A 102,586-nucleotide genomic window follows, 5' to 3' on the forward strand; every position below is an offset into this window, starting at 1 on the left:
TGGTATCTTTTGAGGGCAATCACTTCTACTGGATCTAATTTATGGTAGGTATATCAGGCTAAAGAAGCCTGAATACAAATCGTACATTTCAGTCAGATCCTCAGTTGTTTTGGGGTTTTCAGTTATCATTATTCTGTGTTCCTAAGTCTCTTTCTTTCATTAGATAAGCCTTGTTTCTGTTTTACATTAGTCCAGGTTTTCATAGTGATTTTCATTTATGTTTATTTCTTCCTTATTTTGATTTTCTTTGTTACTCTTAGATTCATTTTCTCAGTTTCCTGTATTGCTCTTCTTTGCCCCTCGCTGCCCCTCTCCCACCAGTCTGCCTTCTGCTCTCTCCCCTCACACCTGCAAACCTTTCTCTCTGGTCTTTTCTTCCAGCATTCGTCCTCACAGTATTTAAACACTTCTCCTGCTCTCACTCCTCACTGGTTCCCCCCGTTAATTTCCCATCGGTATCCTCCCATCTTTTACCCTGTCTTTATACTTTTTGTTCAGCTCTGGCTCCTTGAGGTTTCTTTTTATTTTGTTGTTTTTTGTTACTTATTTTTTATTAAAACTACAAAATCTACTCAGCGCCTCTGTCTACTGCATTTGGGTCCATCATCACCACACACATCATGACAATTTCAGTTGTTCATAAGAAAAACATGGCTTTCCATATCACAGTTTAGTTATTATATGTTGGCTTATTGCATTAAGTCCCAACAAAATCCATTACAGTTTGACAGAAAACGTAAAAAGATTGAACATTTTTCTTTATTGTGTAATATAAACGTCTCAGGCCAATTCAAAGTATTTTACAAACGTAGGAACATTCTATTTAACTTACTGAAAGATTTCTGACAGGAAACAGCATATGGCCATGTGTAAATGGCATGCCAGGCAGCAAGGCAGTTCCCAGCAGCGCCTCCTCCTCTATCATTTTTTCTTAATGTGACCACATGACAGACAGATGACCTTTAATTTGTGTTGGGCCTCAGAGGACACAAAGAAGGTTCCCTTTTCATTTACGTAGCCAAAGATTAAACTGCAAACAAACATCACTTTGTGCTTGGCCAGAGCACTCTACCGTACTTCGCCGCATGGTGAAATTGGCCACGAAACTAGAGACTTCTGGTGCTAACAGATGGCTGCCTCAGTCTGCCACAAGGATGTGCCATGTGGCTCTGCTTTACACATGACCCACTATTTGGGTTGCCAAAACTCACACTTACTCCGGTGCCTGGGAGAACATACATGTCTTTCAGAGAGGGCCGAGGAGTCACGAGAGCTCTGTTTTAAACAGATAGTTTATCTGTCGTAGGTTGTAGAAGTGATAAGAAACTTCCTGTTAGTTGGCTTAAAGGTCCAGCAGATATCCTTCTGCGTGACAACGCAGCAAACATGAGGATTAGACTGAAATAACTTGCAGTTAACTTGGTCTTTTCAAATAGAGCGAGAACACAAACAGTCAGGCCTCACTGAATGTCTTAATGACTCACTCATCTATATGTATGTAGGAGAGCAGGTCTGACTTTTTTACAGAGGCGTATTTCCTTATGTACATGGGGAAGTAGGAAGCAAATACGTTAAATGTAATTCAAGAGCTCTGGGAAAGGACTGGCAATCCCCGTAAAATGGGAGATGAAATCCCTGGCATGTTCACGCATACCGTTCCACCGCAGTCACTCATCCCACTATATGGCCCAACTAAAGACTATTTCTAGGATTTCTATAAAGGTCTTTGAAGACAACGACAATTTTACCATCGCTGCTTTTGTATACACTACACAGTACTGAGAAAAAGCGCTCCTTCAGTGAGTTCTTCAGTGTTTGCTTTTTCGTCACACTTAATGTTTCCCATTAATAATGACTTTTATTGTCAGGCAAAGACAATTTGGGTAAATGCAAAATCCGGTTTTGACAATAGGACTTTATTTATAAAGGAAAAAAAATAAATAAATCAGCATGTCCCTATGTGAAAAATAATTGCCTTGAAAACCTGATAACTGAGTGTACCAACCTTGACAGCAACAACTGCCATCAAGAAGGCAACAAGTCTTTTACATTTTTGTGGGGGAGTTTTGGGAGCGTCTTTGAGCATGAATGGTATGCTAAAAGTCACCCCACACTAGCTTCCAGTCCAGACTTTGACTAGATTATTCTGGTACTGTATTCTTAGGGTTGAATTGCAACTGATGACTCTGAAATGAAAAGTCACGATGCCACCACCAAGTTTGACTTCAAGTATGACGTTGCTTTTCTGAAATGTTATCTTCTTGTAAGACGTAACAGGTCACACCCTTTACAAGAAGTTTCGCTTTTGACTCAGTCCACTGAATACTTTCCAAAAAAGTCTTGGAGCTCATTAAGATGTTTTTATGGCAAATATGGGATGTACCTTTCTTTTCTTTATGGAGCTCTCCTTACAGATACCACTTTTACTACTTTGACCAAGCCACTTTCTTATTGTCGGATCCCGAACACTCACCATAACATAGGCAACTGAGACAAGATATACTCATAGTTTGAACATAGCTTGCGTTTTTGTGACTTCCTGGATGAGTCATTGATGCGCTCTTGAATTTATTTTTAGAAAGATGGCCACTCCTATTAAAAAACAATGTTTCTTTGAACCTACAGCTAATTTTATTAGTTTTGCTCAAGCTAAAATTCTGACTTCAGAATTATACAAATCAGAATTAGAATTTGAGCAAAACCAATAAAATTAGCTGTAACAAATTGGAGTATTTTTTTAAAGTTCATTCAAGGAAACATGTCAGTGTGCAAAATAAGTTATTTATCAATTCATAATTTCTTGAGGAGGTAAATTAATTTTGAACTTAGTAGCTATTTCAAATGACATTATTTCAGGCTATCCTCATACCACATTAAAATTGGTCTGATTATCTAAAACATTCAAGTGACAAAAGAGCAAATATATATATATATATATATATATTTATAAATAAATATATATATTTATATATATAAATAAAGCACAGTAGCTCTATCTTAAAGCCAAAACGTTGGTGCAGCCATTTAGTGATTAGACCAACTGCACGGCTCAGATGAGAACGCTGCAGCCATGATGTCATCCCATCCTGAGCACCATGATGTCAGAGACAGCATGCAGCCAAACACTGAGATTAGGATTATTCTCTGCGGGCCTGAACATCTGCTGTACACAAGTGGAGTGAGACAACTGGGACCAGAAATCCCTGAAGTAAGTTGTGTGCAGTCATTCACACGAGAACAGCTTTTTACAGCAGCACTGCCAAACATAGAGGCGATAATAATGACCCACTGTTTAGATGTTAGATTTGTTTAAGGCATTGTTTTATCAGCATAACAAAGTAGATTTGTGCACGCTAAATATAAAGTTCTGGGCTTAATTCAAAAGAATCCCTCCCTGTTATTGTGCAGCAGAAGCACAGCAGCTGTGAAAGTGTCACTATGTTAACTATGTTCTTCCAACCACAGCAGGTGTGAACCAGTGCCGACTGACTTCTGCTCTGCACCACACACACACACACACACACACACACACACACACACACACACACACACACACACACACACACACACACAAACAAATACACACATTATAAACAGGCCTAAAAACATGCACAAGCCCCCTCCAGCCCCCACAGTGAACTAAAATCCACTCATATGCACATCTGCTTCCCCAGCAGTGACTGCTGAGTAAACATAACATTAGCCTCTGCTTCCCTTCTCAAGAGATCATAAGAGGACAAAAATGGCCGTGCGATTGTGTTACTAAAACCTAGGCCTACTCAGATAGATGAGATCACAATTCACTGCCCTGATCATGTCATTAATTTTGTTTGAGGGATTGACCCTAAAATGTTTAATCACCCTTCTCAATAAGCTGTACTTCATTATTTTATGAGCAGATTAACATTTTTTGTGTGTGTTTTTATGGAGCAACTTAAGTGTGGGGACCTCACACAGATCTTTAAAGCTGCCAAAAGAACATAGTTAAATTACAATTACAGGCTACAAATAGCTTTAACTCACAGGTCAGACATTCAGGAGAAAAAAAAAAAAAAAAAGTCTGGCATAAAAAAGAGGCAAATGTCTGCAGCCACACACAGAAACCTAATTTGCATTAAATCAAAAGGCCCTGCACAGCGACAGCCATAAAAACTGGTATTTAAAGGTGTGCAGTAACATAAATCATTCTGTACTCTTGTACAACACCGCTGTTGTACCACAGATGTATAGTGTCGGCTCCAGATAAGGACTCTATAATTATTGGTTATCTTCCATCATCCACAGACACCACAGCTCACCATTTCCTTACCATGGGTGTCTTTTCAGCCTTAATCACAGCTTTGCCCAGCAGGTATGTGGCTTGCCAGGTTCAGTCATGTTCGAAAAGCCATCATTCAACAGTTTAGTTTTTTTCCGACCACAGAGAGGTGGTGCCAGGCAAGTCTCTTCATGCTGCCCGGAAAGTGAAGGTGAACAGCTTTTGAGGAGTATCAGAGCCTGTCATAAGATGGACAGTTATCAAAATATGAGATGCTGAATGGATCCAGCTCAAAGTTGAACTCAATGCCGTTTCCTTCTCTATTGGAAAGCTTGGCCTCCGTTGGTAACTGTTCCCTTAATCCCGATACCCTTACAAAAAATCCAGTACAACAAATTGCTATCCGATTAGTAAATATGCATTTGTTTGTCATTTCATTTCGGGATAAAAATAGTTATTCTTTGAAGGCTTCAGAGGTGTTCTAGCGAACACATGGCGTCATAAAGAGCAATAAAAACAACAGCTAGATCAGTGATAAAGTTGTAAACCAACCTGAACCAGGGTTAGGATATAAAACAACATCTCACAGAGATCTGCTCACTCAGTCATCCAGCCCATTCAGTCAACTAAGCTTGAGCTACGTAGCTTGAACTGAGTTGGAAGAAACAATCAGTCTCCAGATGAGCCAGGCTGCTAGAAAATGCAAAAGCAAAACACTTGCAACAGTAATTGCAGCAAAAGGTTGGTCTGCTAAGTATGAACTCACTGACACCAAATTTCATCACCTCATTTTGAATTAGCTCGCTGAATGTTTTGCGGTTGCGCACAAGTTGTGCAGATTGTGGATGCAAACAGCTGATAATACTGAGATACGATCAAACAAAGAGGAGAAGCTTCAGCTACAATTCACACATATTTAAGCACAGAAGTACTGAGCTAAACTCTGTTGAAAAAGACTTTCTGTGGAAATTTGCCTAAGTCGTCCACATGAAGACATTTACTGCTGTATTGTTATGGTTAAAAGGGAGACCAGTGAGTTCCAGGGTCTTTGATTAAGCTTACATTTAGAAATGGCTCATAGGATGTCCAAATAAGCGATATTTTAGCTTATTTTATAGGATATAAAAATCTAATTTTTATGTATGGGCTCACAAACATTTAGTCAACATCTTTAGAAAGAAATCTAGGAAATAATCAGTTTCCTGTCAGTTCAGCTATGATGACAGGACAACAAACTGTCCATAGACAAGAGACACATCTCACTTCTGCCCTTAATAGTATGCGGCAACTTTTAATGCTTATAGTTTGGTCAGTACTAGTTTTATTTAACCAAATGGAAAACGTGAAAAAAAACCTGACCTTTTTTAGTCAATAGGTCCAATCAATGAACAATGATGTGGAAGGTCAGGCTGGTTGATGAACTCAAATCATATTTTAAACATTTTTAGACATTAGTAGACATCTTTACGTGGAGATCTTTCCACCTCTTACTTTTCAGTTATATTTTCAAAATTATTCATAGGAAAGATTATGTCTACATTGACATGATAGTCGCTGCAGATTTATTCAATACAGCAAAGAAGAGAAAATCTGGCACCTGGTTTTCTGCTTCTGTAGCTCCTCTGCTCTAGCATTCAACATTGTGTTCAGAGATGGCATTCTGCACACTTTGCTGTAAAGGTGTGGTTATTTTAGCGACTGCTGCTTTTCTGTCACCATAATCCAGTCTGCTAGTACTCCTCACATATGGCATGTTCATTGTGAAGAAAAAATAAAAGTAACTCACTGGATCTTTTTTCTAATTCTAAGAATATTCTCCATAAACCGGAAGGTTGTGTGTGAAAGTCATAGAAGCTCATTGGCTTCTGCGACACGCAGAAGAGCCTGTTGTAATAATGTCACCTAATTTTTCTTCCCCCTCATGATGTTTCTTTGGAACTTAACAAAGTGTACCTAATAAAGTGGCCACTGAGTGTTCTCATGTACAACGTAACGCAAAACCTCGTTCGAAATTTAGTCTTGTCGAGAAAAGCATGCCTAATTTATTATCAATTTCAATTGCAGTTTAAATGGCAGCATGTGTGCAAATACGTCATTTGTTCTTTCTTGTAAAAGAGGACAGGATATTGCACTTTTGTCAGTTAAACCCGAAACCACAATCTGCAATAAAGTCACAACGGCAGACGAGAAAACTCTTAGTGCTTTCTGCAGAGGAGAGCTGTCCGAATAACTGCTGTATCATCTTCCTCTTTTCTTTAAGTGGAGTTTGATTGATGGCTGAAGGGCGTGTCGGCGATGTGCTGTTGACAGATCTAGCCTTGTGACTTGCCTTTTTGTCAGACCTCAGTGGAGACAGGAAGCCAGAGGAAGTAAAAAAAAAAAAGACATTTGACCACAACTACATCTCTGAGCCTGGACAGCCTGCAATGTCTCAGACAGCTCTCTTTGGTTATGACTCAACCATACCACCACTTTGTTTCATTCTATTAGCGACTAAAAGCTTAGATTAAAAAAAGGCAAAGAATCTATTTTCAAGTAAAAATATACAATATATTTGCTGTAAAAACGTGTACAGAATGCCTTTTAGCTCAATATATGCTATACATAAGAGTTCCAACAAGGGTCACTTCCACATCCTTCATGATTTACAGAAAATGTCTCCCGTAGCAACCACGGTTTATGTACATCGTTACAAACATATGAAACAAAACAGCCCTTGGGTGCGTTTTAAGAGGCCAAGATGACGCGCAACCCACTTGTATAAAAATCCCTGAAAAATGTCTCTTTGTTGAGGTAAGAACGCTCCGGTCAATCTCGCTTCCTCTCATTTCCTTTCACGCATTAAATTCATTCACCTGTTCAAATACAAGATATGACGAAAAGAGGAAGAGAGAGAAACAGAGAGGGCGATGAAAGCTATTTACACACGGGAACTCCTATGAGAAGAAGTAGCTGCAGGCTGAAAGTGTCAGAGGAAAACACAAAATAAGGTGGGTTTCCAGTTGTTTGTACCCTTCTTACTTACATAGCTGCTCCTTTTTAACTGTGGGGAAAGCCAGTCTTTCATTATATCTCAACATGGTAACTAACAGTTCAGTTTTAATATATTGTTTGCCAGATGCTAGAAAAGTCTTCTGTGAAAACCCAAGCAGCAGGAAAACTGTAGCTGCCTCCATATGGTAGCTTTTTCCCCTCAGCTAAAATAACAACACATCTTATATTGGACCCCAGAAAACATTCGGATTGGCCACAAATATTTTATCAAGGCATTATTCACAAGTAGACATGGGCCGGTATCAAACTATACCATGCTTTTTGACATTTACAGCTCAAATCCCCCTTAAATTTCACACCATTCTGTCGTTAGTTAATTAGAAGCCAGTTCTGACTATTCAAAGCAGAGGGTAGTGCTGCCCCCTTCCCAACCTGTTGCTGCACACTGGTGGGTTAGATGGCTGGAAGAAGGTTCCCAACTTTTCCTTCACTTACAACAGAAGAAAACTGTTCAAAAATATTTGAGAGTTAAAGAAGGGTTCTGTAAACTCTTATTAACACGGCTGCATATCTGTTAGGAGCTGATCGCTGGTTCCAACAGCACAGTTAGCCATACTAATCAACAGTCTAAGAGTAGCTTCTTTAAATTAAATTGTTACAGCAAGAAGAAAATTATTTTGCACAAGTTCTTGTAACTGGGTTTCTATATAGTCTTGAACTAACTATGAAAACATTTTGAGTTCCCAGACTGCTTAGTTATCATTCTTTGTATTACCTTATAGTTAACATCTTAATTTCTAAAAAATATACAACTTTATTTATTTATAGTTAAAAAGCATCAATCTTTGTTTGGCCACATCACAACTTCAATTTTTGTGAGCCTTGATCACTATGGTTTCTGAATTATTAATAAATATAGATAAATGCACATTAATTTAAAAGGGAAATTTCTTAACTGGATAGGACCTTTTGGCTGTTAAAAATAAGGTTTTAAATTGAATTTGGATTAAAGTGGACTTGTCCTGTTTAAACCACGTCTGGTTTAAACACCAAACTGGAACTTCTAGCTTTTAGTAAATTTAAAAACAACCTGATAACAACGGTTGTTAATGTAAAACAGTTGAACCCAGACATTTCAATGGCTTTCAGATGATAACATAAAGTTAATTGACAGAAAAACCCTTTACTACACTCTTGAACTGGAAACCAACCTAAACATTATGTTGTTTTACCACTTGTGGAACATACCAATAATAAAACACACATAATACGGATATTCTGTCATAATTTTGACACTGTAGCTGTTTATGGTAACATTTAATATAAAAATGTTAATGAACTTTTATTCAATTTTTTCATTATTTGTGGATTTTAATATTATACATTGTGCATAATGTATAATATTTTTATTATATGTAATATTTCAGCTACAGTAGAAATAGATTTATGCTTTTCTCTGTTATATAAAAAGAATTACCTCATGTTAAGCATTTCTAATTAAAATTTCACAATAATGCTGTGAAACCGTTGTATTTTTACTCAAAGTAATCACACTGTGAAAATCTCATACCAGCCCATGCCTATTCATAAACAAACTAGGAAAGTACAACAAACAACAGTCCAAAAACATTTAAAGTCTTAAAAAGAAATATTATGAAAAGTCCATCTATAATGACTGTACATGGCCATTCATTAATACAAATGTGGTGGAACGTTAGATTGCTTCTTTGTTAAGATATTAAGGCATTGAGACAGGAGCTTATGGATTCTGTGGCTTTAACAGATCAATGAGGCTTGTTGTGAAGTTGTTGAACACTATTGCTGACTTACCGCTTGCGTCAGCAAGTCAGGCGTCTGACAAGCTCAGAAAACCACCACAGGAAACAACAACAACAGCATAAAAAACTGTTCCTGCTCCTCATGTTGACTCCAGCTGAAACACATTGTGATTGGTTGGTGTGGTGAAGAAAAGCTGCTCTTCGCTGGTAGAGCGGTTGTCGCAGGGTGTGTGCTGCCCCAGCGTCCTCTCAAAGTCTAAGAGCTGTCCCATGAAGTTGAAGTTTGGTGAGATGTTGGACTTCTTCCTCTTCACAAAGTCATAGGCGTCATTTAGAGACAGGTTGAGCCTCTGCATCAGGTAGGCCACGGTGACTGTGACTGAGCGACTGATGCCGGCCAGGCAGTGGACAAGGATGCCACAGCGCTTAGATCGAGCCTCATCTGCAGCAGAGAGGGAAAAATCCAGGTCAGGAATGTGTAAACAAACAACACCATTCTAGCAGCATTATGAGTGTTCCTTTAATAGTGCAAATCTAGCTCAGGCCCGCTGTGAGAAGACAGTTGTCAGCTTGCAAAGCTAGAATCAAACCCAACCCCATGGAGCGGAAACATCACTTCCTTCCTCATTCAGTGTTTGAACCTACTGAGAATCCCACCCGTGACAAACACAACAACCACCAAACGAGTGAGTAGCTGTGGTTTCAGGTGTAGTCATGGTGAGAAACACCAAACCAAAAGCAAAACTGAAATGCAGCGCTGTAATACTGCCATAAAACAACAAAAATATGTCAAGTAAATTTAGGGTGTTGTGATGTAATCAAACTATTAATAAAGTTTCTTGTTTTACCTTCAACTAAACCTCCATGGAAACAAGTGAAAAGCACAGGGAATTTTAAATAAACTGATCATACTTGTGTTTTCTGATACCAATTTCCAATTCTCTTTCATATTCTGATTCAGATTATGACAAAAAGACTGTTTTTATTTTAAGGACTATAACATATACCTGAAAAATATAAGTACCCTGGCTTTCTTTAAAAAGGTAATAGTTTTTGGGGTTTTTTACCAAATAAAGAAAATGCGTTACAGTTAATGATAAAAAATTACATTGATTTTCTATTATCTGAGCTATCAATCTAATTATCAATCCAATTAACTGGTCCATCTCTACCGTTCACTCTTTAGTCTAAAATAACCACCAAAATAGTGTAAACCAGTTAGACTTACAAAGTAAAATGAATTTAAAATCGACAGTAAAACATAATAATTACCAATAAATGATATAGCTTCTGGAAAGAACTGGGACAAGTTTTGACTCCAGTGATCCGAAATAGGGATCTTCTTGTATCTGAAGTGGCTCTTGTGCTCAAACACGTTGGGCAGATTAGGTGTGACGTTCAGGATGTACGTAATGTTGTACTGGCCCAGCACATCTAAGTTGCTGGAGTCTTTGGCACAGCCCAGGTAGAGGTAAGGTAGGATTTGGACGGGAAAGTCTGGCTGATTGCTGGGGACGGGACTCTCCTCTGATTCCGTCGCGCTGCTGGGTTCTCGATCAGATTCGCCGTCTGAACAGTCCGAGCTGATCCGGAGACCTCCGAAACCTAGGACAGGCATCGGGGGAGAGGAGCTCGGACAGGAGCTGTCCAGGAGGGTCTCGCAGTGTTCTGGATACACTGTGTGGAACTTCACAAAACCACCTGAATTGAAATACAAACACAGTTAAATTATGTCTAAAAAGAATTATTTTAGTTCACGATGAGCCAATGAAACAGTCAGAAATCGGAATTTCAGAATTTCTCCTTTATTGGAAATGATCTATTTCTGCATATCAAACTATGTACTAAAACTAAATGCTCCAACTTACTTAAATGTCTAAATGCAATTGACTTTTTCAGGCTAAAAAACGGATAACAATTACAATATATTTTCGATTAGTATTTTTAGTCCGTGGATCATAAGATTATAATCTTTCAAAACCGAAATGGAAAAGAGATATTAGCGCTGAAATGCCTCATGTGTACATATTAAAATAAATTCAAACTATTTGTTTATTAATATGTCTATCAAAAACATAAGAGATGATTTGACTACTTTATTTAAAAACAGAAAAGTAGCATTTATTTCTACAGCAGATATAATAATATAACATAGCTACGAATGTATTACTACAGATTATTAAAGTTTGAATAATCTAATCTATAACATTAATTAACATATAGTTTCCACACATACCAATCGTTCTTTTTCCCCAGAGATAATTCCAGTAAGCCATTTTTTTTCATTCTTGTAAGCAAAAGAAAAGTGTAATAACCTTATTTCAACCAGCTGAGCAGTGGTGTAAATAAATAAATAGGAGGGGGCACAACTACTTTACGTCACAATCAGAAAACAGTTTAAGTGTAAAACCTGCCCCAAACAGGTAGGTTTACCTTCTTTCAGCTAGCTGACCAAAGGTGTGCAGCAACACACACTCAAAAAAAAACCAACATCCTGCTTTTCTCTGATTTAGATATGACAATACCAGAAACCAGACTATGCTTATCGAAACGGTAAAAGCAGAAAAGCATATTTACTTTTGGTATCCAGAAGTGTAAGACCCCCGAGACGGGCCATTCATGAAATACATGTCTGTTCCTGCTGGAGCGAAACATGCCGCAGCCATTTTGGAATTTTAATTGAGAATCTCAGCAGTGACACAAACTTTTGAGCAGCTTTCAAACTGCAACCACACGACACGGGATGAGCTCACAAGTCAGTCTCTACAACATAATAATAACAGAGACGTACACATACTTTAACGAACGAAAAAAAAAAAGAACAGCCGTCCAAATGGGAAACATTTCAAATGATTTTTTTTTTCCGGTCTAGTTTACAGTTACAGCGCTAAGTGTCAAACTGCACTGGTCAAATCCATCCGAAAAACACATGTCCTTAACGAATAATTTAATCGTTTCTAAATTTATACTGACATTAAAAATAGTTACCTTCAAGAAAGTACGCTTTACAGCCGTCTTCCCGCAGTTTGTTAAGAAGCAGGAACAACACAGTGGCCGGGGAGCCGCTGTCCTGCCAGTCCGCGGAACTCTCGTCGTACAGGACCACCGTGTCCGTCTTGCACCGCCTTACGAACTTCTCCTTGTCCTCGTGTTTGGGGATGACGGTCTGGATCGGGATGTTGCCCTTCTTGAACCTCCGCAGCATGAGCCCCGTCATGGCCAGGTTTATGGCGGTCTCTATGTGGGATGATTCATACAGCTCGTGTGAGCGGCAGTCCAGCAGGAGCAGAGAAGTGCCTCCGGTCTCCAACTTCAGCTGCAGCCATTCCACACTCTTACTCGGCCTCGCGTTAGACATGTCGCACTCAGTCTCATGCTACACGCAAAGCACTCGGAATACTTTGTTTAGTCCGTCATTGCGCCCAAAACGTCAAGAAGGAAAAAAAAAAAAAAGAAAGAAGCGTTAAATGTTGTTCCGCCAGTCCATGGCGCTTCTGCTTGAGCGAAAAGATTTCCCCTTTTTCCTCCTCTCTCTTTCCATCAGTCAGTAAGTGAGAGCTGTCCCAGCGAGACGAAGAGTTTCTAAACACTTCTACTTCCACTTTAATGTCAGTGTTTTTATTGCCAGAAAAAGTCCTAATCAACTCCAGCTGCTCCACGCCGTACCAAGGTTCAGCGAGCACATTGTCGTTTATATCATTCCGATGCATGCGAGTTTTTTTCTCTTTACTTTTTTTTTTTTTTTTTCAGATGACAGAAGAGCGAGTCGATGGGAGGAGTTTGCTCATACAATTTAAAGTCATAGCAGAGTTATCACAAAGTCTGGAATGTCTGAATGAAATCTGTTTGAGATTACTGTATTAGGGAGAAACTGCTTTCCCTTGCCAATACGTTGTTTTATTCCCCACGGATGGATCCTAGTAACTAACAATATCATGGAAAAGTTCACTTTCTGAAGTAAAACTCATATACAGTGCTATGAAAAAAATAATTATCCTGTACAAGATTTGTTCTAAGCTATTTTTGCCTTCTTTTGTCACACTAAAAAAAATTAAAAAGCAATGTGTGTAAATAAAATATTTACCCATAATCAATAATCAATTATTTGTGATTAACTAGTATTTTATCAGGCACATCAAAGAAATTAGTTTAGAACAACCTGTCTGACAACAGGAAGTAGGACTCACACACCAAAACATCATGCAAAAGAAATTTAAGAAACAAAGTATTTGTCATCTATTAGCCTGGATAAAGTTGTAAAGCTATTTTTAAGTTGTTAGGACTCCAGTCAACCACAACAATCAACAAATGGAGAAACAGAACATTCTCAGGAGTGGCAGGGCTATTAAAATTACTCAACAACTCAAACACTGATGCAGTCATTCATGCAAAAGGTGCCTGCATTTTTATGGACATTTTTATGGACCTTATGCAATTTTCTGACTATTATATATGTCCATTAGCTACAAGCTATAATCGTCCAAATTTGAATAACTACAATAAAACTTTGAAGACATTCTATTGTTCTATTGTTGAGGCGCACCTGTTATGGTACTCATTTGTGGTACTTATCGCTGGTGGTGGTTGTTCTCAAGCGAACACTGTTCCAGTTCAAAGTTTGAAAATCAGTGGGTTTTGTCAATGGATATGCTCAGTTAATAGATTAAATAGAACTAGAAATACAATGTAATAATATTGTTTCTACTTATAAACAGTGTATCAGTTGGATTGTACTGTATGTGTGAGAGATTTGGTGAAGTACAAAATGTTACAAGTGCAAATAAACATTCCCCCCCCCCCCCAGTTATCACTAAATGGGAACATTTAGTTTTCAAAGGAAGACTTTCAGTGGATATGGAAATGCATTCTCACAGTTTTTTATGTCACAACAACATTCCCCTGGTCTATTTAGAATTTTCTTCGTCACAGCTTCAGCAAAAGTGTCTGCTGGTGCTTTTACACACATACACAAAGCGTATTTACAGGTGTACATACTGGAAACTTCAGTCAAAGAAAGCCCACCACTGATCTTTCTCTCTCTTCATACTCCTCATACTTTTACCTGTCTGGCCTACTTCATCCTCCCTGGAAATCAGTAAAAAATCACCAGGACCTAATATGGTGTGTTGCCAAAACCTATTAAACCTCCACTTCTCTCAGAACTAAACTAACCTCACACTCCCTCGCCTCAAATAACTTTCTGGATCCTCTGGTTTTCAATTAGGTTCTGAAAAACAGAACTCAGTTGTTCTGTTTTCAATTAAAATAGCTTAAATTAATTAATTTATTAAATTATTATTTGGTAAATTATCATTTATCAATGATTATTTATGAAATAATCATTAATACATACCAATAACCTTATTCGCCAGTTGTTGAATTTGCCTCAAATTAAGCTCTAAAAACACAGTAAGAAGCTAAAAGTATAAACTACTAAATAAACTGATTTTCTTACATTGTTTTTCAAATACGTTTTAAACTAGAGTAGTGAGTCTTAAACTGAATCTGGTTCAAATTCCCAAGTAAGTGCTGAAACGGCTGGTTTTCAAAACTAATTCAGAAAAAGGTATGAAAGTTTACTAAATGTGGTATGAAAAATATGCTTCAAATGTAGCACAATTCAGTACAGGTATGACATGTTTCAATTTTACAGATAACATAGGAATTTGAGTCTGGAAAAGTTTGGAATTTTAGGACTTCCACATCTCTTGTGACTGTTTTGTCTCTTCTAGTTGTGTGTCACTAGATGCTTGTTGTTGCAAGAGATCTAACAAACAGATATGTAGTTAGTGGTATGAAATGAGCAAAGATAGAAGGCTTTAGGTCATTTAGTCTTCTTGCTTTCTACACCTTATGACCCTAAACTGTTTTATTCTATGATTTAGTCCATGGTTTTTAGCACACATCTAGATTTGATGGTTTTTGCAATCCAGGTTTGACATTGAATTCACAAGCCCAAATCTAAAGTACAGTTGGTCATAATCCAAATGAATCGAAACTGTTTATGAGTCAGAGTGCACTTAACTGGCTATGTCCTCAGTGGAAGAATGATGTCACCTATGAACAAAATGACATTACAAGATAAGACACATTCCTAAAACAGACCTCAGCCTTAAGTTTTGGAAAGAAAATTGAGGACTTAAAACATATAATTAATATTACACATGTGTGTCTTTCACAAGGGCATATTCCTCCTGAGCATCTCTGTATGGTTTATTACTAAGACGTATAATGATGTAGGAGAATTATGAATAAAGAGTCTGGAGAGAGAGAGAGAGGAATAGCGGCAGTGAGATGCTTGCAGTGGGAATCCAGCCATGCAGCGGATCTGTGAGCACACGTGAGTGGGGTCGGCAGCAGGGGAGGTGGTGAGGGGGCGGGGGGAGTCACAGATGTGCATGGCATCAGGATTAACACAGAGAGGAATGGAGCTAAAACCTGCAAACACATTCACTCACCCACAGGCCCTCTCAAGCATTACCTGATTACGCAGCAACCGACATCATATTATCGCCACGCTACACTGCATCACCATGTCTGCACCTGTCTCCAACATGTAACCTGAGTTTTTTTTTTGTTTTTTTTTAAATACATACACACGCATGTACACCCCCACACTCTGCCCATGGCATCTCATGCCCACATGATTTGCCGCTTCAGACGAGCCCTCTACAAAACTTGCCGAGATAAGAAGCTGTGAAGCCAGCATGCACATATAAATGGAGGGAAATGAAGTGTGACAAAGAGGTCAGGAGATGTACAAGGATTCGCTCCTATAACTCTTGTAGTGATCAAAACCCACAAATAAAATCTGCAACTGATCCAACATCAACACATCTGAATGTATGTAGAGTACAACTTGAGTTTTTGATTAAAACCCCGTTTTATAAAACAATATGTATGCTCCACTTTCATTCCTGTTTTTACCACAAATTTTGCTTTAAAGGTGAATTTAAAGCGATTCTCCCAGAGTGGAGAGGATCAAAACCATCCTTGCTTCACGGAGTCGGAGGGTTTTTCAGGTCAAGTGCTGCTTTCAGGGCTTTTATGCGTGTGTGGCGGATGCGGAAATGGTGGTCATCTGCAGATGTTCTGCGGGATAAATTCCAAGCTGAAACAGATGGGAGACAAACATCGGCTTCATTCATGATATTCTTCTGCATGCAGGAGTGATATCAGGGCAATTTTCGCGCAAATGTGGCGATCACTCACACAACTCTTAAAAAAAAAAAACTACGGATCAAATGATTACCAGCAGGAAAATATCTCTGCTCTATTATTTTTATTATCTTTAATTACCCATATCTGATTAAGCATGCCAGTTACACTGAAACAGGATTTGAGCTGCACGAATGTGTGCTGGGTGCAATTTAATAAAACCAGTGATCCTCCACATTATCTGGATGTGAAACATAATATCCTCATACTCTCTCGTGGTTCATGGGAAAAAAAGGCTCCTGCACTAGTTATGAGTCATCAGCTCAGGAAGGAGGCGTCTAATATGAGAGCCACACATCTGCAGAAACAGGAGACCCACTACGCCCCCACGTGGTGAAGCCTTGCATGCCACCTACTGCAATACATGAATGGTTCTGCCCTCAAGCTGTTACCACATAACAGACCTATTTTGTACATCTTAAGTTTATTTTTACAATACAAGCTAAAAAAACCCCCATCAGTTTAATTTTGATTAAACTGATGGGTTTTTTAGAAACAGAAGCAATTCTGCACTTCTAAACGTCATAAAATATTAGATATAATCTACCTGTCAGGAGAACTTTATTGTAAATCTAAACCAGTTTAGATATGCAATAAAGTAGAGCATACAAAACTAATAACCTGGTTAGTTAGATGTACAATGGCTTCATGTTATTGTTGGTTTCAGATCATGTGAGTGTGTGATATTTCTCAACAAAGTAACACAATGCAATCTTAGTGGAACATTATTATTGCATCACATCATTAGTATGAAGTTATTGACACACCTAATTATTTTACAAACACGGAACCAGATTGTGCAATATTTTATAATAAAGGAAACAATATTACTAACAAGGAAGGATTATACTAAGCCTTGACAATAAAGAAACAGTTTCTGCAACAGGGCAGAGAGAACAGTGGCACTATAAATAACTAACTTTAGGTCAGTTCAGATCAATTCAGCTGAATTCAGCTCAGTTCAATTAATTTCATTTGTATTATGCCAATTTACAACAAATGCAAATTCAAAGCACTGGTTGAATTCATTGCTAACTGAAGCAATGAATTCAATTAATTAAGTCAATCCACTTCATCCCAGTGTAACCTAACCCATATTGACAGATTCAGATTTAAATACAACCAGTAAAATTTTGTTGATCACATAACAACAGTAGCTGGGTATTCAGTGAGAACAGTGTTCCATGGGATCTTGAAAACATGGGATGCTGTTTTATACTGTAACCCTGCTTTGAACATCTCTAACTATAACTTTATACCTGATCTAATGTTATCTAACAAACCACTTGAGGCTGCGTAAAACAATCACATTAATACTCAGATTAAAATAAATTCTATGCTAATTAGGTGATTTCTTAAAGCATTTTGAGGCAATAGTTGTTATTTTTGGGTATGAGAGTAATGGGGCTGAATGCAAATGCATCGCTCACTTCTTAAATTTTTATTAAAAAAAATAAACCATAAAATCTTTTCCTTCCGCTTCATAATTATCTGCTATTTTGTATTTGTCTTTCACTTCATATCCCAGGAAAATATGTTGAGGTTTGTAGCTGTAATGAGAAAAAAGTACTGAAAAGTTCCAACGGTGTGGTTACTTTGCCAAGGTACTAAAGATGCAAAGTGAAATCACCTGGCAGCATTTTCCCCAGAGTAAATGAAATAGAGCTACTGGCAACAAAGCCGGACATGAACAGCAGCGCTGCATCCTCTGTATGTGTGATCTGTTTTCTTCCTTTCAATCTTTTTTTCAAAAAAACTGTCATACTGAAATGTTTCAACTTTGACAAAAGAAAAAAAAACTGAAAAGAAAAAGATTTTTATTTAGGACATATTGTTTTTCTAAAATAACTATCAAAAAATAATTAGGTTTACCTGCTGGGAGATGATCTTTCTGCATGTAAGATGTTTGATAGAAAAGGATTCTCTTCTACTACAACAAAATTTGTGACTGATAATTAAAAACAGTTTTCAAATTTAAAAAATATGTTTTCATCTACATTGCTGCACACTACCTAATGAACACAATGATGCACCTATCAACCGTTAACATTCATGATCAGAAAAAGTTTTGAGTTTGGATTTGTTTTTATGAGAGTAGACCCTATATTTCACTGTTATTGATTAATTCAGTACCAACCTGCTCTGTGTGGGAATTTTAAAGCATGCCAAGTTTCCCTTTGCTGACAAGTTTTATAGAGATGCTGATTACGTTTTCCAGCACATTATGGGCCCTGCAAACTGCCAAAAGTGCTAATAACTGATCAAATCACAGGAAATTATGTTCACCTAAGCCCCAGAAAAAAACATATGAAGTGTTGTCAGAAGGGAGATGAAGGACCAACTCCCCAACTGTAAACAAGCTGAAGACTGCTGAGGCAATCTGGACTTTCTTAACACATGAGCAGAGCTACAGGCTGATCGCCTCCACACCATGATGCAGTTATTCATGAAAAAGAGCCGCAACCAAGTAATGAGGGCTTAAACTGCAAGCACCTACTCTTCAATAGGTTGACATTTCTAAAATAGACATGCATTTTCTTGTATTCTCACTTAACATTGTCATTTTCTGATATACTGACTTGTGGGTTTTTACTGAGAGTCGAACATATTAACAAAATTACTATAAATAAACTCTTTATAATACATTATTCTTTGTGTAATGTATCTATAAATGAATTTTCCTTTTTTAGTTAAAGTAATAAATTAACCTTTGAATAATGTTCCAATTTACAGAGATGCATTTGACATGTGCACTAATGTTATAATAATAAATAAATAATAACATTTGTCAAATCACACAGTTACCTCACTAAATCAAATGAAAGTCGAAGTGGAGTCTCCTGTGTGGTACGAGTATCTACTGAAAATCTTCTTGTAGCTCCAGCCTGATCTCTCTTATAATCTTATTCTTTTTCCTGTATCATCTCTACAGGTGATGTCATTTGTACAGTGTCAAATTGTAAGGAAATACAATATGTATCAGGTCATTGACCATAACAGCAGTATTCTTATTGGGTATCAATATTGGCCCCAATTTTCATATCAGAACATCCCTAGTAAAAATATATTTGTAAATGATTTTAAATTATGTTTATATATATATAGGCTATATATATATATATATATATATATATATATATATATATATATATATGTGTGTGTGTGTGTGTGTGGGGGGGGGAAACTGTTCTATACTTTTAATCCACTTTTAAATGCATTTTGATGAAACAACAGAATAGCTTTGTTACTGACCACTTTTCCAACGCAATACCAGTATTTCTATTCACAAAAACAGAGGTTACATGTTTCCCACTACAGTTGCAGCCGGCTTCCTTGACAAAAAAGTGTAAAGCATACACTTCATACATGCTTTTGATTGATCAGCCTTAGTTGATGAGTAAATGATTACTATAAAGAAACCACTGAGAATAAACTAGGAAATGAATAAAGTTATTTTGGCACGATCACAAATCAACCTTTCTGGTGTTGTCGCAATGTTAACTCAGCTATACCTTTAACACATTTAATAATTTATTTCTGACAAAAACCTTCCAAACCATCAAGTTGTTTCTATTATAAATGAATAGATGGAATTAAATTGGAATGAGCAATATATTATTTCAAATGCAACACTTCCAGTTCCTAAAAGCTGTGTATGCTAAAGCTTTTAAGAATACATAAACAGTACACTCATTCCGTCTGTTCAGTATAAACTACCCTGACAGCATTCTATCATTTCTTCTGGAACTGACTTACCAGGTAGTTCTGGTTTGGCTGAATCAGTTCTCTTTTCCGATGAAATACTCCTTCTAGGGACATTACAGTTACGATGTTGTATTGCGAAAGGAGTCATGCACTCTCACCTTGATTACCGCCAGGGGGCGATGATGCGCGTCTAGTAAGATTCTTCATTTTAGTTTTTTGCCATAGTAAAGGGAATACAGGTGGCTATTGGAAAAGAATACAATATTAGTTTTTTTTTTTTTGGAGAAAAATTAAATGCAACACTGTAAAAGCTTAATTTTCCCATAAATGTGAGTAAACGTTGCCTGCTTACAAAAAATTGCTGATTATTTTGTTCTTTAACTTTTAAAATTTAAAAACTTAAGATTAAGCCGTTTCTGAATTGGCTTGACAAAATGTTTGAAGGCGTCAACTTGAGGAGGTATTTTTACTTAATGTTCCCACAATGTCAAAAGGGTGTTTGCTAATATTTTACAAGAACACTGGAAACAAGCAGATTCCTGGTTTTGAGTTTTAAACCAGGTACATCTTTGCATAATAGTGACGTACCTCGTCAAATTGATTTTTGAATTTAATCAACGAAATTTTAAAAAGAGCCAGCAGGTGGAGCTATTGTGCTTGTCAAAAGTCACTCACGTCAGCTAGATAGGTTTAAAATATAAAGAAAACATGCTGTTATTTTAACCACAATTCAATTTTCTTCATTTCCCTTAATGCATTACTTTCTTCAAGCACGCTTCTCAAATTTCTTTACACTGAAATAAACATTACAAATAGTTTATTTTTAAAGAAAAAAGATAAAATAAAGTTTTGAAAATAAAGTATGCTTAAATAGTAGGTTGATTTATTTACCTTTCTACAAGAAAAAAATGTGCAAGGGATGACAGGTGCTATTTATTAAAACAAATGGATTTCATATTTTGTCGTTGAATATATGAATACACAGTCCACAACTAAAACTTATCAGATGATACACAGACAGTATCCATAAATTTCCTATGCATTAAGAGAATATTGTTTTATTAAAGCACATCACAAAAGATTATACAAATCACACTCTAAATACACATGCAATAGTAGGCACATTTAAAAACTGCAAACACAATGACCTTAAATCATTTTCTATTCTATTCAATAAGGTACAGCAGAACAGGTACAGAATCTCTTTGAAAATGACTTTACAGTACCAATACCAGCTATTCCTCTAAGCAGAACCAGTGTTCATAACCAGCCACCATATCGAAGCTTATTAGGCAGATAGATGTTGCTGAGGAAGTCCGGAGCTATGGAGGACAAGGACTGCAGTTCTGCCTTAACTTTACTCTGCTGCATCAGCTCAATCTACAACAGGCAAGCAAACAACTTTAAAGAGGTATGGAAGAGAAAGCTGTACAAACATGTCTAATTTTTATCCTCTCACACACATTCTTCTGTAATGTGTCACATAAGGAAACCTCAAAACTCTGTAGGGACTTTGTCCTTTTAAAAAAACAGTGAGATTTCTTGCACCAGCTTCCAAACATATCAGATCTGTTTATATCTATATATTTTTTGATGAACTTGTTCTACGGTATTATTTAGATGTGTAAACAAAAGTAGTTATGTAGACCAGATTTTGTTTGTTCAAGAATGACTAATAAAAATTAGGTATATTAGTAAAATAAAAAAGCAAGTGTTTGCAATAAACAAAGTACAAATGAACTGCATAAGTAAACAATATAACACATATTAAGTGTTAATTTAAATATAGATTCAAAACTTAAACCAAATAAATTTCACCAAAGCAGTCCTTAAATTATTCAACAACCTGAACAGAATTCTTCATTAAACCATTTGTACATCAGGTCTGATCTAAGACAGACCTGGTGCAAACCACCAAGGCTTAAAGAAATTAAACCAAAATTAGAAGTGCAGTTATGTCAATAGCATTATTTAACCATTCAGAGAAGACCAGAAAATGGCAAAATAATGCAAATGGTTAGCAAAATCCCTACGTTTTTCCGAAGATGCGGTCCACATGATTAAGTTAAAGAAACAGCGACTACTCTACATGAATGTAGGTTAAAGGGGAAGGTATCAATGGCGTTATTGAAACAAAATAGTTAGTTCCAGCTGAGAATCTTTTCAGTAGGATGGTGAAAAAAAACACTGGAACTTGTCAGGACTGAGGATCAGTGCTATGTCTCAAGGAGAAAGAACAAAGACACATTAAAATCGTCCCCACTATGCTTACAATGAGGTATGATGGTGCCTCAGTAGAGCCTGTAGATTGGGGGAAAACATGGATTTAACAAGCTAACTAGAAGCACTTGGAGTCACCTGGTGTCAATGTGAGAGTTGAAGTTTGGCCTTCATTGGATCTACCAGCAGGATAGTGATCCCAAGCACACCTCAAAATCCACCAACACACCCTTTAAGAGAAAAGGGATGTGTTGGACGGCAGAATGGCCATTATAGTTGTCGTAATTTAATTAAAACTCTTTCCTTTAATTTAAAAAAGGAGGAGAATTTTATTGAACTGACGACCTTTACACAGCAGTTGGCTCAGTTACAAAATTAGTTGCAATTGAGCAAAATACAACTAATTCTACTTAGCTTAGCTCAGCAATTTAATGTGCTGAGCTATTCAAATTGCCTTATTTGATTTGTTTGTTGCAAACACATGTTAAGTGAATTTTTTTACCAAAACACCTAATTTAACGTGAGGCTAAATAACTAAAAAGAGAGAAAAAAAAGTTTGTTTTTCTCTTTTCCTGCACTTTATTTTCACCCACCTCTTTGCACCAGTCTGGTTGGCTGGTTAAGTATGGCCTCTTCAGCAGACTGTTGAGCTTGTTTTCATCTGTCTTGGTAAGAGGAATCAGGGAATCCTCAGGAACCCTTAACCTAAGGCAAGTAATTTTCATTTCACATTACTGATTGGTGTAATCACCTAAAACTATTTCTTCTGCCAAACATTTCTGGATTTGTAAGGCACAAAATAAGAAATTAGGTCAGTTAAAGAAAACAAGAAAAAGATGCAGACTACAATTAAATACATCTCAAAAAGCTTTTTTCCCCTAAATTTGTTGAAACTGATGTATACTTAAAATGCCATATAGTCTCAAGTGCAGTCCCTTGAGGGGAAAAAAGAGGTAAACAGCAACTGAAACCAAAACAAACAATTTAAATGTCCTCCGAATATAATTCCAATTGGAGGCAGGAGGAGGAAATAGGAAGTAGCAAATTGTGATTCCAAACCTCTGCAGGTCAGAAGGGAGAAGGCCAAGCCACATAACGCTTGGGACGGTCAGACTGTGGGCCTCAAATGACATTGACTGTGGAAAAAACCACTCAATTACACAAAATCTCTCCAATGCACACATATTCAATGTGGTTTTATGTTCAAGAATGATTTACAAATAAAACAGGGATGGATACACAAACATAACCAATGAAAATGCAGTTAATCTACTTCCTAAAAATGATCACTCCACACACAGCTACTGTAAACATTCTGAGACTTGAGTTTGTCCTTTACCAGACACCAAATGGAGCATTGCAGAGTATAGAAATAACACAGCACTTACCACTGATCCATACTTGTAGATACACATGATCTCAATGCCTGAAAACATTCAGAGAGAGACAGACACCGACATACCAGAAGAATTATCCTCTGAGATGTGAAACAGAACTTTGACCAGAATAAAACATTACATGTGTGTCTGGCCATGCAACTAGAACAAGGTTGAAAGTATCAAGAGTTTCCGAGGGGAGAGGTACTAATAGCCAAACTAAGCACAGCGCTTTGCAAAAATATCTGTAGTTCTCTAAATGTTCATGTTACACCGACAAACTTTGTATTTTATAAAGATTTTATACAACAAACACAAATTAACACATAACTGTGAAGTGAAATAAAATATGTGCTGCTTATATTTACCAAATTACAATAGAAGAAAAGTGGTCTGCATCACCACGTCACTGTGAACACACCATCCCCACAGTGAAACATGCTGGTGGAATCATGCTGTGAGGAAACTTGTTTTCCCACCAGACATGGAAGAGAGTCAGAATGAACGGGAAGGAAACTGTCTCTGTGATGGGTGGTTTTTGAAAACAATGTTTTGTAGCTGAAGGTAAATGTCTTAATAGTTTGTGTCCAGAATGTGTGAGGTCTGCAAAGATGCGAGCTGTCCTTCTCCTCAACCTAGAAGATTAGCCCTGATTAGTCTCTCTCCAGATCTACGTAACTAAATACAGAACAGTACTGAAGAAAACCTGTTGACATGGAGCAGAGGTTCTTCAGCTTAACAATGGCCTTAATCTAACAACCTTAGTTTTTTTGCTCTTCAAATGTGCAAAGCTGGAACTGAAGACCCCTGAAAGACCTGCAGCTGCAGGTAGTGAAAGGTGCAGGCACAAACTACTGATTCACAGGTGATGAACACGAATGTATTCCAAACTTTTCACACCTTTAATAGTAAAAAAAAAAAGAAAACCCAGTGTCATTTTCCTTGCATGTTCCAATTATGCACAACCTTGTGTTGGTCTACCACATAGAAACACAATAAAATACAAGGAGGTGTGTAGCAGTATGGATATTTTTGCAAAATACCATTCTGTATAGATGCTAATATGTGCTGACTTAGCAAGACATGCAACCCAGCTGTGTTTGTCAAGAGATGAAAGGAGAGCCATCCTGATAGATGTGGTGAGCTATGCAAAGCATGCGTGAGAGTGAAGCTGATCTGCATTCAGATAAATTATCTGTACCATGAGGGTCAGCATCCACCAGGGCGAAGATGGGAATGTGTAACGTATCCCACAGCTTCCTCACCATCAGTCTGCTGTTCACATCTGGCACACCTTTACCCTAACTCACACAAAATCAGTATAAAATTTATTGTGACTAGAGTTACATAAAAAAAAAGACTACGTGTTTTTTTGTTTTTTTTTAAAGACAAACTGTGATTAGGATGCAAGGAGAAAGCTTTGTGCAGAGGTCATCATCTAGGAGCCGCTGGAATGTTGCATCCTTCTCTACAATCATGATAAATTTAGCTGATGATACAATATCTGAAAATAATTAAGACTTTAATAATTAAGACACATTTTGTCCAATAACAAAAAAGACTTAAGAATGTATACTTAAGACTGAGCTGACTTTTAAAGGATACTTTTAATTCCACCGATGTTTGAGGAAATGGAAACAGCCTGAAAAAAAACAACCAAAACAAATACAGGGCTATAAATACTGGTTTACAAAGGGCAACGTCTCATGAAGTCAGTTTGATTCACCAAAAAGGATCCATGTGGAGATGTTGACACATCATGGAGCTGTATAGCAAATTTTGCATAGTGTATAGTACTGAGACATGCACTCAGAGTGTTCCTGTCAACAGTACAAGACCATGTGGTGAGCTGGTGACAGCAATGTGCTGGAAAAAGTGCCAATGAGGCATAAAATAGCAACACAGAAGCTGGCTAATTACCTTACTTAAATAGTGCTGTATGATGTGGGGAAACATTTAAGCAGAGTATTTGTTTCAAAGTAAACTATCATAAATACTTTTAATGAGAATTTGTTTTTTTTTTACATTCGACACATGGAGTTAATAAGAGTCCTTTTACTGTGTCAGAAAATGTGCTGACAGAGAAAGAGGTTTAAGAGATTGTTCAAGCATGTATGTCTGTCTAGTATCACTAATTCATTTTAGTCATTGCACATCATGACCCTATTTGCACTTTGTTCTTCGCTGTAATGGAAAATGTAACCATGGAGAGCAGAATGTTTAAACTAAGCTTCTAATAGGTTATTAGGTTGTTTTCCTCATTATTTCTCTTCATGCATAACAGAAACCGGTACTGCAGAACAAAACAAACAGGCATGGCCAATTCTTAACATCTGCACATATATGTAGAGTTAATTTAATTCCCATTGCAGGTCATTATTCAGATGCTATAATAAGTTCTACATACTATGTTGTTTCTGAAAGCAAAACTTAAAATTGAATAGATGGATTGATCATGGACGATTACTAGCATATCATGTACTATTTGGTAGTTGAAGTGAAGATGACAAATGTAATTGTTTAACTGGGATAGCGTGTCAAAGTTGATGGGAAGAGGAGCTAAATAAAAGGGAATGCTGAAACAAATATGTTAAAGGGTGCAAAAGTCTTGAAACTGGGGCAGCAGTTCGCCTCCCAGCAGGACAGCAACCCTGGACATAAAGTCTGACTGATACACTACTTTAGATCAAAGTATATTTGTGCATTAAAACGGCTCAATCAAAGTTCAGATCTAAATCAAAGTGAGAATCTGTGCCAAGAAAATGCCCCTAAATATTAGTTTCTAGTTGTACAAAGCTAGTGGAGATATGCCAAAAAAAAAAAAAACTGAGGCTGTGTACACTTTGTAGAAATGTAGTTCTACAAAGTGTTGTCTCAGGGGTAAACAGAAATTATATTGGGCTACCTTGAAAAACCCTAATATTTTTTTAAGTTTGTGGCTATAACAAGGCAAAATCGCTAAATATTCAACCCATGTGAAGCATTAGATCTGTTGTATATCCAGGAAGAGTTGATATTAGAGGAAGTGCATTTTATATTTTGGGAAACTTACTGCTGAGGTGGGGTGGCAGTCAACTCTTGTTCCATCCTCCTCCAAATAACACAGATCACCAGAAATTAAGCCCTTGGATGTGGCCAACTGCAGACCAACAATACACAAACACATACAATGACTTTATGAACTCCACATCAATTCTATCTTTGTTTGATCAGTAACACCATTATTTACTTCACAGGTGTTTCCTGAACTATGAAGTGGAGCAAAAATGAAATATGGCACTAATGTAAAAGATTTCATATGTTAGATTTTAGCTAATATCCAAAAGAATTCTGCTACAAGCTTTTAATATAAGAGGTTTGCATTTTCTGCCAAGCAGTCACTGAATTATGTAAACCATCTGTCAGACTGAAATGAATATGCACACGTACCACATGTAGTGATCTGCGAGGAACCTTCAGCATGCAGGAGATGTCATCTATTATACTATCCACAGTTCTCTGTGACCCAAACAGCTGTATGTTGTTGTAATATATGTCCCTGTGGAAGAAAACTTCAAAGTGAGCACATTTAAGAAATGCCGCCTTTTCTTTGTAAAACCACTAAACAAGGATATCGGAATGTAAAAAAAAAAAGACTTTTTTTTTATTTGGCTTTTGGGAAATTCACTGACGACAAATGACCTTTTCGTAGCATAAGAGTTGCTCTGCACCAGCCTGTAGATGACGGAAAGAATCTTCAAAATTTGCGCTTTGAACAGAGAAATACATGTTTTGTTATTTATATTTCACTCACAATCATCAATTCTTTTCTCGTTTTACAAGACAGGAGGAGAAAAGAAACCCAGAAAATAATCTCCTCTTTTCCATGTGAACTGATCCTTAAAAGCCTCTTTCAACATGTTCTGTCTCTGCCAATTTGTCACCTAAAACTAAGTCTGACTTTTACTGCCGTCTGTGCAGTTTATTCATATGTTTATAATGAATACAAATTAAAGCCACATGAAGAACCACACAGCTGGAAATAACTTTTGACTAAAAACAAGCGGGAGAGTTCAATTTGAAGCTGATGTGGAAGAAGTGTGGGTATTTTCTCACCAAATTTAGTAACAGATGAAGAACAGTCGCTCCTAATGGAGGTGACAGAATGCCCTGACCTCATCTGAAGCCCGACAGCACTGTCAAAACTTTGTGCCGAACAAAAAAAAAAAAAAAGTAATTAAAATCCATTTACAATATGCTGTGTTTATTTTTAGAGCCACCTGTGAGAAGATTCCAGTTTACCTCTCCCTCCTGACTCCCTCAGCTTTTTACATTTTTACAATGAACTAAGACAAGTTTTGATTCAAAGAAGACTGACAGTGAGTCTTTGTTCATAACATGAGATCACCACAACCCAGTCATTTTAAAGCTCTTTATGGGTTTGCATGTGTCTTCCTTATCACTGTCATCTTTTATTGAACAGAAAGCTATTAAAGCTTCAATCGTGTTGACTGAACAGGGCACGTACTATGCAAATCCATGGCCGCACTTCCTCTTAAGAAAATGAAAAAAATTTAATCATCACGTACAATACTTTTAAATAGGATGGGATCATATTGTGATGTTGCTGGAGAAGGGTGGGTTTAAATAAGTTTATATTTCTACCCACTCCTTTCAATGTTCAATGTATTCAATACATTTCAATAAGTTTCAAAATACGAAATTTTGAAGGCTTTGCTTCATGTTAAAAGTTTAGTGTGTGTATTTTAATTTATTTGATGATTCCTTGTGTTTATGTTTGAAAGTGGAGCTCGCTTTCCACACAGTGAAGAATCATGGCTTTATAACCAATAAATACACACTTATTTACATTCAAGCCATGGCCTAGAATGAGATTATTATGGTATGATTATTCAAATTATATACACAACAGTATTTTAGTATTACTGAATTGATTCAGAAATGTATTACCAAAATGTTTAACATGATCCTTTTTAAAATTTCAAACCAAAAAAACTATAATAATTCCTATTACTGTTAAAATACTGTAGCATTTTGATTATTAAAGGTATAATAATATTGTCTTTAATATTTTTGTAAGTATGTGTATTCATCTTTCTAGAAAGATAAAAGATAAACATAAAAGCATTTATTCAGACAGCTGTCATGCAAAATGGACAGTGCTGTGTTACTCTGTGTTCCATACAAGCAGAAAAAATTATGATGGCTTTAGAGAAAGCGTTATCGTTCTCCAGAATCTAATTAAATGTTCTACAAAGTGTGTAAATTACATGAAGAAATCTGTTAGTAATTCTGAAATTGTAGGTTTTTAAAACCTTGGTTTGCAAGTTCCAAGTGTAGTTCACTTCATCAATAATCTTCTACAAATAAACTGGATATGCGGCCAAGTGTATTTCAAGGAGGTGCCAAGAACTTATTTCATTGCAAGGAGAAAGGCTAGGTCAGAACTTAGAAAAAATAAAATAAAATCATCAGTAAAAACACTTAAAACAAATGAATATGCAATCGCATTAATGTCAACTCTATAAGCGTCAATTAATCATACAATTTTAAAAAAGCTGTTCACAAACTATAATCTGCATATCTGTGAGGCCACTGACTGGAATATGCCAGAAACAAAAAAGGTTTGCATCATCATGGGTTCAAATCAGGTTTACCTGATATTGGCCCAACTGGATCTGTTGGGCAGTACCAGGATAGGTACTTCATCTCTTGACAGACTGGTCATTATTCCCAGGATTACATCTTCAATTTGAGTTAAAATTCCATCCCTGGATTAAATAAAATAAACGCAATTAATAAAATATCTATTGATCTGACAAACGCATCTAAAATGATGCAAGGAAAACAGCTACACAGACACAAACATCTTAATTCAGTAATAATCTGAGACAAAAAGTCATTTCATTACAGACAACTGATTCGAGGACTACAGCCTCTGCGAAATGGAGTGCCTTCTACCAGCTGAGCCATCCAGCAGCCATGATGCACATTTCTGTAATGTACTAATGTTTATCATGTCACACTTCAGGTCTAAACATAGCTACTCGCTCATCCTACATTTACTTACTGGACATTGTGGCCATACCTCGTCTGCCAACTTATTTTTTTCCCATTTCACAAGTTTATTTGTTTTATTTAATTATTCATAGTTGTTGTTTTTGTTAAACTAAAATAAATGTTTGCATGTAGAAAATAAATGGCAACCAATGTATGTGTTGACAAAATGAACAGAAGCAAAATGGGAAAAGTCAGTTCTGTGAGTAATTGCTCTCACATTTTCATACTTTTATACTAATTTGAGATTTGCTTACATTGTAATAATGCTCAGATGGTTTCCTTGTTTGTGACAGCGAGGTATGGGTAGTGACGACGGTAGTTACATTACCCGAGTAACTTAAAAAAAAATAAATAACTTTAGGGGCAATTTTAGGACACCATACTTTTAACTTTCACTTAAGTAAAATCCTTATGAAGCATCGCTGAGTAAAATGAAAAGAAAAAAATAAATAAGCAAGCTGGCTAACGCTAACACCGTTCACTGACCTTCAGTAACAGAAATAAAAGCGAACTTACTGACTGGTTTCCTCCACAGCACGTTGGTTCTCTGCTATAATGTCGACATTGTTCAACAGCTGAACACGAAGCTTGTCGATTTCAGAAAAAAACTGTGCTTCAAAAGCACTCATTCTGTTTCTTTATAACCAACTAAAAAGAAGCTAACAGCTGTCTGACACTTTACCTCCGTGGTTAGCTTGTACCTCAAATCTCGCGGTTAAACGAGACTGATTGCCTCGTGCGGTTATTGGATGAAGACAACTAAAATAATTTTAGTATAATTTGATCTTGTACTAAAAACACTTCTTATAATGTTGCTTTTTTGAATAAAATTATTGAAAAAATAATACATACTTTTAAGTTTAAGTATTTTACCTACATAAGTGCAAAATTATAGGCTACATTATTTTCAAAGTGCTTTGAAAAATAAAGACGTGGTCTGGACTTGTATTTACCCCATCTATTCTGATGCCCTTAAAAAGTGCTTTTCAATCCATATTGCAAAAATGGAAAGACTGTGGCACATTTTTAAACCTATCAAAACATGGCTGTCCATCTGTATAGACAAGGCTGGAAGATGGGAACTTTGGTTAGAGAAGCAGCCGAGATATCAATTGTAATTCTAAAGGAGCTTCAGAGATTTATATGTGATTTGGCAGAAGCCGTCGGCAGAACAATTGGTGGTAATGCCCTAAAAATCTTGGTATGAGTCAAAGATTCAAAAAGAAAAAAAAAACATGAAAACCCAACAACTGTGAAACATGCTGGTGACAACATCATGCTGTTTCTCACTACCAGGTACAGGGAAATCTGTTAGAGTTAATGTGACTGTGGACAGAGCTAAATATGAGTTAATGCAGGAAGAAAAACCCACAAAACATTAAATACTGGGGCAGATGTTTACTATCAAAGCATGTTTCTCTGTTAAGATGCCCTGGTTAAGTTCCAGACCTAAATTGAATTGGGAATCTGTGCTACTCAATTTGAATAAGATCAATTTGTTTTGGAAAAAAACAAAAGAATGAAGAAAGTATTTGGTCTCTAAATGCACAAAGTTATTATGGACATACTGGCAATACTTTTTAGTTGCAATTGCAACAACTGGTTTATTGAACATTTTCTGCAAAATAGACTGAAATTTTTAGAAAATATGACTTTACTATGGTATTATTGTGTACACTTAATTGCATCTCTTAAAAATACTTGACAATTAAGTAAGTAGGTCACAAATCTATTTTTTTCTTTTCACAAGCTAATAGTTATTACTCATCTTGTAGCTCTGTCCATTATTACGATCCAAGAATGTGTGTGGGCTGTAGTGGTTTAAGGTAATAAGCCAACATTGGCTAGTGCTAAGAAAAAATTCCCATTAGCACCCTCTGTGGGCCTCAATAATGAGACGTTCTATCTGAGCCTGCTGCTACTTGTCCAAGGTGTGTCTGCTGAATGTGCGTGTCCTGCTGTTTGCGTGTGTTTCTGTGGTGGTTTCAGAAGGACGTGGGTGGGGGCTTGTTTTGCTGTGGTAAAAGTCCACAAAGAAGAAATTAATAACATCGTTTCATCTCAGACACGTGGAATGAATTTTTAAGCATCATTTTGAAAATGCAATGACAACACATGCCAGCATGTGTTATAGATTTTAATGAGATATTATAATCCCTTCTCAATAAGGAGTTAGCTTACTGTATGGTTGATTAATTTCAGCTGTTTGAAACCCAAACAATAAAATGACTTTAACAAAATGTGACAACCCTAATATTGTGCATGTTTTCTATCATCAACAACCCTTTAAATCTGTTTCTGATTCTTTGTTGCGTCATTTAGCTAACATGTTGCTTCATTCTTAAAAAAAAAAAATGAAAATGTGCCCCGTTGAATATTAAGTTCTCCAGTGTCCACAGCTTTTAAACCTGTTAGCAGGCATGCTGAGTGTGTGTTTTCAGTGGCACTGTTGTCTTTCTTTCTCAGTGTGAAAGCCTGGTCAGAGTGTGTGAACCAAGATCTAAAAAAATAGGGGTCCATACCCCTGACCTGACCCTGAATACTTCCTAAAGTTCTCCCTGAGTGGCTGTGACAAGCTGCTTCCATTGGCTCTTAATATCTTTGTAATTGCTATCTTTTAGAGATGATGAGTAGCCCCCCACTCAAGCTGAAAATAATCTTAATATGTGAGAGACCGCATGTTGCCAGAGTCCTTTTTCATCTTTCCCAGAAAGCCCCGTGACCCCCGCTGTTCCTTTGGCCAGAGAGAGATTTGCGTCGAGTGTGAGGCCCTAACCTGAGGAGACAGAGTGCAACGAGTCATATGCATGTCTCGGGATGAGTGTTTGTGCTGGGCAAGAGGAGGGAACTCAGGGGGGAAATAGGGGGCTCCAGGGTCAGAGGAAAGAAAAGAGCTAGGTGGAAGGAGGGGTGGGGGGCACTCTTTGCAGGTGAGGGGGATTAGCTGCAGCTAGAGGCCCATCGAAACTAAATACAGATCTGTCAACCTAATCCTCACAAATAGAAAACAGAGCTGCCCTCCTTTCACAATCCACATAGTTCAGCACATCCACCTCCTACTCCGTTGCCCCCCACTCCAAACACACACTCACACAGTATACCTCTGGGTCTCCCATTTGTCTGGTTCTCATCAGCTTTGGTCATTTTGGCTATACCGCCCTCTCTTTAATGACCACTATCCCCAAAAGAGGAGCTAACAGATCACCCAGTGTCCAGTTTGACTGACAGATCCACATGGCCTTATGGAGTGATGGGACCAAGAGTCAAGGGGGCAAGGCCTCTCGCTACACAGAGAGGAATCTTAATGGAGCCAGAGCCTGGAGCCGCATTAAACTGGCTGGACCTTTATCAGGCCCACACACCTCAGTAATGGATGGTGATAAGTATGTGGCCGGGTTTGCAGTGTGCCTCACTGTCGAACCTGATGACACAAGTGACAGCGTGCCTGAATGATAACATCCTGCAACAGAATAAGCACAACTAAGCCTGGCATTAAGGGAAAGCTTAACTAAAATGGTATCTCTGACTGTCAGCACCAGCAGCTATAACTGATGGGTCTGGCTGCACTGCTTAGGGCTACATATCAGATCCAAGCTATACTCCGGTTTTCCCAAGTGCCATATCCAGTTGCAGACAAACACAGAGCTGACAGGACATACCTCATACAGGCGAAAGTAGGTAGTGAGTGATGGCAAAGAGTCCTGCAAGGTGCAGCGTTTCAAATAACGTAATATTGTATTTCTTACCAAAAAAATTCTGACAGTTCATTATGATATGTGATGAAACCCATTTATTACAGCAATTCTAAACTAATAAAATAGACCTCATGTGAAGGCTAGTATCGGGTAGCAGTTGCTAGTTTCTGTCACTTTTCATTTTATGTTTTAAGATGCGGTACTTTGAAAAGGTCTTTGCTCAATAACAAATTTCATCTGTTTTTTGTTTTTTAGGGACATTTGCAAGTTTCAGATGAATAAAATTTAAAAGCAAATGAGACACACCTTTTAAATGAAGATTTGGTTCTTTAATGGTAAAAGACTATTCAATTATGTTCTGTGACAACAGGTAACTGAACACAAAACTTATTAGCTGGTAGCAGCTACTGCCACCAAGCATCTGAGATACATGTCATTCTTTATCACAGCTCTGGAAGAATCTTTTTAGAGTTGAGAGAAACTCACGTTGAAGAGTTTAGAGGCTAAATGGCCTGCATTAGGTCATCATCCCACAGCTTTTCAACTAAGCTGGATGCTTTGTTAAGTCCAGACTTTAACAAAGCGACTTGGATACTATAATTTTATGTTTTTCAGCAATACAGAGGGAGGTCTCACTTATTGGGGTGAGGTTTCTTGATTTGTGCTTATTTGCTTAGTCAGGTGGGCCACTAGGAGTCTCTATAGGCCCTTTATGGTTCAGTGGCTTTCACCCGAGTTTCAACTTCTTAGAAATGGCTTTCTAAACTTTTTTCAGAGTGGTAGAGGTCAGTCTTCAACTTTCTCAACTACTCTTGAATTTATTTACATCAAAACAGCATGTGTTGCTTTTAGGAACATTTTAGCCTACTTCATGTTTCAGACAAGTTCTTAAAATTAAAGCGATTTCCCAATTTTACAGGACTGATAGCGGTCTGCCTTGGTGGTAATTAAACTCATTGGTTAAACTTATAGTTTATTCTTGACTTAACACGGTCATGAATTTACTTCCAGGAAGTAAACTGAAAAATAAGGGAAGTTGTATTAAATCAATACAACAACAATATTTTGATTGTCATTACATATTTTACATTATATCTGCAGTGTAAACCCATGTAGCTCCTATTATTTATTTCTTAAGATATGGGGATATACCATCCAACAACTCATTAATTTTTACTTTATTTTATTTTTGCTTCATCCATGTTTGTTGAAGTCACATAATATTTATTCCTTTTGGTTGAGGATAATACAATAACAAATACATTTCCATAAACTCAGTTTGCATCACTTAAAATGTAAAATAAGGGTAATATATATCAATTTATTCAAAAGTCACTTCTGTATTTAAAATGTTGAATATTTGTACTAATATTTAATGGATCAGGCTTTAAAAGATAAATATAATCATAACCAAATCCTAAGTGTATGACATAAAATGAACTATTTCAAAGCTCTTTCTTATGTCCACCCACTCTTTTTCTTTTTCTGTCTGCTTGTCTCACAGCTGCGTCTCATATGTTCATGAGGCCCCTGGATGTGCGAGACACCAGAAGGGGAACATTTGCAATAGCCAAGCTCCACCTGGTTAGGCTGTTTTAATAGGCCATCAGCTTGTGAACTGTACACATCAGGGTTAGGCCAAAAACCAGGAGGACTGGACAGGCAGATTGGGATGGGTGGGGAGGAAAAAAGAACATGTGCCTACGCCATATCGTGTCCTTGCAGCCGACCCCACATTTAAACCTTTTAAGACTTTTTTTTTTTAAAGACAGATTTACTCTACAGACCCACTTCCCCAAACCTCATCCGCCTTTCTGCATCCACAGATCTTCAAAGCATTACTGCCTGCTGCTCTCTGAGGCAACACATGAAATAAATATTAATATGACCTCTGACCACATGCTTTGAGCTCCTAAACAGAGTTAACCAAGCAGACAGGAAGAGCAGCATCTCTCGCAATGCACATGGGCTTTAACAAAAAATAAAAAGAAAGAAAAAGAGAGGACAATGTGACGAACAGATGACAATGTTACATGAGTGTTAAATTGTGTCCGGAGATGTTTTACTGCACTTCTGTGTGGTCTTCTTTGAAACTTTGTATCCTCCTCCAACCTGTTTCAGTGCAGAGAGGAGTTGCTCATGCAGGGGAGAAATGTTAAAGTGCAGTTGAAATGCTTTGTGCTAAATACTGATATACAAACCCAAGTCAAGCTGAAGAAGTAAAAGCAGATGACGATAGATATCACAAGCTTGTGATCTAAGTAATAAACTCTAAAAGTACAACTTTTTTATTGCAACAACTTCCTCCTTCATTGTTAAAACTGCTGAGTTGATAACAATTCAATGTCTTTTTCCTTTGTTGATCTGACACATTTATGGTTGGGTTATAAATTGTGACCCAGCATACTGGGTTATAGTTTTTTTTCACCAAAAACAGATTAAAACAAAGTGGTAAATGTTTGGCTTTAGCATTACCAAAAATTGTTGGGTCCAATTACCAATGTTGCAAAACGTCAAGTGTGTCAGATAAAAAGTACCGCCTCATAATGTCAATAAGACTTGCCATGAAAATCTAGATAACATCACTAAAACTCAATATTTAAAACTATATTAATAGTCTGTATTAATGTTATGTCTAATTTTTGATCAAAGTGGTAATGCTGAAAACATTCTTTTAATTTCAAAGCAGATAAAAAGCTAAATTGTTATTTTTAAGTGATCAAAAATGTTCTTTTCGTGTCATGGTTTGGTGGAGTACTCAAATCAGATTAAAGTGAGTAAATTACTCAAAATGAACTCTTACAAAACAAGACTAAACATGAATGGAAAACAACCAGACAAAACAAGAGAAAACAGAAACAGGAGAAACCGACTGTGAGTATAGTATAAATGAGTACAAATAGTGGGGAGGAGATTGTTGGCACAAGGAAGAGATGCGTGACTAACTGACGTGCAGCAGCTATGGGAGATAATGAACCGGAGCAACTGAGCGAGGCTGACTGGAGATCACACGGAAGTAACGCAGAAGGAGATCGAGAAGAAACTAAGACATTAACTGAATACAGGTGAGCAGGAAGTGAATAACTTAATGAAACACTGAAATCCTTTAAAAACATAGAACAAACAGAAGGCAGCAAAACAGAAAACCAAAGTTCAGCAGATCATGTTAGATTTCAGTGTTAAATAAAGTGATTAGCATCTTTTGGACAGTAACAAAATTGTGTGGACCATACTACCATTCTTTACTTTATCCTGACAAAGAGCTTAATTGAAACCTGGTAGAAAATAAAATAATAATAATAATAAAAAAGCAGAAAAGTTTCATGTTGTCCAACCTTGGAGTCAAAATTGAAGATAGAGGTACATATTTAGTTCAAAATTGTGATTTATGAAGACAGGTAATTTCAAGTCTCTTATCTAACCGAACAAAGTCCGTCCCAATTATTGACTTAATAGTGAGTTAAAACTTCCCACCAGCACGAAAAAAGCATTTAGGATGAAGAAATAATTTTTTTATTTCTCCCCTCCAGGGGGTCTTTCGTGGGCTCTACTGCCCCTTATATGAAAGTAGGCTGACAGGAAAGGGGGGAAGACATGCGGCAAATATCGGCGGGTCTGGGAATCGAACCTGCAACGAGGACTCGAGGCCTCCAAACATGGGTCGCGCTATCCCCTACGCCACCACAACACGCCCCAGAAATAGTATTTTTAAAAGCTTCACAGTTTGTCCTGAAATTGTCTCATCAACGTAGCTGAAATCTTTGGCACATTTCTTTACCAAGTCATTTAATCGCATTAAGGTGGAGGCTTCGACATCACTCCGTATCTTTGTAAATCCCGGTTGCTTCATTCAGTGTGACTTACTCAAGGAAAATCATGGCCATTCTTTCAACAGCTTTATCCGATGCGTTTCGCCGACAGAGCTTTCAAACATGGTTTGTTCTGCTTTTCTGCTTTAATTCCCCTTGTCAAAGGCCTCTCAGTGCAGCTCACCCTGGTTGGCCTCAGCTTGTGCCCACTGTTTACAGGGACTGTCACCGGGCTCACGAAGGACTAAACAAAAGGGGGTCTGTTCCTTTTGTGCTGTCCAGGTTTGTCTGCCCCTCTCTGGACACAAACTGAGGAGCTATTGGAGGGGATTTGACCTCACCAACCCTACAGCATAGGAAATAAAGCACAAGAATCACACACTGAAAGAAAGTGATGAAGAGTGGAAGATGTGGATTTTCATTCGAACCCCTTTTAATGGTCCCAGTTAGAAGCTGCTGTATTGTAAACACCTGCAGCCATTAGCTGGATCTGTCTGAGCACCGGATAGAAATGTTTACAAGTCCCCATTGAGAGGCCTGTTAAAATCAAATGGAATCTGGTGTACAGAAAAAGCAGTTGCAAAATGTGAGGTGTTTTAAACAATGTAACTGAAAAAAGCAGACAAGAATGCTTTTGAAGACAAGAATAATAGTATTAAGGTGGGGATTGGGGGGGGAGTTATACTGCATTTCAATTCCCATTCTTTAAACTTTTTTTTTTTTTCACATTTTGTCATTTAACGAACGATGTGTTTTGGGGATTTTATGCAAAAGTCCAGCACCAAAGCGGAACATAATTTCACTGAATTAATTGGGTTTTTTTTTCACAAAAATATGAAAAGTGTGTTGTGCATGTGTATTCGCCATTGTTACTATCATATCCCTTAATAAAGACTAGTACAAGCAGAAGTATTCAAAAGTAATCTATAGCAATTACTAATCAGAGTCCACCTAAACGCTCCAATTTAATCGCTGAAAAACATTACTGAACAAACAGCATTGTGAAAACCAAATAAAACAGCACGAGAGTCAAGGAGAAAGTTGTGGATAAGGTTTAAGAAAAGTTAGCTTTAAAAGAAAAAAGTATTTAGTTTTGAAAAGCTCATACAGGACTGCTCAATCTATCATCTAAAAATGGAAATTTGGCATAACTGCAAAGCTACCTAGACGTGGCTGTTCACTTGAGCCAAAAGGTCAGGAGAGGAGAAAGCGCAAGAAGCAACCAAAAGGTAACCATGGAGGTGCTGCAGGAATCTACTGTACATCTCAGTTGGAATAATAGGCTAAATTACAGAAAAACAAATCCAGACAAAAAACACACATTAAAACACATAAAATAGAAAGCAATAAAAATAACATGTCAGCTCACGCTGGGTCAAAACCTATTGAAAAAAGATGCTTTAAAGAGACTTTGAAGCTGAGAGCGAAGAGGCCTGTCTAATAGTTAAAGGCAATATACTCCAAAGGAGTCACAACAAAAACAAGTTGATCTCCTCTACGTCTCTACCTAGTTTTTCAGACAACTAAAAGCAGCTGATTGCCTGTTTTAAGAGCTCGCAAAGGAAGATAAGTCTGGTGTAAATCATATAGGTACTGAGAAGCAAGACCATATAGACATTTATAAGTTTTTTTAAATTAACTCTTGGATGCCCAGACACTTCACAAAGTGGATTGCAATATTCAAGATATTCAAGAAAGAAAAATGATCACAAGTAGAAGGTGCAAACCATCAGAATTGCTAAAAAGCAGTTTAAATCTGTAACTTTAACAATGTTAAAGCAGAGCAGCAGCCATATTGGATAGTGAACTCTGGACAGCTTGCTGACCTCCAAATTTCCCAGTAAGAATTCCAACTTCAACTGGCATTCTTGATACGTTTCCAAAAGAAACATAAAAAAAAATCCAACTTCTGAGAGCAGACATGACGCACCACAAGTGTTTCATCTATCACAGTGATACTGACAAACTTACAATAACCCATCATTTGCAAAAAAAAAATGGGAAATTAGTTTAATGTCTGTATACTTATACTGCCTTGTTAAACTCTCCTGTATTAATTCTTTTGAGGTTCCCATGCTTGCAGGGGGCCCTAAGCAGCCACAATTTTTGCATATACCCTCGGGCTAGCTCTGACTGTATCTGTGCCTTTTTGACATCAAAGAACAACAGACTATAAAGCCTGGGCTCAGACCCACATGACCCCTTGTATTCAGACAGTGCACCTGCAGATTAGGCAGCGCAGCAACTGCATGTTGCAACGGCTCCCACGGTATCGAAGTAATCCCGGACGAAAAATTATTACTCTTTTCAATGATGTGTGCTTCTAAACCTTAACTGAAATCACCAGTTTTATTGCTGCCAGTGAATCCTCGCAAACGAAAGGAATTGAAGTGCAACAACTCATACTGAAGCACCATAATACACATCCCATATTCACTTCGTTTTGTATTTTGCACGTGTCGCTTGGAGACCTTTTCCAACGGGCAACAAGGCAAAAGTCGCTCTCCTTTCAGAGAGAGAGAGTGAGAGCATATGCGCCCTCTTCGTCCCTCTTTCCCTCCTTCTCGTACTCCTCCCAGCGCTCAGCGCCTCCTTACAACTTGTTTAGTGAAATGCATGCGCTCGCAGTCTCCTCTCCGCAGTTGCATGCTGCACCGCAGTTGGTAACTTTTGACCACAAGGATTTGAATGAGGATAGAGGCACACGCTACTTCAATCCATCCAGAAAAGTGATTTATTAAAGGACTTTTCCGCTGACTTGATGAATCACTTAGAAGGGTTCCCCTCAACATGAGGGCCCGTAAGTGATTCTTGGATATTGATTACAGAGCTGCTTTGCTGTTAAGAGTTCCATATATTTTCTTCTGAGTTTCGGCGACCCGATATTGGCGCAATTACGCACGGAGAGGCGCAATGGCACATATTCTGGACAGGCGTGCGCCCGTTTTGCTCTTGCTGTGGAGCTACTGCGTGCTGGCGGATATAACCTTTACGAACTTCACCTTGGACAATGAGTTCCACTCAAGTTTTATCCACCGCCGGCTGAAGAGCCAGGAGCGCAAGGAGATGCAGCGGGAGATCCTGTCGATCTTGGGGCTGCCGCACCGGCCGCGACCTCACCTCCACGGGAAGCACAACGCTGCCCCGATGTTCATGCTGGACCTGTACAACGCCATGTCCACGGATGGGGACGAGACGAGATACTCTTACCCTTACAAACCCATTTTCACGACACAAGGCCCACCGATTGCCAGCCTGCAAGATAACAACTTCTTGAATGACGCTGACATGGTCATGAGCTTTGTGAATTTAGGTAAGCTTTATTTATTCAAGTCTTCATCAGCCTCTTTTCTTCCTTCCACAAGAAAAAGCTATATATATATATATATATATATATATATATATATATATATATATATATATATATATATATATATATATATATATATAGTTTTTCCCCTTTTTTTTTCTTTTTTCCAAGTTGCGTCTGCTTTTCATTTAGATTGAAATATGTGAGAACTGGATTAGGGTCATTTTTCATGCCATGTCTTCTGTAAGAACAGCTTATGAACTCTTCTGTTGCAACACCTGTGCGCGCGCGCACAATAACTGTGTTTATAAAACTAAAGCGCAGTTTCCCAGCTAATACCAGGAGAGTCAAATTCCACTGAACCCCTTTGTTAAACAGCTGAGAGGAACTATAATTTTCAGGTGCTTTAGTTGCGGATGAGGGAGCAGCTCGCAGCTAATATGTCAGCCAGGCCTTATCTGAAGAATGAGTCAACAGAGGAATGGGTTCAAAGTGCACCACCAGGTCCCCCTTTCACTCTAATCTGGAGACATCCCTGCAGAAACGGAGATATCAGAATAATGCCAGTCAGCAGCGATTTCAGCTGGTTAGTTTAATCAGATTTGTTTGCAAATGAATGAGTTGTGACTTTGTAGCATGCACTTCACATCGGTAATTAGTTTTTTTTTTTTTTTTTAGATGCAGTGCTTTACCTCGTATTGCCCCGTTCAGGCATGAACTTCAAATTATTTCAATGAGATTTTATTGCATGGGGATACACAATGTACTGAATAATTGTGGAAGAAAAATTAATAGGTTTTTGAAATATTACAAATAAAAATCAGTGAAATATGGCGTGCATTGTGTCCGGGTCCTCTGAGTTAATAATTTGTTGAACCACCTTTAGCTGCAACGGTTGTCAGTCTGGAGCACAAATGATTGAAACTGTTGCTCATTCCTCCTCAGATTCTAAGTGGGGCTTATGTGAACATCTTTTCATGTTTTACCACAGATACTCAGTTGGGCATCTGGGCTTTGACTGGTCCATTTTAACACCTCATTATGTACTGATCTAACATGTTCTATTGCATATGTTCTATTGTTCTGCTTGAAGATTTAAGATATCTGCTCCATTCTCAAGTATTTTGCTGCCTTTAACAGATTTTATTTCAGGATTTCCCTTTATTTATCTCCTCCTATCTACCTGTAAGCTCTAACTACCTTTACTGTCTGTTATCAAGAAAATCATCCCCACAGCATGATGCTGCCAGTATCATGTCTCACAGTGTGCAGGTAGCTTTAGTCAGGTCCTCATAGCACTATGACCAGAGCCGCATCTTCCAAATATATATATATATATATATATATATATATATATATATATATATATATATATATATATATATATGTATATATGTATATATCCCTACTTGCTTTCAATCCTGGAAAGACTATTGTGTAAGTATCTTGGCAAGAAAGAGGGAGGTGACACTGACTCCCTTCACTGCAATGTGTAATTACTGTGGGAGCTGATGTATTGTGACTATTTTCAACAGGCTGCAGCACAGATGGATTTGACCACATAGACTTACAAAGTCAAGAAGCAAGGCTGCAGCAGCCTCAAGGGGTAGTGGAGGGCTTTGGAGCCAAAAAGACAAGAGATAAACCAACTCTTAGGGCTTCTGAAAGATGGCTTCCACCAGAAAAAGGGGAAACTGTTTTATTGAATATATGTTAAAAAGTAGCAGAAGGAAAGTCACACTTCTGTTTTTATATCTTGCAGATAATCTCATTTTAAATGACCTTTGGTCAGATGGAGCCTTTAAGGCATATGTTCATGTCTCTCATTTAAACACAAAGAGGGTATTTGTGATTACATTCTGTCACATGCTGCAAATATCAGTGTTTTCTTTTTGTTTTGTTTTTTTTGCTAAATTTTGTGTTTTTATCATTAAACATTTGTGAAAGACCTTTATTTCATTGCTTCATTGCCTTTCACTTGAGAGAAGGAGGAAAAAGTAAAGGGAGAAGGAGAGAGAGAAGAAAGTGATGGCAATTAAACTGACTGTGTTTCCTCTCTAAATTCCTTCTTTTCCACATTTGCATTTTGTGGCTTTTGTTTTCTCATTTAGGTTGTCTTGAGAGCTAAACAGGCACAGTTTTTATTTCAAAAAACACTCCTCAAACTGCTGCATGACTCTGGATCTGTAAAGCCAACACATATAAGTCAGACTTTGCACCCTGGTTGCAGCAAAGGCCCATTTTCAGACACTGACCTCCGTCTTTGTTAAAGTCCATATATAAGTCGTAGAGTGATTCGCTGAAAAAGCCACCAAATGACTTAATATGAATTTTTTGGCTAATCCTTCTCAAGCCGCTTTGTTTTTGCTTCTTGGAGCTCTGTTGTGAATCCAGAGGAGCCAGCTGAGGGTGTGTGTGGGTTTTTTGGGACAGACCCCAGGCCAGGGACGTCCTGTATTGAGTCACTGGAGTTTAAAAGCCCAGCTGTGTAAATGACTTACAGCATGCATTCAGAATTCACACTGCTACATGCAAACACAGGTCACCCAGGCACTGGGTGTGAGCCAGACACGATCATGCAGCAACTTAACACAACACGCAAAACTCTGAAGCTGACCACACAAAATGATACTGTCTGTCTACCTGTAGTGATTATTTACGGTGGTGCTTTTGGTCTCTGGCAGCATTAGCCCTCGGCCATTGTCTGCTAAAGCATTTCCTCCTTAACAAACCGCGACTTCTGTGGCTTTTGGCAACAGCTTTGGCCTGTAAAGTTCAGCTTATGTTGAACTGATGCACACCAATCCTTCTCGTCCCATTGGAGTAAAAACTATCACTCAGCCTAACTTGCATAACCCATTTAGATCTTTTTAATCAGAGGAAACTTGCTATTGAACCTTTGTTGTTTGCATACCGGATGACTAAAAGAGCAGCAGGCTCATCACCTGTGTCTGCACGCGTGCATGTGGGGGTGTGTGTGAGGGAGGGAGTGGGGATCAGACCCTTTACAGTAAGATGTTATCACGAGGTATGTTAGTCACAGCTTCCTTGTTTTCCCTCTTCTCATGCAACCCCACATGGACTATAGATGTGACCGAAAGTTGGAATGACACAACTTTGCAGCAAGTCGGAGATCTAACAGAGCCAGAATGTCTCAGTATGTCTGTTATTTGATTGAAGATGAAGGCAAGACCTTTCACCCTGTATGCTATCCTCAAAAAAAAAAAAAAAAAAAAATGCAACAAATTTTTTCTTTTAACATATTCAGAATTATCCAAACTCTCACAGCCTCAAGCTCCAAGGCTCCAACTTACAGAGTTAAAGCTTTATGATTTGATGTTTCCTAAAGTTACATTTATGACATTGGATCTCAACACAGCAAACACATTGCAGCACAAAAATATTTATATCATATAATTTGAGGGTGGGTATGCTAGTGCTACTCATATCGGTTGGTCTCCAGACCCACACAGCGTATGGTAATTTTTCAAAATATATGTTTGGGTTCACTTTCTTTATTTCTCTTAAATTCATTTATTCTTGTTTTGTCTTTATGTAGTAAGAAAATATTACAATGACCATATATGTAGGTTTATTTGATGATAGATTGTATTTCCTTATATAAATTCTGCTTTATGTTGAGCCTTAATGCTGGATGTAGGCTCTTATCCAGTTTGTAGGCTCTTATCCAGTTTTTAGTGTGTTTATAGGAGAGATTATACCTTGCAAAAGTATTTACACCCCTTCTCCCATTTTTTATTAGCTGCTGAGACAGATCAATACAAAGTAGTCCAAAGTAATAGGAAAATAAAAGTGTGTCATCCATTTGTGATTTGAATTTCAGCTGCTAAATCTCTATCAGCTTTGCATGTCTTGGGGTTGACCTCTGTTTGCATATTTGTCTTTGGAAAATGGCTCAGTTTAATCCAGATTAAAAGGAGAGAGCATCTTTGAACATCAGCTCTCCAGTCTTGTTGGTGGCTCTCAGTTAGATTTAGATCTGGATTTTAAATTGGTAATTCTAACATATGAATATGCTTTGATCTAAACTCTGTAACTCTGCAGCCAGAGCTACAGAGAATTGGTAGCTTTGTAGCTACTGATTCTCACCACCTTCCTGCTGAGGTGGTGAACCTCCATGTCTGGTCTCAAAATTTCTGCAGCCTCTAAAGGGTTTGTTTCAGGTTTTGGCTTGTGCTTGACTCCATTAGCCTAAAATCTTGAACTTGTTTTTCTATCCCTGCTAAAACAAAAAGAAAAGAGAGACAGCTTACCCGCAGCATGATTCAGCCACCACCATTATTTCATGGTGTGGATGGTGTATTGCGATCAATGTGTACTAGTTTTTGGTCATACGAAGCATTGTGCATGTAGGCCAAAAAGATACATTTTTGCTCTTATCTAATAAGATCCACATACATGGCATATTAAAAACTGCATATATGACTTCTTTTTGATTCCTTTCAACAACAGCTTTATTCACGCCTCTTTTCCGTACAGGATAGACCTGTAGCATGTAATAGTTGTCCTGCTGACAGTTTCTCCCACCAGAGCAGCAGAGGTTTACCGAACCTGCAGAGTAACCATAGACATCTTAGCTGCTTCTCTGGTTCATGTCTCCTTTGCCCGGCCTGACAGTTTAGGTGGTAAATTATGTCTTATTAGATTTCTGGTTCTGTTATATACTTTCCATTATTGACTGGGATTTTCAAAGCTTATTGTGCTGTAGCCTCTGCTTTACACTTGCTGTGTTCCTTGGTCTTCATGATTCTATTTTAATGTTCACCAATAAACCACTGAGACCTTCATATAGAAAGCTGGATCTGTACTGAGCTTAAATCACAAATGTTGAATTGTACTAATTAGGTGCCTTCCTATTTGTTCCAGTGAGATTTAGAGCAGAAGGTCTGAATCCAAATGCACATGTCACTTTTTAATTGTAAGCAATTTAAAATCACGTATCAATTCCACACCATTAAATATATTTGAAGTTTGAGTTTTATGTTTCAAAATGTGACAAAGGCTATGGGGTATTAACTTGTGTTCATTGACTCATCCAGAAATGTCATTCTGTCTGGACTGAGACTGTTGTTGCGGCTGCAGAGGAAAAACATGTAAAAACGAAAACAAATATCAAACCACTGGGAAATGTGCTACTAGAGAGCATTTTAATTGTTCAGTGTTCTGCTGCTGTTAATCTGCACCAGATGGGATTCATCTCTCAGGTTGAAAAACAGTAAACAAATTAAGTTCCGCTGGAATTTTTTCCACACTCATTGCTCCACTACTCGTGTTGTCTCAAACTTATCATGTTTCCAGTTCCACTTTCACAGAACCAAGGCATGCTAAAGTCATGCTTATGTGCAAACCAAGTAATGAGAGGAGGCAGAGGTTCTCTGTGTTACCTTTGTGACCTGATCCGTTTCGCCCGTTTACTGCACCCATCTCTTCATGTTCCTTCAGTGTTATTTTGTGGCTTACAGGCAACATTGTGAACAGCAGGAAGGAAGAAATGTCAAACTGATAAATTAGTTTAAAAATTTAGAGGCTTTGGCTTTCGGACAGAACTCTGTCACCAGCTCGCTTTCTTACTACAAACTCAGAAGCAGTTGTGTCATTCTGTTGTAACATCACAGGAGCTCAGCTCTTGTTTCACAGTTAATCAGGCTCTAATCTTTTTTTTTTTTTTCCATGAAGAGCTTCAATATAATTTTTAGCAGCAAACTCATATCTCTCCTTCATCCTCTCCCCACCCTTCTCTCTGTTGTGCCTTGCATTCCTCTCAACAGTGCTGCCTGTGGTGCTGAGGTTAATACAGATGTCTCTCTCTGTCTGTGGGCCAAAGCAGCTGTGCAGAGAAACTTTATCTTTTCAAAGTCCAACAAGTCCCCTCGACTCACCCTCCACCAGCACGTCTGGCCCAGTGTCCTGGCTGTTTTCAACCCCGCCCCCTCGACAATCTGACACCAGATATCCCCATCTGATATCCTCCTGAATGAGCCGTATTGATTGGCGGTGCCGGCCTCCGAGTTTTAATTAGTTAGTTATCACATGGTCCCTGCAGTGTTTTCTGGGGTTTAGTCTTCAACCTCCCAATCTAGCATTCACCTCCAAAGGTTTACAACTCCTGTGCTTCCAGACATAAAACATTTCAACACTTTCTCGAGTTCTTTTGTATGTTTTTCCACTCCCCACCTCTCTTCTCACACACATAAGCTCATAAACACACACTTTTTCTGACTGTTTGTACCTCTTTTTCTCAGTACCTCTTCAAACAAACCTCTTAAATTCAAACAAAAAAAAGAGAGTTTTATTTCCTTAAATCATGCTATATATTGTCGCCGGCTTGTTTAAAAGCGGATAAATCATTGTCTTTCTGACTCTAAACCAAAAAGGTTTCTCAAAATATGTCTGATGCAGTCTTTCACATGTGGACAATAGAAAAAAATCAATGTGTGCTGAAGGCCACGTTTTTAAACTCTGTGCATGGACCTGTCCTTAACAGGGTTTGTTTGCCTTTTGTCCTCTTCCAGAATTATGTAGTCATTTGAGTGTGCATTCCCGGGGGAGTCGAAACACACGCATGTGCACGCCTGCATACAAGTGCAGAGAAATGTGCGCTCAGTTTTATGTGGTCAAAAGCAACATCTCTGCAGCCAATTAGTGTTATTGAAGGCATGTTTTTCATTGCTGCTGAACAGGGAGTGTGCAGAAGCAGATAAATGCTGCAGCTGGTACAGACAGCCCGGTCTTCCCGTCAGGTAGTTACTCATACAGGATTTGATTTAATGTATCAAGGTCTGTTGTGGATATACAGCTGCATGCTCTTGGGGTATGCTGTCAGGTTTTTTCCCCGTTTTTTTGTCAAATTGGTATATGCAGAACTATAAGACTATATCCATTCTTCTTCAAAAAATAATATCTGTAATCCATAATTTAAGGACTTTCCATAAATTTTCAGTCATATTTAGTTATGGGTAAACTTTGAACCAAACCATTCCATTGAAGCTCTGGCTGCATTCTTAGAGCCATTGCTCTGCTAAGGTAAAGCGCCACCTCTGCCTCAAGTCTTTTGCAGCTTCTAGACATTTTTTTCCAGGACTGTCCTGTATTCAGCTTCTTAGGGCATCTTCTCATCCACTCTGACTCGCTTCTCTATCTCCGATGAAACTTCGTCTCCCTCTGCATAATGCTGCCACCTGGTTTGTGGGTAATGACAAGTGTCGGCTTTCCATCACATGCATGTCTCACCAGAACAACTTCTTCCGCATACTAACAGTGTCCCGTGTGTTTTGTTGAAAACTTTAAAAATTACTTTTTTTTCAGTTGTGGCTTTTTCTTCCAGATTCTAATGACTCAATTCTTGGGATATTGCTTAATCCTGCTTTAAACTTTTCCAAACCCTCTAACCAGACCTGGTTGATGTGTCCGTTAGTCTCTCTGATGCTGTTTATTCTCTAACAAACCTCGAAGGTTTTCACAGAGCACCTAAATGTATTCTGAGGTTTATACAGGTGAACTCTATTGTAGTTTCGGTTGTGTGGATTTTATGGCTGGATTCAAATACATGTCACATTGAACTTATTAGATTTTTCTTTTAGGAAAAAAAAAGTAAACTATGTGTCATTTCCCCTAAACCTCACAATTATCCACTACTTTGAGTTGGACTATTACATAAAATCCCAAAAGCACATTCAAGTTGCATTTGTAACATGATGAAAACTCGAAGCAGTGTGAATACTTTTTTAGGCACTGAGTACCGATAAACACAATCAAAAGAATCTCAACCTGCATGAGTTTCAGGCGTCTTTACAAAGTCCACACCATGCTAACCAGAAATACCACGCTTTTTATTTTTCCATTTATGACTTTGCAAACTCACCTGTTGAACCCAGGCAACCCAGAATGACATCTGGTGGTACACAGCCTCAATGTGCTTGGCCAAGTTGAGGCACTTGCTGGGAGAGATGATGAAACACGCTGTGGGTGGGACTTGATAATGTGGCCAGTGGTCAAAAAGCACAGATGTACAAAGCAGCGGGTGTTCTTGCTCGGCTTCAATGATGGAATGACCTGCTACTCTGCCAGGAATGCTGGGCTCATCAGAGTTTTTTTTTTTTCTACTAAGCTCACTCTTGTTTTCTAAGTCTTGATTTTCTCTAACTGTAGCCCCAAGCCCTCACAACAATCAAGATAATTTGTCTCTCTAATTATTTGTGGGGAAAAAAATAGAGCTAGATAATGCACTTAATATTAGAAAAAATATTAATTCCACCCACATAGCCCCTTTTATTTTACCATCTGGGCTACTTTGGCCAGGACTTATCAGAGAACAGCAGTATCTAAGACTCCTCTGCACTCCTCTGACGATGGGTACCAAGCAGTGAAGCTCAGAGGGCAGATGTAGGCCAGAGCACAGCCAGAGATCCTGGGACCAATAGCTCCACTGCTGCAATAACAAATATAACGCTCTTTGCTTGGCACTGGGGCACTGGTAGGGCAGAGGTGACAGGAGGAATGAAGTGGGAACAGTAGATGAAGACAAAAAAGAGGAAATGCCAAGAGAATAAATTTTTTTGATGTATTTAAAGTGCCTTGAAAAGTATTCATTGACCTTTTTAGCATTTTTTTATGTTACATATAAAAACCTCAATATCATTTATGTGATAGACTGTCTAAATGCAAAGCAAAAACAAACGTCACTCTGAGCATATCACCCCCATGATGAAACATGGTAGTGGCAGTATCATTTTGTGTCAAAGTCTTCAAGAGGGACTGAAAAATTGGTTGGAGCTAATCAGTTATGTAAAAGTGAGAACTGGGAAAACCTGGGAAAAATATCTGTTAATGGCTACAAAAGACTTGAGACTGGGCAAGAGTTTTCTTTTCAGCACAACATTGACCCTAGATCAAAGCTGAGCTTCAAGCACATTCATGTGGTAGTATACCTGAAACGTAATGTAACTAAAATGTAAATAAAATTTCTGTAAATGTTAATCATCCAGTCTGACTGATCTTAAGATATTTTGCCCAAAAAATCAGCCATAATTTTTTTTTTTTTATACAAACCCTAAAAAACGTACAGCTATGTTTGCAGCAAAAAATTGTTTGACAAAATATTGACAAAACGCACAATATGCATTTAGAATTTTAGGTTTAATTTTGAAAACCATGTGCTATTTTTTAGTGGTGAGCCTCAATTAAAATTTTTAATCAAGTTAATTGAATTAATCACAATCGTTTTTTTTAAATCAGACATTATATATCAACAAAAATAAGCAAATCAAACCACTGAACAGACATATTAGCTAGGTATTTGTGTTTAATCTGTAATTAAGATGTTAAAGGTCCAGCCCTAGTTATTTTCTTTCTTCTTCAGACTTATATGCTGCTGTGGTATTCTAAATAAATCTATCATTTTAACTGGCTCAGGAAAGCAAATTTTGGTTAAGATCTAATACAGTCAGTTTATTGTTGTTGAAAAGGTTTTCCAAACCAAAATCTGAACTATGACTTGAATGAAGACCAACTAAGTGGAAATCAAAGAACTTTTCCACACTTGTGTTTGATTCGTTCTGGTAGAGCTGAAAATTAAGGTGACAGAACTCTCTGATTAGTGGTGCCTCACCTGTGCAGCAACAGGCCTTTGTCTTTTAGAGTTAATGATTATTATGGGACTGTTTGAAAAATTGTCTTCTGGTTCCAGTTGAGCATAATATTCCACCTTCCATTGTACTAATTGTCATACGTATTTCATTTTTGTCTCCACATCTCAACTGGTTCTGTTTAATCATTTTGTTGTCATATTGTAATTGACATTTACTATTTAGGTTGCTGGTGACTTTATGCTCTGTGAAACACTTTGGTGGTTTCAAATACCTTATAGTAGCTCATAGACATCCTAATAAAATACATTGAATTTTGTGATAGTTAAGTGTTAAATAAAGCACCATGGTGCAAGGGACGTTATTTTGTGTTAGTACCTTCACATAGCGCCTGCATCTTGGATGTGGGGTTGCAAAGGCTTGTGAACAGAGCAGTTATGACTGTTCGACACAGTAAAACCCTATTTCGAGCCACCTATCCTGCCCAGCCACCAGCTGCACTATGAAATGTGTGTTAGGTCTCCAAACAGAAAATTGCGTTAGCGGAAGCCTATAATGCTGACCAGAGTTCTCAGAAGGCTCCAACATTTAAATAAAAGCCTGCAAAAGTCAAGCAATGGCCGCGTACAAGCGGTTTTATGACAAGTGATGAAACACTGCATTGTGTCAGGATGATATACGAATTGGCTGTGACTTGTCTCTATTTGCGCAGGAAAAACGAGCAGCTGCCATTTCCATCTATTTCCTCTGGAGATATTTATTAGTGAAAAACCAAAGTTAATAGGCTGTGAGAACCAAAATAAACAACAAGCTGATAAAATCAAAGTGCCAATCATGTGCGTACAAGGTGCAGCACTGGGATGCAGAGGAAAATCTTAAAATGTTTCCCCTCCTGCCAACGAGCGCACGACATGTGAGTTTTCCTGAGGTCTATAATAGGAGCTGGCTTGGCTCAATGAGGAGGGTGTGGTTCCTGTGGCCTCTAAATTAAAGAACATAAAAACAAGGGGATGAGGAGACGAGGGGGTGAGTGGGGTAAAACTGAATGGCTGCGGTATGGTGACTGAGTTGTTTTATCCGGGAGGAAGTGCAGATGGTTAAAGTGGTATTAGTGCTTGGAGATGCCGTGCTGCTTGGCACCAAAAGCTCTTTTTCTCTACACTCCTGCTGTGCAGCTCATTATGTCGCACAACAGAATGAAGACTGATGAAAATGTAGTTATGTTGTTGCCAATCTCACTAAACTAAAGCCTTTTTAGCCAAGTAGCATTGTGTTGTTCACCCTCACCCAGAATAGATCAGTGTGAGGGAGCTACATATGTCTAAAAATTATTAAAAATGGGGATCAACAAAGGAAAGAGGAATATTTTTGTAATTTTATTTTAAACGCGAATTTTCTCAAATTAACAAAATTATTTTTACTAAAATTAATTTCTTCAGTTTTCATCATTTAGTCTCACACCTTTCAAAAACACACACACACACACACACACCTCTACATTTAGTTGTACAAATAAATCTTTTCTTCTTTTGTAGATCGTTTATTCTAAGTCTTAAAAAGTAAAGTTGTTTTAATTTTAGTTTTTAGTGCAGATCATAGACACTTTATCAGCATTTTTACATATTTTTGAACTATGCCTGCATAAGCATTGAGTCTTTATGTTTTTATTAGTAGGCATATTTCTTCTAAGAAGAGACCTAAATGAAAGAGTGCCCCTTTATGGATTCTTATTTTTTGATGTATGACAAAAGTGAAACTTTCAGAAACCTCAGAGTTAAATTCTCAATTGTTGAAAATGCGACATGTTCATTTATTCATTCTCCACCTTAATCTTGGTGATATTTCTGTAGGAATAGATTATTCTATGAAAAACCTCTGGTAATATAGCCAGAGTTACATTAAATCAATTTGTTTTGGTAGCTAATTCTATACACAATTAGTTTTGCAATTTCTTGCAGTTTTCTCTGACTTAGGAAAATATTTTCCAACAAAGCTCCAGTACCTGTTGTGTTTCTTGCGACTTCACTTATCACTGAGCAAATATTAAGTAGTTTCTTATACAAGTGTGTGTGTGGATCATGCACCCAAAGTGAAATGGAATTGTGCTCAGGGTTCAGTTTTCATCCACGACAGCTGACAAACCAAGGAGAAGATGGCTGAGGAGTCTGAATAGAAAGTGAACTCCAAAATTCATATTTACAACTTTCACTTTGTCAACAAAAATTTCACAGAGAGATATTTCTGTTCTGGTTTAGCTACAACTATCCAAGGAAGAAACTATGGTTGCTAAAATGACAAACAGCACTACATAAGGCATGGTTTTATTTATTTATTTTTAGAATAAAATAAAGATTAACATGGTTACATTCTAGTAACTCATCAGTGCATAGAACACTCTTTCTACCCCTGAACATATCTTCAATAAAAATTGTCCCATAAATGATAGGGCTATAGATTCGGATATAGAATTATTAAACTCAAAATAATTTCCAGATCATTCTAAAATTAAATCATATTTTTGACCTTCATCTGAGATGAGATCATTCAAAAACGTAATATGCTGTTATTCAAAATAAAAAGTCAGTTCCTAAGATCATCCTCCTAATCTTTGAAAAAGAAAGATACAAGTATAACTACGTTATCCTGTATGAAAAAATTATAGTTCCATGATTGTTTGTTTGCATTCACACCATTAGAAAAAGCTTTATTACATATAAGAATGTTGATGATTTCATGAAACGCATCATCAGCTTTTCATAAAAGGAAAATGTGTATTTGTAGCGCATTACTGCCAAGTAATAGGTATTTATTTTGAATTTATTCAAAATAAATACTATTCTGTGGTTAGATTTGCAGGAATCTTTACATTTTTGTGACCGTTAATGTTGTTGTTGTTTGTATGCATCTTTGAGAACTAAAAGTCAGCTTTTACACAGATAGCTTTTTTTCCCCCTTACAAGTAGTGTGTTGGCAGTCGTGTGAGAAAACAGTTTTAATATGCTTGTTATTCTCAATTTAACTTTAGGCAATAATAAGGTATCCTTAGTGGTAGAAAACATCTTGGTTAAGGCTAAATTACATTTATTTTGAAATGCTACTTGCACGGCAATAACCAATTTTTTTCGTATGACTCACATTTACCGCTTCCTGATTGCGTTTACAAAATGCAAATAGTTTCCTTAGAGAGAACTTGGCTGAGGTATTTAACTGTTCTAGATTTAATCCACATTAACAAAAAATTATAAACAATAATAATTAAATAAAAAGATTTCAAAAGCTAATCCCTTGCCCTGATGCGTTTCAAAACTTTTGATTCAAATTTTAGTACAACGCCATCCAAAAGTATTTTCACACCTTGATCTTATTTTTTTACATATTGCCAAGTTGGAACCACAAACTTTACTATAAATGTTTTTATGATAGCCATTGTCAGGGGAAAAAAAGTTATAAAAAGACCAGACTTAGGCAGCAAAGAAAACTTGTGGAACAAGATGCGCTGGTCAGATCAAACCACAATTAAAGCGTTTGGCCTACGTGTAAAGTTCTGTGTGCAGGAACACTGACACTGTACATCACATTGAACAGTTCTCGCCACCCACCGTGGTGGCAGCATCATGCTGAGGGGATGCCTTCTTTCAGTAGAGACAGGGAAAATAGTCAGAATGGATGGGAAGGTGGATGAAACTAAATTTAGGTTCACCCTCTAGAAGGACAATGCCTTTAAAGGTGCAATTAAAAAGTTAATTATTCAAAAGCGTATTTATTTTAGCAACTCATTTCACAAAGTGAAGCACAGTTTTTAAATTAATTTAGTTAGAATCGGATGTTTTCAAGCTTTTATGTCTTAATTATAACATTCCATGTGAAGTTAATGAAAACATGATACAAGAAATGAGTATTTTATCAGACCACTAGAAATACATTTTTAATACAGAGATGTGGGGATAATGTATAATGATAAGTATCTGCTCTAAAGTTGTTATTTCCGAACAGTGCTTTTAATCTAATTAGAACACATATTCTATTTTACCTGCACATGACCACAGAATGGTTTAGATTATCTATTTTAAGGATTGTTAGGTTAATGTATGTATAACTAGTAAAAAGACTGGTTTTGATTTTCTTCTCTGCCTCCCCATCCGATAGTGAAATTTCAGCAAAAAGTCAAACTATTCATTTAAGTAAAGAACCCGTAACACAGCTGAAGTAAATGAGAAAAAAAGTACCACTTTGAGATTCTTTTTTCAGTAAAATGCATTACTAAGAGCTCCAGGTTGTTTATATATCCTGTATAAATCTGTGGTCCAGAGTGCCCAGTGAAGCATGAGGTGGAACCAAGCACAGGAGTTTATGGGTGTAGAGGGCAAGCAATTTTGATGTCTGCTGTGAGAAGGAGGGTAAAGAGGTCAGCAAAGCCGGAAAAGTTTGGCCTGACCGCAGGTCTTCAATGTAAAGGCTTTTCTTCCTGTGGTTACTTTCTTTGCTTCCAGTTAAACTCGTAGGCATGCATTAGTGACTGTACACGCAGACACACTCTGAAAACAGCCTCGGAGGTAATGGTCACTAAGTGTGAGTAAGTTATAGTATTAAACTCTCTTGACCCTTGGATCTGTCACAGCCTATGGTGCAAATACATCATGCTGGTATGATGTCATTAGCACTTGCTAGTGAACAGGACGTTTCCTAATGTGCTAATCGCCCTTTTGTGGGTACTCAATCCAGCCCAGGAGTTCGAACTGTCTTTATTGTTTATAGGACAAACATCATAAAAAAAAGTCTGCCCCTTCCTTTTACTGTTTTTCTTTGCTGGTCTCCTTTTAGAGTGTGGAAACTTTGACGTGTTTTGGGAGTGCAGTTTAAAATACAGAATAAAAATACAGAGTTCCTGGCATATTCTCCCATTTATAAGCCTCATACTCAATTTGTGGAATGATCCAGCTCCTTTTGGGATTTTAGTTAACAGGTGTCCTTATTAGTGTAGCTCTCTAGGGTGATGTTGTGGCAATGAACTCTCGGAATTGAGGGAAGCAAAGCTTAAGTCGACAGTTGAGAAAAGTGAGAGGGGTGCTGAGGGTGAGATCCCCTCCCGGCGAGGAGCGGAAGAGTGCAAATAGGACTGAGGGGTGTGAGGGTGCCCGACAGACACTTGTGCTAATGTGAGCCGTCAGATATGTCTGCTGTCGCTCCGGAGCCTGAGGTGTTGTAGAAGTGTCTTAGGTTCACATGATAGCAGGAGAGGTGGAGAAAGGATGTGGGGAAGAAGAAGGAAAGGGGGGAGAGGAGGGTAGACACAGAAAAAAAGAAAATCAGCCTCTTTATCATCAGCCGGACTTTGTTCTTAAAGGAATAGTTTGGAGTTTTTGAAGTTTTGTTCTTTGAAGTTGTCAATAGTAAAACTTCCCTTACCTATGGAAGACATGTCAGATCATGATGCGTTTGCAGCAAAGTGAATAAATCACCAGAACAGAGAAAGGGTAACAAAGAGTCAGACCCACATTTCAGCTGATTTACCTTTGGAGACAACTTTAACTGAAATGTTAAAGGGGATATGATTTTATAATGCAGTACCATTTGCTTTACCATTTACAGAAAATAGACACAGAGAGCTACCGAGCAAGTGAATATATTAGAACAAGAAAGCATTCATGATTTAAACTTGTGATGTGTAATGCACAAATCTGCTGCAGGAAATATCAGTAGATATTTAATCTTAAACAAAGTAATAAAATCTTTATTGGATGCCTTTAATTTAAAGTATGTACAAAAAAATATGGGTACTATCTCTGTCTAATCATTGATAAGTTTTCAAACTAAACTGAAGGTGTGTTGACGAAATGAGAATGAAACTCATAATAATAAGGTATAAGTAGGTGTCAGTAGGTTGTTAACCTCATATTCTGATGACTCCCCTTCACTTACCTGTCAGCTGGCTGAAATACTTACAACAAAGACAAAGTGGACGGCTGGAAATGTTTTTGGTGAAGAACATCAAACAAAAGGAGCGCCTCCCACCATTTACATTATGTTTGCACTATTTAAGAAAAAACAGTAAAAGCAATCATATAAACTTATATGCAACCTTTATACATCTTTGTTAATATAGTGATAGAGAGAAACTACTTTATTTTTGCTTTAGGTTATTATATCTCATGTTGGCACATACCTAATAACAAGTTACCTCAAGTCCTGACTTTATCTTTTATTTTTACTCACACAACATTTTTACTTTTACACATCGTTTAGACAGGATTATTGGCTGTTTGAAGGAAGGAAATCAGATCTTGGAAATCCATTACTTCAAAAAGCTCTTTTAAAGTCTGGCTTACTTATAGATTTATTTCTCTTTCAGAAGCTACCCTGAGGTAACTCATTTTATCTGGGAAAATATACCTGGCAGGAATGACAGGATAAGATTTGGATCAGATTCATTCAGAGGTTAACATCCCATCAGACAATGATTATGAGTACACTTAACAGGTGTGGATTTTTAAAGTCTGTTGTTTTTAGGTAAAGATGCACTTTTTCCTGCCCAAGACTACAACTAGATATCTTTAGACAAATATTGTGCTTTGCTTTGCAGTTTTTTTGCCATCAGAAAAAAATACATTCAGATGTTATCTGATTTTTTTGAATCACCAGTTGCTCACTTCAGTTGAAGCATGTCCCTCTGTGCCCCTAAGACTCTACAAGGTTGTGTAGACAGAGCAGTTGGTAATATTTTGTTATCAAATAAGCTCCAAATGAATCCTTTGAGTCTGTTCTCCATCTCACCCAGCAAAAGAGAAGCTCTTGTGTGCAGCTATGTGATATACAGTAAAATAAAAAAACAGAAAAAGACTTTTCCTTTTTTCAGTTTTAACATTTAATTTTTTTGTTTTTTAAGAACATATTAGTTGATTTGAATTGTTTGTAAATGTCAAAACTTTAACACCTTATCCAAAACTGCCCTGGAAAACACAGTGGACAATATGGGTGTTACTGTTTCAATACAAATTTAGGTACTTAATGGTAAAAATGTATGTATCTAATGTCATAGATCTGTAATACTTTAAGTGCAGAAACTAACTATGGAAAAGAGCACACTAATTTAATTATAAAATAAGTAGAAAACTCACAGGAAGCATATTATACGGAGCACTGGCAGCGTAACGGTACAGAGGAAAGGCTGGAGAATGGCAATGAATGCAAATGAGTTAAGCAGGTGATTTGGAACAGCTGCAGAGGACAAAAAACAGGGAGGCAGAGGAATGGTATAATTAACACAAATCGATGTTAACTAGACACAAAGAAAACTACACATCTACTGTGGAAAAAAGTCTAACATTAATCTTAGACTATAAACTAAAATACACAGAAAACACAACACAAAAATAAGTAAGAAACCTAAAGAAATGAGCCTGTATGGCAATACCTTACTAACAATAATAGACAGATAAATTAACTCAATATGGCAAGACCTTTCAAACTTAAACAAACATCAAAGAAATGATCAAAACATATCAAACACCTGAAAATAATGTTCCAAAATCATAATTTTTCACTTGTTCGTTTGGCTTAAAGCTTGCACCATTAATACAGAAACAATTCCATTTTTTCTTGAAAAAAACAAACAAACTGAAAAATAAAGTTAACTCATTCTCATAGAAAACTTGAATGCACGTGACATTTTATAAGTTAAACAAAGTCTTCATTTTCTCATTTGAGAAAAAGAGGAGAGAAAAATCCCACTTTGGACAGTGAGGATATTAGCATTTTAGGTCCCAATGATAATTTTCAAGTAAGCAGAATTACTGAAAGGAAGCTCTAACCATGAATGGAGATTAACACAGAGCTCTTTCAGCAGTCCCCCTCATGGTTACCAGGAGCATGATAAACTCTAGGAGGATGGAGCAGACTTTGCCATCTCACTATGTCTGAGTTTGCTGATTTGCACGTGTGTGGCCAGCTCACTGTGTAAGCTCGCTTTTCTCTTTGCATGTGTCTGTTGTCGTGTCTCTAATTATGGATTACAGAAAGCCATAATGATTGTGTTTGTGTACGGTGACGCACAGGACCCGTCACTTTACAGACGCTGAGAGTTTGTGACTGGAAGAGATGCAGCTGAATTAAATGTGCACGACTCAGAGCAAGGAGCTCACATGGCATCATAGGGTGTGTTCGCCAGATTTTTGGTGTGTGTGACACAGGTGGGGTGATGGCTACTCACTTCCTTCAACAGGAAATCATAAATGCACCCACTTAGCTTTAACCTTGCCTCTTCCTCTCATCTAATGACTGCCATACTCCCTCAATGGCCTGTAGGAGAATGGAATGGCAAGCCGAGTCTTTATTGTCCTTCAATTGTGCTGATAAAATCCATACATTAAAGGGTGGAAATGAGACAAACAGTTACTTTGTGAGTTTTACAGCAGTGTCCAGCTGTTTTTATGGGCAGAAATGAAAAATAAAAATAAAGGAATTCGCTGTAAAAAATGTGGGAGGCTGCTCAGTAAGCTGGAAAACAGGTCTGGCTTTCTAAACAGAGGGCAGTGCACCTGCACTGGAAGACATGAGGTGGCAAGAGTACCAGGAGCAGATGAAGAATGAGAAGGCATGGAGCAGTGAAACGTAAAATATGCAGTGAGTGGGGGGAAGTTGACTTAATGTCTACTTCCCTGCAGTGGGTTTGTCTTTCAAGTTAAAAATGCCAACATCTGTACCCTGAAGGAGATATTCCATTACAGTTTGGGATCTTCCTGAAATGCCTTTTCGGTTGTGTAGGTGATTCCCCCATCACTTGTCTTAAACATGATATGTATTCATTCAAATCCACCAAGGGGAAAATGTTATACACCTCAAAGAAAGACCACATGCATGGAAAAATTCTATGTTTTTACTTAGAAAAATATCCTGAATGTCGTGGAGCGATTGATTTGAGCAGGAATATGGGAAATTCAGAACAGGGTTGATATGAAGCCTTGTACATATCAACAAGGTTTCAACACGGTTTCATTGCTGCACATTTTAACTTTATTAAAAATGAGCAGCAAATGAAGTTGTGTAAACTGCTTTAAAGGTTTTCTGTTTTTCTCATTTTCTCATTTATTTCCCCTTACAGATTATTAAATGTTTTTCCCCTTTAAACTTAAATGTAGCAGATAAAAACAAATTATAATTTCAGTCAAAGAGAAAGCAGTTTTCAAAAGATGATTTCATTTATTTATGGACAAAAGTATCCAAACCAAGCTATGTGAAATTGTAGTTTCCCCTTGTTGAAATATGAATTAATTCTCTTTAACCACATAACCCCTGCCTGACTACTGAGAGACCTTTAGAATAAAAATTTACTTAACCATCCCATGGTCTTAAGAGATGGGTGGATGGTTATCTAGACCCAACAAGTTATTTACCTACTGAGTGCGCTTTTACAATGTTTTTTATTTGTGTTTCATAAACATGGGATGGGATTGTCCCATCCCATGGTCACCGACAGTGGGAACACTCGGTTCCCACTGAGTGTTGTGCTAAGACTGTGGGATGGTTAAATAAGACTAGCATATTGTGGGGTAACCTAAGCTGTCACTGCATTAAATTGCATCCTTACGGACAAGAAAAAATAAAAAAACACCAATGATTGAACAGATTTGTTATATCCAGCTGGTTTGTGTTGTACTTTATGGTGAATGTAGTGGTTTTTGGTATCTTAGTCTTAGCGGGAGAATTACCAGATACTGTTGTTTCCATCTTATCTTCATAGCACTCTTTACCCACCTCAAAAATGAACCTGGAGTGGTGATTTGGTTCATTTATACATGTTTGAGAAATCCTTGAATCTCCCATAGCATCCCCAAATGGTTGCCATGGGAGCACTTCATACAAAACTCTGTCTATTTATCCAAAGTTCTCCCTTGGAGCTTCAGTCCCAAGCTGACTCTACCTCCCTCCCCTCACAACTCCTCCAGACGAGCAGCAGCAGCAATTACCAAAGACCTGGTGGAACCGTGCCTCTGCTAAGGCAGAGGCAGAGGAACTGTGCCTCTGTAGTTTTTTTTGATAGTAGTAAAAAAAGTAGGGTTTTTTTAATCAAAAAAGTAATTTTACTTTTACTTATTAAAAGTAGTTTGATAAAAAGTATAAAACTACTTTTTAGTCCTAAGAACAGTTGTAAACGACATCATGAAGGAGCATTGCGTGTGATGATGTGCTAAAGGGGTCATTTCTGAAAGGGTGTGAGCTTCTTAAAGAGTCTTTTAAAGAGTGTGTTTTGGATTATTTCTAACTTGGTGTTGTGATTGAATTTCAACTAATGGTTGGTATCAGCTGGCACAGAGTGCTGGGGCTCCATAGCCTGGCGTCCACCGTCCTCTTCTATATCTTTTTATATGTTCAGTTGTATTACTTTGAAGAGAGTGGAAGTTATCTTTCCCACAGAGTTTTGGTTTTTAAAATTTTTCCTATTTAGATAAAATCATATGCATTTACTTTCTGTGGAAAGAACAATAAGATCACACCACCAGCTGAAGCCTGAAGTCCTGAGTCCTCTTTCCAACATTTGACTAAATCTTACACTGCTGGCAATATGAAGTACGGTAGGCTAAATAAATTGAAGAACAGATGAAGAGCAGCCCAATTTACATCTTTCAGTCTAGCCATTTCTAATTATTTAGGTTCTAGCAAACCACAAAGAGAGCCATTATCCACAAATTGAGAAAAGATGGAACAGTGGTAACCCTTCCAGGAGAGGCTGGCCTATCAAAATTACTCAGAGAGGATGGGCAACTGACTCATCAAAGAGGTCACAAAAAAACCCAGAACATCCAAAACAGCACATTTACTTTCCTTAATGAATTCATGACTCAGCAATATAAAAACAGACCAGGTGAAAAACCACTGCTTCTGCACTCAATTGGTGCACTGAGTTGGGCCTGTTCATAGTAATCCAAAATGTCATAAAATACAAGTGCTGGCAAACAAGGGACTGGAAAAAGGAAATAAATGAGGTACATGGGTTAGAGAAACTGATAAGAATAATGTGTAGTGAAGTTCACATAATTTGATCACCAGATAACCAAGATTTCTATAAATTTTTTGGACATGCCAAAACATTTCTAGACTAAGAGTACCACTGCTGTACCACTGTTCTCACATGCCATACAAACTTTACGAAGAATTACTGCCAAGTTTTTTTACATTTGCATGTTAAAACAAGAAAATACAGCAAAAGGAAGTATTGATCTTTCTATGTAACTGTTTCTTTATGTGATTATGATTCTAGTTTATCAAACACTGCAAAAATATTTAGCTATTGACATTCAAAGTTTTGCTGAGTTGTTGAGAAAACGAAATTTAAATTAAAATAACCTGAATGTGAATCCCAGATGAGATTTATCATTACACAGAAAGTTATACGAAGAGAAATTGATAAACTCCTAAATGATTCTCTAAAGGCAAACATTTTTCACCCTGGGAATGTCCTGCTGTGACTTAAGAGGAACAAAGGTAAGGGAGGGGGCTTCCTGGTGGCGCAGGATGGACTGGAAAGCAGCGATGTGGCAATAGGAATGACGAGGCAGTGGGGATGGGGTACAGCAAATATGGAGCCCCCAACTCATGAGAACCAGATGAAGGGCAGACCGGATGGCTCTCTGGGGCTCTGTGAAAGAAAAAAAAGAAAGGGGAAAAAGCGGCTCATAAAACTGTCAGAATCTGCTTGCATCTCTCTATCATGGTTCAGTGTTCGCCAGATGCGTTGCTTTTAATGCAACGCTTCACGAATGTTTCTGTCATCGGCCAACGTACATATCTATCAACTTGTCAAATCTGGCACTGACTCAGAGTCCGGCATCTTATATCAGGTCCTTACTAAGTTTGAAAGACAACAATTAATTTTAATACAAAATATTATACCTCTCGTCTAAACCCACATAAGCTTTGGTTGTTTCATACCTCACAAAGGACAACTCCAGTTGGTCTGATTTGGGAATGCTGTCTTATTTTTGTTTCTGTGCTTTTTTGCAGTGGAACATGATAAGGAATTTCTACCTGTGCGGCGGCATCATCGAGAGTTCAGATTCGATCTGTCACGAATCCCAGAGGGTGAAGCCGTCACCGCTGCCGAGTTTCGTATTTTCAAAGACTTCATCCATGAAAGCTACGATAATGAGACCTTCCGCATCAGCGTCTACCAGGTGTTGGAGGAACATTCTGACAAGTGAGCTCCATTGTGTGGTTTTGTGGTGAAATGATGTCCAGGATTTTAGATGTCTGTTTCTTGAACAATGTTTTAGCTTTTATTTTTTCACAATCAGTTAACAATTTTACCTTCGGGTAAGGTGAGTTGACCTTACCCGCAAAATATGCTTGTCCATACCATACATCCAGGATAATGGATGTACTGTAATGCTTTAGATTTCCAAAAAGAGCGTGTGAGACTTTCAATTACGTATATTTCTGCCCAAACATTGCTAAAAAAAAATTCTCACTAAGTTTCATTTGGCAAATAGAAATAATTGTGTTAAATCTAACTAACCTAAAAGAGGAGAACTTTAGTCTGATTTAACTTCAGATCGTGCAAAAAAAATAAAAAATTGTGCTGCATGTAAACTGTAGAGACAATTACATAAAGAGTTACTTTTTACAAGGGCTTTCTCTAGCTTTCTTCGCTGAAAACCACCACAGTGAAGCTCCCTTAATTTTTTTTCATCATGTCCTCACATTTTCCTAACTGTTTCACAATTGAAATTGAAACGGGTGAAATAAATGAGTGAGGAGAGAATCAACTGTGGAAAAGAAAACATGAGCTACCATCATTCTAGGAAATATTTAAGTGTAGCACTGCTTTAACCTGGATCTCATTCTTTTACATTTTGGTGTAGTTAATGTTGATATCGTGGCCACCTTCTAGTGAAGCATAGCTATTACAGCATTTATATTATTAGAAAACATAATAGCGTCATCGTAAAGGTTTTCCAAGCTCTAATCTTTGGAAATAATACCAGTCAAAAAGGAAGAAATTGCTTTGTTGGGAAGGATGAACAGCTTGGTGGATTTCACAGCTAATAGTAATAAAAGTTATAAATTAACGACCCCAATTTCATTACTGTGTAGTTATTTAGGAATTCTTCTGTAACTTTAGACCATTGCAGTCTTAGTTGTTGGCTATTTTCAAGGATATAAAAAAAGACTGTTTAATTTTTCAAACATTTAATTTTGTGTTACAATTGACTTAAATGACTTTCCTCTTGAGGTTTCAGTGAATATAATATTTGCAAAATTCACATAATGCAACACCTACAAAATAAAACATTTAATTAAAATTAAGTTATCAAAGCTTTGAGTTTTGGCAGAGTTTTACACAAAACATTTCTGAATTTCTGAACTAAGGCTTTGCCAGAAGGTGTATAACTCAGCTGCTTGGGCCTTTCATTTGTCTGGAGGGAACAACACAGTCATTTATTCCTCTGCCAGGGAATGGCTTGTGTACATGAATGGAGCAGGACTCTGTGACACACTATCTGCTCAGTCAGAAAATAGGTCAGGATGCATGAATGCCCAAATGAAGAACAAGGGATTTTTGCTCTCAAATGGTGAAAGATTAGAAACCACAAAGTTTGACAATAGCATCAACTTTGATATGCCCTATTTCTTTTTCTACTTTTTTCACAGTTTTTTTTTGTTTGTTCCTTTTTCACAGCTGTGTTTTTTTGTTTCTCCTTTTCTTCCCTGTATGCTTTCTGGTTCGCCCACTGAATTCCACTCTGTGATGGACTGTGTGTACCATATGAAAGGACCGCCCGTTTATAAAGCTATTATTGTCAATTAAGAAAATGAAGTGCTCCCCTGGGCCTCACCATCTGGAGCCCTCCTCACCTCCCTCAATCACTCTCTTTGTCACACTAGTACAGTCCTCTCACTCTGTACATTCCATGACTTGTTGCTTCAGTCAATCACTCAGTTACAATTTCTTTCCAGATATCTAACTTCTAACTTTATTTTTTCTGTTTCCCTTCAGGGAATCAGATCTCTTTCTGCTAGATTCCAGAGTGATCTGGGCAGCAGAGGAGGGTTGGTTGGTATTTGACATTACAGCCACCAGTAACCACTGGGTGCTGAACCCCAGCAGAAACCTCGGTCTGCAGCTGGCCCTGGAGACTGCAAACGGTAAGAGACATTCATGTCAGGTAAATCTGTTACATAATGTGATTTTTGCACAGTGACATGTTAAAAAAAGCAAAAGAAACAGAAAAAGGTATAGGAGAAATAAAATCATAAAATATCTGCTGGCAGATTTAGACAGGAAACATCTGTTTAGAGTTTCACACCTTTGCAGACAATTGAGCATGATCGCTGCGGTTGGCTCTGAACTATTATAAAGAGCAGTAAGCTGCACAGAGACATCTTTTAATAATCTACTGTATTCGTTAACATGAAAAAGTTTGGAATCAAGACACATTTTTGAAACATTTATGAACAAAAACAAACTGCTTTTGATGAAATGTGATGGTGGTTTTGGTTTTCCGGTGGGGTTTTTTTCATGTTCAGCTGTTTTTCTTTTCTCTGTTTATTCTTTCTTGTTGTTTTGAAAAGTGCTTCATACAGTATTGTTGTGTGTTATAAATTGTCTTTTGGTGTCACCAAACATTTACAAGTGTGGAATTGTAAATTACATTTAAAAAAAAAATCTATTTTGTTATTGTTTAACTAGTTATCCTCACTTATCTTCATCTATTTTTTATTCCAATTTTTTTAAGCACTGTGAGCTTCATTGACAATAGAATAACATATTTTTAAAAGCAGCTAAGAAAACTCATGATTTGGCTTTTATCTTTGGGACCCAAATTCAGATCGAAGCAAAAAAAAACAAATGCCAGGCATGCAAAGAGGAATGAATGAGCCTTTCATGAAATAAGCAAACACAAAACTTGCAGCAACAAAGAGGATGTGTTATGTGAAATGAAACACAGAAAAAATCAACAAACTCAAGAAAAGTTGGCAGAGACCAGGCCCTAACAGAACACATGACAGGAGCAAAGCAGACTGGACAATAAAATTACTCAGAGAGGCTTCAATGGTGAGTCAGTTGATTACTGGAATGCAAAAGGTTTGTCTATTTTCTGGATGAGGAAAAGCTGAAGAAGAGCAGGAGGTTGAGGCACCTCGGGATATGAACTCTCTAAATGAAATGAAAATGAAACAGTTGTTTATGTAAGAAAACACAGGTACACCATAGTCAGTTCATCCACCAGTCCATCCTCCATCTTCACCCACTTTTTCTTGGTTGCTGGTTACATATCTTCAGCTAGCAATCACATCTCTCCAGTCCTCACCCTGGACAAGCAGCCCGTCTATCAAATTACAACAAAGAGACACACAGAACAAACGACCATTCACACAGAGTCATACCTAAGAGCAATTTTAGAGAGACCTGTTAATCTCACTGTAATTTTCATTGGATTATAGAAGACAGAAAGATCTGGATTTGAACCCAGGAACTTCTTGTGACAAGACAAGAGTACTACCAACTCTGTCAACTTGCAGGCATTCTCAGGAAGACCAATAAAAGCTCTACAGTGTCTCATCAAGTCTTTCACAAGGATTTTTACACTGAACCATGACTCATTTTAAAGAGAATGTGATTAAAATGTCGGAAATAGAATATCAGCCATTGTGACTGTAGCTGTGCATTGAAAGCATTTATATTCCTCATCAATTCTTGTTCTTGTTAAACTTGTTTCCTTATTGTCTGAGATTATTATTAATCTTACCTGAGATTAAAATGAGCAGATCTGAAACATCAGTATATGACAAAGAAATCAACTTCAGAAGAAATCTGGAAGGAGGCATTTTTTGTAGCATTACAAAAGAAACTTTTTTGTAATGCTATATTTATATTGTGAGGTCTGGGATGTACTCACACATTCTTTAGTTAATTGACATGTTTTCATTGGCAATGCTATTTGCTTTGTGAGGCTGAGACAGAGCATACATAGAGGAAAGGGGTTACGTAGCTTAAATGAAAAGGAAAAGGAAATATTGTGTATGTCCATAGCAGTCAGTGCAGATTAAAAAAAATCTCATGTTCTGTTAAATTGAGGCCAGAATTTTACTGTTACTTGAATGTTCTTGTAAACAGCGCTAAGAGAAACAGCGCCTAAATATGTTTGCCCTAAACTATTTATCTTATTAAGTGAGAGTGGTAACCAGTTTCTACTTAGTAGACCATAAAATGTGCTCTGAATAAACATTTCTAAGAGCTCCAGCTGTGTTCAAGTGTAAGCCTAACAAGCCCAAGTGAGCTGAATCCATCGTAGCGCAGTCCAACAAACATGAGGGTTAGCATTACAACACAACTCAGCTGAGTTGTCTGTGCGTACACAGAGGAGATATATCAGTCGGTGCCTTTCATCTGTCATCACCTCATCATTCATCAACGTCATCATCGGTCATACCCTCAGCATCATTAGCAGGCATGCGGAAAAATACCCCGTGTTATCTTAGTAGGCATTAGTTATCTGGAGGCACAAATATTTTGCCTCCAGAAAACTTTCTCAACAAACAGCATTCAGTGCAAGACAATGTACAAAACGATATCTTTGGTAGGGATGACAGGATGTTACATGTTAGATGAGGAAAACAGACACGATACTGCTTTCAGGTTGTGCAAAGGGTGGGCTGGGCACGTCGGATTCATCTGCGCGTGATTGTAGGTTAGACTGGGTAGGAAGCTTTATAGGGGAGCGTGTACAAACAAGTGCATAAGACCTTCTGTCGCCAGCAGTGACTGAAGAGAATTTAGAGAAGGGATGAGGGCGGAAAAAAGGGAAAGGAATTCACAAAAAGAGAATCTCGCTTGTAAAACCATCCAAAGTAGTTTCATTTAGAAAAGGATCACACAGGAGATAAGCTATACGCACAGCAGTTACTTGATTTTAGAAGCTTAAACATTAAACTTTTCCAAATAAGATGATATGTTGACACGTGTAGCATTGTTGTATTTTGTCGCCCAAACAGGAGAGAGTATCAATCCTCGTGTGGCTGGGCTAATTGGTCGCACTGGACCTCAGAGCAAACAGCCCTTCATGGTGGCCTTTTTCAAAGCAACTGAAGTGCACCTGCGAAGCATCCGCTCAGCTTCGGGAGGGGGCAAACAACGCAACCCCAACCGGTCCAAAGGAGCAAGGAGCCAAGAGGCTCTCAGAGTGGCCAATGTTGCAGGTAAACACAGAAAGTGTGTGTTCATTATGTAGACTATCATGCAAATTCATGTTCTGAAATATGCATGTCCATTACAATGTCCATACTCTTTCCATTTTCACATGATGGAACAAAGAGTGCTTATTGAGATGTTCAAAGCTCAAAATGTTTTTCTGCTCTTTTCAAGGTCTAAATAATCGTATTTGTTTGCTAATGTTCTATAATAAACCTCAGTTTTTTTTTCTGAACACCTCTGACTTATGAAAGCAGGTGGTTACATTGTATTATATTTAGAGGCATCAGAGTTGAAGGGGAACAGTAAAAATCCTTTTTGTGTGGATGTGTTTATGTAAAAACAATCCAAGCCTTAAGAAACTTCCTTCCACTTCACATTTATGCACTACTAGTTGTCACAAAAAAATCCCAATGCAACAAAGTGCTGTTTGTGATTATAACATGGGATTAAGAATGTTTCAAGGGGTGAAAATGCTTCCGCAAGGCACTGTATGGATCTGTTCCCACTGAAGGAACAAAGTAAAGGGCACTTATTTAATAGTTTCCTGGTTCTGCGTGTGTACTCACAGCATACAGACTTACAACATTTTCAAAAAGGACACTGAAAGGTTTCAGCATTTGAGACACATTAAAGACCTTTGTTTTGAGGGTGTGAGTGTGCTGTGTTTATGTGAAGTCCTGAAACATTAGACTGTAAAGCTTCAAATAGTGCTCTGCTGTCTTTGTTTATTTACTCGAGCATTACAGAGCGGTTGGGGCCAAGTTTCCCGCTTGGAGGTAAGGCAGCACAGGCTTTTATGGCGGAACACATCTGCAGTGCGCTGTGGGGCAACCAGGCCCTGGACACATGGGCCAAATGGGTCTGTTTGGAACTTTGGATACCAGTGGTCTTTAGCGGGATGATGAGAACCAGTCGCTCATAATCATTTCCAACATGAGCCCCTTTCAAGAGCTAATGCACCACAGAGCCTCACCGGTCACCAGAAGAGGAGAATGATACTTATGGATAGAAAACAGGCTCTTCTTTTTTCTGTGTTGTTAAAAAAAGGGAATGCTAAAACCAGTGAAGAAAGGAGCGAAAATGAAAAGTCTTCCGTTGTAAATCTGGCTGAGATCTGTTGTGTGCACATCTGTTTCATCTAATGGAAACTTGAAGCCCAGCAGACTGACCTCCAAGCATGGTGGCCCATTTATTTAAACTAGTTAAATGATGATACTAAAATGATGCTACATATTGAGGTAATTTCCCAGCTATTGGCTTGAACAGGTATATTTTTAAGCACTTGCTACATTTATAGAGACTTATAAAGGTTTTCATACCCTTTCAACTGTTTCACATTTTGTCAAGTTGCAACCACTAACTGAAGGAAAATAATACATGGTTTCCAAAAGTAAAAAAAAAAAATCTTAAAAATGTTGCATATATTTTTCTTAAAATCTGGTGAACAAAATGCAACCGAAGTCACAGAGTGTATCTCTGTGGAGGTTAATTTCAGGAAAGAGCCAGTAATTCTGTGAAAGCCTCAAAAGTTTTATAATAGGACAATAAACATGTAAACCAAGGAACACAACAGATAGGCCAATGACAAAGTTCTGGAAGAGTTAAAAATAGGCATCGGTTATGAATAAATTGTTAACAATGCATGGCATTACCTGAAAATTTATGTCTAAGGACATCTTCCATTAAATCTGACTGAGCTTCAGCTATTTTGCAAAAAAGAATTGGAGGATTTTTCAGTCTGTTAATATTCAGTATCTACAATTCAGCAAGTATGTGTATACAGGTGCTGAACAGAAAATGCATGCCCCACTTTATTTTTAAATTTTGACAACCTTGTGTAATTTTTCCTCCAATTCAAACTATCCTCTTTTTGAGTTTGTCTAATAGATAAAATCTCAACTGTTGTTGATAGTCATGTGATAAATATTGAAAACCTCCAGTGGGCTTGAAGAAGTTTGTGAGGGACTATAGATCTGTACTTTTATACTGAACACACTAATGTGTATTCTCTGTTTTTGTCTTTGTTATGTCCCTAGAAAACAGCAGCACTGATCAGAAGCAGGCGTGCAAGAAGCATGAGCTCTACGTCAGTTTCCGTGACTTAGGATGGCAGGTATAAAAACAATACTCACCAAGATTACTTGGAACTGTAGAAATTGGCACAAAGTCCAGCGTTTTACTGGCCTAAAATATAAAAATGTGACTAGATTAAAACATTTTTTTGTTTCTTTTTGGAAACATGAGGAACTCACTCAGCGAACAAACGCGCATCTGGGGTTTAATCTTAGCCTTTTTTTGGGGGGCAGGTTTGGGAAGTCATTTTTGTTACTTTTTTAAAGTTAACAATGTTATGTTATGTTATGTTATGTTATGTTATGTTATGTTATGTTATGTTATGTTATGTTATGTTATGTTATGTTATGTTATGTTATGTTATGTTATGTTATGTTATGTTATGTTATGTTATGTTATGCTTGCATTTCCCATCTAGGTATTTTCATGACCTCTAGAAATTAACGTCTATAAAAAACTGTGTCACAAGTTCTCTGAGTCAGTTTCCAATGCTTAACAAAAGGACAAGAAAATCCATAAGTCTGTCTGGACTTCTCCTGTCATTTTCTCTTAGGACTGGATCATTGCTCCTGAAGGGTATGCTGCATATTACTGCGAGGGAGAATGTGCCTTCCCACTGAACTCCTACATGAACGCCACAAACCACGCCATTGTACAAACACTTGTGAGTAGCTGTAAAACCATGGAAGAAAATGCAACAGACATGTGCTGCCTTAGATCTCTCATCACTTATTTGGCCGTGCAAGGTTTGGGACACAAACATTGCAGGCTCAGATTTTCTGGGGCATTAATCATGAAAAGCTGGGATTTATGTGTAAGAAATGTTGTCATTACTTACCTCCTCCTCCTCTTCCTCTCCCTTCTAGGTTCATTTTGTTAATCCTGAGTCGGTTCCCAAACCTTGCTGTGCACCGACACAGCTCCATGCCATTTCTGTGCTCTACTTTGACGACAGCTCCAATGTGATCCTGAAGAAGTACCGCAACATGGTAGTCAGAGCTTGTGGCTGTCACTGAACCACCAGCATCTTCGCAGGGACACGCGCATACGCACATGATGAGAGGAGAATCGACAGGGAGCTCATTTAAAATGCTGCAGGATTGCAGTGTAACTTGTGCATTTCGTGTAGACACATTATTGTATGGCCAAACATGAATTTCACTCTATTTAAAGGGGCAATTCAACTCCAAGTCTGTTTAAAATAAAAATAAACATGTAATTCCTGGCTACGCTGTCATTTTAAGCAGCAAATGAGAAAGACCTTAAGTGAGAAATGGAGCAAATATTTACAAAACAAATTCAACTTAAAAAAATTGAGTATGACCTCAGAGTGGAAGATGTTCATTCAGCTATTTATTTTTTTAAATAAACTAAACAAATATGAAATTATGATCACTACTTAAATAACAAATAAATAGATATTATTTGTTGTTTACTGATTTTAACTGATGAAAATCAATAGTATTAATCAATTAACAAACCTTTTGTGAAGAAATTTGCAGATCACCTCTTCTCACCACCTCCTTTTCTTTAGCTGTTTTAATCTGAAACTGTTAAAGGCAGTATATTGTCTGCTGTATCACTCTGCAGTTCTCTTCTGTATTCTGTTATAAACTGCACACAACCCGCTCTATCAACATAGAACTTTTTTAATTTAAAAATCTATTTGTACTCAGTTTATTTTTATTGCCACAAGATAAAGTCTTAACAAGCCACGGGGATGAAACAGCAAACTAATGTCCTCCTTTGTGATTCTCCAAACAAGATACAATATAGACAACAGAGGAGATGGACAGAGAGCAAGTCCACCTTTCAAACCTTCACAATTTATTTGTTTTTTTGTCTTTGCTTGCTGCCAAGATGCTACAATGTGCTAAGGTCTGCAAGGATTTGATGCTACAGGTTCATATTTGAACATGTGGAGGTACTTATATTAGAGTTGTATCATTTTTGTCTAATTGTTGACAATGCCGTGAGTTGTAAAACTTTATCTTAAAAATAATTAATCAAACCATTGTACCTAACCTTTTCAGATTATCGGATTTCTATTTTATTTATATCTGTGATCTTTCTTTGTTTTGTTTTTTTTGTTCTTATAAAACAGCTGAATGAACATTCTCAAAAAGCATAAACGCCATTTTTAGGTTTGAGGCTAACGAGAATAAATTACTTACTTTATTTGAAGGTGAACATTTTCTTATATAACTTCTTTCCACAAAATGCACCTCAACATACAAACACAATCATGTTTGTGCTTTCTACTGTGTACAAGACACATAAAGCATAGACTGTACTGTATAATCGTTTATTCACCGTCAACCATGTGTTATCTTAATGATTATGATAAGCATTGTAGTTTATTATGTTTACCATATATTTGAATATGTGGCTGATAGAGGAGGATAGAGGACTCTTTATTCCCTCAATGTACAATACTGTGTAAATATTGTGGGTTTTTTTTTTTTCCAAAAAAACAACAAAAAAAACAAAAAGCAAGTATATTTATTTCCTGCATTGCAATTTGGATTTGTTTATTTTATTTTCCTGTATAAAATGCTGTATTATTTTTGGACATAAGCATTGCCTCATTTATTAGGAACATTTTTAGAAATACAAATAGCTGTTTCAAGCATCTTTTTCTGTGTGCTCGACGTTTTCAGGTTTGCACTTCTCTGCTGTAATACAATCTGTTGTATTTAAAAATAAACACCTATTTATTGAGAGCAGGCTAAGCTCTTCCAAAGTGGGCTCCAATTTTTCAACTATGTTTTACTGCTGAACTGTCACAATAAAATTGGACAAATGCAACAAAACTGATTAGTGACATATTGTTTCACGTGACAAATATAAAGGGCAAATATGTTGACCCTGGGAGAAACCATTCTTCACTATTTACTTTGTACAGAAGATCTGGAAGCTATTGAGAAATGATCGCTTCCTTGAGGCATGGACTCTTTGAAGTTTAAAACTTTATCCAATCACTAACTTTTGTGGCATCTGTAATGTTCCCGTTTGATGCTATGAAACTTACCAGAAATTTCTTGCGGTGTAAACAACCATCCCTCACTGTGAATAGAGAAGTGCTGAGTGGAACAACACGGACTGACCGGCTTTGTTCACGTCGTCCACTTGAGGCAGAATCCAAGAAAAACTTTTTAGAAATGCGTACAAAAATGACATTGTTCTCAACTTTCCATTCGGATTGCTGATTTGCCCAGAAGATATTCTACAGGAGAAATCCAAGTGAATGGGAGAAAGCCCTGTGAAGTGAGATTTGAATTGAGCAGAACTGCATATGGCCAGGCTAATAACTTCCACAAATTATACTCTGAACTTGTAACTTCTTAAAATCTCATTCATTTTTTAAAGATGTGCTTCAAAGTTGCAAAAATTACTCATGAAACACAGACTTCAAGTATTAGTGTAAGAAGAAAGAAGTGGACACAGTCTCCAGCTCCAGCATTTGAGCTCAGAATATAGAGATCTAGATAGTGATTTGGCCATTAGGTTGAATGAAGCTTTTGACAAACCTATTTGTGCAAAGAAAAAAAGTAAAAATGGCTAAAATAACAAGCAAACACGTTTAATACAAAAGGAACTGTTGCAGCTGAAATTGAGAATTATTAAGCCAGGCAACATTCTTCTAATCTGCTGTTGTTTCATAATAGTGACTCTTTGTGAATTCTAGTTCCAATAGCTGACTATACTTCTACTACTGTAGTCCATTGGTTTCAAGACTTGACATGTTGAGCATACAAAGATTGTACTCCAAAAAACTTGATTGAAAGAAGTTGTAATTCAAGTTACTGTTTCCTTTCTATCATTTTGATCCAGTGCTCATTCTCCTCTGATCTCTGACACCAAGGCTTTTTAATCCCTAGATTTTGTTTTTCTTTTTTCCCAGAACATTTTCTATAAACCTGATTGATGGTTTTTTTTTCTGAAAATCCCCATAGATCAGCATTTTAACTATTTAGTCCAGTCTATCTGCAACCAACAACAATGTAATGTTAAAAAAATGGCACTTAAATGTTTTTGTTTCCCCATTCCAATAGTCAATTTGAACTTCAGCAAGGTCAAATTGCAAGTTCAGCAAGTCGTCTTCACCGCGTCCTGTTCCCTAAATGCAAATGTGATTGGCTGATTCGATGCTTGTGTTTACAGGCAGTTAAACAGGTGTGCCTATAGGACGGTCGGATATCAAGTTTTTGCTCAATAGTTTACTACTATGTGAAAACGACACAGCTCTATGCTGCCATCTGCTGGTGGAAACTGTTCAGTGCGTTTGTTTGTCATCTAAATGAGACTTGCGGTTTTCTGTCTCTCTTTTTTTTTTGTCAGTCCCGTCTTACGCCTACTACGAGCTGAAATGAACAATTTTAAAGAAAGGTCGCATCCTCTTTAGGTAAGAAAGGTGGAGGAGCGTCTGACAGAAAAAGAAAAAAAACAAAAAAAACAAGTTTGACCACCCACATACTTTCATTTTCACAGGAACGTTTCGTTATGAGTGGCTGCGTGTACTTGCTTAACTGTGTGTGCGGTTTTGTTATGTTCTCCTCTAGACACTAATTAATAGGTGGGTTTCCTTTTCTGCATTAGTATGTGTAATTATAACACCTTTCATATTTTACGTTTTCCTTTTCTTGCTTTTAGGATAACAAGTGTTTTTTTTTCTAAAGTCAATTTAATTGTTGTAATAAAAGCAGACATCTATGGCATATCCACTACATATTTTCACTTAATTTTAGTTTTTGCTTATCCTTTAAACAGTATTCCGTCAGATACTCAAGGTTACTTTACTTGGAAATGATTAAATGTTCTAAAGAGCAAAGTGTGGAAACCGAAAGCATAAAAATAGCTTCAAAGCTTTCGCTTTCGCTTGTGGAAGCGCTCCGAATTTTAGTTGCGACTTCTCCATTTAACTTTCCGATGAACTCAGTAGGTGTAAAACTGAACAGCTTCATTGGCTGACTTCTTATTGTACCTTTTCCCCCCCTATTTGTTGGAAGGAGAGCTCGAGTGGCGTGACAGACCAAAGAATACAGACTTCTTATGTTTGCAAAAGTGGTGTAAAACTATCGGAAGCTGTCCTGAACCGTGGACTGTTGTTCCTGTGACACGCAACATGTGCTGAAGATGGATGGAGCCAAGTTGCACCTGAAAGAGTGGCTGGTAGCTCAGATAGAGAGTGGGAAATATGAAGGCCTGTGCTGGGAGGATGAGGGCAAGACCATGTTCAGGATCCCCTGGAAGCACGCAGCCAAGAAGGACTACAAGCAGACGGAGGATGCGGCTCTCTTTAAGGTCAACACTTTTTTATGTTTCACTTTCCGAAAAGCCTTGAGTTACTTAGGCAGATTATTTCACTGAGCTCTGAAATGGGGACAACATTGCTTTCCCACCGAATGGTAAGCGAAGGAAACCCAAACTGAGTTCAATTAAAAATCCTGCTCAAAGTCTATCCTATCATCCTATCAAACGCTATTATGACACGTGATTATAGGCAAACTTATAAAATGTTTGACTTGGGTGTCGTAAGTGTGAAAGTATACTTTTTTTGACTATTTAGTCTGAAATCCCATTTTATTTTATTTTATTTTTAAAGATGAATAAGGGGTTTAGGTCGTAAGTCCGCTAGGGGGAAAGCAAGATAAAAATGTAAGAGGTAAAAAAAAAACAAAAAAACTTTCCGTTGATAAAACAAAAGTGATTTAAAGCGCATTATTTTTTTCCTTTCAGTTATGTTTCATAAAATACATAAACCAATATGTGGAATACCTACATAAAATCAAAACTATCTACTGACTATTATTTGGGCTAAAAAAATAAATAAAAAGCCCTTAAAGGACAAGATTGAAATGATTTCCTGTGCTTATTTAAACATTAAATATCATCACTTTAATACATCAATATGGAAGTCAAATGTCTGTAATTTGGACAAATTGTGTTGATTGTATTTGTTAAAATAAAAGTCTAATAGTTGAGCTTTTGAGACACTAATACCAACAGTTTAGAATAAATTTGTGCCTTTGCAAACTACAGTGAGTTACTGTCACCCAGTAACGATAATGAAATTTCTTTTCAATGACATTCCAGGTTCTTATGGATTACAGAACGTTTCGGCACCTTTCCAAAACCCTGAATTTGGTCAAATGTGACAAATTATGGTGTTACAAAGATTAACCTAACATAACTAAATGGTGGGAGTTTCTGATTTTCATTTATTAAATAAATCTGGAAAAATAAGACAGGATTTCTTTTGTTGTTTGAGCTGTTGATCCATAATCAGAGCTAATTAGGGAGAAATTGTCTTATTCTGATCTCTGACTGAGTGGTTGGTGTGTCTAATATCTACACATCTAGATCTCCTCCTTGAAACTCCTGCTTTGAAGTATGATGTGACCTGTACAAATATTTATTGTGTTGTTGTTTTCCAGGAACGAGGTGGAAATGTTTACATATTCAAAAATGAAATGAAAATTGGTTTTATATTTTTTGCTGTTTTTTAGTCTGATTACTTTGGATTCAAGTATACCATGAATTGATATTATTCAAGCTAATATGACAAGAAAAAAAAAATTATATTATCTACTTCTCATTGTATTACACAGTAAGTTTTTTTGGGATAGTTTTCTGAGTCAGTATCTTTTTGCACAGGCCTGGGCCGTGTATAAAGGCAAATACAAGGAGGGCAGGGATAGAGCTGATCCCACAATGTGGAAAACCAGACTCCGTTGTGCACTTAACAAGAGCACCGACTTCCAGGAGGTTCCTGAACGCAACCAGCTGGACATCACTGAACCATACAAGGTCTATCGAATTGAACAGGATGTCTGCCTGTCAAAGCCGGGAGGTAAAAAAAAAAATAATTAGCTTTGGTCAAACCGACTTTGTCTTTTCTGTTTTGTTTTCTGAATTCAAACTGTTGTGTTTGGTCTCACTTGTGCTCGCTACTTCCTTCTCTCACAGCACATCCTCAGACAAAATATGTGTTCAAGCAGGTGAAGTTATCTCCAAGAAGCCCTGGTTATCCAGAAAATCAGGTAAGATGAGAAATACACTCATACAGAAAACGAGACAGTAATTATAAAATGTGTCTCGAGGCACAAAGAATACTTTTGGTTGGCGTGGATGTTGTGAGTGGTTTGTTTGGTTGGGGTGGCAGGCAAAAACAGTCACTTCTGACAGTTGATGAATAATTTGGAGTTTTACAAAGAGATTTATGAATATATCATGAGTCATTTTAAGGTCAGTGATGGTAAAAAGAGGTAGATACAGTCAGCTTCTTAATTTAACAGTAGTACTTAACTTGAACTGCAAGTCTTCTGCCATCTGAAAACATATCTTTAGGCTAAGTAGGGGAAAATCTCGATGATCAAGTCTTCCTGCTCCGATTTTTGTTAGATGCTTCCTTAACTTTGGTTTCTGTTTTTCTTACTTCAGTGTCAAAAGGAAGAACTTCAAGCTCACAAAGAAGAAAAACCATGTGCTGGTAAGAGTTATACATGCAAATATGCTAGAAATTCCTCTTGACACATCTGCAAATGCCACTAAATGAATATCACTGAAAGGTTAAATTGTTTCAGTAACTAAATTCAAAAAGTGTTACTCATTGATTAATTACCAGTATTTGTTTCCTTTAGTCTGAATTACTATGGCTCATAATCAATGAAACCTCAAAATTTAGTTTCTCTAAAAATTAGAATAACACATAAATTAACTTTTCTAAGACATTTTGAATTAACTGGGATGCATCTGTATGTTTACAGCTCTGGGGAAAAAAAGAGCCCATTGCATTGAACCCCATTGAAAAAACCTCATGGTTATTCCACCAAATATTGATTTCTGAACTTTTCCTGAGTTAAAACATTAGAATTGTTGTTTCTGAATGAATATGAACTTGTTTTATTTGCATTATTTGAGTACTGAAAGCACTGCATCTTTTTTGTTATTTTGACCATTTCTCATTTTCTGCAAATAAATACTATATTTTTGCTTGAATTTCAGAGACATGTCAGTAGTTCACAGAATAAAAAAACAATGTATATTTTACTCAAACAAATACCTATAAAGAGTAAAATCAGAGAAACCGATAAATTTAAGTGGTCTCTTAATTTTTTCCAGAGGTGTATATTTCCGTCATCTATCAACCAGCAACACAGACTTTATCAACTACATAATTTATCCCAATTTTAATAAAGTTTGTTTTTCTGGCCTTTTTACAAACAAAACATGCCTGGATCAGTAACTTTAAAGCATCATAGCTTCACCAAACATTTTATTTACTTTTCCTATAAAATGTGTAGGATGATCATAGGAGAATGCAGATTAGGTTTTTGGAAGTAATTTAGGGTTTGATTTGCTGAGATGATTTAGTGAAAAATGTCCTCTAATGTGTAATTTATTTATTTTTAGTTTAGTTTTTTTACTTTTGCGTATATAAAAGTTATAGTCAAGGTATGAATGTTGAAGTAAGGCATGTTCATGTTTTTATGACATCAACGAAACTTGTTCTCCTTTCTGAAACGCTCTTAGTCTTAAGGGACATCACAACTGGGTCTTTGTGCACAAATGTCTACGGGGAGGTTCTTGGTCTTTCTCTTGCGTTCTTAAGTTAAAACAACTGAACAACTCTAATGCAATATTATAAGTTAGGTTTCACTTCTGGTTTTGATTGGTTCTGTTATTATGCAACATGCACTGGTTTTCAAATGTCAGGCAATTCACTCTGAAAGCAGATACACATGCTTGGAAGGTGATATGACACATGCAAGGTAATGAGGTAAATGATTTTTCTATGCTGTTTTATTGGCAGCAAAGTTTAACTTTTAGAGAGTGTAATTATGGTCACATAACAAGCACAACAATAGTTGGAAGCATACCTGCTAGTTAATTGTTGGTTAGTTGTGCAGATCATCTCTAGAAAGGCTTCTCTGTTAGTACTGATTTTGCGAACAAATTACTTTTACTTTACGGTGCCGCCATGACTTTTTTACATTTTGTCTCACTACCTCCACAAACCTGAATCTGTTTTATGTGATAGACTAACACAAAGTAGTGCATAGTGGTAGGCAAAATAATATTTTATCCAAATAAATTCTAATAGTTAGATGTTCATTTGTATTTAGCTGCCTGTGTCAACATTTCTTTGGAACTAGCAAGGCTTTTGGGATGTCTCTATCAGCTTTATGTATGTCAGAAACAATTGTTTATTTTCTTTGCAAATAACTGAAGGCCAGAAAGTCTGTGAAAAGTGTCTGCAGATATCAAATGTTTGCAGCCTCTGAAGGACTTTTTTCCCAAACTGTGCTATATTTCAGCTGCAAAAAGAGCTTTGCATGTAGGCCAAAACTTTTGATTTAGGTTTCCTTCTTCCACTTATTTGCTGTGTTCCCTATGTGACTTGTAGCAAACTTCAAATGAGAGATGTCAAAGTCCAGACTAATGGGTGTTCTAAGCCCTTCCAGAGTTAACATGGACATCTTGAGTGCTTTTTTGATTAATGCTCTCTTTATCCAATTCAGATAGACAGTCATGTATTGGTAAGATGGCAAATGCCTTCGCAGAACAGCTGTCTCTAAGCTGCAATTTAATATTATACAGATGCAATCCATTTACTAACTCTGTGACTTTTAAAGGGAATTGTTTGCAGTGGCTGGTTTTTATTTAGGGGTAGGAAAGTAAAGCGGTGTGAATACAATACTTATAAAGTTACAAAATGTAAAAAAGTATAAGTGACATAAATACACTTGCAGTGTGCAAGTATTACATTTCTTTTCAGAAAGATGTTTTGATATTTTCCTGTAGAGGTTGAAATTACCAATAAATGTCAGGTTGTACTGTTCCATCGATAATGTCAAGGCATCTGGCTTAGATGCAGATACATTTGCTAAATAACTCTAATAACACTCTACTGCACAGGATTAATAAGGTTGGACTGGAAAGCAGTGTTTTTCTTTCTACAAAAAAAACCTTGACATTTAAACCAGTTGGATTTTATAGACCTATTTATTCACATAACCTTACAGTGAGACCGTATTCTAAATTTGCCCATGTTATTTCCAACAAATTGCATATAATCAGTAATATTCTTTCCGACATGTGTCTTTGTTACCGTACGTGTTTTTTTTTTTTTTGTGATCTGACATTCTAAGTATGCTATTGCCTCATGTTTGGGAGAGAACCAGTTGGGCCTGAGATCAGGACTTTGCTTTATAGAGTAACACATTATAAAATGCTGATTAATTGGTCAGGTTTCTGTTTGGACAAAGTGTGGAGGCATTCTGTCGATAGTTTTTCACAGTAGTTTTATACGAGCAATACATCAATAACATTGCTGGGTGTTGCTCCTTTAGTTGTTACACCATGACTGTTCATGTAGTCTGCAACTAGAAACACTTCCCAATTGTTCTAAACACTTTGTTCACCCATCTGAGCAGCAGAGTGCAAACACAAGTTGGTGAGAAGAAGCTTTATGTTATAGTCCATGATCCACTCAGGTCTCTCTACATTTTTGGAAACTTTTTAAAACTTTGCTATACCTGCAACTGACCCTTTGAACATTCAATTTTGTCCTGATCAAAACTGGTTCTGCAATGGTTTTAGGTTAAATGGGCAATAACATGTTTGTGTGATTTTAATCTGTTCTTTTGAATTTGGACATATTTTTGATGATATATGTTAAGGAATGTTTAAAAATCTTAAGGCTACAGTACTTTCTGTAATAAATTCAGCTCCAACATTGGTGTTCTGTACTTCCCCTCCCCAACATTATTCCAACATATTTTCATTTCATATCTACAGAACACCCTGTTGTTTTGTTGTGCATTCATTTATTTATTTATTTTTGGTAGTTTTGAAATATTTCTTTAAAATATGTAATATAATATATATAATATAGAGCAATAAAATCATGTAAACTCACCTATAATAAAAATGGTGAAAATTAAATCTTTCCAGCACACACAAAAAACAAAGATTGCCAATGTTTTTAAATAGCTGTTTGTCAAAGTGGGTGCAATGCCATCTACCTTCTCATCCCTGACAAGTCGATACATGACCGGTGGCCAACAACTGTATGCCACAAAAATACAAAAAACCAGCAACTAATATATGCTCTTGCTGTTTGGTATAATGACAAATTAATAATCAGCTTGCTTTAAACTAAAATGAATATAATTTTCAACACCCACATGGTTGTGTGAATTTGTGAAAATAAAAACATCAGCAACTACTTTCCAAACTTGCTGTCTTGAGTATGTTCTCATGTGTTTTATTCTTCAGATGACCTGATGAGGGAGCACATGTACTGTGAGATAACAGAGAAAAATAATCTAATTCAGGCTCCTGATCCAGTAAGTTTCTTCAGTCCCATCCTCAATATAACCGGTAAGAAAATCATAAGTATTCAAATAAATATAATTACTTTAGCACACATGTATTTTCATACTGATCTTTATCAGTGTTAACTGCATTTTTTGCACAGACTTTCGCATGGAGGTGAGACTATTGTACCAGGGCCAGACAGTGACGAAAGTGATCACGGAGAGCCTAGACGGATGCTTTATCCTCCAGGGTCATGTTCCTTTGGGAAATGAACAGATCTACGGACCCTGCTCTGCGCAGCAGCTTTCTTTCCCCTCCCCAGGCTCTGTAGCTCTTCCAGATTGCCTGGCAGAAGCGATGAATCGCCTTCTTTGTCACCTGGAAAGGGGTGTGCTATTGTGGGTGGCACCAGATGGGGTATTTATCAAGCGCTTCTGCCAGGGCAGGGTGTACTGGAGTGGTCCCTTGGCCCAGCATGCTGACAGGCCAAACAAACTGGAACGTGAAAAAACCTGCAAACTGATGGATATACCCTCATTCCTAAATGGTATTACACAAGATGCATACAATTTAAAATGCTAAACTGAATTTTTTAAATAAAAAAAATGAAAAAAAAAACATTTCTTCTTAAAACACCAATATGAATATATAATTTACAGAACTCCAGAACAGTTTACAGAGAAAGGGGCCTACACCTTCACACGAGATCGAGCTCTGCTTTGGGGAAGAGTATCCAGATCCAAACGTACCTAAAACCAGGAAGCTCATAATGGCACATGTGAGTTGGAAAGGGACATAAAAAGCTTGCTGTTGTATACTTTGCAAAAAAACTTTTTGATTAGGGCACTGTCAGATTGTCTATTGTATAAAGAAACCTGTCTGCATGGATTGATGAATATGCTTTGCAGGTGTACCTGCCAATTCCAGGTCTTCCTAAAGCTCTCTACAAGTATACCTTAATTTTTGTATAGCCTCTTGTAATTTCTTTACTCCACTGCCAGAAATGTTGCACCTGATCACTGGTGGTTTATGAAGAAATAATGTTCTTTACACTTCCAGATATTTGACCAAATATCCACTGGTAGTTTAGAAATATAAATGTAACTAGTTTCATTATCTCAGATGTGTGAGAGACACGTGAGAGTGATATTTTTGGCCAGTAGATGTCCTTACAGACACAGTAATTGAGTGTTTCTCTGTTTCCTCTTGGCCAGGTGGTTCCCTTGTTTGCTGTGGAACTATTACAGAGATTCAGCTTGGGACAAACTGAGGAGAAACATCAAAATCTCACCTCCAACGCAAAAGGAAAGAAGATAGACTGAGAAATCTACCATGTGCCAGAGTTGATATGGACAATGCACAAGTGAACTTGACTTCCGTCCGCATAATCACCATAAAGGATAAAGTATCATCAGTATATTAAAAAAATATATTAAAAAAATTATATATATATACTGTATATATATATATATATATGTATGTGTAGGGATGTGTCTGTGTGTGTGTATGTACAATAAGTACATTTGAAAGGCATTACGGTAAATTTATTGTAATCTTCTTTATTGCAGCTTGTATTTGATATTATTTTCTATAGTGCAGCTAGACACCTGTTGTGCATTTTGCTCAAAGCATGCTGAAAAACAAATAATAATGTGAATGTTTTTCTCCCTCTTCATTTGATGTTGAACTCATCCTCGGAGTATGACATGCTAATTTAATTTTCTCATTCTGGAACAAATATGTGGAATAAATTGACCACAGAAATGAAATCTATAAAGCTTTTTTCTCATTTATTTCTATCGAACATCATATAACAGATTCACAATTTTTTTTAAAAATATACATTTTTGTAGCTGTAACATTTAAAAAGAAAATAAAGTAACAGGTAAGATTTTTCTCCTTTAAAATAATAATTAAAAAAAACAACTAAAGTGATAGAGAGTGCTGAATCAGATGATTTACCCGTATCTGAGTTTAAAATACTTTCATCATTTTTTCCCTGCCTTCGAACATATACAGTACATTAAAAAATGAGACGGGAACTGAAGCGTACAGTACACACAGGGGTCAAGAGCATTCACAAAGCATCATGTTCCAACGTGTTATTAGCACCATTACTCTTCAGCCATACTGCACCTTTTTTACTCCTTCCATCATTCAGTTTTTAATGGAAAAACACCATAAGTGTCGAGGCGATGTGGCACAGACCTGTCTGTGTGGGTGGGATTGTCTGTTACGCAGTTTTCATTAGTGTTCTCCCTTTCTCAGAGATAATGTTAAGAACATATTGGAGAGTAATGCTTTGATGAACAACCTTTTGAAATGACTCCCAGTGATAAGAATTACAAAAAAAGGCGAAGAGTTGCTCATACATTCACCTTGCCTGCCCAGGCCGGTGTGAAAACATCGGCTCCGATGCAAGAAAAGAAACAATTAAAGAAAAACTGCATTGCAAGATTGACAGAAATTGCATTAAATCTGTTTAGCATATTTACTGTATATAACATCTGTAATGTAATATATATATATATAGTTAAAATTTAAAATTTGTTTATATATATATATATATGCAATTCCTCAATAGCGTTTACTTTCATAACACTGATTGAAAATACCCTGCAGTAATTACTTTTATTGAGAAGGTGTGTGGGACGACCATAGCAAAAACAGAGTGAACACAGACAAGTGCTTGATTGTCTCATTAAATATCTTCAGTGTCTTTGTAAAGAGTCAATTAGTTGCTGCTATATCTCTGAGTGAATTCACCCCTTCACCAGTTCGTACTCAAATTTGAATCTAAGCATTACCATTTCATCCCTTCCTGCTTCTATTTTATGCACTTGAATAAATAATTGAATACTCTCTTATGAACTTATACCATGGTGCATCAGTTTATTTGAGGCTGTTATGTATTTTGTCAGTTATGGAGAAAAATGGTAGTAATAGTGGAAACTTTCATGTAATTTCGTTCAACTGTATATCAATACCTGAAGATTATGTACTTCACTCTGTTCCGTTTAGATCACTTGAAAAATTATAGATTAGAACCCAATGGCAAACCAAAATACCTTTAAGTGATCTTGTAAGATATTATGTATTGGAGTTATAGAAACACATCTCTTTACAGTAAGTAGGATGTAGATATTTTCTTTGAATCATGGAAACAAACACGGGTGTGATTGATACATGCTGATGCATGGTCAGTGTAAAACGTCCCTATGGTGGACAGCACTCTTTTGTGTGCAAAATAATCAGTTATAAAATGGCCAAAACTACAATAGTACCAAATGGTGAAGGAGCGAATTGACATGCACCCTGCTGCTTCTTTCAGAAAAGGAAAGGGTAAGGGAATGGAATTAACAGGAAAGGAAAAGAAGAAAGGGAAAGGAAAGGAATGAAAAGAAAATAAAGGGTAGGATAGGAGAGGACAGGAAAGGAAAGGGGAAAAGTCAAGGAAAAGAAAGAATAGGAAAGGAAAGTAAAGGGTCAGCAGGGGCTACGTCTTTATGAATTAGACATATCACTTGTCATTTGTGTCTTCTATTGTTGTGTATATCTTCCCTGCAACCCTACCTTGAGGTCTCTCCATTGTTTGTCTTGGTAGGATCAACAGAGACAAGGAGGGTGTGTGTGTGCTCATGTTTGTGTAAGTATGCATGTGCAAGTTTCTACTGCCACTTCATTAGCTTGGAGCCATGAGGTAAATCCAGGAGGCTTTTATCAGTTCTGGTTGAGGGAAGTGTGTCTGGTGCAGACCAGCGCCGTTTACGAGGCCGTTGCTGCTCCTTTGCGGGAGTATCTGTAGCCAGTTTGCAAGAAGGGCCTGGTGTTAAAAGGGGTGGCTGGGAAGGAAGTGGAGGGGGTGGAGGTGGTGGTGGCATCTCCTCCCTTTGCGAGCTGCTTGAATCTGCTGGAGCTCTGGGGAGCAGTTGCGTGCGATGAGCCCTAGAGCTGGTGCGGCTGGGTGTCCGCTGAGTTTGTGTGGGCATTGGGGTTAGGGCTAGGCAAACATCACCCTCACTAAGCTGACGGCAGGGCAGGCCATACAGCTGTGTAGTTCTCTGAGGAGAGCAGGAAGACCAGCCCAGGTCTTGCACAAAGAACGGGTACTCCACCAAGACCTGCAGTAACTCCTAAATAAAAACAAGAACAGGATTATTTAAAGTCAATGGGACTTTTGCCATTCAACATTACAACATTAACAAACTTCTTAATGAGAAGCATTCAACACAAGCAAAAGCTGACCTGAGAGTTGCGATCTGTAAGGTGAACCTGCAGGTGACTGAAACCCTGTGTACTGCTTGGGGAAATCACCAGAACAGTGCAGGTGCTGAGGTGGAACTCAGGGGATGTATCTGCACTCCTCAGAAAGTCTTCTGTCCTCAGCTCCTCCACTCGTTTCAACCGCCCGCTGGCCAGCTCAATCAGAGACCCCTTGGTGAAATGAGGTAGGAGTGCAGGGGGAGATGGGCGCAGGGCTGGGGATGATGTCTGAGGATTGGAAGGAGAAAAATCTCTCCCTCTCTCTCTGTTGCGTCGTCTCTCACGCTCACTCTCTCTTTCTTGGTCTTTGTCATGATGTAATTGCTTATCTTTTACTTTACCTTTTTCCCTGTCCCTCTGGAGGACTTTGTCTCTTTCTAGGTCTCTATCCCACTCTCTTTGTGACCTGTCATGACTGTTAGGCAGACTAAGGGGTGAGTGTGGTGAATTCCTTAGTGTGTGCTGCCTTGGACCTGGCTCCCTATGCAGACTGTATGAAAGTGTTCCTGAGGAGCTGGAGAGAGGATAGGCCTGGGGGTGAGGGCTGGGATGGGTGACTGATCCAAAGGGGTAATATTGGGCCTCAGATGGTGTAGCCCCCCCATGATCCAGAAGTCCACCTCTGCCAGCCCTTGCATCTGGTCCAAGGGTATGTGGACTAGTGGGGAGGGAAGTGGAGCTGGTCTTCCCAGACTGATTTGTTTCCTGCAGTGAGGAATGTGGTTCAGGGCTTATTTGAGGTTGAGAATCTGACAAAAATGCCCCTGCAGAATGGACAGGGGAGATCAGGTCCTCCTGCTGTCTACGTACACCATTGGCATGCAAAGTATATTGACTTACATCAAGCCTAGATCTGCTGCTGTCATTCCCATACTCTCCAGTGAGGAGAGGTCTGGAAACTGAGGCAGTCCTGCTGCCTGACCCATCTAAGCCATTAGGCCTTTTGTATCTAGGTCTTACATCAACTAAGCTGGGGTCTTGGGGATACAAAGAGTGAGGGCTAAACAAGTAGGAAGGAGAAAAGAGAGAGCTATAATCCCGGCGACCGGTGTTAAGGTAGGACCACATTTCTCTTGTACTTGCTGGAAATGGAGTCTTAAATGAGGAAGAAGATGGGGAGGGGGGCAATGATAGTGGTCCCTCCCCTCTGAGCCACCTAGAGTGATGGGGTAGGGTTGAGGTGAGGGGATCATCTCTCCAGGCAGGAGACACTGAGCTCCTTCTGTCGCTGACCTGGCTTGGAAAATGTGGAAGAGAAACAGGTGAAGAGTAGTTCAGCGACCATGGTAATGGCACATGGAGACCTGATGCTGGAGTAGGAAGGGCTGGAGGACTGTTTAGGAGATGGGAGTTTGGGTTAGCGAGAACTCTGTCCCGGTCACTGTGTTCCCTGCCTCCCTCCCCTCTACTGGCAGTATGCCGACTCCGAAATGGCACAGGCGGTTTAAACTCATCCAGAGGGACGTGGTGTTCTGCAGACCCTTGCCGAGACTCCCTCTTTTTGGGAGGGAGGCGCTCTTTGCTGCGGTCAGGGCTTGGATTCATGGGTGGGCTCCAGCAGCAGTGGGGGCCCCCTGTGTGTTAGTGTAGGTTAGGTCACATGGGCCTCACGGGAAAACGAGGGGTGCACACAGAAGGGAAGGCCGGTACACAGCATCACTGTTGGATCGCTGTTGCTGCTTTTGCACTGAAGCACCACTCACCTAGAGCAGAGCAAAAGAGAAAGAGACAGAAGTAGGAGAGATTAAGTGTGAACATTGGGAAAGAACAGTCTGTTAGGTCCTGGCATGAGTTGTAGTTAAGACTTAGCTGTCAGTATGGTCAGACATACAAACAAATATTCAGCTGTACTAGACAGATGGAGCAAAATCAGCCACTCACTCTTTCTTCCAAACTACTTTGAAGAGGTTAGAAACTTGTAGCTTTCTGATGGTTGTTGCTAATTAGTCATTACCTAACATGTCCAGTGTGGTGCAACTGAAACTACCCATCTTGCTCGTTTCATTCAAATACATTACTCCCACATGTGAGCTAAAAATACATTTTGCAGCCAGTGAAGTTCAGAGGCAGTGCAGTAAGTATGTACAAAAACACACACAGCAAGGCCCGACAGCAGGAGAGTTTTCATCTCTGACTCGGGGGGGATGATTGGAATATGTAGATACGCTTTTGTACCACTTTCATGATCCACCCCCACGACATCCTCGGGTACTCTCTGTATTCTACATAAGCTTACTACCAACACCCCCTCTACCCTTCACTTTCAGATGAACATATGGACAATAACAGACAAATACTCCCTCAAGCGACTATAAGCACTCCACCAGTGATAGACAAAGCTGGTCACTGCCCACCAATAGCTGACACAATCACTGTTGATATTGCCACCAGTTGTTGTAGACACAGGAAATGCGTTTTTGCATATTAAATAGGCGTCGCAGCAGGGGTTTGGGCAAATATGTGTGCCAGTGTGTGTGTGACATGTTTTCCATGGTTGATCTGTAAAAATGTGTCATGTTTTTGTTTGGGAAAAAAATCTGTGAATGTGTTCAATTGTTTGAGTCTTTGTGTTTGAGTCCTCGAATGTGTCAGAGATTTTTCCAGCCTCACTTCATTCAGTGAGAAGTGCGGGGGAGCTCCACTAATTCTTCTCCCAGTGTTTTAAAAGAGCCCTTTTGAAATGATGGCTGCGAGTCCAGCCGTTCCCTCCTCCAACATGTCGCTCCTCCAGCTGCTGGCCACTCAAGCCCCGCACTCGCCCGCTAGTCTGTCAACTGCTAACCAACTCCCTGCCGTCTGACCATCCACCACACTGTCTCCATGGCAACTGTGTCCGCACATATGCACACACTCATATACACTCCAGCTGGTTAGAGAGGTTAGACGGGGATACTTTTTAGAGGCGGGTGTGCTGTTGCTCATCAAGAGACTCGGTTCAAAAACCGAGCAAATGTAACAAGCTGTTTGAGCATCTTATTGGAAACCAAAAATAGGGCAGTAAGAGGTTTGGGATGTTTGTGCAGTTAACATGACATGATGCATGTTTGTCTGCCCAACAAAGATGTAGTGAACCTGAAGTAATGCACATCTGATAAGCAATGCAGGTGGAAAGTTTGATCTTCCTTTCTATTCTTTTCAAACTCCAGGCTCATTCTGAAATTGATTTAAAAGTTTCCTTCTAATTCCAAATGAAAGATAAGCTCTGGATTATCTACTTGATTCATAATTCAACCACAATATACTATTATGTATTTGCTCTATTCTGTCACTCAACATCTGTAAATTTGACTTCTGAGGTGAAGTGCCATCCCTGTATTTCTACATCCTGATTGCAGTTCATCTTTGTCAGATATAAAACAGTTAATCACAACCAAGGAAACATGTGTCTTCATAAGGAACCAAGTGTCGTCATAAGTAACCAAAAGTCTACAAAGGTTTCACAGCTAATCTAATGTGTCGGAGCAACTGTAAAGATGGAGGCAAGCAACACAACGTTAGCAGTGTTTTCCAATTTGGAAAAGATTTGGTAGTCACACTGACTAACTGACTGGTTTCAGTTGTCTTCTTTGGATGACGATCTGAAAAAAACACAGATCACACACTTTACAACCGCACATGATTTACCAACAATAGTCAATTGAATGTAGCAAATTCCAATCAATTTTGTGGGTAAACAAACATGCCAGTTGGCGGCAGTAATGCACCAATTTGTTATTTTCAACTAATAAAATCCTTCGGAAAGAGAAAAAGGAGAATGAGCACTGACAACAAAAATCTTGTGTGTCCTCATCTTAGACCACAAAAAATGGTGACAAAGAAGACAAATAAGCAAAATGTGGAAAGCTTTTACTGCAGTATTAAACTACTGTTTCAATGTCCTAAGAATTTATGAAGTTTGACACCAATACCAGAGCTTTCGATTATAGCTGAGAGTTTAAGAAAATAATTGTTAGACCCACACGATGGAAGAATTCCTACTAAATAAAACAAATATTAAACTTGTTGGGCTCAATTCTCAATAGCACGTCTGTCAGATTTTCATTCAGTCATGCATGAACAGAGACAACAATATAATGCTTAATTCTAGGAGTGGCTTTAGATGAAGTCTGTTAAAGTAACTTAAAAACAAAATAACTTGGAGTAATTCATCTCAAATGTGGCCAGACAAAAATACCTGTAGACTTATTTTCAAGAACACTTCAGACTGCCAATCGTGCCTGCAGTACACTGACCAAATACCAGGAGAGTGGTATTTTTCTGCATAGTGTGGTATTTCTGCTGTTCATTTTCAATAAATCAGTCAATTCAAAAGCCTTTCTTTAAACTGTTTAACAGACAAAAAAGTACCTTTATTTCCAAGGTACTTTTCACAGGAAAATACAACTGTTAATTGTTTCAGCTAAAAAAAAAATAACTGCAACGAAAAAATGTCTGTTTAAAGATAACTTCTGAAAAATAACAGAATTAAATGGTGCCCTTTAAATGATGTTTAATTTTTTTTACATTCAATTTTATAAAGAGGTATAGAAGATATTTATTTATTTCTATTTTATGTTGATTTTTTATTTTGATAAAAAGAATCAAAAATAAATCCTAATATTTTAAGAAATGAACAAACTCAAAATACAATAAAAAAATTACATTTATTTAAAGAAATAATTAGTTTGAATTAAGAAATGTTTTTGTCTTGATTCATGATACTGTCTGAAACTAATTTGTTTTAAAAATGATCCCGTTTTAGCATTTGTCCTCACATGACTCTTACTCCCACCTCTCCAAAATAGATGTAATATAAATTTGCAAAAAGAGTACAACAAAACAAAGAGTACAATTGTGCATGTGGAGGAGTTTGAAAAGAAATGTCTCTAACAGAATACTCCTACACTGTGCAGACGCGCATAGCGAGCTGGAGTTTAGCTGGAGTTACTGTTGTTCTACAAAAAAATTTCAATACATCCAAAGAAACAGAGCGCACACATCAAAATGTTGCTCATTCCTACATGTAAAATATGCTAAAAAGCTTAGGGTTTTGATCAGAAAGTAAACAAAAAAATTGTAATTAGCTTTAACAAAAATAATAATAATAATAATAATAATAATAATTAACTCTTTTTATTAATTAGGTAAATAAACTCATACCCACTTATGCCTTGCTCTATGTTATCCCGCCTTTTCTCTTCATGCATCTGCTTGAGACATGTCAAACATGCACTCCGACTTGTGAGTACAAACCTCATTTAAGACACTTTCACAAGTGTCTAAAATGTCCCACTTGTGAAACTTGAACTATTAAGTCAGTTGTATTATAAGTAATAGATAAGCAAGAAACAGATGTCAGCCAAAAGGAAAAGAGTTAGAACAAGCAGGTGGATGAAGTTGGCAGCTGCTATGATGTAAGACTGACCTTGGTACCGGGGTGAGGAGATGTCCCAGAGCTGGTACTCATTCATATTCTAGTCCTCCCAGGGGGGTCAGCCCACCTCCCAGCTCCTTACTGTGCCACGGTGCTTCCTTCACAGCACCGCCATGGGCTCTAACACCCGCAGATATCAGCAGCCTGCAGCTACGCCCTGCCTCTGATCTCTGAACGAGTGAAATAACACCAGCGAGCCCACCAAACTGAAGGAAAAAACTGAGAGTCTGCTATCCGTCTCCGTGTCTGTTGTGCCTGTGAGCATGTGTGTGTCAAGAGAGTGTGTGTGCGTGTGCTTGTGTGTGCAAAGGGCTGAGGAAATGAGTAATATCTAGCAGTGAGAAACATGTCTGCTATGCAGAGCCACACAGGCAGACCAGTTGCTGCTGCCGCCCACTTGCTTTAATCACTGTGAGGGATACAAACATGCATACACACATATACATGCACTCATATGTATGCACAGTCAAGGATGCAGACTACAGATCTCGTTGTTGTCTGATGTCTTCTACTTCTAACAAACTGTCTCAAGTTGAAAACATGGAATATTGCTAATCGGTCAGTGAAGAGCAATCAAATCACTAATTTATGTCTGTAATGACATTTACAGAAGACATGCTGACACATAGAAGAAAGAAAAGGATGGAGGGGAGGCAGAAAGACAGTTGATGAGAGACAGGGAGGGACGTGGTAGGAGGCTCATCCTACACACACTCTCAGACTTAGGCTTTTGCTGCTGCCTCTGACTCAAAACTAAACCTCACATCCATCAAGAACACACACAAACACAGAAAAGCACATGCACAGCAACACACACCCAGACCCACGCACACACACAAACATGCACATGCACAGTGCTCTTTTTTGTTTATCTGCAGTTTCATCTGAATTTGTGTCCTTTGTTCTCATCAAAGCACTTTGTGACGAACCTGCTTATTAAGAGAGCTTTTATGAATACATTTGATTTGACTTTATATGCTTGCACAGACATAAACACACACACACACCCGCGTAGTTGTACACAGACTGAAACAAGTTCAAACGCACAGAGGAGCACTGCAGGGGAGCTCTGAATGATTTGCTTCAGTGATTCAGTCAGTACAAGTGGAGTGTGATGGTATGGCTGCCTTGGCTTGTCGGTACTCTATTCGTGAGTGTAGCGTTCATTCAGAGCACAGAAACAATCAAGAGACATGCATGGAAAGGAAACAAACCAAGAAAAGGGTTTCGGGCCATGTGCTCTTATATCTTCTTAAAATGCAGAATAAAACACAGACTTCTACCCACAAACAAGACATTAACCTTGACTCACTTATCAACCGCAGCCAAATGGAAGGGTTAATAAGAAATGGAGGTGTGAAAACAAAATTCAGCGGGAAGCCCACACTGAAACATCCTCACTGGGAGGTGACAACTGCCAAAAACATCACCTCTGACATTTTACAGATTGTTACTTTTATTTTTCAAAGCAAGCTCAGATGGAAGATGATAGACACTGAGGTTGTGTGGGCACGGCTGCTGTCTGCTCCAGCAAATGTTTCATGTGGGCAGAAACGTAAACGAAGAATTTCGGAATATCCTGGATGAGAGACCAAACAGTTGCAGGGCAGCATGAAAATTAAATCATTGACGTATAACTGAAATCGGAATAATCTTAAATTGTTGAAATATATGTGATGTTTATGTATTATTGACTAAACAGGTACAGGATTCATAGAAAGAATCAGTAAGCCAAACATGAATCCATTTAAAGAGGACAACAGTTCTTTCTATGGACTTTTCAAAGTGCTGCTAACTTAAATGTAACTGTCCATATGTTAGGGAGAGGTTTCTTCTGAAAAAAACATTTCTATTGATTTAATACACAAACAACCTTAGTGTCGCTTTGGCTGTAAATTAAACAGCTTGATGCAAGGCTATGTTTTATACTTTTCTCGCTTTTGTTATCAAAAGCATCAAAGCAAGGTTTCTAGATAGTGGGAAATAAGAGGTGTTAAATAATGGGAAATCAATTAAATGAAAATGCATAACAGCGTCATATAAAAGCTGTCACGCTCTTCCAACTTTTTTCATATTTTGAATTCTTACAACTGCTAATGACTGTATATTTGGGGGATTGTTGTGTTAAACCAAAAATAATGCAGTTCAAAATCACACGGTGTGCTCTGACTGACATGAATATGCTCTGATTTCCTTTCCTTAGTCTCAGTCTCCTTTCAGGATTGCACTGTAAAAACATTACTCAAGATTGCATGTTCAGTGTGATGTGCACGACCTTCAGAGGACAACTGAATTGATGCCGAGACTCAGATAAACTGTTTCAACAACTAGGCAATGTCTGACCATCCATAATTATACTTAGTAGGACTGGACGGTATAGCTGAAAAACGTATCACAATGTCAATGATTTCTATTAGCCGATACAGATAATCATTGATTGTTTTTTCTGTTTAAAATATCTGAAATACTCGCCAATCCAGTGATGAGATATTGCCTCCTGTTTTATCCACAATTCTCTCTCAAGCTGCCATTTTCTCCATTCGCCCCATGCTGTTTTTTTTTGTTTGTTTGTTTTTTTAATTATTTTCAAGCAACTACGAGGTATGGTGGCGAAACCTGAAACTACTGCTCTGTAAATTGCTCAATAGGTTGTTGCTAGATTACCAATGAGTGAGTGAGTTGGTTGATGCCATCCACCTTGCTTAGCTGCCCATGAGACTAAAGCCTTTCCTCTGCCTACATCCTCCAGAACGTTGTGCAGTTCTGGATTGGAGGTCAGTAAAATGATTGAACATTAAATATATTGCAGTATGCATTGTTATTGAGTTATAACAATAATGGGAAATTATTCCCAATATCGTTAGGAGTCCTAGTACTTAGGATTATCAAATAAAAGGGGGCTGCAAACATGTTAGGCACACTTGCAAATTTTGATTTGTGAAATAGTTGAAAAAATATGCTTCCTTCAAATTTTACTTCAAAATTATCCTCTACATTTCTTTCGGGGCATCACAAAATATTACAATAAAATACATTTACCTTGGTGGTTATGATGTGACAAAAAGTGAAACAGCTCAGGTGGTTTTAATCATTTTGCAAGGCACTGTATAATCTGACAAATTTCAAAGGACAAAGTCCTGTTTGATATGAATGTGCACATGGCAGTCTAGTCATAGAGAAAAAGAAAGAAATGCGTATGGATTGATCACAAAAGTATGTAGCGCAGCATTGAGATGTAGAAATGACTACACTGTTGTACTCATGGAGGCACTCTCGGCTATTTAATATATCCAAAACACACAAACATCAACATAAGCAAAAGCACAAGAGATCCATGCTGCACTGCCAGTCATTTATAGCACCCCCTGAGTCATTTGGTGGTGTATAACTCTTCCTCCATATCTCTTGTTTCTCTCTGTCTTTCTCTGTAGCGTTGCACTGTGTAATCCGGCCATCTCTCTCTCTCCCTCTCTCTATTTCCCTCTCTCTCACACACAGATACACACAAACAGGGTCAAGTCTCGACAAGAAAGGTCAAATGAGTCAGGCAGCATTCAAGAAATCATAGCACATCAAGAGCAAAAGAAGCAAGAACCCCAACAGGTGACTGAACATTTTACTATAATACTTTGAGGATCTGATTTATAAGAAAATAGTCATTTCCTTTGTGCTTGCTCTTTTTTTTTCTTTACATCTGCCCTTCCTCATGAGTATCCCTGTATTGGGTGTCCTATCACGTTTCAGGCTGAGAAGGAGATCTATGATGGACGTCTGATGCAGCAGAAATTTTGTTGCTGAATGTAATAGATCTGAACAGAGGGGAAGAGTAGAGGAGAGTATAGCGAGATGAGGGCAAAGAACAGAAAAACAGAGAGCAAGAGAAATGCTTGGAAAAATTGTAAAGTTAGATTTAGAGAAGTGTTGGAGAGGCAAATTAATGCAGGGAGGGGCTGAGGGGAAGGGGGAGTACTACAGTGGTGGCTTACGCTACAAGGAGCCTGGCTAAGCTGATAAAAGGACAGAGTGATACAGGCAATAGCTTGTTGGGCGACAAGCCAGGTCAGCCTTTAGGGCAATGACCCATTCTTCTGCAGGATGAGCCAGCAGCAATGCCTCAGTCAAAACAGTCATTGCACGAATGGGCCTATAGTCAAGGACTTACATCCGGTTTTATAGGTAAATACTAGCAATATAAGTTTAACCCCTTAACAGGCGGCGAAAAAGGCAGCGTATTCAAACAAACTAGATTCGTCCCATGGATGGGATACCGCCAGTTAAGGGGTTAACAAATAGAGAAAATTTGCCCCTTTCATAATCCTGTTCTTGTAGAGTATTTGCATTGTTTAATTGTAACTTGATGTGAGTTGGACATGGCATTTGTTGTAAATTGGTGCAATATATTGACATTATAATATATTTGAACTGAATTTATGATTGAACAAGCTAAACTGATTCCACAAAAAGAAACATAAATAAAGTTAAGGCTCATATTATTGGGCAGATACATTTGAAGTAATTTTTTAATTTTACCAGCTCTGACCCTTTTTTCTTTAAATAATTGTAATATTTTGAAGTGGATTTGGACTCTTAGATTTGATAGAGACTCTGAAGGGAGATGCATATCAGGGTAATGGCAAAGAGGCCATCATCACCAAAGATAAATAGTTAAAAAAAACTGTAGAAATATGCAAAACGCTGAGCAGTCTTTACAAGGTTTTTTTCACTGATAATTATGAAGTATATAAATAATTTTCATCATGCCATCTTTTAGTCATAAAATATGAATAAAAATTCAAGTATACGTTTCAAACTGTCACTCCTTTTACATTGTTTTATCTTTCTTGATTGAGTGAAAATAATTTTAAATGTACAGAAAATTGAAATAAATTAAATAAATAAACTGTTGAACTCTGAAAAGCCCTAGCTGACAGCAGACTCATGCAGTGTGTGAGTGATTCAGACTCTGAGGCCTGTAATGTATTGCTGGGCTAATCCCTTGTGAAACCTAACTGGTACAGCCTAAGGCAGGCTTAGTATGGTTCTGGGGACGAAATCCCCCCTGTGTTAATGGTACGGGCCATTAGCCCCTGGGGTATAAATAGGGCAGTCACGGCTCCTTAAGCTGGCTTTTACGCAATATCAGTTAAAAATATGACTTGACTAATTACATGCAGGTCAGCCAGTCAGCAGAAGTAAAAAATTCCTCCACCTCGTTCTGCTTTTTGCTCTGACCATAGCGGAGCCATCGGCTGCAGGAGCGCTTCTCCATCTCTCCTTTTATACGCGTGTCAGTGTGAAACATGTGTCACAGTTTATATGACATTTCCAATTGGAGGTGTAATGTCATTGTCACTTGCTTGGCATTTACGATGTCGTTTGATGGGAGTTTCATTTTTTCCCCCCCACATTCTGAAGATTGTAATTTGCCTGCATCTGAAACAACATTTTTCAAACCATGACAGCTTCTACTTGCAGCTATCATGATGAAAAACACGCACAATAGAACTTCAAATGTGTTACTATAGGTTAGGTGACAGCAAGTAGTGATGTCATACAAGGCTGATGCACAGTCATGCTTTTCTATTTCTGTTCTCGCAGCTCTTTCCCAAATTGGTTTTCCAACTTTTTTGTGTGATGTTATATATAGGTGTATGTGTGTGTGTGTGTGTGTGCTGGCTCACTGTATTTCTGGCAGGAGATCTTCTCACTAGTATGAGATATGATTAACCAGACTCAGAGCCTTTGATGCACTCCCATGCTATGAGATCACCGGCTTACAAGAGAGGTGGAAGCAGCGGGAGAGTGGTAAGAAAAAATGCTTGAAAGAGCAAGGACAAGCGTGTGAAGTTTCAGTGTGTGAAGGAGGAAGTGGGAGGGGGGCCACTGTTCCTTCTAAACATTTGCTGTCTTTGGCTTTGTCCACCTATTGAGTGCCAGTCAAACCTCGGGTTTCTGCTCGTTCTGTTTCAGCAGTTAAAATGTCAGCAAGCTGTAACCAAACGTAACATCTCCACGAAGAGACAGCATAGCTTGGTCTCTCACTGGCAGCTTAAGTGGCATTCATATTCAGATAGACTGTCTAGACTGGCTTTAGAGACTCTGTCTGGAGTACCTTTATCACTGCTGGTATTCAAGGCAACGTTGCTATACACTGACATTATTGCTGCTGCTCCACTACCCCTCCCACACCATACCTACTGACATTGAAGTCATTTACTCAACTCATTCCTTAGGCTGCTTGCTATAGAAAAGTGTTGCAGATTAAACAGTAATATGTCTGAATCGGATAAATGAAATACCATTTTTGACAGCGCTTTTTACATGAAGCTGTTTCCGCATCATTGCTGAAAAATTCAAACAAGCACAAATGAATTCATGGAATGATGTTTCGTTAATTTTGATTTAAATTTTGCTCTTGATTGAAAAGAATTCTAAAAATAATTAGTTTAAGGACTGCTCTCCAGATAAATTTGTTTCAGATGTTACACTCACTACGCATAGATACCAAAATCTAGAGGGAGCGAGCGCACACGCACGGGCTTCAGCAAAAGGATAAAGGCAGGTCTAACTGAAAAGCGGTGGGTGTAAGTGGTGGGTGGCAGGGTTGAAAGGTTGTTGACCTTCATTGTAGTTGAAATGCAGAGGAGGAGAGCATGCTGCTTGATCATACACTGGGGTTAGCGAGTCAAAGCCAAGGAAAACAATCCATTTCAAGAAAACGACCTTTTGTATGTGGTCAAATAACTGACAGGGCGCATGCACGTGTTTGCAAATGACCAACCATAACACCTTCATTACTGCACTCTTTTCTTTCACACATGCTGCAAGTAGATCAGAGAAGAAATGAATGCCATGAAACACCCTGCACTCATGAGAGAATTTAAACGACAGGTGTGTCTGTCACATTTAAGTAGTCTGGCACAGTGTCAGCTGTGTTCAAACACTGACTTCTGTTTGGGATTATTCATCACACTCCTGGTCTCTTTGGCTCAGATCCCAAGCCTGTTCTCATATCAGATCAACTGGGGGACAGCCCAGATCTACAAAGGCCATAAATGTAGAACAAATTTTATATTGTTTCAAATAGAATAGAATAGAATAGAATAGAATAAAATAGAATGGGGAAAAAAAACTTTATTTGTCCCTTATTGAGAAAGTTCAGCTCACCAGAAAGAGTGATGGGAAAAATACACTTTTACAAATTTAGCAAAAATAAACAACAATAAATAAATAAATAAATAAATAAAAACATTCAATAAATGAATAGTATATATATATATATATATATATATATATATATATATATATATATATATATATATATATATATATATATATATATATATATAGATAGATAGATAGATAGATAGATAGATAGATAGATAGATAGATAGATAGATAGATAGATAGATAGATAGATATACTACATTTAAATATTTAAAGTTATTCATTTAATGCATAAATATGCATAGAATAGAATAGAATTGAATAGAATAGAATAGAATCGAATAGAATAGAAAATTGGAATACTGACCATAATTGGACAACTGTTGTCTCTGTTGAATGGAGGCAGGGTTTTTTAGGCCTAATGATAAACTTATCTTGCATATAAGCTTGATGTATATGTCATAGAGCTCAAAAATCATGTGTTCAACACTGACCTATGCCATCTCTTGAAACACTTTAAACTTGATCCTCAAAAGCAAATATTGCTTTCCAGAAAATAAGGTTTGTTTGTCAGAAACAGCAGTAGGAGTCAAACAGGAAGTACATAATTTACACACAAACATAACTGTGTAGTTTCAACCTGTCTGTTTTACTTTGAAGTGGGAATTATTATTTTTTTTAACATTTCCTTTACTTCAAAGTGCAGCTGTTTCTAAAGATTAAGTTGAGATGGCATTTGTTTCCTTGTTTTGTTTAAAAACGTCCCCTCTGAGCCGGTAGCAATAGGTGACTCATGCTACAAGAAATCTGAGCTTGAACGTCTACAGGTCACCAACTGTAAGAATATACAACATTAAGTTGTATATTTGGAAGAATTGTGTTTATTACTAAAGCATCATGGGTAACACTTTATTTGACGGGTTGTGAATAAGACTGTCATGACACCAACATAAACATGCTATAACAACTGTCATTAACATGAGTAAGTTTTAATGAATATTTATGACTGTTGTTATAAAGTAAAGTGTCATTCGGTAAATCATGACACTTTTAATACAAAGTTGACATTATTCTAAATGTCTTTGTTATGACAACTTGACATTAACCAAGAAATCATGATCTGACGTAAATTTGTTAGAAAAGTGTTACTGATTAAACTTCAGCTTTTAAAGTTTAATCAGTAACACTTTTATAACAAATTTATGTCAGATCATAATTTCTTGGTTAATGTCAAGTTGTCATAACGAAGACATTTAGAATAATGTCAACTTTGTATTAAAAGTATCATGATTTACCGAATGACACTTTATAACAACACTCATACTCATGTTCATGACAGGTGTTATGTCATGTTTATGACGGTGTCATAACAGCCTTATACACAACCCGTCAAATAAAGTGTTACCGCATCATGCTGTAGAAATGGATGTATTTAGAAGTAACATTAAAGTTGTTTAGCATAGATGTGGAAATGAAATGAGCTATAATTAAGAGCAATAGTGGAAGAAAAGCTGCTAGATGCTGCAAATGATTTGGCAAAGGAATGAAGGTTTATCTTCAAGTAGGATAATGACTTTAAATATACAGTCAGTTTACGTTTAGATCGGCCTAGAAAAAGTACCGACCTAAATATAATTGAAGATCTGTTGCAAAACTTTCTATTTAATAAAGAAAAATGGGCAAAAAATGTAGTATCTATGAAGAAAATGCCACCAAAGATTTGAAACTGTTTGCCTACTGCTAAGGTTGGTTCTACAAATCATTAACTCATTGGGGGAGAGCATATCTGTGCACCATAATGTTCAGATTTTCATTTGCAAAAGAAAAAAAATTGTCATTTACCTTCTACTTTTTAATCACTATCTACTTTATGTTAGCCTGTCACCCTGATCCCCAATAAAATACCCTCATATTTGTGATTATAAAGAGCCAGTTAACGCGCAGACTGCATGATTTATTAAAATATTTCTGCAAAAAAAGAGGAGAGAAGATGTGACTCATTTTCTTTTCTGCAAGTGGATGACATGGAAGACAGGCAACGACATGTAAGTGCTCGCCCATACAGTAGGTGTGACTTGAGAGTGACAATGAGAGATTATCCCTCCGTCTGTTTGCGGTGAGGTGGTGAGTGTTTCTTGACTTTCTGAAGAAACAGTGAAGAAAGCTGTCAAGAAAATAAATACTTGTCAGTGGTTACAGAAGTTCAAATGTTTGCTAAACTGTTGCCCCCACAAGTGGCCCTCAAATATGATTTTGTATTGGCATGCTGTACTGAAAATCACAGACACAAGAATTGCATGTACGTAGATTCTTGCAATCATGCAAATGCGTAGTCTCGGCATGAATGCACACTTCAGTCTATAGTTTTCCCTTTCTTTGTATTTCACTTTCAGCCTCCCCACCCCACCCACTCTCAGTCTCCCTCTCTGTCTTTCCCTCTCACTCATCTGGGTGGCTGTTTGAGAGCATACACTCAGCGTGGGTGAGAGTGTGAGAGTGCTAGAGTAGAGTATATGACTGCTAACACAAGATGTAGGGTGTGTGTATATGTGTGTGTCTGCCTGTCTGCGTGGTGCTGTAGGTGGAGAGGCACAGCAGGGCGTGAAGGAGCGCTGTGATAATGACAGGCCATGCATTATATAACATGCAGATTGCATAAGGAGAAGATTATTTTAGGTCCAGATATTGAGGATGTATAAGTAATTTTTTTTATGTGGGTGAACAGCACTGCGTGCATCTCTGAATGCATGTATGGGTGTTTGTGAAGAATTCTGCAAATTTATACGGCTACTTTCAAGGTGCGTGGGGGACAAACTAAAGTATATTTTGTGTGTGGGTGTGTGCGGGCGTGTGTGTGTTTTTTCTTTTTTTTTGTTAAGAGTATACACATTTTCAGCTTTCTTTCGCAACTATTTGCTTATTAAAACAAATACGTAGGAATGTTGTTGTTTTGTTTTTCTTCTTACAGTGGGTATAAGGATGTCTACACTGCATGCAGCCATTCATTATCACTATAGACTTCAGAGAAATCCACTTGAAAAAGGGCAGATTCTCCTTAGTGGTTGGCAGGGGATGGGGGGAGTAAAGCAAAGTAACTTTCATTGATGATGATTTTGATATTCGGAGCTTGTCCAAAAAAAGAGCAGCATGCTCATCTTTGGACCAAAAATAATTTTTGGAGTCTCCCTCAGTCACTCGGTATCGAAGCTGTGGTCCTCAGATACAGTCTCCGTGTGCTACTGCCTCACTCCATGCATGAGTGTGCCCCTGTAAAAATAGATCTCTTAAAGGGCCAGCAGCCACTCAACCTTCTCCCACAAGAGACCTGTTCTTCTCTTCAGGGTGACACAAGAAACATGGGACAAAATTTTCACTCTGCCCACATGATCAGTTGTGCTTCTGTTTCCCAAAAGCTGTAAAATAATCGCAGCCTACTGAGCCACACCAAATACCTTCATGAAGACAAATCTCTGCTAAGTGACAAAATCTAAGCTTAAAAACAAAAATGCATCGTCAGAGAAACTCTGCATTTTGTAGCAGTTCCTTCAAAGCAGACATTAGAGGAAGCAGTTACACAGAGACCTAAGACTTCCTGTGGACTCTGGCAGATCACCCTAGTAATTGAAATAAGTGAATTAAGTCAGCAGGGACAAATGGTGTTCGTCTCGCTTGAAGGACGTCTACAGTCAAGGACTGTGGGAACTCGGGTGAATTCTCCTATATGTAGCATATGGACGATTGGGGCAACAGAAGGATGCCGCCTGCAGTAGCAGAAATAGATGTACCAAAATCATAACTTTGCTTTCTGGTGTACAAGAAACCAGGAGGGATTGTTACCCGTATGTGACAGAATGTGCGCAATACAGCTCTGATCTTTTCACATAGGCATGCAGAGAAAAGTTTTATGAGTTAAAAGTAAGAAAAGGGAATAAAGATACTGAGTTAGGGGTTTCTTATAATAAACAGTTTTTTGGATATTAACAGATGCACCTGCACACCTGCATATCATACATTTAATGACATGAGAGCTCTCAGAGATTTGACTACAACATCTGCACACCATGCTTTTCCTCTCATTCTGACACCCCCCACCACCACCATCCCCTCACACACACACGCACACGCACACACACACGCACACACCCGCACACACACACACACACACACACGCACACCCACGCACGCACACACACACACACACACACACACACACACACACACACACCCACGCACACACACAAACCCACACCCATTGGACAAACCCCACCCTAGTCAGTCTCATCTCCATCCTTCCCAATTTAAGCGGGCTCCTGGAGGGCCCCTGGCTATCTGTGGACCAGGGCTATTTAAGCCCACTGCTCTAATTCTGAAAGCCCTGATCTGCAGTCAGGCTGAGAGATAAACCTCACACACTCTTTCTCTCCCAATCAGTCACAATCTCCCTCTAGTTCAAACACTCACTCATTGTTTTTGTCTTGCAAACACACATGTCACACTTATTCACTACTGAGTGTCTTCTCTCATACCTGGCTGACCTGCCTTCCTCAGAAAGCCATGCACGTCTTGACTAATTCCTAAATCAATCTTCTCACAGCACTTTTTTTTATCCTGTCATCCAAAGTTATCAACACACCTGTGCTCTCTCGCGCTCTCCTTCACACACAAATATGGACACACACACCCTCTCACTGAGAGGAGGAAGCTCCGTGGTCACATACCTTGCTGGGTGCCTTTACGTAGCTCGTATCTGAGAGTTGTTCTCATTGGATCAGGCAGCAGCAGGCACGCAGGAATATCCAGTTTTGACACCGAGTCTCTTCCTCCTCTTACTGCTCAGCCTTCTCTCTCTTCATCCTATTCCTACCTCTGCTCCTTCTCACTCTCTAAACGCCTCTTTGCTCTCTCTCTCTCTCTCTCTCTCTCTCTCTCTCTCTCTCTCTCTCTCTCTCTCTCTCACTCTGTGTCTCTTTCTATTTCTCCCTCTGAGCGGGCTGTTTCTCTCTCCTGACTGCCTGATCTTCCTCTCTCCCTCTTTCTCAGTGCCACAAATCTTCTATCTCACTCTTAAAACTTTAGTCTACAATTATTTCCCTTGGTGAGTCCCTTGTGCCAGACCAGGATACTTGGTA

At 37.9% G+C, this 102,586-nt stretch overlaps 5 protein-coding genes across 6 annotated transcripts; 2 read left to right on the forward strand and 3 right to left on the reverse strand.

Annotated features, from left to right (window-relative positions):
- Nucleotides 1–6,786: 6,786 nt before the first annotated feature.
- On the reverse strand, nucleotides 6,787–12,755 carry LOC102236340 (dual specificity protein phosphatase 7-like). The gene is made up of 3 exons (XM_005805677.2): nucleotides 12,019–12,755; nucleotides 10,303–10,731; nucleotides 6,787–9,472 (listed from the first exon to the last, which is right to left on the reverse strand). Exons 1-3 carry the CDS (start codon nucleotides 12,386–12,388, stop codon nucleotides 9,171–9,173), a joined length of 1,101 nt encoding a protein of 366 aa, XP_005805734.1. The 5' UTR covers nucleotides 12,389–12,755; the 3' UTR covers nucleotides 6,787–9,170.
- Nucleotides 12,756–21,165: 8,410 nt separating this feature from the next.
- Nucleotides 21,166–30,286, reverse strand: spo11 (SPO11, initiator of meiotic double stranded breaks). The gene is made up of 13 exons (XM_005805678.2): nucleotides 30,126–30,286; nucleotides 29,207–29,320; nucleotides 27,645–27,733; nucleotides 27,231–27,297; nucleotides 26,979–27,087; nucleotides 26,602–26,688; nucleotides 25,155–25,191; nucleotides 24,944–25,053; nucleotides 24,751–24,850; nucleotides 23,562–23,599; nucleotides 23,233–23,309; nucleotides 22,767–22,878; nucleotides 21,166–21,333 (listed from the first exon to the last, which is right to left on the reverse strand). Exons 1-13 carry the CDS (start codon nucleotides 30,236–30,238, stop codon nucleotides 21,214–21,216), a joined length of 1,173 nt encoding a protein of 390 aa, XP_005805735.1. The 5' UTR covers nucleotides 30,239–30,286; the 3' UTR covers nucleotides 21,166–21,213.
- Nucleotides 30,287–39,728: 9,442 nt separating this feature from the next.
- On the forward strand, nucleotides 39,729–72,032 carry bmp7 (bone morphogenetic protein 7). The gene is made up of 7 exons (XM_005805679.2): nucleotides 39,729–40,426; nucleotides 62,026–62,218; nucleotides 64,019–64,167; nucleotides 67,018–67,221; nucleotides 69,253–69,329; nucleotides 69,843–69,953; nucleotides 70,156–72,032. The coding sequence occupies exons 1-7, from the start codon at nucleotides 40,027–40,029 to the stop codon at nucleotides 70,303–70,305; spliced, it is 1,284 nt and encodes a 427-aa protein (XP_005805736.1). The 5' UTR covers nucleotides 39,729–40,026; the 3' UTR covers nucleotides 70,306–72,032.
- Nucleotides 72,033–73,906: 1,874 nt separating this feature from the next.
- On the forward strand, nucleotides 73,907–84,023 carry LOC102221485 (interferon regulatory factor 4-like). The gene is made up of 8 exons (XM_005805702.2): nucleotides 73,907–74,593; nucleotides 75,947–76,142; nucleotides 76,259–76,332; nucleotides 76,733–76,781; nucleotides 80,573–80,677; nucleotides 80,775–81,161; nucleotides 81,274–81,392; nucleotides 81,829–84,023. The coding sequence occupies exons 1-8, from the start codon at nucleotides 74,426–74,428 to the stop codon at nucleotides 81,934–81,936; spliced, it is 1,206 nt and encodes a 401-aa protein (XP_005805759.1). The 5' UTR covers nucleotides 73,907–74,425; the 3' UTR covers nucleotides 81,937–84,023.
- LOC111608380 (genetic suppressor element 1-like) lies at nucleotides 84,015–102,342 on the reverse strand. 2 transcript variants are annotated; one of them, XM_023332250.1, is made up of 3 exons: nucleotides 102,176–102,342; nucleotides 84,860–86,580; nucleotides 84,015–84,747 (listed from the first exon to the last, which is right to left on the reverse strand). In XM_023332250.1, the coding sequence occupies exons 2-3, from the start codon at nucleotides 86,420–86,422 to the stop codon at nucleotides 84,283–84,285; spliced, it is 2,028 nt and encodes a 675-aa protein (XP_023188018.1). In that variant the 5' UTR covers nucleotides 86,423–86,580; nucleotides 102,176–102,342; the 3' UTR covers nucleotides 84,015–84,282. The 2 variants fall into 2 exon arrangements, with proteins under 2 accessions (XP_023188018.1, XP_023188027.1); XM_023332259.1 differs by lacking the exon at nucleotides 102,176–102,342 and adding an exon at nucleotides 90,282–90,622.
- Between the last annotated feature and the right edge of the window lie 244 nt (nucleotides 102,343–102,586).

Source organism: Xiphophorus maculatus, chromosome 1 (genome assembly GCF_002775205.1).
Source record: "Xiphophorus maculatus strain JP 163 A chromosome 1, X_maculatus-5.0-male, whole genome shotgun sequence".
In the NCBI taxonomy this organism is placed as follows: Eukaryota; Metazoa; Chordata; class Actinopteri; order Cyprinodontiformes; family Poeciliidae; genus Xiphophorus; species Xiphophorus maculatus.

Excerpts from the sequence above, each read along its gene's own strand:
- LOC102236340 (XM_005805677.2), bottom strand. The coding sequence starts at position 12,388 with ATGTCTAACGCGAGGCCGAGTAAGAGTGTGGAATGGCTGCAGCTGAAG. Across the intron at positions 10,732-12,018 it reads TAAAGCGTACTTTCTTGAAG|GTGGTTTTGTGAAGTTCCAC; the intron begins GTAACTATTTTT and ends ATTTCAATTCAG. Across the intron at positions 9,473-10,302 it reads AGAAGCTATATCATTTATTG|ATGAGGCTCGATCTAAGCGC; the intron begins GTAATTATTATG and ends TCTCTGCTGCAG.
- spo11 (XM_005805678.2), bottom strand. The coding sequence starts at position 30,238 with ATGAGTGCTTTTGAAGCACAGTTTTTTTCTGAAATCGACAAGCTTCGT. Across the intron at positions 25,054-25,154 it reads AAACATCGGTGGAATTAAAA|ATATTGTATCATCAGCTAAA; the intron begins GTATCCTTTAAA and ends AATTATTTTCAG. Across the intron at positions 23,600-24,750 it reads GGTGGATGCTGACCCTCATG|GCATTGAGATCATGTGTATC; the intron begins GTACAGATAATT and ends GAATGTTTTCAG.
- bmp7 (XM_005805679.2), top strand. The coding sequence starts at position 40,027 with ATGGCACATATTCTGGACAGGCGTGCGCCCGTTTTGCTCTTGCTGTGG. Across the intron at positions 40,427-62,025 it reads CATGAGCTTTGTGAATTTAG|TGGAACATGATAAGGAATTT; the intron begins GTAAGCTTTATT and ends GCTTTTTTGCAG. Across the intron at positions 64,168-67,017 it reads GGCCCTGGAGACTGCAAACG|GAGAGAGTATCAATCCTCGT; the intron begins GTAAGAGACATT and ends TCGCCCAAACAG.
- LOC102221485 (XM_005805702.2), top strand. The coding sequence starts at position 74,426 with ATGGATGGAGCCAAGTTGCACCTGAAAGAGTGGCTGGTAGCTCAGATA. Across the intron at positions 76,782-80,572 it reads AGAAGAAAAACCATGTGCTG|ATGACCTGATGAGGGAGCAC; the intron begins GTAAGAGTTATA and ends TTTATTCTTCAG. Across the intron at positions 81,162-81,273 it reads TATACCCTCATTCCTAAATG|AACTCCAGAACAGTTTACAG; the intron begins GTATTACACAAG and ends TATAATTTACAG.
- LOC111608380 (XM_023332250.1), bottom strand. The coding sequence starts at position 86,422 with ATGAATCCAAGCCCTGACCGCAGCAAAGAGCGCCTCCCTCCCAAAAAG. Across the intron at positions 84,748-84,859 it reads TTACAGATCGCAACTCTCAG|GAGTTACTGCAGGTCTTGGT; the intron begins GTCAGCTTTTGC and ends GTTTTTATTTAG.